The sequence below is a fragment of the Canis lupus genome, chromosome 18 (assembly GCF_048164855.1).
Source record: "Canis lupus baileyi chromosome 18, mCanLup2.hap1, whole genome shotgun sequence".
Classification (NCBI taxonomy): Eukaryota; Metazoa; Chordata; class Mammalia; order Carnivora; family Canidae; genus Canis; species Canis lupus.
In genome coordinates this window covers 21,871,379-22,011,381 of record NC_132855.1, presented here as the reverse complement: position 1 = coordinate 22,011,381, position 140,003 = coordinate 21,871,379, and the positions used below count along the sequence as shown (strand labels likewise).

General features: G+C 42.6%; 3 long non-coding RNA genes and 1 pseudogene across 3 annotated transcripts in view; 3 read left to right on the top strand and 1 right to left on the bottom strand.

The window, feature by feature from the left end:
• Positions 1-4,754, top strand: part of LOC140609476 (uncharacterized) — a 4,821-nt gene extending 67 nt beyond the window's left edge. Inside the window, exons 1-3 of the long non-coding RNA XR_012011301.1 lie at positions 1-246; positions 2,808-2,938; positions 3,403-4,754. The exon at positions 1-246 is cut by the window's left edge and continues 67 nt beyond it. This is a non-coding gene — a long non-coding RNA (uncharacterized lncRNA). The remainder of the gene's footprint in view (positions 247-2,807; positions 2,939-3,402) is intronic.
• A 14,080-nt stretch (positions 4,755-18,834) lies between these two features.
• Positions 18,835-27,216, top strand: LOC140608841 (uncharacterized). The gene is made up of 3 exons (XR_012010837.1): positions 18,835-21,745; positions 22,412-22,502; positions 27,066-27,216. It is a non-coding gene; the product is annotated as an uncharacterized lncRNA (long non-coding RNA).
• On the top strand, positions 24,459-24,529 carry LOC140609628 (U4 spliceosomal RNA; annotated as a pseudogene).
• Positions 27,217-76,037: 48,821 nt separating the features above from the next.
• Positions 76,038-134,832, bottom strand: LOC140609475 (uncharacterized). The gene is made up of 5 exons (XR_012011300.1): positions 134,735-134,832; positions 133,295-133,380; positions 93,057-93,157; positions 88,913-89,035; positions 76,038-76,407 (listed from the first exon to the last, which is right to left on the bottom strand). It is a non-coding gene; the product is annotated as an uncharacterized lncRNA (long non-coding RNA).
• Between the last annotated feature and the right edge of the window lie 5,171 nt (positions 134,833-140,003).

Below are 140,003 nucleotides of genomic sequence, written 5' to 3'. Positions count from 1 at the left end.
TCAGAGATAAATGGAAACACCTGGGAGCCAGATAAGGCCAACTGAGTGTGATCAGCTGAGGAGCCCTTGGGGACGCATGCCACTCAGTATTTCTTTCTCCACACCAGGCAGGGTGGGAGCACGATCTGGCCTGTGACGGATGGCGAGGCTCACTTTCACATCCATCCTTTCCTTCATTCGTTCCAACCTCAAGAGGCCAGCCTGCCCGGCTTCCCGCCTGACCTAGGTCAACATTGAAACCACCAGGTAAGTCAGATGTTCATTGATCCTGCTCTTCATCATTTCCGCAAGAAGACTTTCAGGAACTAACTCTGTGTTTTGTTCAGATCTTTGATCACCTTTGCCTTTGTCAAACCAAGCCCTCTCTGGTTAAAACCCTCTTATCCCTACAGAGATGTGCAGCTTCCAATAGGCTCTTGTGCCCTGTGGTCATTCAAACAAATATTTTTGTGGCCATTTCCACCTTCCCAAACTGGAACAATTCTTAAATTTCTTTTCTTCCCATGTCTCTACATTATGCTAGACTAAACAGTCCCTGTCTCCTTTAACCTTTCTTCAGAGGTCCTACTTGCTCCCTTTCAATTAGCTGATTCCTTTTCTCTCAACTCATTCCAGCTTCTGCACATCATTTAGAGGCTGAAACTTGACACAGAACTCTAATACTTGACAACAGATCCAGCTGCTATTCAAATGAGATTATTCCAGTGTGTTTTAGCACAGCTACTACCTGGATATATGATACCTAAGCAAGTTGCATAACATTTCTGGGCCTCGATTTCTTTAGTTGTGAAATTGTTTCAGTCATAAAGAACAAGGACTGTGAACATGGCATTAGGAAGACAAACCAGCAGCCAACAGAGACTTTCTAAAAGAACTGAATAAAGAAAGACACATAGGGGTTAACTCGATAAAAAAAGGAAAAGAGAAGAAAGCAATCCTAGAGGCAACTACATGTGCAAAGGTCCTGGGGCTGAACTCCTTTGAACCATGATGATCAGATCCCAGAACACAGGGAAACAGGTCACAGAATGAGGAAATGAAAGTAAAGGAGATAAATGCCAGATGACATAGGGCCTTGTTAGCTAAGATAAGGATTTTAGTCTCTCTCCTCAAGGCACAGAGAAGATGAGACACTTATAAAGAGCACATTTTGTACAATTTCCAAGGAAAGTAGCTACAGAAGGGATTGGACACAAGGAAGACATGGTGCGTGTAGAAGACTCTGGAGGCAATCTAGGAGTGAAAGTGTGAGAAATTGTACTGTGGTGGCAGCATGAAGACAAAGAGGCATGGACAGATTTGGAAATGAGGATCAACAACCCTTACTGATGCAGTGAATATGGCAAAGAGGGAGAAGGAGGTGTGAAGGATGGCTGCCAAGTGTTTGTGTGCTCATCTTCGGATGGCGGTGCTGTGTATTGAGAGCAGGAATGTGGGAGGAGAGATACAGGTTGCAGGGAGAAGGTTTGAGTTCAATTTTTGGCCATGTGGAGTTTGAAGTGCTGTGAGATGGCCAAGTCAAGATGTTGAATAGGCAAATGGATTTATGGCTGGGGGCTCTGGGGAGAGGCTAGGCTGGAGATATAGATTTAAGAGTCATCAGCATATAGATAATAATTAAAACCATAAGCATGGACAAGCTCACAGACAGAGGGTGTAGGATGGGAAGAACAGGGCAGTGGATCAAGCCTTGAAATTTTCCAATATTTAACAGTCAGTAAAATGGACGATGAGCCAGGAAAAAGACCAAGGAGAATCCCAGAGGTCGGAGAAAATTAGGAGGGTGTTAGGTCATGGAACCCAAAAAAGAGGGTGTTTTGAGAAGAAGGGAATGTCAACAGCAAGGCTGTTACATCTCCTTGTCTTTAATGACCTAATCCAGGTGACATTCCCATCAAACTTTCATGTGTGTGCACAGTGCTGAGTTTTTCCAACTTGAAATTTTGCCATTTTCCCTATGCATACTGTGGCTTATTGTTGGGTGTTGTGACCAAACTTTCTATCCAACGGAATTAGTATAGAACACAGGTTACATCTCATTTATCCAGAAGCTTCTGCTATCCAGAGTGTGGTCAAGAATTAGGGAGGGAAAAAACCCCGAAAAACTTAACGATCATTATGAAATTCTCACCACGAATATTTGTGCATTTACGAAGAGGAGCTCTTGTTTAGCTTTCACTTAGAACCTTTATCTTGTAAGTTCTGAAAAAGTTGATATTTGGTTTCTCAGTGCACAGTGAAATGGAAAGAACTTTGCAGCGAGGGGCTAGGGGGAGGCATGGCTCACAGAGGCATGCAAAAATTGTGATAGTACAGTCCAGTCAGCGGTCCTTAGGAAGTAGGTTAAAGTGTACAAAAGGCAAGCAAGAGAACAAGACATTATAGCACTCCGAGTTCATGTAGTGAGGCATGGATACATCCTACTCCTCAGTAATCCTAGGGAAAACATCACACTATAATGTCTCATAATAACAGAGTAATCTGATACATTTTAAATACATGTTTGTGACATCAAAATATAATTTTTTTTTCAAAATGGAAATTTAAAAAGCCTATCATGTGGTTTTCCATATTCCTTCGTCCCTTGTATTTGCTATAAACTGATCATTAGAGCGGGCGGCTCAATGGGATTCCAGTTAAATTTTTTGGTAAGCATTCATCATAGGAGGTGATGTGAATCTCAGGTTATTCTGAGATGTTAGGATTGGTCCAGGGGGTCAGGTCAACTGTAACATCCATTTTGAAGTTCTTGTTGACCTCTCACCTAACGGTTTTACAATTATCATTGCCTGGATTTATTATTTCAGTTGGAGTCAAAAGGCCTGGAGTGTGGCAAGCTCTACAACACCAATCACCTTATTTCTTCAACAAACAAATTGCAAAGAGAAAAGGAGCGAGGGGAAGCCACAGATTAAAAGAGTCACAACCACCAAATGCGGTATGAAGGCATTGTTCTGCTTATTAGTAAATAAACATTTATGAGTTTATGGGGACATTTGGACACTGATTGGAAATGTGATCCTATTAAGGAACTGCTATTTTTAGATGTGATGACAACGCTGTAATGATGTATTTTTAAAAGCTGCTGTTTATCGAGATAGTACTGAAGTACCTATTGATGCCATGATATGATGTCTGGTATTAGCTTCAGAATAATCCAGGGGGTGAGGCGACGGGCCCTGGAGGTGCCGGGCAGGGGGCCTGTAGAGGAATAAATGAGCAGCCCTGAGAGTGGTTGAAACTGGATGTTGGGAACCTGAGTGTTCACGTGCCCTGTTCTCTGCCTTCTATATATGCTTGAAATGTTCCTTTTAAAAAGCTGAAAAATAGGGGGAAAAAAGTCATTTCTTTTTCACGCTGTTATTCTGGAAGAAAAGATTTCTACAATGTTTCCTTCAGCAGGGCAGACGGATAATTTGGAGCATCTGAAGAGACGTGCCTGGGGCCACGGGGGCGCCACTGTGGGTACCTCATTACTGAAACACCAAAGCGAAGCCAGCGGCGGGGAAGAAAGCACTGCACATCCCACACGGTGACGGGCTAGAAAGCTTCACTGTCTCACTCAGAAACTATTCCTAATCGAAGACACTCCCAGACTTCAGTTCTGACAGCAAAACCCCGTGGCCCTTGGCGGTCTGACTCAGCAGGCTGGCTGATGGGAGGGCTCTGGGCCTCAGTGGCCCAAGTTTGAAGTCCGATTCTCTTCCCTTTCTCCCTCCTCTGCTCCAGAGAAGTCACCATTTGTTGGCTGACTCAGTGGTAGCTTCAGGGGAAGCTGGTGGCTGGGGGGGACCAGTTCAGGGACTAGTCAGGATCCATCTGAGGCTTGTATACCCCCCTTACCTGTATTTACACTTTTACAGTTGCCTGAGTTCAAGAAGACCATCACCTACTGAAATCCTACTCATCTTTTAAGAACTATTTTAAATGCCATCAAACTCCCAGATCTTTTCCCAGCCTGCTCATCAAAGCTGAGCTCTTTCCCAGCCCACCCTTCCTCTAAAACCCCCAACTTCTTTTTTTTTTAAGATTTTATTTATTTATTCACAAGAAAGAGAGAGAGAGAGAGAGGCAGAGACACAGGCAGAGGGAGAAGCAGGCTCCATGCAGGGAGCCCGACGTGGGACTCGATCCCCGGTCTCCAGGATCAGGCCCTGGGCTGAAGGTGGCGCTAAACCGCTGAGCCACCCGGGCTGCCCTGATCCCTCCAGCTTCTTGCTTGTAGGCCTTATATAGTATGTTTGAGTATCCAGAGCCCTGGCTAGGTGGTCAAACTCTCGATGGCTGGACTGTGTCTCCTCCACCTGTGTACCCACTGTCCCCAAGTCACCCCCTGTCCCCAGCCACTCTCTGCTGGTTTAGAGTGGCTGTGGAATCGATGAGCTCACCCAAGGCCTTGCAACCGCCTTCCACCACCCAGCCTCCTTCCTGCTACCTCTCCTTTTCCTTCCGCCCCCCTCCCCACAGCACCTCTCTCTATTTCCCTCAGTTGAGAAGTGAGAGCATGGAGCATTGGAAAAGAGGAGGATCGATTTCACACCCGGGCCTCAGGCCGTCTGGGCCCATTGCCGGTGCCAGGCCATTTGTCTGGTGGGTGCAGAAGTGGGGGAGAAATCTCGGCCCTACCGCCTCACGCGCCCATCACCGCTTTCTGGATCAGCAAACCCCTCTCTCAGTCAATAGGACCTTTGTGAGCCAAACAACAGATGCCACAGGGCCTCGAAGGCAAATAAATATGGTTATTCAACGTTCTATCGCACTGTGTATAATTCAGGAAATTCAATTATGGTTTCCCCGGCAACAGTAACACAACTCAGGCCGGGCGCACAGGCCTTGTGTTCTGGTGCACAAGGGGTTGACCCCGACCCCTTCACACATCGGAGACAACGCAATCTGGGCAGACTTACAATTATTATTGGAAACCTCCGTGGGTCCTCCCGAAGCCTGCTCTTCCTAATTTAAAGCTGTTTTTCAGCATTGGTTATAAAGACTTAAAAAGAAAAAAAAAAAAAAAAAGCACTCACACAATCTCAGATATATTTAAGTGTGGGATGATTAAGCGACACGGGTACAAGTTCAGAATCTGGAGACGGTTGAGGCATGGAAAAGCAGAGCAGGACCTCTTTGGGCTGAGGATTGTCAGGATCAGACCTGCCTACTTCCCAGAGCTGGGGTTTCGGCCTGCGGTCTATGATGTCCCTAGACACCAATGCCATCGTGGCTGGGAGAGTCTGGCACCAGCCCGGCTGCAGTAGACAGCTGGTCTACTGTCTAAGTGGCTACAGAAGCTTAGGCAAGGTACTTGCCTTTTCTGTGCCACAGCCTCCCCACCCACGAAATGGGATGATGGTGTTAGTAGACTACAGGGTTATTCAGTTGGTGTGGTTTTGGAGCAGAGAGTATTATTGGACCACTTGGTAGGATTTACTCATGACAACACTTAGCCATTTTTCATGACCCCACTTGTAATTCTGTGCCTGAGCCAAGATCAGAATTGGGACATGTTACATATGCACTACCTTGAGTTGGTTCTTTTTTTATTTTCTTAGCAAACCATATTTCTTTTTCCACTCCTCACTCCTCCATGAACTTTAATTAAGCGTTCTCCCATCTAGAGAGCAAGGCGAGGGTTAGGTTTTGTTTTTGAAAAGACTCGCAAGCTTGTATGGCAGCAGGTTTTTCCACAGTTTGACAGCTGCAGTTCAGCTCGATGCCGCTGATTTATAAGACACTGAGCTCATTGGCTTGATCCTCTGTTCTCCCCCAGCCGTTTCTCAATCGAGTTGCACTGGCTGGAAACATCTGAGAAAGAAATTTACTGAGAGATGCACAAACAGCCTATTCACATTTCATAATTTTCAGGAGCTTTCCCCAGAGGACTCAGTGGTAGCCTGTTAACGCAGGCACGACCCCTGGCCAGTGTCCCTACATCCCGTCACCCCACTCACTGGTGCAGACAATACCCGGGTCCCCTCCAAACTCGACTTCTTTGACTCTAATGCTAAGTGATGGAGCTAACACAGCACATGCTGTTCTCAAATCTTGCCCGGCCTCGCCTGTGACAGCAGGATTAGACAGGGAAATATGGACGGAAGGCACCCAATGGATTTAGTGATTTAATTGTCTGAGCACTTAAAAATTCAGGATTAATGCCACTTTAAGTGTGGCTGCTCCTTTCTCATTAACAGGAATCTGTTTAAAATAATTCACTTGAATAAAGACTTAATGGAGGCTCAGAAGAATGTCTTTGTATGACTCATCTACCTCCTCTTTCCCCTCTAGCCAGCCCCTCTCCCCAGATCAATTTGGTCTTAACATACAGAACCTCTAATCTGAAATCAGCATTTCCCACGAAGCTCTCCATTTGTGCTTGAAGTAATTTGCAATGGCCACTTTCTGCATCTTGTTCTCAGACGTGTCTTGGTCAATTAGTGCAATGTCACAGCCATGTGTAGTTATTCTAACTCCAGCTGTGAGCTGTTAATAATAAACTTACCCACAGGACAATCATGCCATATGGTTGATGGTCAATCAAGACTAAAATATGCATTAGGAAAAAAAAAATGCTCCTGTCAACAGTGAGGGGGTGTAGGTCATCGGTTAAGGATGTTGGCTCGTCAGAACCGAGTTTGGGTTAATGGTGTATGCCCGACATCCTTACCTTGCTCCTACCCTATGATATTTGTCCTGAGACACAAAGGCATGATAGCTGAAATGACACAGCTGGAATCAGAAGACAAGTAGACAAAACATGGTGAGATGTATAATATAGGTTTGGGAATAGGGATTTGTTGAGGAGAAACATAGCTCAGATTCTCTACTAGGAAAAGGAGACAGAGCTGCATTTTGATCGTGGGAAATGATTTGTATGCTACAAGACAAATTCTATTTAATGGGGGTTGTGAGGCAAATAAAAACAAACTGATTTGTGGCAAACGAGTGAAAGAGGAGCAATAACCCACTTGGGTGATTCCAATTAACCTCCTCCACAGGACTGAAAGGCTTAAGGGTATATGGCTTTGGTTTTGAATTGTGGGTTTGGGGCAGGGTGTGAGGAGGGGGGATGTGTGGCAAATAGTTTAACCTTGACTTGTGCTCCTAGCCATAGCTACCCCAGTAGAAAAGCAAATGGCAAGGCCAATAGAGCATATACTTGTTTCAATGGCAGAACTAATACTTATACAGGTCTACATCTGTTTCACCAGAAATGGCCAAGAACCAGGGTAGAATGGTGTTCCCTAAGTAAATAGCCACTCCAAATGCTTCATTCAGTTGTGCTTTTTAGACTGTGTGCTTGTATGTTCACATGACAAGTTCTTAATATAAGATCTATCATGAATATCTCTTGATAATGCATGAGGGGCCAGACCCTGAACAGCATCCAATCTCTGCACTACAGCAGTTTCTAGTCAATATTTCTTTTTTAAAAAAATTTTTTTCTAGTCAATATTTCTAAACTGGATACCCAGGTTCAATCAGGTCATCGTCTCCTTGGAATTTAAACAATTCCCCGCCAACTCTTAGCAAAGAACCTCCTTTTCCCTCTCCTACTTTCTTTTATCTTTTTTTTTTCTCCTCTGGTCTAAGAGTGAAACGATTGCATTCCCACAGAGGCTTCTTTTCTATAAAAAGGAGGAAGTATTTTTCCCCACTAAAAAGACATTTTCATTGCCATTCGAAGGGTAATCTTGAAATAAAAATCTTATTAAAAGCCAGGAGTCCTATTTTCTTGCTGTGGAGCCTGACTTGATTGCTTGATAATTAGAAGCGCCCTGCTAATGATTGAGCTAGGGGGTCGTCTTCAGTGAGGGAGGGCCTCCTAAAGGGCCCCCTCACTTGTGATTACACTTTTGTCTTTGAGAAGGCAAACTATTCACTTCTCCTCCCTGGAGGGGAGTCTAGGGAAGACGCCCTGTCAGGGGACAAGCACACATACACGTGCACACACGCACACGCATGCACACACTTGTTTAGACCAATTAGTTGATCGCTAAGGGGTCACTGACTTTTCTATCATTCCGAAGCTATTTCACTAACTCAGCATTTCTCAACTAGGATCGCTTTCGCCCTCAGCAGAAGTTCAGGAACATCCGAAGATGTTTTTGGTTGTTAGGACTTAGAGAGAAGGATGCCTCTAGCATCCAGTGGATGCTGCTGAAGATCCCACAGAGCACATGGCATGCCCCTCCCCCCAGTCATCTAGCCCAAAATGTCAATAATGCCAACGTTGAGAAATACTGCACTATCTTGATTAACTCAATTTGAGCCGATAGGTAGATCTATGGATTTAGATTCAGAATGAAAGCAATGAGGCAAAGGGCTGCTGAGTTCCTCATTCATCATCCTCACTTCACCCACCAAAGGACTGTGGCTGATTCACCCCAACTCCACCTACGCGAGTTTTCTCTGTGATGTTGGAAACCAGGGCTCAGCCAACTATAGCCTAATGGGCTGCTACCTGTTACCATATACCCAATGATCTTCAACTGTTTTTTACATTTTTAAGTGGTTGATAAAAAATAAAAAGAACATTTTGTCACATGTGAAAATTATATGAAATCTACATTTCAATCCAGCACAGTTATCTTCATTTTTTTACATATTGTCCATGGCTCCTTTTACAACCAGGAGACAGAGTAGTTGCCACAGATTGTATAGCCCCCAAAGCCTAAAATATTTCCTATCTGGCCCTTCCCAGAAAAGGTTTGCTGACCCATACTATAAAACCTAAGACCAGTTATGTGATCTGCACAGCAGACTCGATGATTCCTTGGAGGTAACAGATCCCATGAGTGACTGGGTTATGTGCATAACATTGCATTATTTCTGCAGATAATACTCTCAGATCTCATCAGATCGGTAGGAGGCACCTCAATATGAGTTGTTTTCCTAATCTTCCCACTCCATTATAATTTTCATCATTGTGGTTTTCATCTCCTTCTGCTTCCCCAGCTTTAGCCTGGATCTGGGGCAGGAAAGTAGCAGTAGAAGGGAGGAAGGCCTGGATTATCCTCCTTTTGAAAGGGATCCCTAGCCTTGAGTAATAGAGAAAATTGCATTGAACACTAACCATGAACTTTCAAATATCCCCCCAAGATGATTGTACCCTTATTCTTTCAGAATTTATCTTTGGGGCCCAAGAAAAATGTCTTTCTGCAGCCCCAGCAAAAATGGAGTTTAGGGACATTGGCACATACGACATAGACAAAAAGAGATTAGCTGGAACAGGATTCTACGAACGCAGGGGCTGTTGCTGTTTCACCTCACCAATTTAATACCAAAAGGAATGCAATTCAAAAATCCTGCCCCTAGTCCTGTGTGTGCCACAGGGGTTAAGCACCATGGCCCACCACCCATCCACCCACCTACACACACATTCTAGTTCAGAGACATGACATGGACACACATGGGAGAGAATCCAGAGGAGCAGAAATCAGTTCTAGATTTGGAGGTGATGATGACAGTGACGAGAAGGAAGACTAGGAGGGGGCATCACATTTACTGAGGTGTCAGGAAGTATTCTGGCCCCTTTCCATAGATCCACACAGCAATTTGCAGTGTTGATAGACCCATTTTATAGATGGGAAAACTGAACTGCAAGAAGTGACTTATCTAAGGACAGAGAGCTAATAAAGCCGTGGAACGAGGATTCAAACCACATCCATCTGACTGTTCCTTTCTGTGGTGAGGGAATGCTTCACTGAAGAGGCAGGATGTGAAGGAGACTGGAAGGGTGAGGAAGATTCAGATTGTCAAACCTGAGGGGAAAAGATTCTAAATAGGATAAAGAGGTGGAAATAAAGAAACAGATGCCGGGATAGGTTATAGTAGGGATGTTCCGAGCTGGAATAGAGGGATCTTGGAGGTTTACAGAGTTTATATAGGGCAGATACTGCTGGAAAGTGACTGGACCCCAACGCTGCCAGATGCAATCACTTTGAGGAATACATCTTGCAAAGACTTGACTTTTGATATTGAATCCATGTGAAAGGAACGTACCATAGTAAAAAGGTTACTGTTAGAATAGCTTTATTCATAACAGCCAAAACTTGCAAGCAAGCGACCGAGATGTCCCTCAATAGGTAAGTGGGTACACTGGTACATCCAGACAATGGAATATCATTCAACACTAAAGAGAAATGAGCTATCAAGACACCAAAGGACATGGAGGATCCTTAAATGCATATTGCTAAGTAAAAGAAGCCAATCTGAAAGGCTACATGCGTATGCTTCCAACTACGAGGCAGTTTGGAAAAGGCAAAACTACAGCAACAGAAAAAGTTTAGTGGTTGCAGGGGTTTGGGGAAGAGGGAGGGAGAGATGAATAGGTGGAGCTCAAGGGAGCTTTAAGGCAGTGAAACAACTCTGTATGATATTATAATAGTGGAGACATGTCAGTACACATCTGTCAAAATCCGCAGAATATATGACACAAAGAGTGATCCCTGATACGAACTATGGACTTTAGTTAACATTAACAGATCAACACTGACTCATCACTTGTAATGAATGCTCCACACTAATGCAAAATGGTATTTTAAAAATAGGGGACATTGGGGGTGGGTGGAAGAGGGAGCCTATGGGAACTCTCTGTACCTTTTCCTCAACCTCTTTCTGTAAACCGTAAAACTACTCAAAAAATAAATAAATAAAAGATTATTGGACTGGACCTGGATTCTAAACCTTGCTCTGCTAACCAGCTCTTAGAGCAAATCGTAGCCTCTCTGGGTCTTCCAGGTCAACAGCTCACTACATGGCATCATCATGACATTCCACGACTCTGACATAACATACATGGACCCATTCTCCTTTGTTGAAGAGTAGACGACAGACCCAGTGTATTTGGGCCTCGGGGCCAGAAATGTCAGCCCTGAGAGGGTTTGGACGTTTGCAGCAGGGGATGGAGACCCATGCCATCACTTCCCTCTTTCTTGTGCATGAGGTCATTCGCATTCGAGGGCTCCAAGTACCAATGTGCTTGCGGTGGTGGCTGTTATTTATTTAGAACAGTTACTGATTCTCAACTTCTTCAAACATTAACACAGCGTGTTTTTCAGCACAGAGCATTTTGCAGCGTGATAGAAACTGGCACCCACAAAATGTGTTGACTTTAGAGGAGTAGATGTGAGAATTAAAACGTCTTCCTTCTACACTCAGTTTCTGAGCTTATGTGCTGAGCTGCCTGACAGAAAGTTGGCCTCAACCTGCCCCCCAGCTGCCATGTAAATGACAGGGTGACTGGCTGGACAGATGTGCTAATATTTACAGGCAGAACCAGCTTCCATGTCACTGAATCTCCATTCACCTCGTTTTATGGTTTCTTCCCTGCCCGCCTCATAGAGTTGCCTAGAGGAAGGGGGGTGTCTGAGCTCGTATCCCAACCCCTCAAAAGTCACAATTACACTGAGCAGGTTTCAGCAGGTCAGGTACACACAATCCCGTCAGAATATTGCTCGCGAAGAAGGGAAATGTAAATGCCACGTAAGACAGTGAATTTCACTCATATAAAAACATGTGTTGGAAATACACATCATTTTCAGATGGCACTCAGTTTTTTTTCTACCCACAAATGCACTCTTAACAGTTTGGGAAGGGAAAAAAATAGCATCACCAACTTTTACTTGTATGTAAACTCTGTACATACAAGGTTTAAACAGATGTGTGTGTTTATAACTCCAAAGATGCACATATGTAAAACATTCCGCAGGATATTTATTTGCACAGTTGATTTGACTGAAAGACCCCGTATTTACATCTTTTAATTGTGTTATGTGGGACAGTGCTACATACATTGTTTATGTATGTGACATTTATGATCGAAAACCAAGTGGCTCGTGGAAGTTACTTCTTCATGGGTTTGCAAAATATTCCAGACCTAAAAATTAATTGCTCCCAAAAAAGGTGTGCGTGGGGGTAGGGTACCGAATGTCAGTTGGTTCCAAAATACTTAATGACTGTAAAAAGTAAAGATTAAGAAATTAAAAAAAAAAAAAAACCCTACTCCAGACAAATCACAAAACTTGAGACTACTTTTCCCATTCAGGCAAAGAAAGAAGCTCTCTGTTTCTCTTGATGTTAATGTGTGATATTTGAAAGAGGGAGCAGCACGGGGTAGGGATGGGGAGGTGGGCAGACCTCTCTGGAGCCCACGTCCAACACTTCTCAACGAGGATTCCAGAAGGCCCAGCCTGTAAATGCCTATATTGTCTTCCTTCTCTGCAGCCGCAGCCAGCTGAACATTTTGCTTGGTCTCTCCACAAAGGTTTTCTTCTTGCATCCAAGCTCCCAGGTTTTAAAACCCACTCCATTTGGAAAAATCCTAAAATCTGAAAGGATGTGGGCTGAAGTGTTGAAGTGCTTAGCCACACATGGAATACACAACTCAGAGAAATGAAGTGGCACATTTATCAAGTCTCAACGTGAGATTCTCAAGTTTGGCGGCCAGTAGAGATTTATTCGAGTGGCACCGGCCAGAGGTTTACTGAACATCTTCACCCTCCTGACATGTGTGCGTTGTTTTATCTCCCTGCTCAAGTATGTAGGTTTCTCTACTCTTTGGCACGGATTATTAACGCCACTGACAATTCTGCTATTGCCCCCGTCTCTTTATCAATAACTCAGGCTTATGAATCCAATAAATATCCGCCTAGACTTAAATTGTACATTGGTGGATTCTCTCATCTTTCCCTCTTAGTTTTCCACAGCATTGGGGCACATTATCACACCGCGTGAGATGTGCTCGTACGTAGAATAGTACCCCTAGGGGAGTGCTGGTAGCATTTCTTAGGTCACACCAAGTCACTCTGAAAATACACACTGTGGTACTCGTCTTCACATATGGAAAGTAGAGGTTCTCATAGAACTTGCAGTCTCTCTCTATTTTAAATTCCAATGGACATGGAAACAACCAAGCTAAGGAATTTTCGCTTCCACTCTGTGCAGCTGTACACAGAGTGGCTGGTTAGTTTGCAGGGCAGAGGGAAGGGGGAGTTAGTGTTATTTTGCCTCTACCCCAACTCGATCTTAGGCATACTGGTTCCAGTAAAATCAGGTTAAAATCATCACTGAAGGCAGCTTGAAGGAGGTTTAAGATAACTGGGAAGGTGTGCATGCACAGGAACTTCAGGCCTCTGCTAGCACCCACTGGTGGACCCACCACCTGCTCCTCAGTCACAGCCCGGAACATGCACCCCAGCTCCAGCCTGGACCATGACAGAGACATCCATTATCACAAAGGCATGGTGGGGTGCTCTCAACCTCTAGAAAAACCAGTGGCCAAGCCCTGATTTCTCTGGTAGGGTCAAAGTACACAATGGGAACCCCAAATGGTGAGGGAGAAGGGGCGTCTGGAAGATTGTATCAAATGAGCGAATTTCAGTAATGGTGGAAAGGAGGAATCAGAAGTAAGAGAGCGTTGGTGAAAGGGTAGGGGTACACACTGCAAGATAAAAATGGTATCTTCTTGCCCTCCTTCTTGTCCCCCCTCCTCCGTCCCTCCGCCTGGTGAAGGTGGGATTTGCAAAGAAATAGACTTATCTCCATATGACAGGTAATGTGCAAGAGCCCACGTAGAGGAAAGAGGAAATGGGGGAGGCCAACCCCACTCGCCTGTCACATACAAACATCACCACCACCATCATCAGCCATTACTCTGGAAGTTTGTTTTCCCTACACCTTTTAGGGAAAAGGGGAAAGTTTTAAATCTGGGGGAAAGATAGTTCTCCATATTTCTGGAGGACTAAATCTCAGCTTGCAAGCAGTGTTTGTGACGAGCCCTTTGTCTAGAACAGCTAAGGCTTACGGAAGGACACGTCTGATGTACTCGGGCTATCTCAAGCTGCCATTCTCTACGGTCGGCCTCGGGGTTCCACAGGGAGTGCTCCCACTCCTACAGGGTGGAACGCACAGCAGATCTTTGTTTCAGTCGTAATAGGTCTTCTCTCTCTCTCTCTCTTTCTCTCTCTCTCTGCCATCCTGGAAGGAGGATCAGTCAGTTCTTTCCACACCTGTCCTACTTGAGAGTTTCCACTTTCATACTCAGGCCCTTGTTGTCTCATGCAGGTTGCGAATAACTTCCCTCTTTTTTCACTTGAGCTTGAGCATCTTCTGCCCTCGTTGATGCGCTACCCAATCTACCCCTGTAGCATCATCACCAGAGACAGCACCAGGAGATTCTCCTGCAGAGTCTCTTGTCCTGCCTGACTCTGTCCACAGGCCAGTACCTCAGGACCTGGAGATGCACAGTGTGTGGCAGTGTGTGGGGGGGATGTCACATGCCCTATTTTACCTGCAAAGTTTCACAATACTCTATCTCCATGCTGAAGTTCCTGAGACTTCTCACCCAAAGAGGCCTGCTTCATGTCTGTAAGTATAAATTTATTTCATAATATTTTTTAAAGATTTTCATTTATTTATTTGAGAGAGAGAGAGAGCACAAGCAGGGTGGCAGGAGGCAGAAGGAGAGGGAGAAGCAGGCACCCCGTTGAGCAGGGAGCCCAATCTGGGGCTCCATCCCAGGACCTCAGGAACATGACCTACACTGAAGGCAGACACTTAACAGACTGAGCCACCCAAGCGCCCCATAAGTATTAACTTATTTTAGAACCCCGTCTTTTGAGTCATGCCTTCTACCATTTTGCAGAAGCGTTGTTCTGAGGAGCATGTGCCAGGAAATGTCGCCAGTCCACATGGTGGTACCCGCATTGTGGGGTCAACCAGGGTCCAAGTGCTTGTATGTTCTGTGCCTTGGGAAACGAGCTTCCTTTCCAACCTATCAGCCATGTCTTCAACACAGAAGTGTACAGCACTTCCTGCTAATGCCTGAGATGCAAGATCTGGGGTAACCAGCCTGGGATCCCAACCCTAACTATTCAGAGAACTTCAAGAGATTCCTCTTGTCTGCCTTCAAAGGACAAAGACTGATGATTGTCCTATAAATTTTTTTCTCCTCTTGTTCTTTGATAAAAGAACTTCTAAATTTTGGCTGGACATGGATGGATTCTGAGTAAAACTATAGTTCGCAGCCTCCCTTGTGGATAGGTGTACAATGGCAGGAAATGATGTGTGCAGCATCTAGGAACTGTGCTTGAAGGAAGGGGGCATGTTCTTTTCCTTTTTCTGTTCTCTGCTCCTAGTAGGATGTGATGGCAGGAGCTTGAGCAGCCATCTTGAGTCACATGGTATAAGCCACATGCTCAACAAGACAGAAGGTCCTTGACATGGTAGAGTGAAATATCAGCTCCAGATTGACACATCTGTGTTTCCTTTTTATGAATAATAATATAATTTTTACTATTAAGCCACTGTTATTTTGAAGTTTTGGCCACCTCAGCAGAATCTATTCCTAACTCATTTGGCTCCTCTCTTTAGCTAAACCCTCAGATCTCTCCAAGGTAAACTAAAAGCCCACATTATTTTCTAGAACAACCTCTCAGAAAGTCATCTTGACTGGGAACAAGTTAGCATCTGGTGACCCCACTGGACTGTCTCTCGTGATGACCATCTGCCTCCTTTATCTGGACCCTCTCTTACCCAAAGAGAGCAGGAGGTGGGAGCTGCCTGAACAATCATCCACACCCCCGTGATGAGCCTGGGTGGTCTAGTCTGAGTGCCCATATGTTTTCTCACTCTTTGCCCCAGATAACCATTCCCTGAGTTGCCAGACTTTTGGTATTATGTGTTCATTTGGCTCTATTCCCATTTGCTATTAGTGTCCTCCCCACATGAACCATCCAATTTGTTCATTAGTATATGTGCACCATCTATTCTGACGGGCTGCAGTCTGATGTGGTTCTGATTCAACATCACACAACCTGGAAATTAACAGAGATGCTCCAATCCACTACTGTCACCCTGCTCGTCTACTCCGTGTTTAAATCTGCAGTACCAAGGCTAGTAATTCAAAGGAAGGCAAAACTTGAGCTGTGTCACCCACAGATACTCGCTGAGCTGGGTGACCCTAGGTCATTGGTCGTTGGCTAGAATGTGGTTCACAGGGAGGAACTAATGAATGAAATACACATGCAACCTATGTGTACATCACCACACATAACCCGTTGTGATGAATCTTTCTCCCTCTCTGTTTATAAGATACATGAATAATAGAAGTACATTAATTATATTTCATAAAGGTAAAGCTCTGCATATGTACAAGTGTTTGATTGTAAACCCTTTATTTATACCTTTATCCTAGCAGTTATCAGTGCCTGGAATTAGAGTCTGAGGCATATGCTTCTCTTCTGCTTCTCACTGCAGATGTTTGTGGCACGTCTGCATTCCCCCAGTACTTAGCTTAGGGCAGCAGTTAAGGAAGAGCAAATGCTTTGGAGTCAGACAGCCTTGATTTTGAATCTTGAATCACTGTGGACTCTGAACAAAATACTTAATCTTACCAAAGCTCAATTTCCCTACTCAAAAAATAGGGATTATAATACATACCTCCTAGACTGTGGTGAGGTTTAAATTAAATAGTACACAAAGCTGTCAGCAAATGGGACCTGTAATTAAATCTCAGGGGCACAGGTATCAAGTGTTCAAGAAATAGTTGATCAAATGGAGTTTTCGAGAAGCAAAACTCCATCTCCCTAATCTAGAGATTTATCTGTACATCACCAGGTCCCCTCTCTAAGACATTCAGGGATTTATTATTTATTCTGTCCAAAAGTATTAAGCTTACCCTATGTATCAGGCAGTGAAAGAGAACCGAGGGATGCTGAGATAAGTGTGACACAGCCCTTGTCATCGAGGTGCTTACAATCTAGTAGGGGACAGACAGGCAAACCGATAAGTCCCACATGGTTATAAATCCTATGCTAGAAGCGCTATAGAATTTAGTGAGTGCCCGAGGAAGGGAGGTAGCTCTAGTTGGGTGGTCATGATATAAAGAGAGCAAAGTCACAAAAGGCTTTGAGGCAGAAGGGATTTCTAAATTGGGCCTTGAAAAGTAAGTCAGTATTTTTTTTTTTTTTTTTTTTTTTTTAGTAAGTCAGTATTTGTCAGCCAGACCACCCTCAGCACAAGCAACCATGGGAGCAGAGGCAATGGGGAGAAGTGCATCAGGTTGGCTTAGGGGGAGACGACAGATAATTGTCCCTGGCTGAGGGACAGTGGAGGACCAAAGACCAGGGTGCAGGATGGAGTTGGAAATGGAGCATGGCCAGCTGGGAAGTTTAGTCCTTATACTACAAATGGTTAGGAGCTCACTCAACAAATGTGTCACCACCCAAAAGAGATGGGCCAAGTTACTCAGAGAAGGGCCTGGAACACCTATAGCAACCAGGTTTCCCAATGTCTGGAGACAGTGGAGCAGTTGTGTTCACCCATCCAAGTCGTAAGGCCCTTGTCTCCTACATCCTCTGGCGTTCCCCCCAATATCCTCCCGCACACCAGGCCCTCCCCACCCTCAGCAAATAGCTTCCACCTGCTGTTTCTGCTTCCTCACAAGTCCGTTCTCTGCTAGATGATGGTTCATTATCTAATTTTTTTAAATCCCAGATATCCAAATCAATCAATCAATACAATAAAAATAAAAATAAAAAATAAAATCTCAGATAACAGTACATATCAGTTTCTTCTTCATTCCAAGCTATATAGTTGCATTTAAACTAGGACTTTGTAGGTAATACTTTAAATCAAATGGATAAAAACCCTAATGATAGAGTGTCAAGCACTCTGACACTTTTGTGAAGAGAAGAGTTTGCACAAGAAAGTGACATTTTGCCACCAATTGTGGGTGTAGAGTCAATTGCTTTCTTAGAGTATATTGCCAACAAAAAGGTTTTCAGAAAAAAATAATTGAGGGGCACCTGATTGGCTCAATGGTTGAGTGTCTGCCTTTGGCTCAGGTTGTGATCCTGGGATCCTGGGATGGAGTCCCACATCAGGCTCCCCACAGGGAGCCAGGGGACCTGCTTCTCCCTCTGCCTATGTCTCTGCCTCTCTCTGTGTGTGTCTCTCATGAATAAATAAATAAAATCTTGTTTAAAAAGAAAAAATAATAATTGGCTTGTACAAAGGCTGAGAAAAATTATAAGCACAGTGACATATACTTTTGACCCTATCCCTGTGACTGGCACGTGGCAGCTGAGTCACAAATGAGGAAAGGGAAGTAGGCGAGGAGGAAGGAAGGGAAGAAGGGAAGGAAGAAGAGTGAATCCCTAATCTTTTTTTATAGGGCTCCTGGCATGGATGCTGGTGGCTAAAAACAGACACTTTTCCAACTCCTGAGGGGGACAGAACAAGGTACATAGATATCAACTTTATTGCCACGAACAGTGTTACCCTAAATTTTGAAATATCTGAGTGTACGAAAGGCTCACGTTGCATGCTTTTTATTGGATGCATAGATCTATGTTTATAGAAAGTTCTAATGGTTGCCAAGACAGATTGCAAAAGCGATTCCATATTTTCAGAGATGCTGATATGTCCTGCTGTGTTCTCATAAAGTTTTCAATACCGGCTGTAAGGCAGATTATGATACTAATGTCTCCCTTGGGATCCAGCCATCGCAGCTCTTTGGTAAATGTCCTAGAGTTCGGGTGAACGCACCAAAGAGCTGTCACTCGGGGACACGAGCGCAGCATGAAGACTTCAGGAGCAGAGGCAGGCTCTTGGGAAACGTTTCTTCGGGCTCTGGCTTCCCGGCCACTCACCGTGTGTTCTCTCCCCAGCTCTGAGGTTGGTGTGGTTGCGACCCCTTCCTCACAGGTGCACCGTGATTTTGGAAAGACAACGACAAAGTCATGGGAATGATGGTGTCACTGTTAAGGGGGCCTTCAGCCGGTAATACTCTAATAAGAAATGATGCTTAAACCCTTTAAACCAAATTTTTTTTAGGGAAGCACCTCCAAGTGCTTGAAAGGGAAGCATCACGGTTTGAGGGGCAGATATGAAAAATAAAAGACTCCCCCTCTTACATCACAATGACGGGGATCCGACCCAACCCAAGGCCCCGGTGAGCGCAGCGCAGCGCCCCCGCCGAGATGTAACAGGAACCGGCACCTGCTGGTCCCAGGGAACTGTACCTGCTGGTCCTCAGGGAACTGGCACCTGCTGGTCCTCAGGGAACTGGCACCTGCTCGACCTCAAGAAACGTATTACAATTACCTTTCGGCTGCAAATTATTGTTCCCTTCTGTCCTCTGCCTCCTCCAAGAGGTCCAGGTGGCCCATGACTTCTAAAGATGCTCTGTGAAGGTGCACAACCTCTTCCGAGATAATAGGAAACAAATTGTAACTATTCGGGGAAGATGGTTTTGCACCGATCTGTTAGGCAAGGCTGGGGAGTTGAACTGCCGTGCGTGTCGGTGAGAGCGTGGGGTGATGGAAACGCTCACACATTTCTGGCGCAAGTGCAAAGACGGATGGCCTTGCTGGAAAACAGCTTGGTGGTATTTACCCAAAGTTTAAGGAAATGTACAGCTTGATTCAGCAGCTGCTCCACTTCTAGAAAGTTATGGCCTTTTGCAAGTACTTCGCTCATAGGTGAAATGGGGTCTGTTAGCTGCCCTTAGGGAAGCACTGTTAAAACAGCAAGAGAGTCAAAGCATCCTAAGTGTCTGCCGCTAGGGGAGGTGCCAAGTGGTATGCCCACAGGGGGGAAAGAAAAAGCTGTAATGACCAAGGAGGTGCCATATGAGCTCAGATGGAATCAGAGGCAGACACACGTGTAGGTGGACCAAACAGGGCATAGAGAGAGTGTGCGGTACATACGTGGTGTGGTGGGTCCGGAGCAGGTGTATCAGGGCAGCCGTCCTGCAACGCCGTCCCTGGCCCTCCCCTGAATCTGCCCAGGACACGAGTGCACTCAGTGGCCAACCATCTAGTTCACAGAGCTCATCCCCTTAGAAATCCAGCTCTGTCTTGGATTCCCTGAAAAGCCAGCCTGTCTGTTGGTGTTTGTGACGATGAAATGTCCCCAGTGGATACTTCAGATCCACACATGGCTCTCCATCACCCTTTAGCCCACCGGAGAACCCCCAACCCATGTGAATGGCTGCTGTCAATGTCCTGGCACCTGCTGCTCTGTCCAGCCACCTTTAAGCTTCCAGAAGCAAGGCACAGTCTAAGCAAACCATGTCAGGGCTGGTGTGGGTTGCGGAAGTACCCAGGCTCTGGGACTTGGAGTCTGGCCATGTCTGAAAATCTGAAGTTGTGGGTTTGGGTGTTTGTTGGCAGGAGGAAAAGAGCCAGCAGGGAGGAAGGTTTGTGCCCTGGGTTCCAGCCAGAGGAACCAAGGAAGACTCTGGGGTGAGACCCTGAGCCATGTCTCCCCATTTCTCCCTGAGCGCAAAGTGGCTCCAGCACAGGGAGAGCTGAAGGAGGCCTGCTAGCTTCTAAAATCTATGGAAGCTCCAGTAATAAGTGTCCAGAACAATCAGAGGGGTAGAACTTAGAGTCCCCAGGAATCAGCATTCTCAAGTGCCTTGGTGGGAAACAGACACCAAAAAAGGACCCCGAGGGCTGTGTGTAAAACCGTAGGAAACATACCGGCTCATAAAATCAGGACACTTGGACAGGAGGGCACAGGTGCCCCTGCTATGCAGCCTGAAGCAAAGGTTCACCAGCAGGAGAAGCCTAAGGAATTTTGGGTTACCAAAGCTGACAGATTGCCTGCTTCAACTTGCAGGAATCAGGATTACTGAAAACAGGACGGAAAGTCTTTTATCCTTCAAGAGGACGGTTCCCAAGAGGTGGTGCAGAGCATGCTGTGGTTCATGCCTTCCTTCCCCACCAAGTCCAGTCTTGCCAAAGAGGAGGTTTGCTGGGACCAGGGAGATGCCGGCCCTCCCCAGTGTCAGCTGCTCCTAAAAACGTTTTCTTGTCTTGGCTACAGACACCTATCAGGATGTACCCAGAGCCTCTGTCTACTATGCCAACAGAATATAATACCTGACAAGAGGAAATAAATCTGATTATCCAAAGCAGAAGCCAAAACCAGAAGGGTGGTTGCAGGTTCCAGCGGTGAATAAATCCAAGGCTGTTCTTTTGCAACAGACAGCCTGGATGTTTAAGAGGAAGTGAGAAGTCACTCAAGACCACTTCTCTAGCCTCCAAACTGGTCTCTCTGATCATCTCTTCTCTGCCCCAGGCAGTAGGGTTACCTTTCCCAAAAGCCCACTTTGATTGTTAATAAAATAAAGTGGTTCTTCAGGCATCATATATGATCCAAGACTCTTAGCTTGGCTTTTACAATTGTCTGAGTTGAAGCAGTATTTCCAGGACTACCTCCAGCTAAACTCAATAAACTCAAGGCCAGCAGGTTGACTCATCTGTTCTCCAAAGAAAAAAAAGAAAAAAGAAAAAAAAAAAACCTCCTTTCCACCTTTGTGCTTGCTGCTTGGCACCCACCCCACATCCATCACCATTTATTACCATCTTTCAAGATCCAACTCAACACCACCTCCTCCAGGAAGACCTCCTAATTCTCCCAGCCTTCAGTGCTCTCTCTGTCTTCGGAACTTCTGCAGGCCCCATTGTCTCTGCTCCTTGTGGGATTCTTCTCATGTGGCCTTGTACTGCAACTGCTTTCTAAATGGGCTGTACTCTCTTCAGGAGTTAGTGGTTTTGGGGATTTTCTGCACCAAGAATTTCCTGATATCTCTCAGTACTTAGCATTACCTTTCACATGTAATATTGACTCACGGCATTTAGATTAGAAGAGGCCTGCTATGGACTGAATTGCATCTCTACCCCCCACAAAAATTCATATGTTGAAGCCCTACCCCCCAATGTGATGGTATTTGGAGGTGAGGCTTTGGGGAAATAATTATGTTCAGATGAGATGGTGAGAATAGGGTTCTCATGATTGGATGAGTGCCCTTACAAGAAAAGAGACAGTTTTTGTTTGCTTGTTTGTTATCCAGTTGGCCAAGTTTTGTCTTTTGTTTGGACAGTTTCAGCCTTTTGCATTTAAAGAAATTGGTGTAAGAAAGAACTTGTGCCATTTTGTTATTTGTTTTCTACCTTCTTAAAGTCTCTCATTTTCTCCATTACTGCTTTGTTTTTGTGTTCAGTTGATTTTTTTAGTGAACCCGATTCGCTTCTCATTTTTTTTTTTTGCATGTGTTTGTGGAATGCTTTATTTATAGTTATCACAGGAGTTACAATTAGCAGCCTAAATTCCTAACAATCTAGTTTGAATTGATACCAACTTCACTTCGGTAGGATGCAAAACCTCTGCTCCTATAAAGCCCTGTTCTCATTTTATGTCACTGATGTCACAAATTACCTTTTTATATATTGTGTGCCCCATAACATAGGTATGTATCATTATTTGAACCCATTTATCTCTTAATTCATGTAGGAGATAAAAAAATAGAGTTAGGAAACCAAACAGAAACAAAAACAAAACTCTATCTTCAAACTCCTCTCTCTCTCTCTCTCTCTTTCTCCCTCCTGTGTGTGGACACAAGAGAGAAGCCAGCCATCTGCAAGCCAGGAAGAGAGCTCTGATCAGACCCTGCCATGCTGGCACCCTGGTCTCAGACTGTGCCTTCCAGAACCGTAAGAAAAGAAGTTCCTGTTGTTTAAGCCACACAGCCTGTGCTACTTCGCTAGGGCAGCCTGAGCTGGCTAAGACAGGGCTCTAAGTGGTCCTCTGAGCTGGCCTTCTTATTTTACACAGTGATCCAAAGGGATACAGAGCCGAGCAGGGGTCAAAACACAGCCAGGCCCCCAGCCCCCAGCTCTAGCAAGTATAACAAGCTTGCCAAATATCACAGAATGAAAGAAAAGGCCCAGAGCAATAAGTATATTTTTCTTAAACATGTCTGTACCTTTAAACTCTTTTTATCATAGCTTTGAAATAACAAACCGAAGGTCCAAGGGGAACCTCCTGCAAGGTCTGAAATTGAGAATTTGGCTTAGGAGGCTGCCAGGGATGAGGAGAGAAAGAGAGAGGCCTACCTATTTGGTTATAATAATATTATAATTACAGAGTGTGAGTTATGCAAAGGAGAACAGACGGCAGGATTCACCACCTCAAGAGATTTCTTGTACCTGCACAAACTGAAGCATTTCAGAGCTTGGCTTTCTGTTACTCGCACTACATTCCACTCTTAGAGTGTTTTACAGCTCACAAAGGGCTTCCTCTTACGTAGTCTCCTGCAGCCTAGGCCACAACCAGCACAGGAATTAGCATCTCTGTGGAGCCAATTACCTCCTCAAGCCTTAATTTCCATAAGTGACCTGAGCAAAGTCACACAGCTGCTGAGGGTTGGAGCTGAGACCGTAATATTGTGTGTGTGTGTGTGTGTGTGTGTGTGTGTGTGTGTGTGTGTGAGAGAGAGAGAGAGAGAGAGAGAGAGAGAGTTGGGGTGGGCTTGACCCCACTTCACTACACACTCCAGGACTGCATTCTAAGAAGCCCACGAACATTCTCCATTCACTGGTAGCTGAAAGAAAACTGAACTTTTAATGACAGACCCAAGTTTCAGCCCCAGCTCTGTCCCCAATTCATGACTGACCTGGGTGAATTACTTCGTCTCTCTAGTTGCCAGTTTCTTCAACCATGAAAGAAGTGTGTTGAATAGCTTTGTCTTTGATTCCCTTTCAATGCAGACAATCTGTGATTTTCAGAACTAAATAGGGTTAGATAAAAGAGTGGGCCAACTCGTTTCCACAAGATGCTGATCCCTGGACCAGGTCCCCAGGAGGAAGACATTATTCATGAGGCATCCTCCCCACACTCTTCATATGGAGGAGGGGGGGTGGGGACAAGACCTGCATCTGGTCTGAAAGCAAAGGAGCTGAAGCCTGTCCCATCGCTCTAGTTAAAAGATTCTGCGTTAGCCCTGCACACCAAAGTGGTCAACGTGGTTTGGAGGTAAATCAAAACCAAGTATGCAAGCGATCAAAAGCTTTACTCCACGGAGACCTACAAAAGGCACATTTCCCAGACACTCTTCCCTATGGAATGTAAGATCTTCTGATATCTTGTCTAATTTAGACCCCAAACTCTAGTAAGTTTAGGCCAGAAACAGTCCTGGATTTAATAAATACCCAAATCATAGTAAATCAGAAAGCAATGTTTACAGCACTGAAAATCTCTTTATTATGGCAGCATCTATAGGTCTTAACTGTATTTTTACTAATAAAATACAAACAGTGCAAGAGTTTAGTGTATCATTCCACGAGTTTTTCATCTTCAACACAGACTATTTTTAATCACATTCAAAAAAATGTTGTTAAAGGCTCCATGTCTTTGGGGAAACAGAACATCCATCAAGAGAGAATTTAAAGCATGTTTTCAACAAGTGAGAAATAAAGTCATGGTCAAGAAAAGATGAGATTCAAAAAAAAATAACCTATACTAGGGCATACTAGCACTGGCTTTCAAATCCCACATTATGGGATTCTTATATTCTGTATTAACTCATATTTGCACATATTATAGAAATTTCAAGGAATCTCAACCAATAGATTTCTTCTGATCAGCAGATGTACAAAAAGAGGATAACCAGCTTTGCGCAGTGGCAGTATCGTGGCCAATGAGGTTTATCCGAGGTGCGATTATTGCTAATTGAAAAAGAGGGTAGCTGGAAAACATATTCATCAGAGGAAATACAATTTGCAACTAAGACAGAGCTTTCCAAATTTCTGCATTAGAGTGCCGCCTTCACGATTTTGTGCAGTTCCATTGTACTCACTCCAATATTATTTACTTAATACTTAACTTTAAGTTCATACTAAACCATGAAATCTGTGAAATGCCAAGTTCCACACGTAAGTTATTTCTTCTCAAACACATTAAGCTATATCATAGCCATTAAAAATATTCAATTGATAGCCCCTTAAAATTCTAGATTATTCACTTGGACCAGGAGTTGATCCTGTAACTTTCAAAGTTTGTTGGCTGCCATTGGGTTTCGTCATTCATCGCCTTATGAAGTATTCAGTTAATATAGACACAAAATAATTAAGACACAAAACGCATATCATCCAGCTCCTGCCATGATAGTCATCATAGGGAAATAGGGATGGGAAGACAAACAGCAGAGTTAGAATTACAGCAAGCTGCTGCTGGCATAATAGAGACGTGTATAAGGCACCAGGAGAGCAGAAGAGAAAGCGCTCAATTCTGCTTCCTGGAGGAGGTGGCATCTGAGCTGGGGCACTTGTTAGCTGTGGAATGTTGAGAAATTACTCCAGCTCTCTGAACCATTCAGAGTGATAAGCAGTCGATGATCTCAGGTATCTAGAAGAGTGGCTCTCAAATTTATTGGTCTCAGGGCCCCTTTATGCTCTGAAAAATTGCTGAGCAGCCCAAAGAGCTAGTGATTTGTATCTATCAGTCCTGATTGTATTAGAATTTAAAGCTGAGAATTTTTAAGTTTTTGTTGTTCATTAAAAGAACAATGATAAGTGCACATTAACATAAATAGCATTTTTATTATCTTCCAAGACAAACAAAAAAGTCTACTAAGTGAAATAAGCCAGTTACACCAAGACAAATGCTGTGTGATTTCATTTATATGAGGCTCCTAGAGTAGTCACATTCACAGAGGCCGAAAGGAGGAGGGTATTGTGGGGTGCGGAGGGGGGGGGCAGGGAGCGGCAAATGGGGAGTCATTATTTAATGGGTATAGAGTTTTAGTCACTCAGGATGAAAAGAGTTATACAGATTGCACAACAATGGGAATGCACTTAACACTTAACACCACTGAACTATACACTTAAACATGGTTATGATGGTAAATTTTATGTTGTGTGTATTTTACCACAATTAAAAGTTTTTAAAAATTAAGTTGAGGGGGGATCCCTGGGTGGCACAGCGGTTTGGCGCCTGCCTTTGGCCCAGGGCGTGATCCTGGAGACCCAGGATCGAATCCCACGTCGGGCTCCGGGTGGATGGAACCTGCTTCTCCCTCTGCCTGTGTCTCTACCTCTCTCTCTCTCTCTCTCTGTGTGACTATCATAAATTAAACAACAACAACAAAAAAAACATTTAAAAAAATTAAGTTGAGGGACGCCGGGGTGGCTCAGTGGTTTAGCGCCACCTTCAGCTGAGGGTGTGATCCTGGAGACCCCGGATCGAGTCCCACACTGGGCTCCCTGCCTGAGTCTCTGCCTCTCTCGCTGTGTCTCTCACGAATAAGTAAATAAAATCTTTTTAAAAAATTAAGTTGAGTAATAGGAATAGTATGGTTTTACAGTTTTGTAGACCTAACGTTTCATTTTGTCTAACTTAGCACAGCTGGCTTCTCTTACCTGCTTCTGCATTCATCCTGTTGCAATATGTTGTTTTGGTTGAAGTATATGAAGAATATCCACCATTATGATTATGTGATTAAAAGGGAAGACATTAATAAAAAAAATTAAAAAAAAAAAAAAGGGATCCCTGGGTGGCGCAGCGGTTTGGTGCCTGCCTTTGGCCCGGGGCGCGATCCTGGAGACCCGGGATCGAATCCCACGTCGGGCTCCCAGTGCATGGAGACTGCTTCTCCCTCTGCCTGTGTCTCTGCCTCTCTCTCTCTCTCTCTCTCTCTGTGACTATCATAAATAAATTTTAAAAAATTTTAAAAAAAAAGGAAGACATTTTGATAACTTTATTAGATAATTGTGCATCTTTTCCTTTGATACTACCCCAAAACTCAACAAGTGGTCATTTCTTAAAGGTTAGTTATAATGTGGAATCTGGAACTACTCAAATTAACTTTAATACTTGGTTATATTAAAATCCATTTTCTACCTTGCGCCTCACATAACTTTTTGACCCATGCATGATTTCTTCACATAGACTACTGGTTGTTGGGGGGGATGTTAGTTCACTCTTCTAGATGTTGTCACATTTCATTTTACAATATCTAAAAAGTTACATGTGTTACTATCACCTCTGATGTCATCAGAAAAGTTTTTAAGTATTCTGAATTTATCAAGCTCATGGTGCTGAATACAAGTTTTCCAAAATTCCAATTTTCTCTTGAAAGCTTACGTTTGTTATTTATTGGCCATACATACTATCAAGTGACTTCCTTGGCATAATAAATGTATTTTGTTTGTTCTCATAAAAAGATCTACTAAATCTGCCATGTCTAAATATCCACAGGGTGTGTGTTATTCTTGCAGGTGAAAATGGAACTCCAAGAAAGAAGTGACTATTCAGCTCCAGCTCAAAATATGTCACATGAGCTTTTCCTCAAGAAGATTGTACCTCAGTGTGCAGAAGCTCTCCTGTCCCATATTGTCACACAGAATTATAAAAAGATGTATACTTAAAGGTCAGGTTTTAATAAAATGAATAACTTTTACACCTTCATCAGGGGTGTTCCTAAATAAAACTGGCTTTCTTTCCCTTCTGTAAGTAAGTACATGGTGGTGAAACACACAATGACCACTGGCACAATTTGATGTCTGGCCTTGATTTATGCTAAGGAGCCAGCAGATTTACCCGTCATTGCTTTTGCACCTTCCGTGTAAATGCCAGCACAGTGAAAAAGGCATGAAACATCTTTCTCTTAGTATGAAACACTTTGATCTTGTGAATTCCCCGGAAGCAGTCTATGGGCCATGCCTTGAAAGCCTCTGATCTAGAGGTCTTTTCTTTTTTAATCTTCATATTTAGGTATTATACCAGAAATGTTCCTGCTCCTAAGTATAAATTAAGATTGAGAAAACAAATAAAGACCAAATGAAGTATTGTAATGCTTGAATTTTTTTCTGAATGGGGTTCTGGACCTAAGACACCCTAGCATGGTACCTTCAGTACTAAAGAGAAAATTCAAGCGGGTGCTATATTAGGCAGAACAAGAAAACAAAAATTATCCAAGCAGGTTACTCTGAGAGACATCTCTAAGGGGGTTTATGGTTTCTAAATGTTTATTTTCTCTTTTAAAAAAATGATATTTTTCTTCCAAAAAACCTGAAGGAAGGAAACCCCCTCATTGTTATCCATATTATTTTTCTATTTAAATTCAAAATATTATTCCTTAATTGGGGAAACAGTCATGGCTTTCACAAGCAGTGACAAGAGAAACTTTTCTTAAAACAGAACGATTTTTTCAACCTCAAAATATATACAAACTGCTGGATTTCAAGGAACAAAATTATTGGAAGTTCACTACATTTGTCGTATTTCAGGCTAAGTGTGTAAATAATAAAGGTCTAACTCAAAAAAAAAAAACAAGGCTGATAATTCCATGGTGACCAGCCAGACTCCCATTCCCATCATTTATTCATATGTTGATAGACTTCCCCAGGAAGCCTGGGAAAATAACAGAAGTAACTCAACTTTACCCAAGAGAAAAGGCTTCATTTTTCCTTGGCAGATTCATTCCTAATCACATAGCAGGGAACCATTATTAACATCTGGATATTCAAAAAGAGCCACTGAATTATTATAAAAATGTTTCAAATCATCAGCCTAAAACTCAAATGATCTACAATGTGCATGATGCTTTTTTTTCCCCCTTTAGTCAAGAAGATAAATGGAGAAATTCTTTATATTTCAACTTCCATTACACATTTGTTTTTAATCTGGGGGAAATTCATGTCTGCCTACTGTACCTCCATATCAAAGACTGATATGTCAACATTAGCTTCTGCTCCTCTCACCATGAATTTCTTTTAAGAATACAATATTTTTAGGAGTGAGATTACTGCAAAAATCAGTCGGTCCCAAACAGTTATAAGTCAGATACTAATACTGAGTTCAATTCTTCTTTAGTGTAGTTATGTGCTGTTAGATTGAACCACAATTAGGCATATCAGATGTTTTTATGTTTAACTAAAACATAAAACAGTTTTCCTCCTTTAAACAGTTTCTAAAAATTAATTGTCATGACTTGTCATAGACACACACACACACACACACACACATTATAATATTCTTTGCAAAACCTTCAGATCTCAACCTGGGGAGCTACTAATCCTGTAGTCAGTAGCCCTAGATAAACATAAGATACTCGTCTATTTAAAACTCTCTGGTGGCTTCCCATTCCTCTCAGATCACTATATAAAGTCCCACTGTGGCCCACAAAGTTCTGCTTCAGCTTCATCAAAAGAGAGTCAGCCAAGGTGGAAAAAAAAAGTGTTTTGGGAACCCCCCAGCAAGGACAAGGAACAGGTTAAAATCTGTGCAAGCAACCTCTAGTCAGGCAAGGCCCATTCCAGACCTTTTGCCCTAGTAGTGGGTACTGACTTTCCACCACTCTGCTCTCCCTGTCTGCATGACAAGCCTCTTCATCACCCACCCCAACCCCTGCCCCGGCCTCCTTTTCCACCAATTGCCCATCCCTAGCCTCCCTGAGCTAGGCTCTGCCCCAATTGGTCTTCATGTCTGTTTTTCCCAACCAAATCCTACTCAACTGTCAAAAAGTCTCAGGAAAAGAGTCAGTAAAGAAATCTTGCCAAGTTCTGCCTCATACAGACTCACAGGCCCTGTAGCCTTCCTCTGCAGGCCTCCTCACACTGACCACACAGCAGATAAGTAGCCGTTGAGGTCGTCTGTTTTTACAGGTCTGTCTCCCCACTAAGCCTCATAAAAGCAGAGACAGGGTCTGTTTGGCTAGCATAACTCCCCAAAGCCTACAAAAGAAAATATACATATATGCCCTCTGAAAGCATTCCTTCCTTGTGGGGCAAATTTCTTAATAAGAAGAAACTTCCCCTAAACCAAACTTGACGTTGGGGTGAAAGCCAGTGAAGTGAATTCAAGGGGGCTTCTGAGGGGGAAATCTTGACAATCTGCTGGAGGTGAGGGAGAGAATGGGAGGAGGCTGAGGATTTTTAGGTAGGTCCCTCCCCTGACAGTTGTGTGGCCTGGTTCAACACAACAGACCGAGGCCCCAAAACCACCCATCTAATTATTTATAAGCTTAAAATCAATGGCTAATGAACAGTCAAGTGTAATACTTCCTATCCTCCTATCTTGAAAAATACACCTTCAAAGTAAACTGAAAGTCTGAGTAATGAAACATAGTGAAATATAGAGATTTTAACCAAGTTGGGTTTTCTGCACTCAGATTACCTACATTTAAAAATGCTTCAGTAGGAAATAATTATTTTCTTCGTTGTCTAAATACACACAACACACATAGAGTTTATATTTATCCATTAGGAAAGAATGGTGCCCGTTGTTTTGAAAAAAACAAAATAACTGGTTTCCAGGATGCTCAGAATCCAAGTCTATTGAACTATGAAACCAACATGTATACAAACAATATATGTACATGTTGTCCATGAAGAAATTGCTGTTCTCATTTAATTATTTTCCCCTTTTATACCTTTCCCCCAAAACAAGTCCTGCACCTTCTCCCCCTTGGGCAGTTTTCAACTCTGTCTTCCATCCTTGGAGTCTCCGTAGAGTGAAGGGTCTTCGAGTCTCAGAATCTATTAACTATGTCCTGCCTTATGATTACAATGATGTTTTGCAGATTGTCATGGAATAGGGCAGTTCTAAAAGTGACAAAGGACAGATACAACTAACACCAGTTGACCTTACTTTACAGAGTGAATGTGATCTAAGAGCATCGAGCTCCCAATGGCTTCCACTCCCCTTTGTTGTCCATTGTCTGTGAAGAGGTTGTCCACCTTCATTTCGGAGAGTGACTTCAATGAGGGCCTTTCATTTTACTCTTTGTCCTCCATTCTGTCAAATATTCACCATAATATTCATTCAAATGTCCCATAAAGAACTTTAATAGATGGTGTATAACTAAATATAAATAAAGGATCCGTGAATCCCTCTGAAAAGTGAAACAACCTGTCAACCTGAATGCAAATCTTACGCTGTACCTGTTTTGTCCAATTTTGATGGTCCCACATGGGATATAACCATACCACACCCCAGAGCAAGGCTTATCCACACTTCTCTTTGCTGACCTGCTACTCCACTTACTACTTTTTTTGTGTGAAGACAAAAAACACACCAGAAATGAACTTGAAAGAATCAGAAATCCCAATTGTTGAACTGAGAACAATGATTAAGGCATCATAAGTAATTGCTTTGAATGCCAAGATGTCTCTGTAAGGGCTACCCATCCCAACAGGGCACCTGTTGCTTCTTTTCCTTCATAATTTCCCTCCTCTTTAAATTTTTCTAAAGTGACTTCTCAGGCTGGAACCTGCCACATCACCAGTAAGAGAAGGGAGGAGGAGAAAATTCCAAGGTGAAATGTATTAAACACAGACTTATTTTTCACCTTCTCCTTTTGGCTCCGCCTCCAGCAGGACTAATGATTCCAGGAAGTGAGAGCAATTAAATTTCACTTGGTGTAAAGTTGAAGAAATTGTCCCACGTGAAAAGAATGTTTCTTTGCCACATTCCATCAGTGGCAATAAACAGGCAGATTTCACTGGTTTTGATATAGTAGTGCGAGCTTTCACAAGGCTCAGGTTGATTTCATTTTAAAAAGTTGAATTTATGGGACAGAGGACTGGAAGGTTTGTACTGACATGTTTAAAACCCTCTTTTAAAAAGTGGCATATTGCATCGTTCCATTTAAGTGTTCACACCGCAGACTGAAACATAATCTGTTTACTGACAAAACAACTTTTTATTGCCCTGTGAATAATTTCCCATTGAAAAAGAAAACAATGTACAGTATTTTAGTGCTTTGTGAAACATCTGGAAATTTTTCTTCAGTTGCTAAAGCTATTAGGAATTTGCATCCACGTTCAAACTACTGATTTTTTAATTTAATGCAGAACAACTTCAAATATACTATTGAACAAACCTATAAGCAACAGCTTCCAGAAGCCCACCAAGGGCAGTCAGAGACAAAGCAACAAACTCATCACAAGGCAAATCTGGTTTCACCATGAGCCCGTTAGGGACGTTTTGCTTCTTTGTCCTCACTTTCCTGCACACCGTGTAAAGTGGATTGTATTAGGGTGACAGGCGATGCCAGATGCTCTAACAAATAAGCCCCAGTCTCAGTGGTTTGACATGGCGCAAGTGTTCTTCCTGCTCACCCAATAGTCCAACATGGTGTACCAAGCAGGCTGGCAGCTTTTACGTGGAAATGCAGGGACTTTATTTCCATCTCTGACTCTGCACCTTCCACAGGGAGCCTCGCAGCAAAGAGACAGAGCATGGACACAGGAGTGGTGCCCATTAGGCCTGCTCACATTCCATGGGCTAGAATTCAGTCGTGTGACCAAATTCATCACAAATGAGGCAGGAACCATACTCCCAGTCCCAGCAAGGAAAGAAAGGGGTTTGGCCAAGAGCCAGAGTCTGTAGATCACAGTCAGCAGGTTACCAAATTTTAAAAATTTCCCCCAAATTCTAACATGGTCAGTGCTCAGTATCCACGTATCCAACCCCTATGGTGGGCACTGTGTCACTCCCTCTACTAAGGGTCCTGGCAGTTTGCTGAAGGGACTGATGAGGCAGCAAAGCCACTGGGCTTCAGATGCTTTTTCCTGGTCTCAGCTCCAAAGCCTGTACCTTTATTTGTGAAAGTTGTGAAATGGGACTAACTAGTTATGGAGAAAAGGGCAGCACATTGACCAACCAGCTCTGGAAGTAAGTGCAAGCGTCAGTGTCAAAAATCCTCTTTGCATTCTATTCTGTTTTACTCTTCTCCCAAGGCTGTTATTTCTCCACAAGAGACCTTCTCTGCAAATTGAAGACTTAAGTGCTATTTACCAAAAAAAAGAAAAAAAAAAAAGGCTTTCCACAATTGTTTACTTGCCTGTGTGTAGGTGCAACACTCAGACCTAAAGAGGATGCAGTCCTAGAAGCCAGGTTCCCTCAAGAACGTGCCCACCTAGAAAAGATAAATTAAAATAGGGTGCCAGAGTGGCTCAGTCGGTTAGGCGACTGCTTTTAGCTCAGGTCATGGTCTTGGGGTCCTGGGATCAAGCCCTGCATTGGGATCCCTCCTCAGTGGGAAGCCTGCTTTTCCCTCTCCCTCTCCCTCTGTGCTCTTCCTCTGCCTCAAATGAAAAATTATATCTTAAAAAAAAGATAAATTAAAATATAAATAACCGAAAGTTGTTTATAGATTTTTCCTTCCCCACTCTGTGTCTCCTCCTACACAGTCGAGGTGAGCAGCTCTTCTCTATGATGCCATCAGATACAATCCTACTTGATCGCCTTATAATTGAATATTTACCTGCCAGCCTCCTCCATTACCCTATAAACTCCCTGGAGTAAGGAACCTTCTATATGGTGCTCATCCCTCACACATACCACGGTCTCTGACTCCCAATAGGTGCTTTTTAAATGTGCCTGAAATGGGATCGAGTTGAATGTAAGTTAGAAAAAGATACGTTCCATAAGACAGTCAAAGAATCAAAGAGCTACTAGTGTTCAAAAGAGAGAACCATGCATCTGGCTCAAAGGGAGGGGGGGCAGGGACGGGGGGGACAATTTCCTGAAGCATTTGAAGTGGACTTTAAAGGAAGGGTAGAGTTTCAACAAGCAGAATTTCAGCAATGGCACTGCAGAGGAACAGCATACCTAAATGCTCAGAGGTGGAAAAGCAAAGAGGAGTCTGAGGAACAGCTAGTATTCCGGTTTATTGTGCGCGTAAAGTGTGTGAAGGGAGAGATAAGAGGCAGGAATGCAATGTGATTGTTCTAGAAAAGGCTGCGATTCTCAGGCTGGCACATTTCAATTTAATCCTGTGGCCAAGAGAGAGCTGGGGGAGGTCTGGGTACTAGGAGGATCAATCTGTCAAGAGGGGAAGGGATGGAGGATATGGACGAGAGGCAGAAGGAAGCACCTCTTGCAATAAGCTGCAGGTGAACAGGACCAGAGCCCTAGGTGAGGCAATGGACAGGAAGGACGGGGCAGGTGGAACTTGAGGGTTTGAGGCATGGGCAGAGGAAGGGCCCAGAGCTCTTAAAAATAGGCCAGATTCTAAGGAACGATGACGAGGCAGGAGTGCTGGGGGGATGACAATGCGACGCTGCCTCAAGAGGAACTTGAAGGGGGAATACTGATTTGGTGATTGAAGGGAAGGTGAAAAAATGGGTTTGAAATATTTTGAGCTTGAAGCACTTGGGAGAGACAGGGCAGGGTTTTGGGAAGGCAGGACAACCAAATGGAGCTAAGGAGGAGCTGGCAATGGAAAACTGTGAGGGCCAGGTGGGCCAGGTGGTAAGGGGGTGCCACTTGGCCCACACCTTGGATTCATGAAATTTCTCAAACTGAGTCTCAATGTTGCCTTTAAATGAGTTTATAGGTGGATGTGTTGGAATTTGTGTGGGTGTTGGAAATTTGATAAGTATACATTTGCAAACTACACCACAATCTTGTGACCCTATTGGGATGTCTATTCACTGTCCTAATATACACAGAGACTTTTAAAAAATATAAATGTCAAAAAAAATAAAATAAAATAGAAATGTCTTTTAAGGGATCCCCAGGTGGCGCAGCGGTTTGGCGCCTGCCTTTGGCCCGGGGCGTGATCCTGGAGACCCGGGATCGAATCCCATATCAGGCTCCCGGTGCATGGAGCCTGCTTCTCCCTCTGCCTGTGTCTCTGCCTCTCTGTCTCTCTCTGTGTGACTATCATGAATAAATAAATAAAATATTAAAAAAAAAAGAAATGTCTTTTAATAGCTCTGGTAAGGCATCCCCTCAAAACCTGCATTTATCTCTAACCTCTGAACTATAATTGCTGTATCCCTCCCCACTTCCCACTACCTGAGGGATGGCATTGGGGTAGGACCACAGTAGCCAACCTGGCCTCTGCCAAGCAGAAGGCAGCTCGATAAATAAGTATTTGGGGAGGGATGGCAAGGAAGAGAGAAGTCATTTATTTTGAATTAATAACTATAGACCTCAAAGTGGAAGAAGATTATATATAGAAAGAATTAAAGTATCGTTCTTTCAAAACGGGCAGCAAAACCATCTTGTAGCATTAATAATCTTCTCTAACATACAGCAGATCTTAAATGTGAGCCAGGTGCCATCTTTGGTAGGAAACTTCCTGACAGTACCATGGAAGTTCTGTCCAACTCCGTATGAGGGGTAAGGGTGAAGACATAGGAAGATCAGGGAAATTCTGCTCCAGTTGAATTCCATTTCTGAGCACATACAGTCATCTCCTGAGAAACCCTCTGACTGCCTTTTCTATTCCTTGCTCCCTCTGACTCCTGAATGAGTGTGGATGGAGAGAGAGAGAGAGAGAAAGAGAAAGAGAGAGAGAGACAAGATCAAGATGTGGAAAATTTCAGCAGATTTGAAAGACAAAGGATGAAAGATGAAAGATTCTGGGGTTTTTTTCCTTCCCTATTAAACCCCGGGCAGACTGCTTCAAGAAGAAAGAACAGCACATTGCCCAATTATTATAAGAATATACTTCTGATACACCTGTTTTACTTCCCAAAGCTGACTTTGATGACCTTAATTTTACCTACGCTCTGGTATAAATTTTCCCTGAGATCTTTATCTTGTCCTGACACCAATTAGCACATGAGTTTCAGCAGAAGAATCCACGGCAATTTAATACACACCTTCGAAGAGAAGGAAAGACTAATCGAAATGAAGACTGTCTCAAAACCAATTGAACAGGTGTGCATTTCCATAATGGCTGCACAATTCAGCCACGTATTGGTGTTTGCTCCTTTTGCTTGTGAACGGAATTAGTAATCTTCACATGCCCTGTCCCGGTGATTGAAATAAATTACTTTGTTAAATTGCGAAGCAGGTTGACCCATCTGTTGGCCCATGAATGTTCAGATTCTCAGAGGGTTTATTATTCCAAATAATGACTGCCATATGCAGTGGTAAACAGTTCCTTTAAAACTGACTAAAGGATTTGGTGCGACTTTTGAAGGCAATTTATAAAGCTGTTCGTGTTCCCCTAAAGGATCTGCCCTTCAACTAACTTCCAGAAAGGTTGTCTTGATAGGTTAAATCCTAGCCGAGACACCTCATTCTCTTTGGAGAGGACAGAGGAAGGCAAGAGCAGAAACATATGTTCTGTGAACCCCTACTACGTGTCAGGCGTGGGCACACCTGTGAGCAGGGCTCCCAGAGCCTCACCTGGGCCCTGTGCAATGGATAGAGGTGCCAGAAACAGCGGGGGTAGGGGGGCCACAGGTTAAGTGGCCCATCCAAAGACCTGCTGAGTTATGAACGGGGACTCGAACCCAGTCCACTCTGTTCCAAGACACGTTGCGCTATTTCCATCAGGCCTGAGAATCTGATGGAGACTGTTTACCCTGAGAAGTGCAATGTGAATTCTGTGCATTCACAATTTAGACAATTTAGGGAGAAAACATAGACATAGATTTATTTCTTCTTTTCTGATTCTGCAAACAGCCCCATTCTGACAGTGCTTGTCCCCGTGTCTCTGAAACATGAGCCCTCCTCATGTCTTCCTCCTCTCTTTTAAGGGGAAAGGAGCAGGGCTCTCAACTCCCATTGGCAAAGAATAGAATAGGAACAAAGACAAAAATCTGGGGGTCCTCTTCTCGTATATGGCTTTCCTTGCTTTAGACCATCCTCATTTTCAGATCCCCAGGGAGAGTGCGTGTTCTGCTCACACAAGGTCCACACACTGCTCTGACCACGGACCAGCCATGATTCGTTCATGATGTTAGTGGTGACTCACTGGCTAGATTACAGATGTTAAACTGCTGATGGATGGCCCAAAGCCAGCACATGGTCGGCTCTTCTGGTATTCGACTGCAGTATTAATCATGTGTGGAAAGGTACTTTTTTCCCCTCTGTGAAAAATGAAATGGCTAATATACAGTATGGAATGAGTGCCCCGAAACAATTCCTTTCTTAACGGGGAAAAGAATAAAGCTATTAAAAGAATAAACTCTCATATGTGACATGATGACAGTGGGATTTTTTCTGACGAGCTAAATGAATAAGTTCACTCTCTTTTGATTTATGCCAGTGCAAAGAGTCTCTCAAAGCTTCAAAAGGCAGAGAGTGCATTTGGAGATGCCAATGGGTCTCCACTCTCTTTGTTTAAAGAGAATAAGAAGCTAAGACTGAGCCAAAAGGAGACAGGCAGAGACCTGTAGAGGTGAGCCACTAAGTGCTCAGCAACCGAGGGGAGGAGCGCCCGTGTTGGGGAGGAGGGAACAGAAGAACCTTTGGTGGAGGAGGCTTGCCCTCATTTCAGCAAACCCTGAGACATCTTTGCAACAGCCAAAGCAGGGCCCTGCCTCTGTGGTTGGTCTCGTCCTAGACCCCAGGGGAGCACACCCATTCCTTTGCTGTCAGCCTGAATCTTGAGCAGGGAGCTAGAAATTAGGATTGTTCTTCACCCCTGCCAAAGATGGAACCGTAGGAAAAAACAAAGTCCACATTAACAACCTTAGGAAAGGCTTCATGTACTAAAAACTAATTCCTGACAGAGGAATATATCTGACATCACAAAAGATTGCCCAGATAATGTCTATTAGAATATTACTCAGCCATTAGAAACGACAAATACCCACCATTTGCTATGACGTGGATGGACCTGGAGGGTATTATGCTGAGTGAAGTAAGTCAATCGGAAAAGGACAAACATTATATGGTCTCATTCATTTGGGGAATATAAAAATTAGTGAAAGGGAATAAAGGGAAAAGAGAGAAAATGAGTGAAAATATCAGTGAGGGTGACAAAACATGAGACACCTAACTCTGGGAAATAAACAAGGTGTAGTGGAAGGGGAGGGGGGCGGGGGGTTGGGGTGACTGGGTGATGGACACTGAGGGGGGCACTTGGCGGGATGAGCAGTGGGTGTTATGCTATATGTTGGCAAACTGAACTCCAATTAAAAATTTTTTTAAAAAAGAGATAATGTCCATTAAATTAAAAAAAATTGTTTGAATGATGTATTTTTATTTAAATCAAGAGCAATGTGATCAGAAAAGCATAAAACATCAGACAAACCCAAATTTGGAAAAACCCAAATTCGAAAATAGTCTCTGAGATAACCAGCCAGTGCTCTTCAAAGGTCATGAAAGACTGAGGAATTATCACAAGTTAGAGGAGAGTAAGAGGAGATGATAAATAGCAAATGCAACATGAGAATGTAGATCGGACCCGGGATACAATGAAGATGAAGAACGTTCGTGGAACAACAAAGAAATTTAGAGATTAATTACTAGCAGCTAACAGTTAATCTGGAGATTAACATTTGGAGAAATTAACTTTATCAGATGTGCTCATTGCTGAGGGATGTCCCTGCTTTCAGTGGACAGGGCAGTACGTATATGACCCACGTGTATATACCTGCATGTATTTACTTCTGTGTATTTGACGGTATACATGTGAAAATAAATGTGAGTTTATGTTGATTATTCTGATTCCAATCTAGCACCACTGGGTTCATTCCAGCATTACCTCCTTGCTTCTCTAGAACTCCATCCACAGTGAACACTGAGCTCTGTTTATAAGTTTTCATCGCTGCTACATAGGAATATAATTGACTTTACATATTGACTTTGTGTCCTACAACCTTGCTAAACTCACTTTATAGTTCAAGGAGCATTTTTATAGATTCTTTAGGCTTTTCTACATAGATAATCATGTTGTCTAAAAATAGAGACCAATTTATTTCTTTTCCAATATATACGCCTTTTCTTCTTTTGCTTCTCAATTACATGAAATAAGATTGGTAAAAGGGCAGAACTTGCCTTGTTCCCAATCTTTGGGGAAAAGATTTGAGTCTCTCACCACCAAGTATGAGAGCTATATATTGTTGTTATTATTATTAGCAGTAGATTTTTCATAGATGCCCTTTATCCATTGGAGAACTTTCTTTTATTTTTAATTTGTTGAGTGAGAGTTTTTATCTTGGATGATTGCTGAATTTGTCAAATGTTTGTTCTCTAACAAAAAGATCAAATAGCTTTTCTTCTTTAGTCTGTTAATACGGAAAACCATATTCATTGATTTTGAGTGTTCAACCAGCCTTGCATTCCTAGAATGCATCACTTCTCCCGATGCACTGCCCTTTCTATACTTTGTTACAGCAATTTGTTAATATTTTGCGGAGGATTTTTGCATCCACATTCATGAGTGATATTAGTCGGTGGTTTCTTTTTCTTATGTCTCTGGTTTGGGCACTAGTAAAGGTAGGATATGAAGATGGAGAAGCCAATGGTGGAGAAACGGCATCTATGTCTCTACATAGAATTGGTGTGTAAACAAAATTCTGTCCTTTCCTGGAGACCAACAGGCTTGGAGATGGCTGACTCTGGCAAGTCTATAGACTTCTTCTCCCTGTTTTACAATTAGAACAAATTTGGCCACAATCCTGTTGGATCAGCTACTGCATAATATTGACAATGATGTCAACTGCACTCTCCTGAGACTTACTAATTAAATTTCAAAGTTTAATCAAAAGAAAACTCACATGTTTCCTATTAATATGCTGATTTGTTTGGAAGTTGGGTGAATTATAGCTATACTTTCAGAATAAGCTTGGGATGAGTACACCAGATACACAATGAGTTTGAGGTCTAGGATCCTAGAATAGAAAAAAATCAGAAACTGTGGCCTAAATGTAGGGTGTGTTAATAAATATGTGCTGGATGAATATGTACCTCTGTAAAGCTTGTTATATGCTTGAAATGCTTTTCAAGTCTTGTACTACTCACATTTTCAACAATTGTCCTGTTTGGAAAAATAAAACATGAATTTTTCTTAAATAGTGTCATTCTCTTTGACTTTCTACCCACTCGTGTCCTAGAGGAAAACTCACCCAAAGAGTTTCTGGTTCATTGTACTCATCCAATGTTTGTCCAATGTCCAAAGTGATACTTCAACCACATTTATCTTGAGAGCCAGCACACCACTATTGGCCAAGGGCAAATGAGGTTAAGCCTGCACTACCTATTCTCAGCTTCAAAGTTAGAACAAGGAGGTTTCGGTCCATGAGTACAGTTCTTTCCCAAGACCATCCAGCAATGGCAATTTCATCTGCAAATTTTATGTCATGAGCCTAAAATATCTGCATGTGAATAACAGCCATGGTGCTTATTTCCTTCATGCCAGCACAATGCTGCCCCATCTGTCTTCTCCGCACAACCAGCCCATGTGACTGCCACCAGTAACCATCACTCTTCCTTTCTTTAATGAGAAAACTGCATCTCAGGGGGCTCAGGTGGTTAAGGGGTCTGACTCTTGGTTTCAGCTCAGGTCATAATCTCAGGGTCATGAGATCAGGCTCTGTGTCTGGCTGGGTACTCAGCGGGGAGTCTGCTTGAGATGCTGTCTCCCTTTCCCTCTGCCCCTCCACCAGTCACACTGGCACATGCTCAATCTCTCTCTCTCTCTCTCTCAAATAAATAAATAAATCTTTTTTTTAAAAAACTACATCTCTGATCTGCAAGTGGTAGGCACCTGAAATAACAGTTCCCCAAATGATGCCTCAAATCTAGCCTCAACAGAGTTTTTATCATTATGATCAACCATGAGCCCAAATCATAATTGCAATTTTGCTGGTGGTCAGAAAGGGGACTACTCGTGTGTGTGTGTGTGTGTGTGTGTGTGTGTGTTCAATTGAACCCAGAGAAAAACTTTAAGAGCATTTCATACCTTTTTAGAATTGTTTGTTGAAACCTCTAATCAAATCAGACATTGAAAAGTCTTTTCCAAGAGTCTTCAGCTATAAAATCCACAAGCTCAAATACTTTAACTTATTCACTATTTGTCTCAGGCACCTAAAATATTGCTTAACAGAGCAGGCCCACAGTAAGTATTTATCGGGGAAATAGATGTTTGGAGGTACAATAACCTGCTTACCTCACCAGTACCATGTATGATGTTGCAGTAAATAGATTCTCCCCTACGTATCCATTTTCTATCAGTTCTAAGGTCATAGCCTAAAGTGGGAACTGTTTCTCCAGACTTTAGGACTATGTGACAGCTGCAGAAGACACCCAGCAATGAGTTTGCAGGATAATGTCTGAACCACAGTTGATGCTCAATAAAAATGTGTTGAACTAATTATTGAGGAAGAAGGGTGACACTGACTTAAACACACCCTTTGTCAGACATTCTACTTGTGGTTTTTTTTTTAAAGATTTTATTTATTTATTTATTTTAGAGAGAAAGAGTGAGTATCCAGCATGAGAGAGAGCACGAGCAGGGGAGAAGGGTGGAAGGAGAGGGAGAAGCTGGCTCTCTGCTGAGCAGGGGAGCCCAATGTGGGGCTTGCTCCAGAACCAAGCACTTTCATCCTATTTACTTATCTCATAGAAGTGTCTATAGCAGCTACTCTAACATTTCCCATTTGACAGAGAAAAAAGGTAAAGTTTGGAGAGGTTAAGCAACGTGCCTAGAGTTGTACAGTTTTATGTGGCAGAGCTGAGATTGAAGCAGGACAGGCTGGTCCGAGAACCCACAGCCTGCATCACCCCATAATACTTGTGACTTGCCAACCCATTCCTTCTTCAAGGATTTTGCTCTTCCCTTCCCCTGGGTCTTTGCATAGCTGCCTCCTTATCATTGAAGCCTCTGCCCACTATCACTTCCTCAGGGAGACCTTCCCTGACCATTTCCCGCCACTCATTCTCTCTCCCAGGATTTTATTAGATTCTCCTCTTGGCATGAACCACCACCCGTTATTCTCCTGTTTATGATTTTGTTATTATCAAATCCCTCAACCAGAACTTGAGCTTCGTGAGGACAGGGGTCTGTTTCAGTCCCGTTGGCCACTGTGACCCACAGCCTGGCACGTGAAGGCACTCCCCAGATACTTACTGAATTCCTGAATGACTGCTACAGGCTGGATAACTGGTGGTGTGTTCGAGCAGATGGCACTTGTGAGGCCAACCTTTAGAAAAGCACCTGGTGTATGAGTGGTGTGTGTCTCCAAACCCATTGAGTTCAATTCCCGTATCACTGCCTTTTTGCCATTTCAAACAGGAAAACCGGTGTATACGTGGGCCAATTGAGCATATTTTTCCATGTCAAGAGGAAGGCTCAACAAATTAATGTTTGTAGTGGGCGTTATAACCTCTTCAACAAAGATGCTCTGCTGAATACAAATAATTTCCAGCCTTTTCAGATTGGAGCCATACATACTCAGCTTCTACAAGACCAAAATGTCAGTTGTTTCTGGGTTTAAAGAATGTGTCTCCACAGACAGCCCTAAGCTTTATACATCACACAGGATAAAATCCAAAGGAAAAAAAATTTATTACAGAAAACTCTCTGGCCTGGGTCCAACATTTGATGGAGAATATTAACAATATTGCTTGGACTTAAGTCTCTCAGTTTCCCCCCCGGACACATGTCTGAATGAGCTTGATGTATGTGACGTGCGTCTTGTTTTCGACCCTTGTAAGTGAGCTTATTGTCAGCATAATTGTTTCACAGATCTCCAGCCAGCCCGAGACCTCACACGATGCTGCCATGTTTGTTTCTTCAGAAAGTTTGGCGGTTCAAATGACATCACCTTCCTTTCCCCCCTCTCCAGCTCTGCGTTTTCTGGACCAGTCCCTTGCGACTGTTCTGATTTCATTCACTTTTAGGTGCTCTTCTCCCTGTCTAGAATCCCTCTCCTCCTGCCTGTGTCTTATCCTTAATTCTTTTTAAAGGCTTGACTCTATTGTCCCATCTCCCCTAGCCTGCCATAATCTCTCAAGTTCACTCCTACTTTCCAGCTTAAGCCAAGCTCCCCTCTTCTAAATTCTAAAAGAAATTTATGGAGACTTTTGATTTAATTGCTTATAATTGTCTACTGGCCTTCGAGCTCCTGGCATGCCTACTTTATTCATTCTGCATCCCCAGCACGTTACTGTGACCTGAGCAGGGTAGCACCTAATAATGATTGGGAACGGTATTTAACTGAATGTATACTGGATCTCGCATTCCCCCTTCCATTTTGTGGTAAACTGACTCAGAGGGGAAAAGTCATTTTCTTCCACTCACTCTTTAAAAAATTGATTTCACTCATAATATGGGAAGGCCAGATTTTCAGTTCCTGGTATCACTCTCCAGGTGACAAGATTTACAGTCACCCAAACTGATGGTGAGTGGAGATAGTGGTCCTGGGAGCAAAGAACACACTAGGATCGAGAACATGAAGGCATTCCTCAGACAGAGGCAACACTGCACATGAACCAAAAAAGGACCAAGATGGGTAAGGGTCAAAGAAGCCTTCTTCTAATCAAAAACTTATACCCCTATGTGTAAGTTTCCATTTAAAATACCATAGCTATGTCCAAGATATAGAGGACATAACACCACGTTCTTGGTGTGGTGTAATTACACAGTAACAAAGCCAGTTTTCATTTGTGGCTTATGGAATGAAGTGCATGCACACATGACCGCATACCAAATGTGGTCTATTATCTCACATTATCATACCTACAGGGAAAATTGATGTGCTTTCTCCTCGGTGTGCTTCTACTATTGTAGGAAACAGTTCAAGAACTGTCCATCTTCAGGCCCATCTAAAAGATTCTACAGTAAAGTTAATTTGGCCAGAGTTTGCATCTGGGACAATGTTTAAGCCTTATGTGATCAGACCCATCACATAAGCGGCTGATCTCAAGGACCAGTCATCTCCTAGAGTATCCAAGGAACCCCCAGGGTGGGCTTTCTATCCCACGACTTCATCCTTCTCTCAAATATCAAATATCTACACGTAGGTTATAGACTAGAGGCAATGTGAGACTTAGAACCTACAAATGGCTCACCTAATCCAGTTTACCTGTTGATCCTCAAGATCCTTCAAAAGGGTTCACAACCTCCTGCCCTAAATGTAGATTTCGGCTTCCAACTAGCTAGCACACTGAGCAACAGGAATTCCTTTCTGGAAACCTCAAAATGGATAATGATGTGGGATTAAAGAAAAAGTGACTTCCTCCCCTGCCCTATGGTTTGATACTTAACCTGGACAATATCTTTTACCATAGTTAGTCTCAATGATGCAATCTCCTCATTAGACAGCATCAATCCCAAAATACAAATAATGTTCAAAAGCTATTGGCAGAGGCTCCTTAAACTGAAAATAAATATGGCACCAATGATTCAAGAAGAAAATTTAGTGGGAGACCATTTCTGTCACTCAAAAAGTAGAATATGAACTATAAGGATGGAGATGCCAAAACAAAACTTGTGAGAACTTAGCAGACTGGGGTGGAGATGGAGAGAAGCTCAAGGACTTAAAAATTGGCTCCACTTTGGAGTGGGCAGATCAAAGCAGGCAGGGGGGGTAGGAAACAGCCTCCTTTTTTAAGTCCTACCAAGTGCTTTTCTCTATGGGACTCACCAAATTGGATTTTTTATTTTTTTAAGAGAGAAAGAGCATAAGCGGGGTGATCAGCAGAGGCAGAAGTAGAAGCAGGCTCACCAATAAGCAGAAAGCCAGGTGTGGGGTTTGATCCTAGGACCCTGAAATCATGACCTGAGCTGAAGGCAGATGCTTAACCAACTGAGCCACTTTGGTGCCACTGCATTGGATTTTTTAAATTCTTAGTGTTAAGGTCATTAACATCTTAGCAATCAAAATATTGTGGCAATCAGTATAATTTAACAGTACAAGATACCCAGGGCTGTGATCTCAAGGATCAACTGATGGGTAGCAGACAACAGGTGTGATTGCCTCTATGCTCTGGGCTACACAGATGCTGATATAACTGTCACTGGGTCTTTTTAGGGAATAAATAAAATAATGAAGAGGAATTATAAAAGCTGTAAAGTGTTCTTCCAATATAAAGGATTCAACTACTAGTAGTACTCCAGTTGTTGTAACTGGTTAAATGAAACATACTGTTATATCAAATATGATGTTGTGAGGATTTACTTGATTACTCAGTGAATCTTGTCTTCTTTCACCCTGGGCTAAGTGCCTTTGGAAGTGCTGGAGATGCAGTGGTGAGCAAGATGTACGAGATCCCAGCTGTCAAGACGCCTCTGTTCCAGGGTGAGGGATGGGAGAGACAAACATAAACACACCCATAAATGAATATGATGGTATCACCTAGTGGCAAGTGTTGCACTGAAGACAAGATAGGATGATACAATCTAGAGTGAGGAGATGGAGAGAGACAGGTGGGACAAACTAGGAGTTAGAGCTTCTGGTCAGAGAGAGCTCTACTGAGGAGGTGACATTGTAAAGGAGACTTACATGATGAAGAGTCAGTCATGAAAAGATTTTTTTTCTTTTTTTCTTTTTTTTTTTTTTCATTTGGATGTGTCTGGAGTCTTGGAAGCTTGACTACCGTATGTTCTCCTACAAATGGACCTAAATAAGCCAAATCACCCAAAAGTCATGAAAAGATTTAAGTCAGCTTTCCTGGCAGAGGGGATGGTGGGTACAAAGGCAGAACCGAGTTATGGAAACAAAAGAAAGTCAGTAGGACTGAAGAATAGTGACCAAAGGAGAGAGTGTAGAGTCAGGCAGAGGCCAGATCACATAGGACCCTGTGGCATGTTTGGTGGGTCTTCCTTCCCTCTGCCCTTTCTCTTTCCCTTCTTTCCTTTCTTCCTTGGTTGTGTACCCAGTGGCTAAACCCCTTTCTTATGTTTTAGGATTTTTTGGAGTTTCTCAGCTGCTGGATCTTTATGAGAGGCATAACACATTTTGCTATAAACTTGAAAACAGGAAAGACTTGCTCTCGCAGCCTCCCTTGCAGCTAGGTGCTGGCACAGGATCTACATTCAGTCAATCAAATGCACAAGCCCCAGTCTTTAAACCGGAAACTATTGCTACAAAGAAGCATGAATTCTGGAGAATCCACCTAGAGTTCAGGTGATGCAGCAACACATTAGAATAGGCTTCCAGGGGGGAACAGAGGCCAGAGTTTCAGAGTAGAGTCCAGCATCTCATGAGGGGAAGGGTGGTCATAACACAGTGGTCTGGAATGTTCAACCACGGTGGGAGCAGTGTGCTCACTAAACGCCTGGTGGTGAGATGTTGGCTGTGGTCTAACTCCATTTGACCTTCCTTACTCCTGATTGCTTTCTGAGCCTCTCCTGCAGCCTCCCTAGAGGTTCTATGCTTCCCACTCTCATATCTTTTCAATAACTTTCTTTGCTGTAGGAATCACCCACAGTTTACTGCCTTTTCTTGCATCAGAACTTGGACCAACACAACATGGTCAGAACTTGGAGTTTTATTTTAAGGACAATAGGAAGTCACTGGAGGATTTTAAGCAGAAAAGCAGCACAGAATGTTTAAGAAGAATTCCTGTTTAATCGTAGAAATACATTGTAATTCTCCTAAATGACTGCTTTGTTCTGGGTTCTTGGACATCCTTATTTGGGTAATTGATCTTTTTCTTTTTTAGGTATTGTCTGTTAGAAAACGTAGAGTTCAGGTCAGGGCCAGTTCATAGAGGAGGTATCTTACTCTGCTATATATTCTGAACCTTTATTCTTGATTCCACATTGCCGCTTGCTTTCCTTTATCCTTTTTATCCCTCTTTTTAAGGTTTTACTATTTGTCTACTTTGCTTCAAATTCTTTCTGGAAAAAGCTTTTACAGTAGGCACCTAATACAGGAGCCGTAAGCCACATCTGGTTATTTTAATTTTAATTCACCCAAATTCAGTTAAGTTACCCTATGACCCAGCAATCCTGTGCCTTAGTATTTGAAAATGTGTGTCCACACAAAAACCTAAACATGGATGTTTATAACAGCTTTACTTATATAATGGCTAATATTTGGAAGCAACCGAGATGTCCTTGAATGAGTGCATGGATAAATAAACTGTGGTATATCCAGGAAGTGGAATATTATTCAGTGCTAAAAAGAAATGAACTACCAAGCCATGAAAAAAGATAGAAGAAACTGAAATGGATATTACAAAATGAAAGAAGCCAATCTGAAAATGCTACATATTATATGCTAGAAAAGGGAAGACTATGGAGCCAGAAAAGATGTCAGTGGCTTCCAGAAGTTGGGAGTGGGAGGTAGGAGGCGAGATGCATAGACAGAGGAGAGAGGATTTTTAAGACAGTGAAAATACTTTGGATGATACTATAGTGATGGATACATTTGTCATTGTACATTCGTCCAAACCCATAGAATGTGCAACACCAAGAGTGAAGCCTGGGGTACCTAACCGGCTCCGTCGGTAGAGTATGCAACTCTTTTTTTTTTTTTTTTTTATGATAGTCACACGAGAGAGAGAGAGAGAGAGAGAGGCAGAGACATAGGCAGAGGGAGAAGGGAGAAGCAGGCTCCATGCACCGGGAGCCCGACGTGGGACGTGGGATTTGATCCCGGGTCTCCAGGATCGCGCCCTGGGCCAAAGGCAGGCGCCAAACCGCTGGGCCACCCAGGGATCCCGAGCATGCAACTCTTGATCTCAGGGTCGTGAGTTCAAGCCCCACGTTGTGGTGGAGACTACTTTTTTAAAAAATGACTGAACCCTAATATAAACTATGGACTTTGGTGATAATGTAGGTTTATCAACTGTAAGAAATGTTCTGCTCTGATGGAGGTTGATGCCAATGGGGGAGGCTTTGCATGAGTCAGGGCAGGGGGGATGTAAGAACTCTCCGTGACTGCCTCTCAATTTTGCTGTGGACCTAAAACTTCTCTAAAAAGAAGTAAGTTGGGCATCCCAGGTGGCTCAGCGGTTTAGCACCACTCTCAGCCCAGGGCATGATCCTGGAGATCCAGGATCGAGTCCCACGTCGGGCTCCCTGCATGGAACCTGCTTCTCCCTCTGCCTGTGTCTCGGCCTCTGTGTGTGTGTGTGTGTGTGTGTGTGTGTGTGTGTGTGTGTCTCATGAATAAATAAACAAAATCTTTTAAAAAAAAAAAGAAGTAAGTTCTTTAAAAATTAATTAATTTAAAAATTCAGTTCCTCAGTCACATTAGCCATATTCCAAGAGCTCAATAACCATGTGTGGCTACCTTTCAGAACAGATATGAAACATTTCCATCATCACAGAATTATAGTACATACCGTATACTATAATATTATTTAATATAATGAATATCGTTTTTCTCCTGTTGCCCCAGAGAATTTGACTATCGAATGTTTATCTGCACGTAGGGACAGGTAATGGCCAGGGTTCGAGAATACTGCATATAGCACAAATCACATAACGGGAGCTGAAACAGAAGGCCTATCATCTCAGACATTACTAGCAACTCTTCCCACACCTCAGTAGGAAGGACTTTTGCACGGTGATGTTGCACAGAAGAAATCCTCAAGATGCCATCTCCGAAGAGCCAGCCCTGAGACCCCTGTCCTAAGCTTGTCTGGACATTGCATGAGAGGAAATAAGAAACCATCTTTTTGGTCTGCATGGAACCATGTCTTTTCTGAGGACGAGCCAACACAAAAATTCTAGTGACCCCTAAATTCAACCAGAGGTTCCAGTTTGATAACTGAGCACAAGCAAGAGGTTATGGTTTTACCGGGCCATCTCTTGGAAAGAAAGCTGAGGTTTCTACAACAAGATGGAAAAAGAAACACATTCTTTCCCGGCAGTTGATCACGTTTTCTTTATTAAGCAAAATGCACACAAGGTGTTGTTTTCTCCGTTGCTTCAAGGTCAGCAAGGCTGGGAACTGATGAGCTAGAAGAGGCGGTGTCTCCCAGACACAGAAGGACAGGCAGGAGGGAACATTTTTCACGACGGCCGACTTTCTTCCACCAGCGGGCTTTGGGCAAGAGAAAGGAGCTCTTGGGACAACTATCAACACAGTAGCAGCCTGGTGGTTTTCTTCCCCTCCTCTGGGGAGCTATTTTCTTTGCAAAACTACTGTAATTTTAATGGGCTGCCATTTGCTCATTAAAGTCATCTGGGGATTTAGTCAGCATACGGACCACAAAATAGAACTCTGTATAATGTTTAGGATTTTGTCGTTTAATAAAACATTTTATAAGCTCAGCGTGTACCTATTAACTAATAACTGCCCTTCTCAGGGCCCAGCAGCCTGCCCTGTGGTCTCCAATGCACTGGCTGCTCGAGGTGAGTTATGGAGATATCTTTCCCAAGTTCCCATTCATCTTTATTATGATACTCAACCAGCAGATGATGAGTACTCAGTCACTGTAAAATTCTATCCCTGGGAATTTGACCAGGCTTGGCTTCTTATCATTCAAAATCTTTTTTGAGGGCTGTCTCCTTTGGAAAAGGGAGGCCCCGCGCTTCTAATCCTATGGAGGGATTTATTATCTGCTGGGGAGCAAGAGTGTGGTGGTGGGGGGGCATGATTATCACTGAAGAGTGCTTCCTAAACGCTGGTCCTTGAGCTGAGTCCATCAGAGTCTCCCAGGATAGATGATAACAGTGAGCATCCCTAGGCCCCAGTCCAGAGCCACTGAATTATCCCCAAGTGCAAGGCCCAGGATTGCTGGAAAACCACTGCCCCCGGTTTTTTTTGATACGCGGCCAGAGTTTAGAGGCACATGGAGAACAGAATATTTAACTCACCAGACTGAAAGGCATACACTGTGTCCCCATAGTAGAGTAGTTTGCTTTAAGCAGGGAGAAACCAAAGTCAAAGCACAAACTCCTTTGCATCCCCAGCCTCACAACCCATTTAATAAGTGTTTATCCCAAGGGTCTTCGAGGATGTTGAAGAGGCAACATAATCTGTCACCACGCTTAGAGATCTCATAAAGGCCTTACATCCTGACAGGCTGTTTTCTTGAATTTTATTACAGTCTTTGAGCACCTTTGCATCATTTTACCTTCAGTTCCAGCCGCTGAGGGAGAGGGAGCTTACATAGCCCCAGTTTCCAAAAGAAAGCATGACTCCACCCTGCGAAGAGCAGTAGGAGCAAAGGGGGTACTGAGCCCCTAGTACTGGGAAGCACAAGGGCAGAAGTGGGTTGAGCCTGAGGGTGCAGGGGCCAAGGACCAAACCAGGGGTGGGGGAGTGTTCTTTCTCTCCCACTCTAACTAACTTGATTGTGTTCCAATGACATGTTTCTCATGGCTTTGTCTACCATCTCTTTTCATAAAGAAACAAATCTGGAGGCACCTGGGTGGCTCAGTGGTTGGGTGTCTGCCTTCGGCTCAGGGCGTGATCCCGGGGTCCTGAGATCAAGTCTCACATCGGGCTCCCTGCAGGAAGCCTGCCTCTCCCTCTGCCTATGTCTCTGCCTCCCTCTGTGTGTTTTTCATGAATAAATAAATAAACAAAATCCTTAAAAAGAAACAAATCTGTTACCCTTGTGTGTTAAATGAGAAAAGTGTAGAAAATCAAGGTTTCTTGGCCAAGTTGAGAGGTTTTAGTGAAAAGGGAATAATTAGATGCATCAGTGGATAAGATGAAATTTAACAAGAGGGTTAAACAAGACTCTTTTAAGATTGTGCTCAGAAGAAGCAACAATTCCTCTCACCACTACCCTTAGTTTGGCTTCGGATTGGGGTCTGGGGCTGGGGTAGACATGCCTCCACAGGTTCCCAAGGGAAGAAATCAGGGACATGAATTGTGACCTGTCCCACGGCAGTCACACTGTCAGCTGACACTTGGGACTCACTGCTCAGGCACAGTGCTCATCGATTTTCTGCAAGGATTGTTACATTTGTTCTTCACAAATGCCTTATAAGTTAGGTATTATCATCCCCATCCGAGAGATGAGGAAAGGGAGACTTAGGGGAGTTAAATAATTTGCCCAAGTTATAGCCCCAATATTTTAGTCAAGCTACGCTTCTAGATTCAAACAATACCATCTGGAGCACTGCAAGCTGTCAAGTGTTCTTTCCTCTTGAGGGAGATAGCCAAGAAAAAAGGGGAAAAACGTGATCCACAGCAAAAATATTCATCTCCCATTAACCAAAACCCCTCCAACGAAAATCAAGCCAGTTTTGGTGAACAGAAAAAAATAAGATATTGTTTAGAACATGAGTTGCTTTAGCCCAGTAGATTTGTAGAGGAGTCTCGCCGTCCTTCTGTGGCCCACTCCATCTCCCCCAACCTCCCCCTGCCTCTCGACAAAAACAAAATCAGAAGAAAGACGAAGAAATAAAAATATATTTACTTTCCCTCAAGCGACAAACTTTTTCCTAGAACTTGTCATGTCTGAAAGCTAAGCCCTCCCAGGGAGCATCTGAGATCTTGGACCCCTTCACAAAGGATTGATGATCCGGGCCCCAGCCCCCTGCATTCCTCAGACAGCTTTTCTGCAGGGAGTCCCACCCACACTGGAGCTTTCTCTCAACTTCTCCCTCCTGGATCCTGCACCTCAGAGAACATCGACATTTCAGCTGGAATTTCTAAGAAGCTAGCTATGATCTAGCAGCACATCAAAGAGGCTGACATTTGCCCCGCAGAGACCCTCCATGCCCTTTCCAAAAAAGCATGCACCCACTTTCTATGATGATTAGGATTGATACTTAGTGAGCAGTGACAATGCACCCTGAACAATGAGAAACACAAAAGGTCCTTTACCTTCCACCCAGCGCCCAGTGTCCTGCAGATAAAATAAGAACAGCTGCTGTTCGCTGCGCCCTGACCACAGCCCGCATCCTGTGTTAACCAACTGGCAGCTAATCTTTGAGACAATTGCAATGGGTAGGAAGACACAGATATCCCCATTTTACAGATGGGAAAACTGACACTCAGAAAATTACCAGGCTGGTAAATGGATGGGCTGAGAGCAGCAGGCTCCGAAGCCCAAGCTCTTAACCAGTGTACCATAAGTCCTCCTACAGCCTGGTGCCCAATCTTGGCTGGGACAGAGGAATCTAGGACGCATGTTTCCTTTTCAAGTTACCTCCCATCTTGTTTTTGTTGAACTAATAAATACTTTTTAAGGAGAGTCAACAAGATGGGAAAAACCTGTGACTCAAGAGTCTACTGAGAGTGTGACTTGCAATCATTTCTCCCATAGCCTTGTCCTTTGGGCAGGCTTTGCAAACAAGCTAGAAAAGGAGAGAGACAAGGCAGAGACAGGCAGGAGAAACCAACAGAGATGCAGATCTCTCTCACAAATAGTCATAACTATTCCCATAAAGAACAATGAAATCACTGAACAGCCTGCAAGGTGGGCTGTTATCGTCTCTGCAAATGCCTTCCTTCCGACAAAACATTCCCAGGTCTGAGTCAAGACGAGGAGACATCACAAGGAGGATTATAAGGCTGCATTTGTTTACTTTATTTTTTTTATAAATTTATTTTTTATAGGTGTTCAATTTCATTTGTTTACTTTAAATGGTTATTCTTTCTTCTGAGATTGTTCTCGTCTTTTTTTTTTGGCACTATAAAATCCTTTCTTCTAAGAAGTGATGATAATAAAAAAATGCTTATTTTCTTTTTCTTTTTCCTTTTTTCAAATTGTCTTTATATGACCAAATAAAGAGTTGGCCACCTTGTGTCAGTTAAAAAAAAATAAATAACGACTACTTTCTAAAAAATTTTACTCATTCAAGTAAGTCTTGGGGTAACTTTCTGAATTTTTAACTTTCCTGATCAGTATGGATTGTTTTATAAAAACTAATAAAAATATTTTGATAGAAATAAACCACAAACTTCTGGGGAACCATATAGACATATCTATCCTCCTTAGTTTAACTTTATTTTTTAATTTTTTCTTAACCCATCCATCTGTGATTCTTTGTATTACTTATCATCATTGTTAGAAGAGTATAGAAAATCAAGGTTTCTTGGCAATGTTGAGAGATTTTAGTGAAAAGGGAGTAATTAGATGCATCAGCGGATAAGGTGAAATTTAACAAAATAATTATCAAAATTTATTTTTATGAAGCCATGAGAAATTCATTTGTTGGGCCACAAAAGATATTTTTTTCTCTGTAGAAGCAGTAAAACTTTTAAGTATTTATATAATTCTTCCAAAAGTTAGGCTGCAGCAAATAGTGTTATATATCTGAAAATAAGAACATTTCTAAAGCAAATGGTCTGACCTCATGGAAGATAGCCTGACACTCAAAAAACAAAACCTCTATTGTGAACAGACTCTATTTCAAGAGCAGACTGACGGGGGATTTGGCAAACTGGAGTTTAGGCTTAGACTAATTTCCTATGCTAATGAGAGTCTCTGGATAAAAGCTGCTTTATAATGGGTACTAACCATTTGGCAGATTAACAAGAGTCAGGCCAAACAGAGCAGGAATTAGTCATGTTTGTCATAAGACCATATGGCTAGGAAGAAACTGGGAGAGTATGGTTTTAGCCTGTCCTGGAGGGGTTTTGGGGACAAGAGAATTGAAGAACCCCAGACAAATCAGGGTATCACGCAGTCTAGCAGCCTTCACACAAGTGAATTGTGCAAGATTCGTGTGTAACCTCTTGCGATTCCTCTCAGTGTTGGAAAAACTTTGTATCCATCAAATCAGATTCTATAGTTTGGGTTCCTCCCTTTCCCTTCAGTCTTCAGAATCTCTACCCAAATGGAGAAAACCTGGCAAAAGCAAGAATGCAGGTTTTAGAGTTGCACTAATAGGGTACCTGTGGCGATTCCAACTTAAAATTCAGTTATATTAGCCACATTTCAGATGCTTAATTGTCACATGTGGCTTGTGGCCACCATATTGAACAGAGCAGACGCAGAGCCCTCTGCTCCAGAGTCAAAGATTCCACTACTGTGAGCTTGAGCCTCACTCAATTTCCTTATCTGAAAAATTAGGGAACTAATATCTGTCTCACAGGAATGTTAGGAAAATCCAAGGTGTGTAAGAGTTCTTTCTAAGCTATAAAACTAATACTGGCTATTTTGATGATGATGATGATGATGGTGAATGGCTTCTACATGGGAAGTCTGCATATAATTAGAAATAAGCAACCTTAGTCTTCACTCGAGTGTACACAAGTCCAAGGTTCTTCCCTCCAGTTTTATATTCTCTTCTTCAAAGTTTCTCCTTTATTTCATGACTAAGGATAAAGAACTAGACTATGTATAGGTGAAAAGGCCCCAGAATCCTATTTGAATACTAATTATGCGTGAGTACAAAGCTTTAAAAAAAAACGGAACAAGATTTGTGTTATACACCTTATTGTTTCCCAAGCTAATGTCCCCAGTCCCAAGGAGTCTGGAAAATCTAACGGTTGAACAGACAAGGCAGATGGGGGGAAGGCTACATGGCAGGGAATGTGGTGTTGGAGTTACTGCCATCACTACAAAAGTCTTCCCAGAAGTTGTATGTTTTCCAAGATAAATCTACGTAGACCAATTGACATATGATGTACTGGTTTTGTCTGAAATGATATTAATTAACTCTAACAAGGTTGTTTGGTGGAACCATATGCCATTGCCATTTTTGTAGATCAAAAATAGTCAAACACTGACCATCACATATGGTTTAACTTGGTCCTATCTCAATTTGACTGTAGCATAGGGGCCAAGAGTTCAGGCTTTAGTCAATAAACAGACCAGAGGGGCACCTGGGTGGCTCAGTAGTTGAGCATCTGCCTTTGGCTCGAGTTGTAATTCCAGGGTCCTGGGATTGAGTCCTGAACCAGGCTCCCCAGAGGGAGCCTGCTTCTCCCTCTGCCTGTGTCTCTGCCTCTCTGTGTGTGTCTCTCATGAATGAATAAATAAATAAATAATCTTAAAAAAAAAAAAAAACACAGCAGGGTTTGAATCTCAGTCTGCCGCTGAATAACTGCGTGTTTCTGGGAAATTAATAGAATAATGGGGAAGACAAACACAATTTGCTGATCAAGTCTTTCAAAACACCGGACAGATGAGAAAGGAAAATAGTGAAGTGCTTTTGGTTGGCAGATAGTTTGAGAACCATGGATATATTTCTCAAAGCAGGGTTTTAATTGGCAACACACCACCCCCTTCAGGCAACTTTAATCCTGTAGAACAGAGCATGGTAGAGGTAAGTAGCAAAGGAGATCTCCTTAAAAAATGAGAGACTTATCAAAAGCCTAGGCTTCCTACCTTGGACATGATAAAAAGCACCTTCATGTTTATCTAAGGCAATTGCGTGTGAAAAACTCCACCAATGGCAGAAAGACAAGGTATTAACTGCAAAAGCCGGAAGCAGGAGGAAACAAAGAGGCAGAACTGTCAAGAGGCTCCCGGACCTGACCTTCTCCATGCCTGACCATATTATGACATTGCTCCACCATATTATCATAATTTTAGTATCATTCCTTGAGAAAGCAGAAACGTGTATTGCGCTGTCAGAGTATTTCTACGCACAAATAAATCATAATTTATTTTTAGTGCCATAAATCATGGCACTAAAGCTATGATGCAGAGAAAGGGTGGCCTGAGGCCTCCCATGCTGACCAGGAAGGCCAGGGGGTAGCGGCCTCCAAAACCACCTGCCCAGCACAGGCATTCCTGAGACCTGGGAGCAGGGTCCATGTCAGCACCCAAAGGGGAAGGCCAAACTCTGTTGTTGGGACCAAGGCAGAGAGGGAACAGTAGCTAAGACCCAGAATCCAAATACCCAGAAGGAGAAGTTGGAAAACAAGAAATGCGAGAGCAAAACAGAACAGAGCAGACAAGCAATAATAAAAGGGCTAGATGAAATCCGAAGACGAAATCTCCATACCTGGGGCAGTTTGACACAAGTGAGCCAAACAAACAGAAATAGGATCCCTTTAAAGGGACAAAAAGGGATGAACTTCATTGTACAGAAAAACTCGCAGATAGGAACACCGCCTCTCAGGCCACGATAAACTAAATTCCAGCTTGTTACTGAAATGCAGAAAACATGCTTACTTTTTTAAAAAAGATTTTATTTACTTATTTATTCATGAGAGACACACAGAGAGAGGCAGAGACACAGGCAGAGGGAGAAGCAGGCTCCCTGCAGGGAGCCCGACGTGGGACTCCATCCCGGGACCCCAGGATCATGACCCCAGCAGAAGGCAGACGCTCAACCACTGAGCCATCCAGGCGTCCCACATGCTTACCTTTAAACAACAGCCCCCTATTCCCTCAGCCCCACTGTTACTAGGCCAGTCCCCGGAAAGAAGGTTGGATTCAGACTCAGACCCATGGGAGTCACCTGGCTCACCCATTTATTAGCTTTGTGCCCAAGGGCAGGTGTCTGCCTCTCTGTGAACTTCAGTTTCTCAACTTGAAAGCTGAATTGCACCACGTTCACAGAGTTGTGGTGAAGATGGTGTGAAGGGACACGTCCTGGAAAGTGCCAGGGTTAAACCTGATCCTTAGCAGGGACTCCAGAAACATTGGATCTCCGCTTTTCCCTGTAGCGATGGTGATTTATCAGCACCTGCAGCAACGATTTATAGATTTTCTCTGTTATACACATGCTTCATCGGTTATGCCCCTTTCATACCTGCTGGACAGACATCCCTTCCTAGGAAGGCTGCTTTGTTTATTCTTCCAAAGCAATGTGAATGATAAACAAAAACAAAAACGACAACAAAGCCATGCGAATGGCAGCCTCCACTTTGAGACCTACTTCCAATGACTCTCTAAGCCTTACTCTTGGTCTTAGTGTTGATTGTATCCTTGAGCAGAATGTCAACACCAGAAAGATTTTATTGTCAGGGGACAGTGGCAGGGGAAAAAGAAATCCGCAGAAAGCAAGAGCAACCTCCCCCACACCTGCCAAAAAAACAAAAAGCCCAGGCTTCAGCGCTCGAGTCCCAGCACCAACAGCTGCTCTGGGGCCCAGCACTTGGCACGGCTGCTGCCTCACCCTCCGGCGGAGCCCTGATGGGTCTCCTCCCGCCTTGGGTCTCCAGACTTATCAGGAGCAGACATCTGCAACCGTGTCTTCAGGGACCACCCAGAGGGCAGCCAGAGAACCCTGGGGCTCCCCGCGAATTTGCAGAAAGGTCAAGAGTCACTTGCTCCAACCAGTTCACTGAAAGCATCTCAGGGGGACCCAGTGGAAAGGTCATCTTAAGATAGTGACAGGGCACAGCTTGAGGGGGAAAAGGAAGAGAAGACAGAAGAATTTCTTTTTTAAGTAGCAAAAAGTACATCTGTTTCTGGCTCAGCGTAGATTTTGGAGTCTGATTTTTATTTCCACGGCATTTCCTTGGCTTTTCCAATTCATGTCTAAATCACAGAATGTGTCCATTGTGCACTTCTGGGCTTGCATATATGTGCCACGAAGCACAACGCTACAAATGCATTTTCTCACTTCATTAAACGTTGCTTTAAAATGGCATCCAAACGTCCGCTCTTCCCATTGCATCTGGGGTGGGGGGGTGGGGGGTTACCTACCCCTCCCTGCCAGTGGGAACAGAAGGAACGCCTAAGTCACAGGCTGTGATGTTTAATATTTTGCAATTTTGCCTGTCCGACTTTGTAGGCTGATAATAGGGACAGCCATGCCACCGCAAGGGAGGGCCCTCGAGGGCCTGGGCCCGAGCCACTGGCCTTGCAAATCTCCGATCTCCACTGTGGCAGCCCAAACTGGCCGAAGCCCCGGGGAGCCTTTTCCACTTCACTGGGTGAGGTGCTGACTCCACCTCCCACCGGCAGGCCAGGACACATTCTGCTGACTTAAGAAGATGCCACGTAAATTAGAACTCATGTAACCATATGGTTCAAACCTGCAGGTCATATTTTATACACAAAAGACTATGACAGGCGGTATTTTTGTGCTGACAAGTTGTATTTCATCTATGTTTACTTAGAATTCTTGCGAGCATTAAAAGCTGAGCAATAGAACTTTATCATATATTTATGCAAAAGTTTGATCGAGTTTCCTGGTTTCAAAAAAGTAAAAGAAAAATTCACCCGGGCAGCTTTTGCTTCTTCTTTAAGTCTCATCCAAGTGTTTGATGTTATGGTGGTTTCAGACGTTCGTGAGTGACTAATGCTGAGTGTGCTCAACAGCTAATTTACTTGGATCCCCAAGTCCAAAGTGCATTAGTTCACCAACTCCCCAGTGCTGGGTGACCTCTGGATATTTGAACACAGAACCGATTGACTCAAACTTTCTTGACTATACCTCCTCTGACGTGGGAAGGTAAGTGAATCCCCAACACAGTGATCAATAACCTCGAAGGCCTAGAAGTTGAGAAAGAAAACAGTAAACAAAATGCTAAGTAGATCATTCCACAGCCTCTGGTCCTTTGAAGGCAAACCTTAATACCTCTCAACCTTCCTAGAATTCTGATTAAACTCACAACGCAGTCAGACCTAGAGATTCTGTGGCTATATTAGGACTGCAAGAACTAAGAGACTTTCAGCACAAACCTTGAACTCATATATATGATATATATCTTCATATAAATGTATTGACACATATATAGATATATACCTATATAGATATATATCATTCTTTATGATATGATATATGATATCTATATACGATATATATCTAAATATGATACGATATATGTTATCTATATGATATAGATCTATAATGACATATAGATATATATCATTCTTTCCTTTCATCCTATTAATATGATGTATTACATTGGGTGAGTTGCATATATTGAACCATTCTTGCATGCTAGGGATAAATCCCACTTGATCATGGTGAATGACCATTTTAATGTGCCCTGAGAACTTTTGCATCTTATTCATCAGGGATATTGGCCTGTAGTTCTCTTTTCTGGTTTTGGTATCAGGATAATACTGACCTTATCAAATGAGCTTGGAAATGTTCCCTCCTCTTTAATTTTTTGGCAGTGTTGAAGAAGGATTAGTGTTAATTCCTTTTTAAATGTTTGGTAAAATTCATCAGTGAGGCCATCTGGTCCTGGGCTTTTCTTTGTTGGAAGATTCTGATCACTAATTCAGTCTCCGTGCTAATAATTAGTCTGTTCAGATTTTCTATTTCTTCCTGACTCAGTCTTGGTAAGTTGTATGTTTCTTTTTTTTTTTTTTTTTTTTTTTAGTTGTATGTTTCTAAGAGCTTTTTGATATCTTCTAGGTTGTCCAGTTTGTTGGTATATGGTTGTTCATAGTAGTGTCTTATGGTGCTTTGAATTTCTATAATGTCTTTGAATTTGTAATGTCTCCTTTTTCATTTATAATTTTGTTAATTTGGATCCTTTCTCTTTTTCCTTGATTGATCTAGCTAAGGGTTTGTCAATTTTGTTTATGTTGTCAAAGAACTAACTCTTAACCGGTTAATCTTTTTTATTGTTTTTTTTTCTGTTCATTTATTTCTGCTCTGATCTTTATTATTTTCTTCTTTCGCTAACTTTGGACACTGTTTATTTCTTAAGGTATAGAGTTAGGTTGTTTATTGAGAATCTACCTTGCTTCTTAACATAGGCATTTATTCCTGTGAACTTCCCTTTCAGAACTGCTTTGGCAGCATCTCACAAGTTCTGGTATGTTGTGTTGTTGTGTTTCCATTTTTTGTTTATCTCAAGAAACTTTTTTATTTCCCCTTTAATTTTTTTATTCAATCCCCAGTTGTCCAGGAGAATGTTATTTAATTTCCATGTGTAGGTAAATTTTTCAGTTTTCCTCTTGTTATTGATTTTTAGTTTCATACTGTTGGGGGTCAAGAGAATATACTTGGTGTGATTTCAATCTTCTTGAATTTGCTGAGCCTTGTTTATGGCCTAATATATGGTCTATCCTAGAAAATGTTTCATATGAGCTTGAGAAGAATGTATATTCAGCTGTTATTAGGTAGAATGTTGTGGATGTATCTGTTAGGTCCATTAGTCTATAGCATTGTTCAAATCCACTGTATTTTCATTGATTCTGTCTGTATGATCTTCGCATCGTTGGGAGAGGGGTATAAAGTCTCCAACTTGGAGCACCTGGGCGGCTCAGCCAGTTAAGCGTTGACTCTTGATTTTGGCTCAGGTCATAATCTCTGGGTTGGGAGATAGAGTCCTACATCAGGCTTCATGCTAAGTGTAGAGCCTGCATGATATTCCCTCTCTCTCTCTCTTGCTCTGTCTCTCCTCCCACACATCTCTCTAAAAAAAAAAAAAAAAAAAAAAAAGGAAAGAAAAAAAGTCCCCAACTGTATTACTGTTTATTTCTCCTTTTAGCTTTACTAGCTTTTGTTTTATATATTTAGGTGCTCTAATATCGAATGCATAAATATTTACAATCATTATATCTTCTTGATATATTGACCCCTTCATCATTATACAATGACCTTCTTTGCCTCTTTTAACCACATTAAGTCAGCTGGGCATGATTTTTCCTAACCAGGGAGAAATTTGGCAATGTCCAGAGACATTTTTGTCATCACAATGGGGTAGAGCTCCTGGCTTGCAATGGATAGAGGCCAGGGATGCTGTTAAACATCCCACAATGCACAAGACAGCATCATACAACAAAGATTATCCAGCCTCAAATGCCAACAGTGCTGGGGTTGGGGAAGCCCCGCACTGGTCTGATAGCTGCTAACATGGTTAGCCACAGAGAACTGTTTTGTTATGCTCCTGGCCTCAGGGCTCTTCCCCATGTTTTAAAAGATTTTTGTCTACTACATGAAATGCTTGACTTAAGTAATAATATATTTTACATTTTAAAACATTAAAGCCAATCAGAACTTTCTTAAAAAAAAATTTGTCTATTTTCTTTTGGTCATCATTTGTTTGAAGTGTCTTTTCCATCCCTTCACTCTCAGCCTTTGTGTGTCTTTAAGGCTATAGTGAGTCTCTTGTAAGCAACATAGTGTTGAAACATTTTTAAAATCCATTCAAAAATAAATAAATAAAAATAAAATAAAATAAAATCCATTCAGCCATTCCATTTCTCTTGATTAGAGGGTTGTTTGTTTGTTTGGTTGGTTTTTTTGTTTTTTTCCTTTTTATTGGAGAATTTAATCCATTTACATTTAAAATAATTAAATAATTAAAATAATTATGTTGAGCATAAAAAAATAAAATAAAATCATTAATTGACAGGTAAGGACTTACTATTGCCATTTGGCTAATCTTTTTTTTTAAGATTATATTTATTTATTCATGAGAGACACAGAGAAAGAGAGGCAGAGACATAGGCAGAGGGAAAAGCAGGCTCCAGGCAGGGAGCTTGATGCGGGACTTTATCCCGGAACTCCAGGATCATGACCTGAGCCAAAGGCAGGCGCTTAACCGCTGAGCCACCCAGGCATCCCTTGGCTTATCATTTTCTGTTAGTTCTGTAGACCTCTTATACCTGTTTCTTACCCTGCTGTCTTTTTTTCTGTTTTATATCTTTGGTATCAGTATGCTTTAACTTCTTTATCATATTCTTTTGTGTAATTACTACAAGATTTTTCTTTGTGGTTATCATGAGGCAAACATAAAATACCTTAAACTTATAACACTCTCTTTTAAACTAATGACTTAACCTCAATAGAATTCATATACTTTTACATTTTTACCTGCCCTGCCGCTCACATTTCAGGTTATTGCTGTTGCAGTTTACATGTTTCTTATATTGCGTAACTAATAAAAGATTACTACTATATTCATGGTTATTTTTGCAACATTCAATTTTTTAACTTTTAAACTAGTCATGAGTTATGCACCCCGTTACCATATGGCAGATTCTAATTAGGACTATATTTACCATTACCAATGATATTTATGTTACCTTTTGGGGTTTTATGTTGTTAATTAGTGTTCTTTTATTTCTGCTCAAAGAACTCCCTTTAGCATTTCTTATAGGGCGAGTGTGGTGGTAATAATCTCCCTTAGCTTTTGTTTGTTCAGAAAAGTCTTTATCTCTCTTTTCTGAAGACAGATTTAGCAGATATAGAATGTCTCGGCTAACATTTCTTCCAATATCTTGAATATGTTGTCCCATTTTCTTCTGACATGAAAAGACTGTGTTGAGCAATCTGCTGTCTTGCAGGGGGTCCCTTATATGTAACTTCTCTCTCTGCTCTTGCTGCCCTTAAGATTCTTTCTATGTTGGGGCCCCCTGGGTGGCTCAGTCTGCCTTCAGCTGGGGTCATGATCTTGGATTCCTAGGATCAAGCCTTGCATTGGGCTCCCTGCTTGGCAGGGAGCAGAGGGGGAGGGAGAGGGAGAAGGAAAGAATCTCAAGCAGTCTCCATGCTGAGCATAAAGCCTGACTTAGGGTGAGATCCCATAACCCTGAGACCACAACCTGAGTCAAAACCAAGAGTCAGACCTTTAGCCAACTGAGCCATGCAGGCACCCCTATGTCTTTGACTTTTGACAATTTAATTATAATATGTCTCGGTATAGCCCAATTTGTATTCAAACTACTTAAGATCCTTTGGGCCTCATGGATTTGGAAGCCTATTTCTCTCACCACGGTGAGGATGTTTCAGCCACTATTGCTTTAAGTATGCTTTCTGTTCCTTTCTCCTCTCCTTCTGGAGTTCTCATAATGCAAATACTGGTTGGTTGGTTGGTTGGTTTGTTTGTTTGTTTTCGTTGTGTCTGATAATTGCCATAGGCTGTCTTCACTTTTTTATTCTTTTTTTTTTTTTTCTCATCTGATTGGGTAGTTTCCAATGTCCTATTTTCCAAGTTGCTGATTCTTCTTCATGTTTGAGTCTACTTTTGAAATTCCTCAGTTCAGTTACTATATTTTTTAACTCTAGGATTTCTGTTAGTTTGTTTGATGGTTGTTATTTCCTTGTCAAATCTCATTTTGTTCATGCATTATTTTTCAAATTATGTTTAATTGTCTATCTGTGTTTTCCTATAGTTCACTAAGCTTCCTTAAGAGGATTATTCTGAATTCTTTGGCTGTTTATAGATATGCTTTTCTTTAGGGTCAGTTATGGAAGCTTTATTAGTTTCCTTTGATGGTGTCATATTCACCTGATTTTTTGTGATCCATGATTCCTTATGTTGATATCTGTTCATTTGAGCAATGGAGCTACTCTTCCAGATTTTACAGGTTTGCTTTGGGAAAGAGAGAGCTCTTCACTCAGTCTAGTTTGGGTTTCTTGGTATGTTTGCTGGTAATGTCCTTGGGCAAGTGGGGCCTTCTATTCTGGTCTATTTTGAGAGCAAGGCAACTGTTCAAGCTCCAAGAATGAGGATGGGGGGTTTTGCCACTGGCTGAGAGCAGTTGGATAAATATTCCTACCCAGGCGAGGCTGTAGGATGTGTTCTCAAGTTACCTGAATTCTCTGGCCAGGCTAACTAGATGTCAGGACTGGGTACTCTATTCAGTAGTAGATGTGGCTATAAATTAACTTCCTTGCGCTGGCAAGGCAGCAGACCAGAGCTCAAGTCCTATACAGCTCATTGTTTGAGGGCCTGAATCAAGTTTGAGCATGCAATGAATTCCCTGGTCAGGTGAGGCCACCGGTTCTATTTTGTAGACAGGGGAAGATACAGGCTGTGCTCTCTCTTCGAGTGCCACTGTACATGGGGCATTGAATGGTCTGTACAAGTTCCTGTGTGCTCTAGTTAGGTTCCCTGTTTAGACAGGCTAAAGACAGTGTTCAACAATGAGTGGGGCTATGGATTAGATTCCCTGCCTGTGTAGAGTGGGAGAATCAGCTCTAAAACCAGTAAAGTTCTTTGTTCTCTTAACTCAAGCCAACCCACACCCCAAGTTCCTTGACTGAACAGGGCCACTGGCTTTGCTCTACAAACTGTCAGCTCTCTCTGCCCTTCTCTTGACTTGAGTGCCACTGGGTTGTACAGATTTCAGGTGTTTCCATAGTCCTTCATATGGTCATATGGAGCCAGAAAACACAGCAGGCCCGGCTATGTTTCAGCCCCCTACCTGGGCAGGAGGAGGAGAGGCCACTCCAGGCTACTCTCAGTTTCCCAAATAGGCTCTCCAGTTGGGGAGGGGAGTTAAGAGCTACCCTCCAACTTGGCTATGAATTAATCCTGCTACCAATGTTTAGCATGGGAAGACTCACGTTTGGCACTGACTTTGCTCTGGAGGTGATCAGCTTTGTTTACCCATCTCTCAGCTGAGGCATACAGCTTCAAGAAGCTGTCACCAGCCCTTCTTGTCAGATGGAGCTGGAAGGTGCTCACAACAATGAGTGGGGCTGTGACTCAGCACCTTGCCTGGGCAGGGGCAAACGGGGCTCTACATCCAGCAAAATTCCTTATTTCAGGATCCAAATCTGGCATATCTGCATCCCACAAAGTTCCCTGGTCAGAGTGAGCAGCTAACATGGTTCAGCAGATGAGCCAAACCACTGGTTATAATTACTACTTGGGCACTGCTGATATGAATATGGTTTACAGAAATTCTTGTGCTGGGAGTTTCAAGCCCTTTGCCCTTTCCCCTTTCTCTGCCACAGCCAGATCCCCTGTAATCTCCATAGTGTTAGATCAAATTAGGGGCTTCCTCAAAGCAACACACAATGCTGAGTAAAGTTGATTGTCCTCTGCTGCCAGGTTCCCTTTTTCCAGTAGAGGAACCAAAGGTTCAGGGGAACCTGTCTAGATGGAGCTGTGCTGTCCTGGGGAAAGGGCAATGTGGCCAATGTGAAGCAGCTTCTCTTAACCTTCTAATGCAATCTGTCTTGATCTCTGGGAGGGTGGTGGGCAGCCAAGAATGCTTCAGCCTTACCCCCATGTTCTAAGATTCTCAGTGGTGTCTTCTTCACAAATAGATATTAGTTTTTTTATACAGGGGTGGGGGGGGGAGCAAAGTCAGGAATAACTTATGCCGACATCTTGGTGATGTCATTCCAGTATTTTTCTGATTTATGAATGAATTGATGGGAAAAAATTCTGACAAGGCTGCCAAAATTATAGTCACGTTTAGTTGCATATTTTAAAGATGATCTTTTTTTAAATGAATGTGTGTCATTCTATTTTAAAAGTAATATGTGATTACTACCAAAAAAAAAAGAGAGAGATAAGTGCAGAAAGGTGCAAAGCAGAAAAATTACGTGCCATCTTGCTACCCAAAGACAAGCACTATTAACATTATGTTGCATTTCCTTTTCATTTTTTCTTTTTTTTAAGATTTTATTTATTTATTTATTTGCTTATTTATTTATTTATTTATTTATTTATTTGACAGAAAGAGAGAGAGCATAAGCAGAGGGAGTGGGAGACGTAGAAGCAGGCTCCCCACTGAGCAGGGAGCTTGATGTGGGGCTCTATCCCAGGACCCAGGACCAAGACCTTAGCCAAAGGCAGATGCTTAATTGACTGAGCCACCCAGGTGCCCCTTTTCTGCATGCCTATTTACTGTAATCTTTATTTGCGTGTGTGTGTTTAAAGAGATGATTACATTATTGATTTTAGTTTTAACTTAGAATATGTACATACAACTTTATGTCTTTCTTTTCATTTAACATTACAACCCAGAAAACATTCTCTATGTTATTATGTTTCTCATATATGATAATTTTTAATGGCTACAAAACAAGGGATACATTTTTAAAGGTAAAATTTTCAACTCTATTAGGTACTGTGGGAGATAAGTGTATAAAACCAAGCTCAGTGTAAGTTCTCTGAGGGCAGTGATTTTTTCTTTTTTTATTCTCTATGGTAACCCTGGTACTTAGACTATTGCCTGGCCTGGCAAGGCATCCTTTAATAAATAAGAACAGAAATGGATGAAAATGTGGAGTCCCAGAAGCCACATGTGGAGTCCTAGAGGGCTCTGGGACTCACTCTCAGGATCAGCACTGTCCCCTGCTTTGCTATGAACTCATTCTTCATGATGATTGACAAGCAACTCTGGCTTCTTCTGTGATCTGTTGCTAAGACACAAGTAAGAATAAACACATGAGTTATAAAAGTAATAATAGGTTTTTTAAAGCACCTGTTTCCTATTTAACACCCTCATAAGCATGTTTTGAAACCTGTAAGGAAATCTTAGAATGCTTCAAATTATTTTTAGAGTTTTTTAGAAATTATAAATGCAAGTTAAAATAAAGCCATCTCAGATTCCCCTCACCTCGAATGTCTAAATTTGTTGGAAACTGTGCAAACAGATAAGAGGCAGATCTAGTTTCATGCAAAAGTAAGTTATAAAAGGTACATTCCTTTGTCTAGTCAACAGCTTTGATGCCCAAGAAAACAAGGCAAGATTTTGCCTTACCCTGAGTATTTGGGTCAAGTTTTTGTATTTGAGTAAAGTTCTGGCAAGAGTGAGTCTAGTTAGGTTCTAGGATTTTACTACGAAGAACAAGGGCAAGATCAGTGGTTTGACCCAAGGAACAGAAACTGATTCATAGAAAATGTCAAACAAAATCTGGGCAGAGCTGAAAGGATACTTTGTGAAATACCTATACCTCGTAGAAGGACCCCATGGGAGAAACTAGATTTTTGCCTAACTACGAGCCACCATCGCACGAACTCTTGTGTTGTATACTGAGTGAGTCTTAATATATTGGATTCATGGACTATCATAATTCCTTTTTCCACTTCCAAAACCTAAAGATATGTACCCTCTCAATGTCTGCAGATTTCACATATGAGCAAAATTCGACTTTGAAAACAAATATAACATGGACAAGAAAAATGATCAGTACCATTTAGCCTCTGACATCAGCTCTGGCACAGGCAAACCAAGGAAATGAGGAAATGAGTGCATTGCCACGTTCTCTCTTCTCCACCAGCCCACAGCCATGACTCTAGACCACAGAGAGAGTTTCTGAGACCACAGCAAAGAGGAGTAAGAGCCTGGGAGGTGGAACCCCTGAAGGAAAGCTAAAGGAAGTAGAGGGATTTGATGTGATCAGGGCGAGGAGATACAGAACTTTTTACATCTTAAGAATTAATTTTTAGTCACGTGAAAGGATGTTTATGCAAAGGGATGACCTCTTTTCTGTTTCTCTGGGGCAGGTCAAAAGCAAATGGACCTAAGCTGCAGCAGAGCGGGTTTAGGTAAGTCAGAAGAAGGAATTTCCTGAATGTGGAGGTCGTTAAAAACTAGAATGAGTTACCAAGGGAGTCGGTGGACACTGTTTCTCTGGGGAACATTTAAAAATAAGATAAATTTTCATCTGTCAGGGAGGGTTTAGAAGTAATCCAACCAGAAGGCCTCTCAAAGCGTTTTCCAGCCCTATAACCTGAAGGCCAAATTCCCTCCGATTTTATTTCTACAGTTCACTAGATGTGAGACAGATGCCTAAAGCAGAACTTGGGGATTTTAGATATGGTCACTGGAGGCTATAGCTTGTTGTTCTATTATAAGACACCACTTTGCATAAAAGACTAACGTCAGGGAGCCTGGGTGGCTCAGTGGTTGAGCATCTGCCTTCAGCTCAGGGTGTGATCCTCGGGTCCTGGGATCAAGTCCCACATCAGGTTCCCTGCAAGGAGCTTGCTTCTCCCTCTGCTTATGCCTCTGCCTCTCTCTGTGTGTTTCTCATGAATAAATAAACAAAATCTTTTAAAAAAATTAATATCATATTCCTTCCTGGAAGCCACATCAAGAAAATGCACAACTCAAAACTTGGCAAAGTAACTACTATTTAGACACCTTCGCTCTCACCCTCACAAACACAAAATACCATGCCCTCCTCTCTGCTTCTTCTCTAAGGTCTGTGGGGTGTACCTTTCCAGTTTTGAAGTTTATCTTTCCCAGACAGCCATCCCAAATATTCCGTTTTACAACTATTCCGTTTCTCCAAACAGGCTTTCGAAACCCAACCAAATATTTTCCCTGCAATTATTTGGATAAGTTTCAGACTTAGGTACAGCAAGCTTAAAAAAAAAAAAAAGATTGTGTTTGGAAAAATGTGTAGTCTGGCACATTCCTTTCTTTTCATTTTCTCCTGAGTTTGAATCAAGCCATGGGGGAATTTCCATCCACCTCAGAGGACCAACTGTCCTGAAGCTCTCTCTTATAATTTAGCAGCTTTGTTTGAGTTCCAGGGCTTTCCTTTCTGTAAAAGCATCAAGTAGTCTTTGTTTCTGGCCCAAGCAGGAATGTTAAAAGGAATTGATAACCAAACCCTCCTCCGGATCCCCTGCACCTCCTCTTCATTCTTTCCCGAAAATTTTTTTTTCCTTTAGCTTCTCTCACCTCTTGTTCACCCCTCACACCAAGACATTTGTCAGAAGTTCCCTCTGAGGTCTTCAACCCCTTTGTCTGGTGTGAACTCTCTGAATTCAAATGGACAGAGCAGGAATTTGGTCTAGGTAAGAAAAGGGGAGGCTGGCCAGGGAAAAGGGGAAGCCCAAGGGGGCTTCAGCGACCCTGAAACCTACGCTCGATGGTAACAGTTACCTCTTAAGTGAAGAGAGAAAAGTCTTCCAAGAACTCAGTTTGGTACATATTTGTGGCAGGATTTGTGAAAAAAAAAAAAAAGAGAGAGAGAGAGAGAGAGAGATAAATAACCTCGGAGGGAGACAACGGGAATTTAATCATTATGAATTAAAGTAGATCATATAACTTATGCTGTTCATGACACCATCAAATGTCCACAACTTTGGTTGTAGCTTCTGGTTCTAAATTAAAGTGGCCAAATTATAATAATAAAAAATTTTAAGTCATCATGATTTTTACTTGGGTAGAAGTTTCACAGAGAACTTGAATCTTGGTTTGGGATAGGATGAAGGGGGAGATCATTTCAGTCTTTATTTGCCATGCAGAAAGTACAAGAGGTGTATTCTCTTGTACAAGTGGGGAAAACTAGGAAGAGAGTGATGATAAAATTTACCCGGGGTGGCCAAAGTAAGAGCAAGGTTCTATGCATCCACATGTAATATTCTTCACCAGGTTGCCCTGTTAGGATGAAATTTATTTGTACAGCTGAACAGGTAGTAAGATTTTTTAAAATTGCATGCATAAGAAGATATTAAATTGAGTTTATGAATAACAGCCTTCAAATAGTAAAATATATCACTACGTGTGTAACACAGCAAGAGAAGCTCATCAAGCAGTCAGCCTACTTAGCAATGGTTCATTTCATAAGCCCCACGGTCTATCTCCACGGTTTCCCTGGAGAGCCAACCACAAACCCATGCCCCTTTGGGCCACTCCGAGTTCAACTCTCCCTTCTCAGAAAGGGAAAGAGGGATGCGAATCAAGATAGAGAGAGGGATAGGGATAGAGATAGGAAAATCAGAAAAGATCATGTGCTTTGGTTCTACCCCCACACTCCTTACTGAGGACAAACTGTCCTGGGGTATTTCATGGTGGACGGTTAACCCAGATATCAACTATTAGGCTAGTCTTTCATGAACCATCCCTGAGCTAACTGTATCCTTGTTCTCTGAAGCATTGAGAGAGGAACATAAGCATAGTTCCTCCCTTGCAGACCACCAGATCTTTACTTCAATTCAACCAACCATCATACTTGCTAACAGATGAAAATCTTTATTTGCGCACAGGCCCTGAGCCTTAGCCTTCGCCTTAATGCCTCAAGACAACCAGCTGGTTCTGCCTTGGTCCCTCTCCTCTACTAGGCAGGAAGAACCCACAAGCCCAGCTCTTAGAAGTGTGGAGCCTCATTACCAAGGCTCGGCCAGAGCTCAAGGATACCACCAAGTGTCGGGTCCAGTGTTAAAACTTCTGGAAATGAGGCTGATTCCACTACAGAGAAATCATCCCTTTGAACATAAAAACTCCAAAACTTGGAGGAAAGAGAACACGAAAACTGCAGATCGCTATAAATTACATATTATCTGCACCTAGAATGCCCAGAGGGGTCATGAATTTGGAGATCTCAACAAGAGTAACAAGCCAATATCTGACACCTTGTGTTCCTAAAACTCATTACAGCTCTGGGAATGAAAGTATAGGGAGACAAAAACAAACAAACAAACAAACAAACAGCGAATAAATTATTACAAGAGGAAAAGCTTTCATTATTTTCTTGAGTTTTTCCCGATAGCTTCAAAACCAATAGAGAAAAATAGGCCCTGCCTCCTAAATTGTCTCCTGAATTCAAATTATCTCTGGTCTGGGATTGAAAGGACTCTTCACGTCTTTATGAACCAGATTGAAAAATACAGACTCCCCCAATCTTAACCCTTTCTTCTCTTTTTAAAATGGCCTAAGGAAAAGCAATGAGAAGATTTCAATCACATATCCGCTAAGAAAGAGATGTCTGGTTTTTTAAAATCAGACCATCAAAATTAATAAAAAGTTCATTCTTTGATGTTGAATTGAGAAAATTTATTGGGAAAGGGTGCTGACCCTTCTGTGATGCCTAAAATCTGACTACCACCCTCACACTTTATTCAAAGATTCCCGCAGCACTTTGCTTTTCTGGACAGCACAGCATCTCCATCATGTGGGATTTTACTGAGCTGGGTGGTGGGCAAATCTCTGGTGTACATTGAACGTGTAGATCCAACTCATTCACTGTGAACTCCTCAAGATGTCATGCTCATCTTGATATTCAGGGTCTCACTCATAGTAAGCACTCAAAGGAGCCTGGCTAGCCCAATGCACAAATGAATGAATAATCATGTCTAAACCACTCGGATTTTCTCCCTCCCTCCCTCTCCCCAGCCTCTATGTCAGTATCTCCCTGAGAATCACTCCTTGCCCATTTTCTCCCCCCAAGACATTTTAGGAAAAGGAATGTACCATATTCTGAGAGTCCTACACATTCTGTTTCTTATTTCATCTGGGAAAGAATGTACTGAAGAGTCCTCCCCACCACATGTGGATTGAATTTCCATTCTCTTCTCCCCATTTCCACCTTTCTTTTATTTGTCTCCATCAGAGCACAGCACTCAATATGCTGCAGAAATAATTTTCTGCTGAATGAAGTTCGGCCATAAGTCAAGGGCAGATTTATTAAGGCCCCTGCATAGCCAGTTCCCCGGCTTACTGTCGACAAGACAGTTTAAATCTTTGATCACTCTTATGTGTAACCCCTTCCCTCCTGGACAGTCCAGACCTGAGATGAGAAGCCCCTCCTGGCACATGAACCGTGTCGAACACGGTTCAGAGCCCATGTAGACAGGGTATCTCCACCAAGACCCAGGAGCATCCCGTGTTTTCAGAGATGGCCAAGGTATTTCTCAATACACACTGCTTTTTACCACCTGCCTCTTCCCCCAGAAGACATCACTGCCATACCCTGTCCTCCGCTTCTTCCTTAGAGATGCAGAAAAACACCACTGCTCTTGGTGGCAGCAACCAGCTGTTTCATTCAGTGGGTTAGCCGGCTGTTCTGTGAGAGACTGCTATGATTTCTGTTTGGTTTTGGTTTCTGTTTTTAATGATTTTTACCTTTCTGGGACAGTTTACTAAACATCTGGCACCACACACGACAGTCTTCAGAAACCCCTCATATCAGTCTGCTAGTGGGGTTATATGGGTGCCTTGATGATGACTTTTAAATGTAGCTCAATGTCACTGCGTATTACACGTGGGCTCTTCGGTTGCTAAAACACACACTTACACACACACACACACACACACACACCCCTCCCCTTCACAAAACAATGCTGGAGACTGGCACTAAGAATATTAAACTGTTGGCACAAGTTGGAAGGCTCCCGGGAAGCGTTCTTCCATTCACGTTAACAAAAATGAAATATTGTGTGTTTCAGGTCACCACGGTGCTCATTCTCTCATCGCAGATTCCTTGGTCAACATTTGGCCCATCGATTGCTCACAAATGATTGCTATTGCTAGCCCTCCTGTATGGGTAGTGCTTCACATATATCAAAGCCTTCCCCATTCATTATGTCCTTAGATTCACATAATTTCTACAAGTGGATGACATTGTCCTCATCTTACATGAGAAAACATGACTTATTCAAAGTGATGCACAAATGGAGGTAGCAGACTCAGTCTTTATACTCAGATCCTCTTTGGAGGCGCAATCATTTTACAAGTAACCCCTTAAGAATCACCACAACGCTGAATAGCTTGTGGAAAGGGCTGTTAGCAAAATACCCTACCCTTTTTTGGTGTAGGTACAAACTCACAACATACAGAATGATATAAAAAAGATAAAAATGACCCCAAATCCCCTGAAGATAACCATGCTACCATTTGGGTATATATCCTTCCAGGCATGTTCCTCTAAACCGGGAGCAGAGTACATTCCTTTAAAGTTGCAATTACTTCTAGAAAGATAGAAGATTCTTAGAAACTAGCCGTAGAGTGCCATCATCAGAGAAGAGTTTGCCGGAAGTGCTAAGAGAGGCCATACATCTTCTGTCCTTGTTTAGATAAACACAAGTTTCTGCCCACGCCCAGTTGTTGCCAGAAACACTTGAAGAGAAATAAGAATATATTTTTCTTTCAGCAGAAGGTGAACCAGGCATCGGCCGATTGGAGTGTTGGCGTGGTCCTCAGGGCCTCGCAAACTCTACTCTGAAGAAGAGAAAGAAAACAATACAGAAAGTACACAAAGAGCTGAAGAGAGCAAAATCTGCAGGAGCTGGCTCAGTGCTGTCAGGAGAAATAACGAAACATTAGTCAAATTTCCAAGAAGTTGGGTGTTTGCTAAAGACCCTAAGTGCTTCTTACTTGGGGTGACCCACATAAGGCAATGTGTTCCTGCTGGGATTTCATATTAGCCCTACAGAACAGCCAAGATCCTGCACTATCTCCCCCTACAAACACTTAGATTTGTCAAAGGGACTGCCTTTTTTTTTTCCTGGCAAGTTTTCAGTTGTCACTTAACACCTGCCAATTGTGCAAGGTCATCTACTCGGGATATTTCCATTATCTGCGAGATAACCTGGGGGAGCTCTTACTTGCAAAAAAAATAATATATATATATATATATATATATATATATATATATATATATATATATATATAGTCCCCCCTGATAACATCCATCCATCTCCTGCTTGGATCCTTCTACTTGGGCATAGCCATGATTTCAGACAGGTATTCATCTTGGGGTTTATGAGATATTTGGCCATATCTGCTAATACTGCAAGCATTTTTTTTTAATTTACGTGCTTTAATGTGTAGTTGTAATAATATAAGTGTGCCATTCTTTAAGTATTTTTATTTTTAAGCATTTCAAAATAAATTTTGTGATCAAATGTGGTGCCCCAAATTCTTATTCATGAAAAAAAATGGCTACAAATGATATGTTTAAAAAACCACTTTCTCAACATTTGCCCCAAAACATTTTAAACACCACAGGCAGAGTATGACAGCCACATCGCAACAATGGGGATAACTGACAGGTTTTGTGCGTGTGTATTTTTTCCCTGTGCCCCAAAGTTTCTGAGCCTTTGGGAGCTTCCAGAGACAATGACTCTGGTTTAATAACTGTGAAATGCTATTGAACTAGCAATAAAATATATTCTCCACCACGGAACAATATGATACTTACAACAGCCAGCATTCCTGCCAATCACAGGACATTCACGAAAAAGTGACATGAGTTCCTTTAGCAACGGGAATGGCCCTTGTAGCATGTGTGTACACAAGCGTGAGGGTTTCCAGTGCCAGAAGAGCTCTGCGGCCACATACCACAGCTTGGATTACACTAAACTGTTGTGTTTGTGTACAAGTAGAAGAAAAACATCTCTGTTGTTTACAAAGGATAAATTCAAACATCAGGGTTGCATGCTAGTGACTACGGCCTTTCCCACACGCATTTTTACTCGGTCAGCCCACTGCACGTAAATTAGAGCCCTTGTTCTATAGGCCAGCTAAGGCATTCCCAAGTTTCTTCTGTTGATGGACAGATTTGGCAAGAGAGTAAGTTATTTCACATAAAGGTGATATTTTTTCTTTAAGTAAAAGGAGGGAGCCGGACCTAAAATAGAGAAGAGAGGAAAAGAATGCTGTTTATTCAAAGCTGAGAAGCACCCCTTCCTGGGAAGAAGTCATGGGGCCCCTGCAAGTCGGCAAAGGAAAGCTAACCACATGGCCACTCAAAGAAGGTTAAGAGCCATGTCCTTGATGGGTGATTCTTTTTCTATCAGCAGCCAGCTTGATTTAGGCAAATTGCAAGGCTCTGTTTTAAGTACATCTTACTTGTCGGAGAACTGGAGGACAAACACCCTGAAACTGGGATATTTAGAATCAGCCATCACAGCAGATTGCTGTACCACACCTAGAAATCTAAACCAAAAAATATGGACATAAACGGGCATCTCGAACACCACAGCTACACATGGGGAGTGAAAGTCATAGCAAAATTTGCATTATTCTTGAGCTCTGTCCCATTATTATTCCCCAGCCTCGGCTTGACGTAAATTGGGGATTTGATGCAGCACAGATAAGATTTGAAGTTGGTTCTCTCCCAGACAAAAGGGACAAAAGGGGAAAATTCTCAGGCCGACAGGGCAAATAGGCACAGAGATGACTGAAAAGGCGTCTTGTGTTGAGCATTTTCCTTGATCCTTGACTCTTGGGGCTGAAGTGTGACAGTTCCAAAAAGATTCAAAGAGAGAAGTTGCAAAAGGAGGGGTTCTAGGAAGTGTGGTGTCAGAGCTCTTCTTTGAATTTGACACTATCTTGATCCTTCTTAGATTGCATGAGGCACATTTCATTGATAAAGACAAAATCTTTAAAAAAAAAAAAAAAAGAAAAGAAAGCACTGTTCTTTTTCATTAGTTTATAGAGTGAGGCCAGCACTATAGCAATGGTTTCTTAGTGAGCTGTGTGTCCTTCACTGGCTGTGGTCTCCCTGAGAACAGGGACCTTGGATTCTCCGTCTTTAATTCTCTCACGGTATCTAGAGCAAAGCCTGTGCGTAATAAGCCCTCAATAAATGTTAACTGACAATGTGGCTCTACTTTCTCAGTAAACTAGAAATGCTATTAGTTTAACCACACAAAACTGCTTCTTTTGTAGGGCAAAAATGATCAAATATTGGCCATCGCATAGGGTGAAACCCAATACCATCCATAGGGATGGATGGTTAGCTACTTTCCACCTACGTTATTCCTGTTATTCCACATACATTTCCTAAGAGGTGCTGTGTGCCCACCACTTAGCCACGCTTAACCCCACTTACAAGCGAAGAAAGAGATATGTAGGTTTGTAAGGAGATTCCCAAAGCCAAGTAGTTAGTCGACGAGTGGCCAACCATTGTTGTATTGGTTCCTAAACCCTATATGTTAGTCACCTTTCCATCATAAGTGAAAGAAACCCAGTGTAAACAACCTTAATAGAAAAGTAGATTTAGTGGCTGGTAAACTGGGAAGTTAAAAGATGGGTTTCTTCAGGCACAAGGACTCCAATAATGGCAATATTCTTTTTTGCTTTGTCTCTTTCCATCTCTTTATTCTACTTATCTCTCTTCTTTTATATCCTGGCCTCATTCTCTTATATCCCAGGCTTTCCCTACATATAAAAGCAAGAGGCCCTAAATCTGCCCCAGTGCCCTATACTGGCCTCCATGGAAGGATATGATTGACCTACTTAGGCCATATGCCCAAGCCTCGGTCCAATCCCTGTGGAGGGGAAGATTGGATTTGGCCAAGCCGAGGTCATGGGCTACCCCCATGGGCCAGCATTATGGACTGAATATCCGTGTACTCCCAAAACTCTTATCTTGAAACCCTACTTCCCAGGGTGATGGTATTAGTAGATGGAGCCTTTGGGAGATAATTAGGCCAAGATGAGGTTGTGAGGGCAGAGCCTTCAGGCATGAGGTGAGTGCCCTTATAAAAGTCATGAGAGAACTTGCTTGCTTCTGTTATCTGCCACATGAGGGTCCAAGAAACCGGCAGTCTACAAAGTAGAAGATGGTTCTCATCAGAACCCAATCATGCTGGCATCCTGATCTCAGACTTCCAGCCTCCAGTACTGTCAGAAATAAATCTCTGTTGCTTGTAAGCCATTCAGTCTATAGTACTTTGTTATAGCAGCCTGAACAAACTTAAGATAGCCAGGGATGAGGCTCTATTATCAATAATCCCGCAGAACCGTCTAGGACAGAGAAGAAGAAATTTCCCAATGGAAGGAGAAGGGAAGCAGAAAAACCACAGATGTCCAGTGTTGCCTTGCCCATCCATCTTCACGTGCCAACCATCCTACCAATACAGCAAATGTATTTGCTGATGAACTATGTCCTTACTACAAAGTTGGTATTCATGAGGCTGAAAAACCAACTCACTACTTACTCTAATGAGGACAATGCCACCCTCCCCTCCTCCACCCTTCATCCCACCCCCCACCCTCACCTCCCTAAGGACAGGAGGGTTCCACAGCTTGCTTCTTGTCAGGGCCAAGGGGCTGCAGACTATACTGCGGCCAGGTCAGACCTGGTCAAGGTTCAAAATCAAGTGCCCCTTACTTTACACTAAACCAAAGTTGTGAGTGGGCATCCATACAAACCTATCACGCCTCGGCAAACCTGCAAGAGGGGAGAACCAGAGAGCAAGCTACGTGGCATTTCTAGAAGAAGGCAAACATCATAGGCATTTCACAATTAATTTGGGGACGGCCAAGGTTATCCAGGAAATGGAGCTAAAGTAGTTTGTGCAGATTTTCTCATTTCATGACAATATGTACCTAGAGATTTATTGGTAGGAAAGAAAACAAATATTAAAGGCATGTATAAGTGTTTAATGGATATTTATTAAATTACACTGGATTAAACTAGGCATTGTCTGGTCTTTCAATCGCATAAGCAAGCATGCCATGACTGGTGGATGTAGTGGTATTCCCAGAAGGAAAGTGGCCAATCTGGGAGCAGCCAAGAAGCAGCGGGCAGGCCGTCCCACAGTTGGTGGCAGCCCAAAGGGTGTGACTTGATCCACTGGCGGAGATGGCCTGAGGACACCCCAGGTGGGCCAAGGGAGGAGGTGTTGGTTTTCAAGAATACCCTTACTAGGCAGTCCTGCTCCGCTGTGTGCCCTGTGATGAGGTCTTCTCTGGTTTCAACGTATCTTCTTACCAGAGGCTGCTGCTTCAATATCCTTCTCAGTGCGGATCAAGAGCAGCCTGGGGCAGAACCACGACAGGTTTAATGAGACGAGGGTCAAACATCTTGAAAGAATATGGGCTCCCGGGCCGGGCCAGCACTTCTGAGACTGCACGGGGACAAGAATGCACAGGGGCCTGGAGGACAAGGTGCCACCCAGTGGCCCCCTCAGGAGTTTTCAGCCACTCCTGGGGCACGCTGCCTGGCCTGGGGATTAATTCAGCATTGCTCTGGGGCGGCCAGCCCGTCGGGGTCATCTACTCACCAGGGAGCTTTCCCCAGAAGCTTCTTCATAAACCACTTCTTCCCCAGAAATTCACGGCCACCAGTGTCAGGCCATTTTATACACCAGCAGAACAACGAGTGGCTTATTGTTGTTGATAAAGAATGCTGTTTCTCATCGGTAGAAGCCACCCCTTGAATGATTGATGTGGGCTGCACACAGTGGGGGGAAATGAGAGCAAGCACTAACACTTGCAAAGCACTGATGATGCGCCAGGCACAGTGCTAAAGGCTTTCCACACATGAACTCATTTAGCCCCACAACCGCCCTGTGAAGTGCATGCTATTATCACCCCTGTTTTATAGATGAGGATCACATGCAGTAAGTGGCACTACCAGCATTTGAAAGCACACGCTTTGTTACCAGAGGCCATACTCTTAACTGCTATAAACACTGCCCCAAACCCGGGGGGTGGGGGGGGGCGGGGGGAATGTGGTTTGCCTTGTAAGTAAGATCATGTATATAGAATGGAAGCGGGCACCCATTGTTCCACCAATGATATATAATGTCTGGTCATATTATAATTAATAATCATTTACTAAAATTATTATTTCAAATAACTGACAGTAAAATTGATCTCATTTGACCAAAAATCACATAAGAAACCGGACAAAGGAACTGGACCAGCGGTGGCCAAGGTGCCGAAGTCTGTTTCCATTGCCGACGTCCCTGACGTACTGACTTACACACTTGCAGCTCCTGTCCCCAGGCCCTGCCTATACAGACAACCCCTCAGGCTCCCTGGTAATCTGGTTTGGGCATCTTTAGATGAAACTCCAAGAGTACGTTTTTGCACAATCGACACTAAAGTTGCTGAATGTTAAAATAACAAGACTTCTAAAAAAGAATTTTGAAACTAAATCAATCCCCCCAAAAAAGTGAATAGAGAGTTATCAACCACTTTCAAATGTGGCTTCTAGTTGCTTCCATGAACAACTGGAGGAAGGAAACTGTCATTATGGCATTCATCCGAGACAAGATTTAGCAGCCAACCAAATGAAAACGTAACTGGACATATGTTTAATAAGAATCATTTAAGGGCAGTCCGGATGGCTCAGGGGTTCAGCGCCTGACTTCAGCCCAGGGCGTGATCCTGGAGACCCCGGATCGAGTCCCGTGTCGGGCTCCCTGCATGGAGCCTGCTTCTCCCTCTGCCTGTGTCTCTGCCTCTCTCTCTCTTTCTGTGTCTCTCGTGAATAAATAAATAAAATCTTAAAAAAAAAAAAAAAAAGAATCATTTAAGTGTGAAGACTGAGAGATGTTATGGCCAGCATGGGAATGTTCTTTCCACCAACAAACCACAGGACTCACTATACTTACAAGTGAGAGGATGGGAGGTTTTGCTCACATGTGGGCACAGCCAGACAGTGCTGAGAAGGTCAGCACTCTGCGGCAGAGCAGGATGGGTCAGCAGGCCCTGTCTGCCGCTCCCCACCGATAGCCATAGAAATGGCCCAGGAAGGATGAAAAACTGCTCCTAATTGGGCTTTGATTGAATTTGGGGACCTTCAGAGAAATGAGTAGGATATGGGTTTATTTTTGTTTGCTGGTTCCTCTGTGTGTTTATTTGAGTTTTAACCAGAGCATGGTTCTGAGTGCCACCTCCAGAGAATTTGCAGGAATGAGGGCTTTATGGAAAGATTTTTCCTTCCCACTGTCGTACACACTGCCATTTTCAGGAGCACTTCTATCAGCCATGCGTGCAAGGTTTTGTGTCACCATCAATGTTAAAAACAGAAGCCCTGGCATCCACTCGCATTTCGGGCATAAAGGAAAACTGTTCCCCTTGTTCAGAAGGCTCCTGTGTCTGCAGCAGGGCCCCAGATGCAATGTTTGTTTTAGGCGGAGGGAAAGGAAGGCAGGCGGAAAGTGAGCCGAGAAATGGCTTTTTTTTCTAAGTGTGGCAGATCATTAATAATCAGTGAAGGATGGACTCAAGAAGCCTCAGCGCACGTATTTCTAGGGCTGAAGTTGAAGCCTTCATTAATATTCTGGAGGAAGATCACTCCCGTGAAGTTTCTCTGGGCCTCCGATCTAACTCGGCTCTGTAAACAATGGAGGAGTCGTAGATTCTAGGATAGCCCCAGAACTTTCTCAGTGGAGGAAAGAGAAGCACAGTTCTCTACCCCAATGCAGGAAATCAGTGGGTCTGCTTTGTTCCTAATCAGTTCAGGTTTTGCCTACTTTGACTCTCTAGTCTGATGTAACATTGTGAAATGCTGAAAATCCATTTCATTTCTTTTTTTTTTTTCTAAGATTTTATTTATTTATTCATGAGAGACACACAGAGAGAGCAGAGACATAGGCAGAGGGAGAAGAAGCAGGCTCCCCACAGGACTCGATCCTAGGACCCTGGGATCGTGACCTGAGCTCAACCACTGAGCCACCCAGGCCCCCTGAAGATCCATTTCTTTGGAAAACATTTAGCTCTAGTAACATAGAGTGTGCTGTCTTTATTTTAACCATGTCTAGAACTACTTCAGGCTGACAGAGTTTATCAGCTATGCCAGAGGCCTTTCCAACCTCATTTTTAGTCTGCCTAAAACTAGCTTGGCCCTAGAACTCTGAACACGTGGATAGAAAGAAGCCAGAATCTCCATTTTGGCCATGGAGGGATGGAAGGAGAGAAGAGAGGAGAAGTTCTCATTGCTCACTGTAGCCATGTACGTACCCAAGTATCAAAAGCGGTCCCAGGGTCGGCTAGGAGATGGACACCTCCGTACCTGGATCTGGGCACAGGGTGAAAAGGAGGAAAAGAGGGGAGAGGGAATCTTTTGCTCATTCTGCCTATCTGGGGTGTAGTACATTGGAAGCTGGAAGAGAGCATATCAGAGGAAAGAAAACTGGGGGTGGCTAATTCCTTTGTTTTATGCAAAATCTCTCAAGGAGAGGGAAACAAGGAAGCAAGTAATGAATCACATGCCCACATGTACCCCTGAGCCAAAACAAAGCTCGCTGGATCTCCTCTCCCACCAGCCCTGCCACCGTTAGCAAGCCACCCCTTCGTGGGCAGTGAGTGCCTTTCCTGCCCCAACCCCAAGCCTTGCCCCCTGGGTAAAGACATGCTCCTTGCTACTTCATACCACTCCAATAAGAACAAGCCCTTCACCAAGGAGGGCACTTGATGGCATGAGCACTATGTCGGCAAACTGAATTTAAATAAAATATTAGGGCAGCCAGAGTGGCTCAGTGGTTTAGTGCCGCCTTCAGTCCAGGGCCTGATCCTGGAGACCCGGGATCGAGTCCCGCATCGGGCTCCCTGCATGGAGCCTGCTTCTCCCTCTGCCTGTGTCTCTGCTTCTCTCCCTCTGTGTGTGTGTGTGTCTCTCATGAATAAATGAATAAATCTTTAAAAAAAAAAAAACAAAAAATAAAATATTTTTAAAAAAGAACAAACCCTGGTTGTTTCAATATTAACTTCGCTCCCCCATCCTTCTCCAATCTTTTTTTTAAGCCCTTAAAGGAAATGTCACTAAAACATAAGGAATAGATCATTAGTCTGTCCAACGGTGGACATTTTTTATTATATAAAGCTCCGAATCCATACTGAACAAAAGCAACTGTTCAAAACTCTCCCCCCACCAAAAAAAAAAAACAAAAAAAAATTGCCCAGCAATTTTAAGTTAATGGGCAAGATTAATGGATTGTCATATAATGTAAAGGGAAAGTACTAGAAAAAAAAATGAAAGTGGCTCTACAAAATTGGTTTGGAGCTGGAGTCTCCGGGAAGGCCCTTCAGCCGGAGGATTACTGTCTGCGGGGCTCGCAGCTAAGCGGTGTATTAATTTGAAAGCCATGCCTTGTACCGATACCCAGCACTTAGTGGTTGGTTTTATGTTAAAAATGCTCCGTCTGAAACCTGTGCTGAAAGTTTGCCCAAACATCTCATAGTTGATTGCAAACCCGAGTGCCTGGGGGCTCTGAGCCCACACCTCAAGAATGTTGGTGATTGGGTGACATTTTGGCTCTACACCTGGATTTGTCAAGGCCTCTTAACGGCTGCTGGGAATGTGCCCTGCCTGGGGCCCGCTGCCCTCCCCCATCACCCCTCTGACAGATGAAAACACAACAGGGTCTGTTGCCTGACTGACACATTCCTCTCCTGTCTGCCTCTGAAAGGACTTTATTTAACAGTCCTGGAGTCGGGCTTTTGACTGACAGATTGTGAAGGGTAAAAGTCATTCGGTTCCATTAAGCTCTGTAACTGCTGTGGAACAAAACACCTTTAAAAAAAAAAAAGTGTCGGGGTTGGGGGAGGGAGAAGTAGAGCTGCGGAGAGTGGGGGCATGAGCTTTAGGGAGAAAAAAAGGGGATTCTTTTCAGGTTCAAAAACAATCCTTCTCTTTGCCTTCTGTCTATCAATTAGGGCGGCATTCCCAGAGGGAATACGGGCCCGGCCTCATTGGTGTCATTCAGCTGCCAATCTCCTGACAGGGACACCAAAGGGCCTCATGTAGCGCTGCGGAAACTGTCTGTCAGGCCATCAGCAGCTGCTATGACGACATCACCTCTGTTTTTCCAGGACTATTATAGAGAAAGAGGGTTGGGGGGGGGGGGCGCTCACCCAACAGAGTCGAAGAGTCTCAGCTCCAAATCTCTGTTCATATTTTCGTTTCACAACCCCTCACATCTCTTCAACCCCGGGGTGAATTTCTTCACAAAAACATCATTTCCTTGCCTGGCTGGGCTACGGGGTACATAATAACTCGCCAGCCAAGGACATGGTCTTGGGTGTCAGAAAGGGGTTCTGCTTCAGGGAAAACTGAAGTCCTGACTGAACACATTCAATGAGTGGTTCACACGAGCCCAGAGAAATGCTATTTATGGTGAAAGGTGGCTCAACCACCCGAAGGCCTGCAGAGGCAGAGCTGTGTGAAAAGCTGTGTGGCCCCACAAACGGCTTCCTGCCAAGCCTTAACCTTGTTTGGGTTCCTGTGGCTTTCATTCCCCCCTGAGTTTTGCTTGGAGCCCAGAGGCTCAAATGGAGCTCAAAACTCTAAGCCAAACTCAGCACCAAGCAACCACTTCCCACTTTTCTGTTTTTCTGCCTTGCCCTCTCCGTTCCCCAAGGCCAGACGCACACAGGCTAACTTGGGTTTGCCCCAGACACTCCTCGGCCTCAGTGGATCACCCCAAAAGACCCTGAAGACTCAAAACTACAAAGGAGGGGTACATTTACCTGAGCTTCCTGGCTTGGCTGGAAAATACTGCCTTACTGGGTCCTACCTCCTCCTCTTCTCTGTCTCCCCTCTCTGGACTCTGCCTGAGACAAGAGAGGTACATGGGAGCCATGATGGCAACCTGCAAAGCTACATGGTTGCCCTTCCGTGTCCTGTGATAGCTGTGTTTGTGATTGCTAGCGCTTCCCTGGTAGCCTTTTCACATTACAGGGAGCTACTTCCAAATGGCAATGACAGCACTTTGTACCAAACTGAGTGCTGGAGAGCACCACTGCCAAGCCCCATGGCCAGCCTTTGTGTTGCAATACTTCTGCTTCGCTTCAGGGAGGGGGATTACGGTGCTTCACACTTTCATATGAACTGTACAAAATGTTTAGCCAAACCCTGTAAGAACATGAACATAAAGCTCTCTCCCTGCTGCCAGGACCACGACGACGTCGATCTCTTTTGTATCGCTTATTTCTTCCCTCATTCTGAAAGCTCTGCAGGGGTCCTACACTTCCTGAACATAATCCCCATCTGGAGTGGCTGAAATCTGTCCACACAGCAATACACTGGTCTCAGGCATCCAGATGCTGGGTCTCGGATACGTACCACCTACATGAAGACTGTGCCTGGGGAAATGCGGAATTAGCCAGATTTTTGGCACTGGGGTTATATGCAGAGGAGCAAGTGGACAGCATAATTAGAATGAAAGAGGTAACTTGATTGTCAACTTCCTGCCCCACAGCCTCAGGAAGACACACTCAAGAGCCAGCCCTTTGCCATCTGCACCAACAGAAATTGTAGCAGTCATGGGACATACTAAGGGTTCGCTAACGAAGGAACGTTTCCAAATTGCTTTGCATGTCTTTAGATGAGATCGCTGCACATTCTTCATTACTCAGGCCAAGAGGAAACCAACCTAAGGGATCGGGCAGGTAGGCAGGGACATGCGCAAGGAGCTCTAAGTTCCTGGGGGCCCTGCTGCAAAAGAACTGTGGTTACTGGATAAAAAAGATGCTGGGAGCATTTCACTCAGGAAGGATTACCTCAAAAACGTTACTTGGTAGGTAGCCCCATGTGAGCAGATGCTTGGAGCTCCTGGTGCTGAATGGTGACATGGGTTCCCATCCTGGGGCTCCCCATCACCCACCAAAGCCCTAGGATCCAATCCCTTCTCATCATGATTTTTCACAAGGATTTCAGATCCAGGATTGTGAGACGCTCACATGTCTGGCCTTACCATAGACAATGGCTTCCAAATGTTTCTCAGAGGAAGGCCCAGTAGTATAAGATCTGAATATTATCTGTGCGGGAAAGACAACCATCTTGGCTTCCTTGTTTGCCTGTGATATCCATGGGGTACCACCTTCTTTGAATTGTATATTTTTATAGTCTTTTCCACTGACTGGTTACAATGGGAATGACCTTAAACCAAACCTGTCACAGTTCTAATTTGATGGAATAAGTGGTTGCTACTATTTAGTCTATACATAAGTTTAGACAAGTCACTCTTACTTATGTGAGAGGATACCCCCACTGTGAAGCAGCCCACTCCTCTCAGGTTCTTATAAAAGAGCAATAAAACCTATCATAAACACCACTCTTCCATCTTTCTTTTTTTTTTCTCTTCCATCTTTCATTTTCACTCCCATGCAAACCTTGAGGTGCGGTACGAGACACCCGACAAAAAAATGCCTAACTTCTTCCCCACTTTCCAACTCGGGATAATGCTGAACCAGGAATATAAATGCTTAGCATGTTGCCTTGTGCTAAGAGTTCTATCTTTCTATCTCTCTCCACAATGGGATAGAAAGTAGGGATTTGAATGACTGCCTCTGATCCCCACTGGGACAAATCCCATGAGAATGACTCTAAGATGTTCCTTGGAACGTTGTGAATTCCTTGGAATATGTGAATCATATGTACCCATATGGAAAAGTATATAAAGTCTCCTCTTTTAAAAAATTATCCACATTTTCTATTAGCCACACTCACAGCTTCACAGCTTTCATGAAAAAATAGCAATAACTTTAAAGGAATTGGGATACAGAATGAGTCAGGAAAAAAACAAAAATAATTGACAAATTTGGGAAAAAAATCCAATATACCAGCCTTAAATCTAAATATAAGAAGTATATTCTTGGCACCACACAGAAGCATTTTGGAAAAGCTAATTTGAAAAAATGAGTGGAATTGATCTATTAAAAGTACAGAAACAGCAGTCAGATCCTCAAACAGTAATTAGGCTAAATTTTTCCGCGTTAAGACCTAAACCTCAACAATGATCTCAGACCAGGGATTAAAGATACACAGGCACATTAATCTTAGCTTCACCTTCCTAGACCCCATGGATTATAATGACTTTACTAGAATAATCATTATATAGGAGAAGACTGGCTTTTTAAAAGGGAACTTACTAAGAAAAGTCACTCTAAAGGTAAAATTAACTCTGATTGGAAGTATTGTGTATTGAGCATTGAGTGCCCTCTTAATAGCAGTGGACTATACATTTAATCCCAATAGTTAAGACTTCTCTTGTTCCTTTTATGCAATTGACTGGCTTTGAGAAATATTGTGTCCTTTAACTTTCAAACATTTGTTTTGTTCTTAAATACAGAAAGCGAAGAAAAGGAGATAAGAGAACTAGTGAAGAGGTAAGAAAGTAATATGGCTCAGCTTGTTACGAAGGTTAATAACGATTCACCCCTGAAATGTGCATTTATTATTAGCTCAGTAGAGGACTGAAAAAGCCACGGAGCCCAAAAGATGAATTGGAGCTGCACAAAAATGAACCAGCCACAGATGATGGTTCTCAAGAAGCCGATGTTCAATTAATGACCAAACTAAGCAATGAGAGAGGTTAACTTGTTCCAAAAGGAAGTTGAGTAACATGATGCTTTTCCATAGCCTAAAGGAGCTAATAGCCAAACAAATTCTATCCCATTACCTTTTTTTCCCCTAACTTTTAACATTTATTACGTTTTATGCATTTAGAAACTGAAGCGGTTTATATGAAAGTGCTATTTGACCTTTTGTGAAAAAACAAATTTTCACAAATCACAACACCCTGGGAAAACGTGCCTTTCGTTGGGACTGAAAGCCTAGCATTGTTTATATATTGAAAATGAGCGTGTTTCATTGAATTTCATGGTATATTTGTTAAAATTTTAGAAGGAGTAATAGACATTAAGGAATCTTTGGCAGAAGACCTTTGTTTTAAAATGTTCCAAGGTCCGAGGCTCAGTTTTCTTGCCTTGTACAATTTGTTTCTCTGTCAAGTGTTGACAAGTTCACAAGACTAAATAGCCAATTCTTATTCCTTTCTGGAACCTCCTTATCTTTCTTGGGAAATAGGGAGCTTTTTGAAATTTCCAAGTTTCTTCTGAGACTGGAGATGAAAGAATCAAGAAAGAAAAAACTCTGGCTCATCTTGGTTTTCATTTGTTCCATATACTCGATCAGAACATTTTAAATTCTCCGTTTTCCATAAGAATCAATCAACACCTGACCCATTTCCTAGTCATCTCTTAGGTGAATATGTGAACGTGGAACTTGAGCTGAGGTTGACAAGGGAGAATGGTGTAAGCCACACATTCATGTCACATGTGACAACGATGTCACTTTCTCTCTAACAGTCTCTCCCACGAGGACACCATGGCCAAGCCACTGGTCCCTCTCTAATTCCCAATTACATAACATGAATAGTATTTCATATGGGTCTTGCCAGGACAGTGTATACTTATGGCCTTTCTTTGCATGCCTGATTAAGATTTTCTATGAAATCAAAAAAAAAAAAAAAGATTTTCTAGAAAATCTTGATCCTTCTCCCTGTTTGTTTTGTGGCCCAAGCGAAAGGGAAAATCAAAACCAAGCTGGGAGCCAAACAAACACCTAAAACAAGTCTTTTTCAAACTGATGTGTTTGTAAACAGCAAGCAAATTAAAACTTTTCTAAGGTTCTTTTAGATGCACATTCATTAAAACTGGGAGTTTACTTTAGGTACTTGAAATGTTTAGCTAATTGGATATTCTGCTAGAACAGTAACCACTCATGCACTTTCAAAAAGGTGTCAGAAAACACTATGGTGCTCTTAGTGTTGGTTTGGACATTCATGATTCGGACTCCTCATGAGCAGGAGCGGCTTTCCTGCTCTATTGATGCGTTCTCTTTCATAGGTAAACTACACTGTGGTGTCTGCCTGCCGTAGGATGAAGCCACTGCATTCTGAGCACCAGTTCCTCAATAGTACTTTAAAAATGCTTGAAAGAGAGTAGGATCCCCAACATTAACACAGTTATGAATTTAATAAATTTCTATATAAACTAGGGCAATTCACGCTCCCACTCTCCACCCTAAATATCAACCACCACACAGAGAAAAGGCCAGAAACACTACATTTTCCTTTTAAGTTTGGATTGGAGCTTATTCTATCACCAGAATTTTTTTGTAATAGATTCCTCTTTATTACCGGTTTTTTTTTTTAAGATTTTATTTATTTATTGAGAGAGAGAGCATGTGTATGAGTGGGGGAGGGGCAGAGGGAGAGGAAGAGAGAGAATCTCAAGCAGGCCAGTGCAGAGCCCAATGTGGAGCTCAATTTCACAACCCTGAGATCATGACCTGAGCCAAAATCAAGAGTCGGACGGACACTTAACCGACTAAGCCACCCAGGCCGCCCCTATTACTGGTTTTCTATAAGTATTTGAATATACTTTCAATCATTCAAAAAAAACCAACTTATTTTTAGCAAATACAACAATGGCAAGGAGTCACTTTGAAATCACTATGACATCAGAGCACAAAATACATACTTACTAATTAACCTTACCTACATGTTTATAGTACGCCTCCAGGCAAGTCTGAAATGTTTTGTTTATAATTATGACATTTCCCCTCCTGTCAAGAGTCTATTATCTTTGCTGGAACTTTATTTTTGTCTCCATTAGGTAAAAAGCAGAGAAATTTGGCCCATAATACAAAATACTTCAAGAAATGGAACCAACCGTTTAAAAAATATATACCCACCATCATCAGTAGCACTTACAACAACACAATGGCAAGGTTTGGGTAGCATGTCTTTGGCTGTTTCCAGAGATCCAGTGTGAAGTGGAGACATTGAGATCAGTTATGTAGCTATTTTAGGTTTGGTTGCCTGGCTTGAATGATTGGGATAATTCTCCCAATTATTCTCTACACTTTGTAGGTGCAGATCCAGGTTTAAATTGTGATTGAGTGCAGAACATTCAGTGGGAAGACAGGAAACTCAGATTCTGTGTTTAAGTGGCCCAAGGATTAAGCCTATAATGTTCAACAAGTTACATCCACTGTGTGTTTCAGTTTATCTTACAAATAGGGAAAGAAACAGAAACCCCATTTTATTAAAAACCAATCAAGACGATTGAACTTAAAAACGTTTTCTGCAGCCTTGAGAAAAAAAAATAAGTTACATAAAAACAAAATAATGTGTTAGACCAGGTTTCTTAGAAAAAGGAGCCTGAAGCAAGAATTAAGTTCTGATGCTTTCTATGGCAGGTGAAATCTCAGGGCAACAAAAGTGCAAGGAAAGAGAAGCAAGGCAGGGAAGGATAAAAGCCACGCAAAGTGATACTTTACTATATTGGCCTTCGCTTCACAGTGGGCCTCAAAGACTCCACAGAGGGAGGCGGGAGGGGAAATTATCCGATTGGTTCCTACCTATCTCCTTTTTGCCATTGGCAAAGAACACACCGTCAGGAGTGAACATCCCGTATTTCTGAGTTGTACCATCCAATGCCTATGACACAGCCCATGGCCTGCAGGGCAGCATTCCATCAGAGTTGGGATGTCATGGAGATCCCAGAGAGGTGGGTGTGTGACAGGATGGCATCAGGCTGCAGCATGGAGTCAGCCCTCAAGGAGTGAAAATCCCAGCATGGAGGGAGCGGAGAGACAGCTGAGAGCCTGGAGGCAATGCTGGGAGAATCTGAGAACCCCTATGAGATGTGTCCAGTACAAATGAATTTAGCCAACTTCAATCCCTGCTGTAACTAGAGGTTGTCGTACCCATAAGTTCCCAAGAACTACCAGAGCGCCAATTTGCCAAAATATATTGTGTTGGCGAAAACAACGGCTATTGACATTTCTGACTTTGAACAGCAAAGTTAGAATATTTTCTTAAGGGGTGCCTGGCTGGTTTAGTTGATTAAGCATCTGCCTTCAGCTAAGGTCATGATCCCAGAGTCCTGGAATCAAGTCCCACATCAGGCATTTTGCTTCCAGGGCACCCCTTCCCCAGCTCCAGAACACATGCCCCAGGCCTGGCCACTTAGAGCTACGTGATTTGTTCAGGAGTGTGGTTCACAGCCAATGTGAGCCAATTTAGCAAACAGAAGTATATTCTTTTTCCTTCTGGATTTGGAGTCAGGGAGATCAATTTGTAGGGTTGCTGGCAGCCATTGTCCTCCCCAGGCAAAGCATGCCTGAATAATGGAGCTAGCTGGAAGGAAGACTGAGAAATGGAGTGACTAGATCTCAAGAGCATTGTTAAAGCCTCTGGATCCAGCTGAACTCTTAGGTGACTGAGACAATAAAGTCCCCTGGTTGCTTAAAGTAGTTTGAGTTGAGTTTTCTGTTATTGCAGCTGAAAGAGTCTGAGCTGATGGAGGGAGACAGGCACGTAAGCAATCACAATGCAACGTGACAAATCCTTAGGTGAGGAGAGAAACTAAATGTTTGGGGAGCTCTGGATAGGAAGTGTTGCTTCTTTGGCTCTCTATCAGTAAAATGCCTGGGTCTGCATAGATAATCTTTACAGTCCACCCACCCTGACCTCATCCCGGACATTCCATGGTTCAGGGAAGTGTTCACTCCTAAAGGCCTCCCTTCGGTGTCTAGGGCTGCTACACAGGCCACAAGCGTGCCCCTGACCATCCATTTACTAGTAAAGCAGTGTACGTTTCTCTGCATCCTAGAAGATTCCATCAGATTATTAACACAGTAGGTCACAGCTTGTAAATGCAAGCCCATGGCCAATTAGTAGAAGAGGTGAGCCTGCCAATGGATAATCACCACACCACCACAGACACTTCCAAAACTTACCTCACAACATTCCTGGGTCCTTAGGTAAATCCTTAGACTTGAGGCTTAGCAAAATGAATCACACATGTGTCTTCCTCTCTGATGTGATGTGCATCGGTCTGGGTGAAGCATCGTAGCTGTTCTCTACAAATACAAAAAGCATTTGAATACCTAAGATGATGGGTAAGATAGGAGGGGTAATAAGAATTAGAGAAAGTTGCTGGAGTTGTCATCACTCTGGCAGTGGATAACTTTCTGGGGCTCCTTTCCTATAGAGCCTACAATTAGGTTATTACAAATAAGCACAGAGTTAATCCAGAAAATGGCTTAGTCTCCTTCCCTCAACATGCAGATCCTTCAGCCAGAGATAATGGGTCTTCCTCCACACATCAAGTGTTATCTGGACAAAGGGGGGGTTCTGACCTCCTCCTTCTCCAGGCTAACTACACATTTCAGATTGCGTGGAAATAAAAACCCATCATCCATTACTGCTGCAGCCGCCACCACGGCTCTCAACAGAGGTGACTGTGTGTAAGGGACAGTCAGAGCTGGGTAAGGGGCTACGGGATCAGGCTCACAGAAGTCCCCCAAAATGCTGAGGTGTTAGGAAACCAGAAATAAGGGAACAAACCAGACTGCCCTGCCCTAGGTGTGGGCGGCGAGAGTGTCTTTTTTATGACAGTCACCTGTAACCAGAAAAGAATAACCAGACTCTAAAAAGAAGTAAGCCATTAAAGATGTTATCACCAGTCCTTACTCAAATCAAGACATCACAAAACTGAGAAGGCCACAGGCTCCCTGATCAGTTCTAACTAAAAGACTGGGTCCTTGGAGGCCCATGTTGGCAACCCTGTCAGGACCCCTCTCATTCCTGAGAGCTTTTTCTGTATCCTTGCTTAATAAACTTCTATGGCTTTACTCATTCTCCTTTGTCCACAAGATTCATTCTTTGACTCCATGAGACAAGAACCTCGCTCTCCTGCTTCAACAGGCTTCTGGGCATCCACATATTCCTGCCTGTCAGAGCATCCATCATTCTGGTCATTAGATAGTGACAGTATTAGCCAGATAACCACAATCAGAACAAAGAGAGAGCATCCTTTAATGCATTCCCTTACTGACCTGCCCAACGTGCTGGTCACCCCGAAGAAAAATCATGCAATTATTTGCACCACAGTCTGTGTGTGTGTGTGTGTGTGTGTGTGTGTGTGTGTGCGCGCGTTGGGGGATGACAGAGGCGGCACCTACTAGAAGCCAGGTGTTATTTTAGGTGCTCTGCATGCATTATCTTGTGTTGTTTTCACAATCAGCCTGCCACGTGAAAACTCTATTTTCTCTATTTTACAAAGAAACTGAGGCTCAGAGATATTAACTTGCCCAAGATCGCACAGCTAACAAGTAGTGGGACCTGGCCTCAAACCTGGAGGCTTCATTCTTACCCCTTATGCCCAGCTACCTCTCCTAGCTTTTGCTCTTTTCCCAGAGATGATGCGATTCAATCCCATAACACATCCAGGGTTTTTTGGCTTGAAAGAATTTTTTCCATGACCCCATTCCCAGCTCATGCTGCTCCCTAATCCCGAGAAAGAAAAGTCACCAGATAAGACAGTATACTTGTAACTAAAATAACAATATCATCCCCAGAGGGCTGCTGGGAATATACAAAAGTGCTGTGTGTGGTTAAGCAGATATTACAGACATGGACTCGCTCTGACAGTGTATGCACTTGTGTATTTGGGTAGATCCAATACGTAAGATCCTCTCAAAAAAGATCTTGAGAGAACATTTATCCATCCAACAGATTTTTATTGCACATCTCCCATGTGACACTGGAAGAATACTAAATAGTTAGGTTAAGCTTTGCATTTCTGGGGCAGATGGAAGCAGGTGCAATGAGAGGAAAAAATAATGAACTCCATAAACGTGCCATCAGCCAAATCCTTTGACTGCAGTGTGGAAGGAGTGGACATATAGGGGAAAGTTTTGAAGGAAGCAACATTTTAATTAATCCTTGAAGACTGAGAAGAATTTTGACAAGTGTAGAAGGGGAAGAAAAAAGTCCAGGGAACACCGAGGGTAAAGACATAGAAGTGTTAAGCTGAAGTCAGATTTTCACCAAAGGAAATAGTCCAATATGATTGGTAAGTAAGAGCCTACAATCCTAGGAGGGGCTGGACAGACAGAAGGGGCCCAACCATTTATAGAAATATGAGGTGTTGTCTGCCCACCACCTATAGTGGCTTTAGACAGTTGCTCCCAGTAGTGCTGTCATCACTGTGTCCAGGCACCCACAGTTGTGGGGCAGGCACATGGCCCAGGGCGAGCTAATCAGAGCCCATATTAATGAGTGCTCCAGGGCTGGACACAAGATCCAAGCATGGTTAACCAGGGCTTCCCTGGATTCATGCAACGATACCAGAAGAAATAAGTGCCTCTTCTTCCTAGGATGAAAAGATATCAGTTTGGATGTGGGTAGCCATCTCGCAGGAAAGAGCAGAGCTTGCCTGTAGAGTGAAGCCAGGATGACGTGGGACAGGAAGCCAGGAGATGCTAGAGCTCAGAAGGCATTGTTTGGGCCCCCAGGTCCACCTCTGTCTGAAGCTCTAGATCCATCCTTGGACTTCTCAGTTGCACGAGTCATTAACTGATTTCCCTTGAGCCAGTGTGAGCTAAGAGTCCTGACTCATACAGCGATGAGGGTTATGCTAAGGAGTTTGGACTTAAGAGGCAGGCTGGAAAGCCACTGGAAAGCCTCTCTTCCATGCTTAGAGAGCAGACTTCTACTGCAGACAGAAAGTCTGTGGGAAGACTAAACAACCTTTCAGGGGCAGAGGCAAAATTCACAGAACCTTCTAATTCATTATGCAAATGAAAGAAGTTAAACCCATTCTACAGCTGCTGCAGAATGACATATTTGGCCTTCGAAACCTACCCAAAGAGCCACACTAAATGATAACATGAGTTAGACCTACATGTTATTCCCAATATTGTCAGCAAAATCTGGATAGTAGAGGCCTCACCCCACAGGGTGACAATATCTCAAGAGGAGCAGGTGACTTGTAAGGTCAAGGAATAAGGCCTGAAACAGCATTACTGTAACAAATGTGAAGGGTCTGGTTACCTCCCTCTCTGAAACCTAAGATGTTTGAAGGAAAAGAGGTGCTGAAGCATCTGCAGTTGGCGGTGACACCTGAGAACATGGGTGACCACCCCCACCCCACACATGCAAAGGCAGGGACTGTGCCTTTTGCTACAAATAGCTTTGAACTTTTCTGCTCACCTCCAGCCCTCACTTCTGTCTTAGGGAGAAAAGAAAACCACTTTGCTCTTAGGCCCAGGGCTAGTGCATCAGGTTACTCATCACTTTGGCAGGTCTCTCTCACAAGATGAATCCTTACCAAATAGGAGCCACTCAGGACTGGGAAAAACTTCAAGTGGGCATTTGATCCTCTAGTGCTTCTAGATAAGAGAACATATAAGCCCAGTGATGTGCCTCTTCTGAACTGGAAGGGTCTGTGGCTGAGGCAACTTCTTACCATATTGATTTAACATAGCAACAAGGGGACCGAGAAGGTGGCATTGCCTCTCCTCAACCTCTGCCCACACCAGCTCCTCCTCCCACCACAAAACAGAAAGCCTAGGAGAAGTGGGAGTTCAGCCAGTTGCAACTTACCATAGGAGTGCTTAGCAACATGAATCTGCAAAGGAGGCTGGGGTGGGGGTGGGGGGACAGGGAGATCCCAGGACCCACTATGTCTGGAGCTTAGAGGACTCAGACCAGACTCTTATAGCAATGGTCCCACTGTATGTGACTAAATCCCAGACTCATTTTTCACATTTCAACAACTCTGGAATAGGAATGCATCTGTAATCAATGGTGTGTCATACTTGAAAATTGTTAGCTTTTCCTTTCTTGGGGATTTTTGAAATAATGGTGCATTTTACAATCGATTTTTTTTTTTAGATTCAACAAAGTACTATATTCAGGACCACTTGCTCAGTACATTAAACTGAAACTCCCTATCCATTCCCCAGAGACATCTCATACTCCAAAAGACTTATTGTAGCAGTGGGAGCAGGAGAAACAAAAACTGGAAGAGATCCCAGTGCCACAAGAGTGGTAAATGGCTTACCCCACTCAGTTTCCTCAGAAGTTGCAACTTACAGAAGAAGGTATGGCCTGTGAACCATTCACATTTGGAAAATGGCAGACTGCTCCATCCTATACGAAGTCACCAGCTACAATGGCATTTCTCATCTTGATGCCTGAGTTGAGGGCACATGGTGGCAGAGGTGAAAAAATGATGGAGATGTTAGTAATATGATGATGACAATGATGAGACCTAACATTTAGATAGAACTTTATAGTTCTCAGAACTCTTTCCTGAGCATTGCATGACCTCTGGCCCAGCTGGCATCATCCCCCTTTCTACATGTGAGGACACTGAAGCACAGGCAGTGGGTGCCTCACGCAAGGTGGCAGAGTTAGTTAGTGGTGGGGAAGTGTCTAGACTCCTGAGAAATGCAACCTTTCCTTATGACCCTTCAACTGTTCCACAAAGGACAAGGGAAAGGTTTAGCCCTAAGTAGACCTTTCTTCAATCCTTTCAAGCTCACAAAGTAGAATAACAAATGGGATAAGTCTACTTTTTTACTAACATTCCAGGGGGGAAAAATGTTAGTAAATAGAGGTCAAAGGGCAAATTCATGTTTAAATGTCCTTGTTTAAAATGGTGCATACATTAATATTGATATTTGAAATTTTAGTATGAGAAATGTTAGCATGACTATCTAGTAAATAATGTGTACCTCAGAGCCCTATTTGTTAAAGTGGTACAAATTGAGAAAATAATAAGAGTTTCAAAATGTTGAAAGTAGTTACACAATCAATTAGTCCACTGCTCATGAGTGCCTTCAGCAAGCGATACACACACACACACACACACACACACACACACACACACGGAACCTATGACAGAATTTTTCCCTCATGGGAGCAGACAATGCAATCACCATGTGATTAGGGGGACAAGATAAACATGAAAACATATAACAATACAAAATAGTAAGGGACTAGCTCACATAGGGAGAAGGGGACTGGACTGGGATTGTCGAGGCAGGCTACTTGGAGAAAGAGGGATGGGAGATAGGCCTGAAAGCCCTGTTAGGACTTAGCTGAGCTGGGAGGAGGGAGAGGCAGCATTCCAGCAAACAGGTGAAGACACAGACGAAATGTTACCCAGAGTTTGGTATGTGGCAGGGTGCTCAGTGAGGGTCACTGCGGGGGAAACAGAGATGAACAGCTGTTTCTCTAGAAGTTAGTCCAAGTGTGGCTGGAAGAAGGGGCTTCTAAATAGAGTCCTATGAGAGAGTTCCAAGGGCAGGTGATAAAGTTCCTTGAAAACAAGACTAAGACATTTGAATTTTAACCTGTAAATGTTGAGGAGCCACGGAAAGGTTTTGAGCAGGAGAAGCAGTGGCAAGACTAGGCTTCACACGGATAATCTGCAACATGTCAGTGAGGAAGCCCATAGAAAATTCCCATGTAAAATAGTGGGAGAGGATCACTGAGATAGAGACCCTAGCTAAGGTGCATCCCGAGAAGGATACAGCTGACCTCAATGGTGGCCCATCTGCTCAGTCCTCAAGGACAAAGTACAGAGTCCAGGCTGTCGATGGGCAGACAAAGCAGGAATGTCCAACAGCAGTTGCACTACGGGTCTTCCACTCAGGAGAAAGGCACAGACTATATTTACATAGAAATAGACGGAGATAGAAATAGACTGGAGGAGGTAAACTTTTCCACACTAATAACTGTCAACAGCCAGTTTCATGTATCCTTGGGTAAATGCATCAACAGATGCCACATGGACGGATGATACACAGACAGACAGGGACCTGTGGCATTTGTGCTTCTGATTCTCTCTCCTCGGCTTCTCTACTCTTTGTCTCCTCCCTCTCCTCCAATCTAGCACCTGATGTCACCGAGATAAGTTCTGACACTGACTTTTTTGGATAATGGCCATGTGCCATTCCGGCAACCAAGGACGCCTTGCTTCCGCTCTGCTAGAGTCCTGAAGATAGAAGCACCGGCTAAAACTGTGATTTACATCATTCATTCATTTATTCACTCCTCTCACAAATCTTTATTGAGTGCTTCCCATGGGCTGGCATGGTGCTTGGTGCTGGAGATACGGCTGTAGACAGAGCATTCTTCATTCATCCATTTATCAAATGTCTCTCGAACACATTCTAGTATAAAGCTCTGAGCAAAGAGCTGTGCTAGTCGTGGTTCCTGACTTCAAAGGATCACAGCCTCACAAGAAAGAAAATAAACCCCTACTGGCAGTATCAATATACATGAAGTCATCACCTTGCAGGGAGTCCGTTCACGACTCCAGTCTCAAATAAAGCGTTCCACTCCATGCACCCGGGGGGGAGGGGGAGTAGCAAAGGTCTGGGGAGGAAATGCAACCTTTATAACTGTCCTGAGCATGTGGGATTAACAAGTGCTCTTGTAAAAGTAAGTGCCAGCTGCGAAGCTGCCTATTGGCCCATTGCCTCCTCAAAGGCATTTATGTTTATTTATTTATTTGTTTATTTATTTGCTAGATTTATCACATTTGCAGGCTGTGCCATTTGGCCTCGGGGTCAAATAAATCTCTTTTAAAACTTTAACATCTTTCTTAAGCATTGTGTACCCCTGCGTGCCCCTGACAGACCTTTCTCAAGGCTTTATAAGAACAGAATTAAATCCATTTCACAAATAAATACACTGGGAACGATAGAGTTTAAATGCACCACAGAAAGCAAAAATAAATTCCAGGAAAAATTTGGAGGTAAGATGAAAGTGCCCCACATTTCTTTTAGAATCCTCAAAATTAAAAAAGAAAATATGGCAGGGGGTAGAATTATACTTCTCTTCTTCTTGGCACATGTCCCGATGGTAGAAGGTATTTGCTCCATGAGGATTTGTCACAAGGTGGAGGAAGCCGGCCAAGGCTCATAACAAAGTATGCAATGGAATGGAGTAGAATCCATTCTTGAGAAAGCTGGCCGTGTCATTTGAAAAATCAGCTGAAGCAGATTCATCTCCCAAGGCCTAAGGCTGCCTCTGGGAGACACTTAAACACAAAAGAAAAGCTGACTCTTTGGGCCACCGATTCAGGTTATTTATTCTACTAACATAACTAATATTGTGTTAAATCATCCCTTCATTCAGTCATCAAACATTTATCCAGCACTAGGTACTCAGCACAGAATTAGCTGCCACAGAATACAAAAAATAAGGCAGGGTCTCTGGTTTTTAGGAGTATTCGTGCAAATTAAACATCACAGAATAATAAATCCTGGAAAAGTTGCCATCACAGCCCAAGGAAGATACTCAATATTAGGAAGTGACTGTTTCATGCCACATACTCCCAGCCTACCATTTTCTTGGGTTTTTTTTCCTCCTGTCCTCCGGAAATGGCAAGATACATTCATTCTACTATAAACCAACTTGCTTTTTCTATTACCTTTTTCAAAGGCTGGTTTGGGATAAACAGGTTTATTTAGAAAAACACAGCAATATTTGTTATTGAAAACATGTAATTTTTTGTTCTCGTGTTTACCTTAAGCCATGATTTTGATTTTGGATTAACCAACAGACTCCCAGCCCCAACTGCATTGGATAAGGGATCTTCTACTCTACAATTTTTACCACAATAACTAATAAAGACCAGCAGCTGTGCCTTAAATACCCGTGATTCGGGATCCCTGGGTGGCGCAGCGGTTTGCACCTGCCTTTGGCCCAGGGCGTGATCCTGGAGACCCGGGATCGAATCCCACATCGGGCTCCCGGTGCATGGAGCCTGCTTCTCCCTCTGCCTGTGTCTCTGCCTCTCTCTCTCTCTCTCTCTCTCTGTGTGTGTGTGACTATCATAAATAAATAAAAATTAAAAAAAAATACCCATGATTCTCTACCATTCCCCCTGCCTCCTGCCAAAAAACAGAACTGATTAGTAGGGGTTCAATAAATATTTACTAGATTAGTTAGTTAAGTAGTTGCAAGCTCATATCATCTTATAACCAACATCTCCTCCAAAATCTCTAATCAAAATATGGCAAGATTTCTATGCAATTGACATTGTGAAGCTAACTCTACTTCATCATTCATTTATATTGTACCTTCATTTTCTAAAAAGAGTTTTGACAAAATTTGTATGCTCTCGGGCAAGCCAGTTTGCCTCTCTGAACTGCAATTTCCTTATCCCCACCGACCTCACCAGCTGGTTTTGAGGTTTTAATTAGATGTTTCCAAAGATGACTTGTAAACTGTCAGGGATAGGATAGACTAGCAATCCAGGAAGGCTGATATATGTTTTAAACATAATAGAAATTTAAAGTTTCTATTCAACACTACTGTCTTTCTATTTTTTCAAAACAAAAGTTGTTATTATTGCAATTGTGCTGTCGGCTTAATAAATGTTAGCTACGAGTCAGTTCCAGTTTGTGTTAACTAAGTCTGGCAAACTTGTCTGAAGACCTACCAACAAATTGTACGGTCATTTCTGTGGAACTATGCAATCTGTGGTCCAAACAACGGACTTAAAAATAAATTTTTAGAACATTGCCCATTTATAAGTAGGGGTTATGCAGTAAATAGAGTTAAATGGACAAATAGAAAAACTGATGAGAATAATTTCAAGAGCAGAATGACACTTTTTGCCAAAGTCAAAAACCACATATTCCATGGACGTATCAAATTCTAACAGTGATTTTAACAATATAGCAGGTTTAAGAGCAAACTGAGACATTTTCTTTCTGATCCTGACAGAATCATTTTAACCAGAATGGCAAATTCCCCACTGGTGTCCAGGACAGGGCGAGGGGCTGGGGGTGGGGGGTCACCAGAGCAGCCACCAATGAGAGATCTAATGTCAACCCCAAGACAGGACTATTTAGCTATGGAATGAGCTTTCTCCAAAACTATTTGAAATACTCTATCCAAGAAAAAACCTAGACAAGAATGATTGAATTCTGTAAAGCTCACAGAACTCCTAATTTAATGGAACAATCTTGCCTTGCCAAAATGAACAGTCCTGTCCCTGCTTGCCCCCTGTGACCTCCCAGCCTCATACCTCACCAGTCTGCCCCATAAATCCTTGGCCTCACCCCCTGGTAAATGCCCACTAATCCCTGGAGACGCTATAGGCCTGCAAGACCTGCTTTCAGGCATGCCATTCCTGACTCCTGCCTATGAGGCCTCTTGTGAATCTTTCGAGATCCAAATTCACCCTCTCTGTGAAGCCTTCCCCACATATTCCTCCAGAGACAACTGCTTCCTCCTTAGGCCTTTCACCATGTCAGAGCACTAACAGCTTGTGTGATGATTGTCTTCTGTCTGCTTGTCTACTCACTCTACGACCTGAAGAGCAGAAATCTCCTCAGGTACTCGTCTAAACGCTTTAACATGTATCAATCAACTTGACACTCACAATGGTCCTACAATGATGATAGCTACTTTCATTACTCCCACTTTAGAGGGGAGGAAACTGAGGCGTGGAAGGGTTAGATGGCTTGCTCACAGTTACACCCCTATAAATGGCAGTGCTGAGATTTGAAAGGAAGAGCGCCGACTCCAAGGTGTATGCCCTAACTCGCTATGCTCTCCCCGCCCACAGTAATTTTGCAGAGCAGAAACATAAAATCTGGAAGCTGGCCTGAAACTTGACAAGAACTGCCTTTTCCCACAAGGAAGTCCATATCCAAGGGCAGCCCAGGACTTCCTCGGGGGCAGTCTATCTTCAGCGCTGCTCCAAACAGAAGGGATAGGAAAATTCTCATTTTGTGGCTAATTGAATTAGTGCCTCCCTCTCAAACGTAATGAAATTCAAAGCCATTTTATGAGTCCTCTTGGGACTCTTTTTAAAAATTCTTCCTCTGCTGTATTAGATTAGACGCCCTGTGTAAAATAAGGTCATATTCTCCAGAATATTTCTTTGTGGCTCCCACGTACACCAGGGCACATGCTGATCACACTCTAGTCTTCCAGGATCCCTTCCGGACATCCCAGGAGGAGATCAGAGTGTCTTCTAAAAAAAAAAAAAAAAAGAGTGTCTTCTAAACACAACAACCAAACTGACCCTCATGCACTGCATGCTCTCAGAAATGCTATGCATTTCTGGATGTATCATTGAAACCATTAGCTAACACAACTCGGGGAGACAGAGGTGGCCCATTTTAAAAGAAATTACCTTTGTCCCTGACCAGTGCCACCACATGCATATGAACAGTCTTTGAAAAACTTGGCTGTGCTGTAGGGTGTCTGGGTGGCTCAGTCACTTAAGCATCCAACTCTTGGTTTTGGCTCAGGTCATGATCTCAGGGTCGTGAGATCGAGCCCCACTTAGGGCTCTGCACTTAGCAGAGAGTCTGCTTAGATTTTCTCCCTCTGTTTGTCCTCCTTCTCTCTCTCTCTCTCTCTCTTCAAATAAATAAATAAATCTTTATTTAAGAATTTCTTAAAAAACGAAAAACTGGGCTGTGCCCTAAAAGATCTTTTGAGGACTACATAGTATCCCCTTTTATTAAACATATCACTTGGATAGAAAGTCAAAGCTGCCTTCCCTCCCATAAATTGGTCTACACATCCTGAACTGGAGAGAAACCAAAGAAGGGCATTTCATAATTGTGTATTGATCTTCTCAAAACAACATTCCTCACGCTAACTACTATGGATGACGAGCTTATTCTCTGTGCCTGACCCTCCCTCCAGGGAGCGAATGCTGACTGCTGATTTTAAGTGTAGCGTAGTAAAACTGTGGGTTCTAGAACCAGGCTGCATGGGTTTGAACCTCGTTCCCCTGCTGCTACCCGTGTGACATTGTTCAAGTTACTTAACTTCTTTGCTAGTTTTCTCTTCTGGAGAATGGGTTTAATAAAGGTGCCTGACTCATATGGTTGATGCAAAAGTTACACGTGTTAATATATGAAAAGTTCTTAAATCAATGCCTGGCATTTGCTAAACCCTATAGAAGGGTTTGTGGTTTGTCTTTCTCCCCAACGTTAGTTTCTCCTGTGTCCCAGTGAGCTGGTGAAAGGAAGAGCCCCAGCCGTGGTCATTCACTCTGATGAGTCTAGGCTGATGCTCTTCAACCTTTTCCACATGCTGAGCCCATGAAAAATCTTTCTATTTAACCAAGTACATGCACAAATACATATAAAACCTAAGCAAATGTCTCATGAATCACTGCCTTTATCAGTTGCCATATGCTCTGAGATTCTCTATTCACCACCGTTCTGTTTTATTTCTTTTCTTTGTGGTTTCAGGATGGGCACAGTCCACTAAATTTATTTCATGATTTACCAGTAGGTTGCTGCATATGGTCTGGGGGGTAAAATATAGAACACTGATCTAAGATAACCATCATTCTTTAAAATCTAACACCACCCTATGGGGTGAGTACTATCAGCAAGTCCATTTGATGGGATAAGGGAATTCAGGCACGGAGGGATTGAATGACTGATGCAAGGTCTCACAATTTTCCAGCAGTTCACACAGGAGCCTATGCTGACTGTCCCTGCTTTAGAAGTGGGCACTGACCTACACTGGCCAACTGAAGTGAATATGGACGAAGTATGTGGACATTGGCATCTGTGCTATGGCGTAAGTAGAGCGGATCTGGGGAGAGCTGCCACTGTGGGTGGCAGGCTAGATGCTGAATGAGCCTGCCCCTTGATAGGAAGTTTCCACTCGAGGCTCTCCACTCCAAAGTGCCTCTGTTCCAAGCTACGAAGTTCCCCATTTGGCCAGTTTGCATTGGGTTTTCTGCCACTGGCGGACAAAGTTATCTGCATATCCTAACTGATATGTTGCCTGGTTGTGCCCCAATGTGAAGTAAGCAATATCATTACCATTTTGTAGAAAATGAAGCTCAAAAACTTTACCAGGGAGTTTTAGCTAGTGAAAGATGGAACCAAGATTCAAACCAAGGTCTAACTTCAAGACTCTATCAAACAGCCCACAATAGAGGGTATATTACATTATAAAGGACAAAATGGGGGGGAGGGGTCTTTGTCCAAAGAAGAGTCGTCATCACCTGCACCCCCACCACCCAAGCACACTGTCTGCACTCTGTCCAATGCTCTTACCTCCTTTTCACCTAATCTTATGGCTATTTATGCTCATGTCTTAGTCTTGTGTGCTCCACGAGACTCTAAGCTCTTAGAGGACATGGTACATGTGACACAGCTTTATAGCTCTGTGCCTGCGTGTTGAAATCAAGCAAGGCATACACAAGGAATCTATTGTCCTTAAATCACTCTTTGTCCCAGTTAGAAGTAATAAGGAGTAGGAAGAAAATGCTACAACACTTAGTGGCAAGTTTTGCACAAATTTCACCCAGCATGGCTCACTGTCAGATGTGTGCTGTGTGCTGGTGCTCGGAGCTGTTCCTTACAACAGTCTCTGTCAGAGGGCGAAAGGTGAAAGCAAGGTGGCACGGATCATTTTAAAAACAAATAAAATATTGGCACTGCAACTGATGCCGGGGCCAGACCAGCGAAATCTGGTCCATGTGAGTTTTCAGGACTGATTTAATCCTATCCTTAAAGCCAAACTCACATCCACTTTGAACTGTGGCCTGGCTCTGAGTTGGTTTTAAATCTTGGGACCCATGGCTTTGCCAATATTTTATGTGTTCCCTCGGAAACTCTTGGAGCACCACTGTGTTCAGGACGCAAACAGCTCTGACCATGGTCTTCACCACTTACAATCCTTTAGTGGCTTCTCTGTCTACCAAGATTTGGTGTAAACTGACAGACAGTTGCCCCAGATGTGTCCTGCACTGGTTTGCTTCCTGGTCGCTGTGTGGGTCATGTCCATGCCGGTGCCCCTGCTTACATGCTTTTGTGGCCACGATGTCTGTCATGATCACATCTTTTCTGGAAAGCCCAGTTCCAAGACCACCTCGCTCATGGAGTCTCTACTCATCCTAGATGTGCTCTCTCCCAATTCTGAACCCTGAAAGCATTTTGCTTATACCTGTCTTAGAGCAACTATGACAATTATCTGGGGACTGGCTTCTAGCAACCAAGTATAATGTAATACTTATTGTTATTGCTAACATTTATTGCAGTTTGCAAATGTTAGGCATTGTCTTCAGTGCTCTAAATACATTAACTCCTTTAATCCTCGCTTTATCCTATGAAGGAAATGCAAATGGAAATAATAGCCAGCCTACTCTGTCAGGTTGTTGAGAGGACTGAATAAGGAATACGTGAAAAACTCTTATAACCCAGCTCCTCATGAGCCTGGCACCCAGTCAGTGCTCAATACATGTTTGTTACAACCATAGTCAGCATCAGCATCATCCCCACTTATCAAACCCATTACAGGAATTTGCATGTAACCGCTCCACTAGTGAAATCTGGAACTTGTGTACTGGTTAACCACTGCATTTTACTCTAAGTCCCTTTAAGGCTGACATTAGATGAATTCATCTTTTTTCCTGTTCGGGGGTTAGCACAGAACCTTACCCAGAGGCGGCCTATTAAGTATATGCTGAAATGAATCGATTACACCCCAAACCAGCAAGAATTTCACGATCTTAATAGGTGGTTTCCACTAGCAGCCGCTGAACAGCTTATTTTTCTGAATAAGGCAAAAATTCACACACCTACTGTATGCCTTCCTGAATGTGGGCCGAATTGCTCTTCTCCGATCCTTGCCAATGAAGCACTTTCCTGCAGCTATTAAAAATACCCTGGTCCAATGCGGGAAGTAAACAAATCCATCTATTTCTACAATTTCGGTGTGAGCAGAGCATGGTGCAAGTGGCCCAAGCGCCAAAGCCATCCCTCCCAGAGCCCCGCCGCATGAGGCAAAAGGACTTTAACCGTATTATCCACGCCCACGCTTCTCCCCTATCCCCCTCATCTCTGACTTTCAGTCCAGGCTGCTCAGGTTTGTTTATGTTGCCATAAATTAAAGGACACGCTTTTTACAGGCCCTCCATCCGCTTCACTCAAGATGATAGAGTCAGGGAAAGACGGTTTCCCATAACCCTCTCAAATGTCCTGGTATGAAATTGCAGTAAGGAGCGTGCTTCCCAGCCAGGCCGTCTGATGCCTGAACGGGAGCGTGGCCACCTGCAAGTGACACGCCAGCGCCAGCAGGCCGCCCATTGGGCCAGAGCCGGAGGAGGATCGGTTTCAGCCACGCATGAGCCAAGGCCTCTCACCCCAGGCGATCCTGCGCCTCTCGGCTAACCATGAAAATCCTTCAGATGTGTCTCCTGATCTCTTACATGGCTCGATTTGACCACAATATCTCAATTTTTCTCACCGACATTTGGGAAGCCACCTAGGCTTTCACCCAAAGCCCCAGAGAGTCCCCCTGTGCAGAGCGCCCCCGCCACAAAGATCCCAAGTCCACTAGGGCTGCTGAATCTGGAGTGTCCAGGGTCCCACCCATCCTGACATGGCCCCTACTGCACTGAAACCGGGTCAGAGCCAGGGCTCTCGGCCACACTAGGCAAATGGCAGACACTGAGCTGCCTGTCTGAGAGGAGAGGCCAAAGGTTAGCACTTGAGAATGAAAAAATTTAAAAAAAAAGAGAGCCCCACCATTACTTACAGAGCCTTGTGTTTTGTTACACATGGGGATTACAAAAGTAATAGGCCTAGGACACGCACACATTCACTCTCACCCACCTTTCCATACCTCATTTCATTTGATATCCCAGCACTCTGGTGTCCCTGATAAATAAGTACACTGAGCCTCAAAAAGGTTTAGAATTAGGTGTCTAAGGTTGTTCAGCCAGTTAGTAGCAGAGTCAGGACTCAAACGACAGTGATATGTTTGGACCAGGACCTAGCTCATGTGTAAGGGGAAGAGAGTAGCCCTGACGGTAGTCCTCAACACTGGTCATGTGGGCCTCCCCAGAGATCTTTCAAAAATTACAGTCCTCTGGCCTACCACATGACAACCACAACCACAACAGAATGACCAGGGAAAGGGCTTAGATATGGATGTTATACTCATCAGTATTCTCCACAGAAACCATTAGGATGTGTTTATACAAAGAGAGATTTATTTTAAGGAATTGTTACACACATGTGATTATGGAGGCCAACAAGTTCACTTATCTGCAGGGGGAGCCATCAGGTGGGAAACCCAGAAAGCCACGGTTGCACTTGAAGTCCAAAGGTTGTCTGCTAGCAGAATTCCCTCTTACTGGAGAGAGTTCAGTCTTTTGTTTTATTCAGGCTACCACCCATCACCTGATTGGGTAAGGCCCACCCACATTATGGAGAACAGTCTGCTCTGATCAAAGTCCACCAACTTCAATGTCATACTCATCCAGAAACACCTTCACAGAAACATCTAGGATAATATTCAACCAAATACCGAGGCAGAACCAATATGACACAGAAAATTAACTATCATGGGTCATTTTACAGCCTCACAGATGCTTCTTCTGTATAGCCAGGGTGAGGAGCCACTAATTTGCCATTCCGCATACTCACAACCTCCTGCAACCTCTTCAAAACCAAAGACTGCCTAGCCATTAAAAAATTGCCCAGGACAGAGACACATGATGTATTTGTCTAAACCAGGTACTATTTTTTTTTCCCCAGGGAAAGTAGCGTGGTGGCTTCTGTAGGTACAGTTATAGGTGTAGCCAAGAGGTGCAGTCAGACATTTTCTAGAAGGTAAGTACAACAATCACATCTTACACAGACCACTTGGCTTCAGGCTCCAAGTGGTTTCTGGTGAATGGCCAACATTTGTTCTATTTATTCTCTTCCCAAACCCCCTCAAAGCAGAATTCCCTACCTTACAGGAAAGGCTGAATCTTCAAAACTTGGGAAAACCCAGAATGAAATGGTTCATTTGCACCTGACCTATGGCTTGATGGGAGATACCAGAGGCTTGTGTTAAAAGGCAATAAGTCTCACCAAGATGGCAGGGAAATTTGTAGCCAGAGCTGGGCAAGGCATTTTCTATATTTCTAGTGAATTCAGAAAAGCTGATAGTACTGGTTGATCATATATTTGCAAAACTTAAAAGCCTGCCCGCCCCCCCTACTTCTTGGCTGAAAGATTTGAAACCATGAAGCATGATGAAGTTGAAGCATCAAGAGGCAGTGTGCCTGTCTAGTCTGACTTAGGTTTAAATATCAAAACTTCAGTATTTTTATGGCATGTTGTTTTGAAAATATTGAGATGCATTTTATGTGTTTAATTAACAAAGTCAGCAGTAGGTGAGTACTTACCTGCATAGTTCAGACCAGAAAAATCATTTGCTGGAGGTTGGGACTACAGGGTCAGGACCCTTGGGAAATACAGGAGTGTCTCCTGGGAACCTGGGCCTGCATTCTAGGTGCCATAGCCCTCTTGGCTGGTCTCCAGGAATTTGAGGGTTGCCACTAAGTCCAGGCCCTGGGATAACTGCTAAGTGGGCAAAAGCGGTCTTTGACTTGTCCCCTCCCTGCAGATTTTCTTTTCTTTCCGTTCCTCCTTCTGACTCAGTCTTCTTTTTGTTCACTTCAGCTTTTAACAAAGATGATCTTCGTTGAAATCTCGAGATCCTCTTCTTAGCTACAGGTTGACCAGTTGCCTCTGCCAATAATGGTGGTTTTCCTGCTGTGGGTCTGAGTGTTGGTTCTCTGCTGGCTAACGTAGGTCGGCTTTAACTGGGATAACTTGGCTTTCTTCACTTACCCTATTTCCCAGCAGGTAGCCCCAACATGTTCTCAAGGCAATAACAACAGTACAAGAGCACAAATGGGAATAAGCAAAAGCAAGTACCTTTTCAAGCCCTTGTTTGTATCATGTGTGCTAATATCCAATTATCTCAAAAAAGTCATATGGCTGGGCCCTTTATAGGGCATTTTAAGTTTACAGGACAAGGACAACTAATGCAATCAACCTACCATAGCACTGGTTCCAGTTTGGAAGCAGGGCATCAAAGGTCACCTGGGAAAGCCCCTATAATTTGTTCTGGTCCATTCAGAAGTCCATCTTGTTCAAACATAACCTATCCATCCATCTATTCAAACTTTTATGGGGATTGACTCTAGGCCAAGAGCTTTACAGGACACAGAAATAAGAAAGAATGGGATCCTACCAAAAGGAGCTTAGGATAAAATAGGCATGAACCTAAAATATGCCAGCATAATGGGGACCTTGAGAAAAGCCAAAAAAGAACCAATAAATGGTTACATGGTCAAGATTATCAAATATCATGGTCTGCAGGGGTATATAAGACCACAGTGAATTTTTTAGAAATCAAAGGTGAAATGAGGCAAAAAAAAAAAAAAAAAAAAAAAAGGACAACACAACATATTTACATGTAAGGTTAAATTTGTTGTATTTCAAAAAGCATTGTTTATTCTGGAGACATGTCCTTTTTATCTTTGAAATCAAAATGTTGACTTTTATAAAATTAAAAGAAAATAGTTTTAGGGCACCTGGTTGGCTCAGTGGGCATCTGCCTTTGGCTCCAGTCATGATCCCAGGGTCCTGGGATTGAGTCCCACATCAGGCTCCCCACAGGGAGCCTGCTTCTCCCTCTGCCTATGTCTCTGCCTCTCTCTCTGTGTCTCTCATGAATAAATAAATAAAATCTTTTTTTAAAAAATAGGAAAAAATAGTTTTGTTTATACATTTTTAAACTTCCTTACTTAGTAAACTAAAAGTTGCCAATCCAAAATCCACCTTTCCCAAATCCTCACATTGTTTCCATTTTTGTTTTTATTTTGCTTTCACCCCAGTAATCCCAGCACCACAGCTGGAGAGGAAAGAAAGCACTTTCAGTTGTGTCACTCCATGGAGAAGGAGTCATCTGAGATGGGCTCAAAGGATGGGCTGGAGTCCAACAGATGGCAATGACTGTGAGGTGGGTAGAACCTGGTGAGGGTACAAGAAGAGAAGGAAGACTGGGGCATTGTATCCCTGGCCTAGAGTAAGGTTCATCTGAGCACCCCTAAGCAGTCTGCATTGCTGGCAGACCAGGCTCCTGAAGAACAAGAGGCATCACCTTGAAGCCCACCTTTCCATTCTTCCATAGGCCTGGTCTGGGTCTAGCTGCAGCTGGCTCCTGGAGACTCTTTTCCCAGCCACACATTTTGAAGGATTTTTTTTTCCTTTGCCTGATGGTTATGGGACAATTCTCCTCTACTCCTCTTCCATCTGCCAGTAGACCAACTGAGAATCAGTCTTCCACCTCTACTTCCCAGGTGGTTCTTCTTCTCCAGGAGAGTCAAGCTAATAGGATGAGGTCAAAGCTCATTCTTCCTGTCCTAAATCATCCTCCCTCAAGCAACCTCCTGGGTTTGTCTTAATCTGAGCCAGCCAGGTAGGCATTTTTGTTGCAAAGACCACATTTTCATCTCAATGTAGCTAGGATATTATATTCATTATTAATATTAGGATTGTTAATTCAATAATTATTAAACCAAAGTCATAGGTAAAGAGCTCTTTAAACCCACGGTAATCTAACTCTAAAACAAATGCACTCCTGCACCCTCCCTACACACACACACACACACACACACACACACATTGTCTCTCTCTCTCTCTCTCTCCCTCTCTAAGAACCTCCATGATGTTTTCAATACCAAAAATATGATTTAAAAAATAAAAAGGCCCCACCTTACATCCCACTTGACATCTAGCCCCCTCATAGCCCAGGCTGAAATATGACATAAGAGTCAGAATTGGATGGTTTTCTGACCTTGAATTTTGAAGTTGGGTTTAGGTGCCATCACCTCTGTCCATCTGCAATAAGGCTTTTAATACGTTGTGGTAGTTCATTCTTTGGGGTGCTGTGGCTCAGAGTTACCATCACGGGGCGCCTGTGTGAAGTCCAGAGCATCTAATGGAGCCCAGGGATAGAGAATGCCATTGTCTCCATTCCACCTGTGCTGCCTCAGGGCCCAAATTTCAGGACCGCACAGTGAATGGGAATAATGACACTAGCCAAAAATAACAGCTATACTGCACATGGGAAATTGAGTGTTAATGCATCAAACGATTTTGAACACAAATCCAGGATAAGGTTAACATAACATTCTTTTTTAAAAGTCACTCAAAGAAAGCATTTTCAGTACAAAGACTTTCATCTGCATAACATTTTACACTTCTCAGCATGCTTTCATCTCATCTGATATAAACGAAGCAATATCATCTCCATTTTACAGATGAGAAAGCCAGGGGTTGGGGAGCATTAACTGGTTTATGCTGGTATAAGGCCTGTCAGTAATGTATATGAGACTGGAATTCAAGACAAGTATTTCTGTGGCCAAGTCTACACAGACTTACACAATTAAACTCGTTTTGTTTTGTTGGAGAATCCTAATTAACTAACTAAGGTATCTGGAACTCAAGGGGTTTTCTAAATGGAACAGTTGCTGACTGCAATGTAACCATGTAGGTGGACTCACCCAGTTGACTTAATCAGTACAGAGGCCCAGGCTGAGGAAATGGAAAAGAAAACCTAACCTACTCATTCAAATATTTGGATATTCTTTCATGACCGTGAAACCTTGTGACCACATGTGTTCTGACCCCCATAAGATGGAAAAATATCCCAGCTGGTGTCATGATGAAAGCCTATTAGCAGTGGGAACTCCAGAATTCTGTACAGGATGGGCTTCATCAGGACTGCCTCCCACTACGCTCTTACACTGTTGGTGGGAATGTGAACTGGTGCAGCCACTCTGGAAAACTGTGTGGAGGTTCCTCAAAGAGTTAAAAATAGACCTGCCCTACGACCCAGCAATTGCACTGTTGGGGATTTACCCCAAAGATACAGATGCAATGAAACGCCGGGACACCTGCACCCCGATGTTTATAGCAGCAATGGCCACGATAGCCAAACTGTGGAAGGAGCCTCGGTGTACAACGAAAGATGAATGGATAAAGAAGATGTGGTTTATGTATACAATGGAATATTACTCAGCTATTAGAAATGACAAATACCCACCATTTGCTTCAACGTGGATGGAACTGGAGGGTATTATGCTGAGTGAAGTAAGTCAATCGGAGAAGGACAAACAGTGTATGTTCTCATTCATTTGGGGAATATAAATAATAGTGAAAGGGAATATAAGGGAAGGGAGAAGAAATGTGTGGGAAATATCAAAAAGGGAGACAGAGCATAGAGACTCCTAACTCTGGGAGGCGAACTAGGGGTGGTGGAAGGGGAGGAAGGCGGGGGGTGGGGGTGAATGGGTGACGGGCACTGGGGGGGCACTTGACGGGATGAGCACTGGGTGTTATTCTGTATGTTGGTAAATTGAACATCAATAAAAAATAAATTTATTTTTAAAAAAAAGGACTTCCTCCCACTGAAAGGTGTTAGGGGATAGGCATAGGTTTTTTTTCTTGGATTATATGTTACAGATTTTAAAAAAAAACTTTTCTAAAGTAGCTTTCAGTTACTTTTGCATAAAATCGAGACAACTTAAATTGTACATAACAGAGAGCCCTAGAAGCTACAGTAATGATGGTGGTGATCGTTGCAGTGGTTAATAGTGGTAATAAGGTGACAAACTCATCCCCATATGCCCAGGACTCTCACCAGTTTAAAAGTGAGAGTCCCAGGCTCTCCTCAAAACCCAATCCAGGGCAAGCTGGGACAGTTGATAACTCTTAAATAATAAAATTGTCATTATCATCATCATCATCATCATCATCATCATAGGAAATGGCTAGAGAGGAATCTGATGGGATTGTTGGGTATTTAAACTTTAAAGCTACCCACTTGGTGTCACCATTGACTGTCTGAAATAGGTTATACGATGCCAAGACGTTGGCACTGAAATAGTCCTCAATGTTGGCATCCATCTCCAATGGCCATGTTCCTTGTCCCCATCTGAATTTCTGGAATCAGTTTACTCAGGTGATCACCAGGCATCATCTCTAACCTTAAAAAAAGTTTCATTGGATCTAGTCTTCTCTCAGCAACATCTGGGCCCCAAGAGCCCAAGGGCTGTCCCCAAGAACTCAAGATCTCCCTGCTCTCAGATTGCCCTAACCATACCTAGAGTTCCATTGGCCCAAATAGTGCAAGGCAGACAATAAACATCACCTGTGTTAGGAAAGAAAAAAATATGAGTTGGGAACTCTGAAGAAGATGGAACTGGAAACATATCTAAAGATGGGGAAGGATTTATACTGGAATAAGCAAAAAGAAAGACATCAAGGGAGGAGGACACATGAACAAGAATCAATAGTGAACAAAGTATGTATCATGGTGACTGGAAACAAATGTACCTTAAGGAGAGGGTGAAGAGGGTGGGGATCAATCTTTTGGTGGTGAAGAAAGAAATACCTATACCCTTTACTTGATAGACTAGTGGTTTTCAGCTGGAGGCAGTTTTGCACCCCCACCCCATGGAAAAACATTTGGCAACGTCTGAAGACATTTTTGATTGTTACAACCAAGAGTGGGGATGCTACTGGCAGCTAGTGGGTAAAGGCCAGGGACACTGTTAAACATCCTACAACGCCCAGGCTAGCTACCCACCACAAAGAATTGTCCAGCCCTAGTATCAAGAATGCCAAGGCTGGGCAGCCCAGGGGGCTCAGTGGTTTAGCACCGCCTTCAGCCCAGGGCGTGATCCTGGAGACCCGGGATTGAGTCCCACATCAGGCTCCCTGCGTGGAACCTGCTTCTCCCTCTGCCTGTGTCTCTGCCTCTGTGTGTGTGTGTGTGCGTGAGTGTCTCTCATGAATAAATAAATAAAATCTTAAAAAAAGAAAAAAGAATGCCAAGGCTTAGGAAGCTTGCAGTAGACAAAGGGGATACACTGGAGGTTACGAGCAGGGATGTGACAAAATAATGTTGGAGCTGATACCCTTATAAATCTGAGAGGAAGTTAGTAAGCACAAGAACATCTCGCTTTATGCAGTAAAGAGAGTCCTAAAAAAAAATTCTGCCAATCAAAGGTCTAGATTAGAGGGAGATAAACCATGAGAGACTCCTAACTCTGGGAAACAAAGAGTTGCAGAAGGGGATGTGGGGAGGTGATGGATAACTGGGTAATGGGCAATGAGGAGGGCACTTGATGGGATGAGCACTGGGTATTATACTATATACATATTATACATATACATATTATACTATATGTTGGCAAATTGAATTTAAATTTTAAAAAATGTAAAAGAAAAGAAAACATAGATTTCCTTCACTCATCAAAAAAAAAATCTAGAAATTAAATCTTATTTTAAATGCACTGAAGCAATTTACTAGATAAATCTGGAGGTAAATACTCTTATGAAGTGAAGAATCCTTTCCTGATGCAAGCACCATTTCTACCCAGCACCTTTTCTGACTTTTGCAAATAGTTGTGCTTTAGAGTCTCTTAACATAATGTACACCTAGTTGTCTCTTTCAGCCACAGGAGGGCAAAGCAGGCTTCTCCCAGGAATGGAAGACAAGAAGCTAGATTCTCTGACTCATGCCCACTGTCTGACCCCAGAGCAGTTCCATATTAGATCACTGATTAGTTCCAGGACCCGTTTCTTTTCCTTCATGATTCATTGACTCTTAAAAGCAACTATTTCTTCACCCTGTCATTGGGACACTTAATCCAAAAATATTGAAATCAAGAGATATTTTCCTTTCTGTTAAGTTGGGAGCAGAATATGATTCCTTTGAAAACTTCAAAAGTTCATTTTTGTTTCTTGATGACTGCTCTCAAGTCTTCAAACAATAAAGGATTTCATTTACCTCTAGATAAAGCTTGTTTTTACCCAGTCTTGGTTTTCTTTCCTTCCCTTTAAAACCCCTCAACGCATTTAAGTACACCAAATATTTATGAATGTAATTTATGAGACTTGGCTGTTTACTTCTTGCCAAAACTAAAATGTATGTCTGTGTGTGGCCTGAAAAATCTCAGCTATGACAAAAGCAAAATAGAGAAATAAGCAGCTATTTCATGTTTTAAAGGGGGAAGAAGGGTCGAACTTCAAAAAATTCCAGAAGTTACTCATTCAACATACTCAGACTGCACAAAGGAAAATGAATACATCCTTTCCCCCAAGCACCTCGTCCTATCTGTCCTTCCTCAGATGGCCATTGATAAAAGTTTATTGAGAGCATCAGGAGGGAAGCTAGGCCAGGCATCTGAAGTTGGAGAACTGGTGCTTGCTCAACAGACAGGGGTCAACATGCTGCTCACCTTGACCTGTCCCTTAAAGCCTTTTCAGCTGCCTGCCTTGAACTCTTAACTGTGAATGTGTCAGGGGGTTGGGGAGGCGAGCAATTCTCTAACTAGTTCCTGACATGCCTGCAATTTCTCCCTTGCGCACATTGCTTTGGAGAATGAAAACCCAACATCTGGAATTTGGCTTTTCACTGTCACAGGATGCCTCAAATGCTGGCTGGTGTTTCTAGAGTTACATAATTTCTCCTAAGGAGCTTTTTTCTCTCTGAAAAAAAAAAAACAGTCAGAGAAATTGTGGAGGAAATGCCTATGATATTAAAAAGTCCTAAGTACTCATCTGTGATAAAGAAAAAGCAGCGGCACTGGACGTACATAGATTCTGATAGTTAACTATGAACTCGGGGGAATGGAGCTTGGTAGAACTCACCAGAAACGGGCAGAAATGAAGAGTGTGAGGAAAGGAGGTAAATGCCTCGTGATGTGCAAACAACGTGGTGATGATTTAAGCATCTCAGGGAAGAATGAAAGAATCAGCAGTATGAGGTGCATCTGGTTATCTCGGACCATCTCACCAAGATAATCTTACCAACTTTCAATCAATGGTTGGCTTAACGTCTTCAAGTCTCACCACTAACAGCTCTTTCTACTGTTGGAGGGCCACCCTGGAAGCACACACTGGGCTGTTCAAGGAAGAATCTGTGTGAAGTGTGGGGCCTGTCTGCAGCAGCCAGACCCCAGGCTAGCCCACAGCGACTCGTTGGGCAGACTCTGGCTCTTCACCCAAGATTCCACTGGCCCTGCTGAGTAGAAATGAGCTCTGAAAACCACTGCTTGGCCTCTTAAAAGAGGTAATTGACCTAATGGTTGATTATTTTCTCAAAATGGTCCATTGACTTGGATTTCCATTCTCCCTATTAAAGGAGGGCAGGGATAGCTACAATCCAAGGATCATTATAAGCAAGAGTTCACTACCCTCCCCGGCTAAAACTTTTACTGAAGCTTTTAAGCATCCTAGTGCAGAAGATCCCAGGAAAAAACAGATCGATTCTTCAATTGTCAAATATTTTTAATCTTAAAAGATGTGTAGATCCTCGGGCCAATGCAGGAATCTGAGCTGACAATTGCTCTGTGTGTGTGTGTGTGTGGTGGCATTATTCTCACTAGAGTAGATGACCACTGAGGATTTCATCCTCTTCAAGGAGACCAGTAATGGGAAACAGACTGGGTTGAGCTTCTCTGTAATGCCAAGACCTCTCTCCATTCAAGGGGATCAAAAATAAGAAAGCTGTCCAAAGCTGTCAAAAAATTATAAAATTTAAAACTGAAAACTATGTGCCTGGTGCTCGGAGTTCGAGAACTAACCGATATTGCCCTTACCCTTAAGAAGTCTATGTTCTAATGGGAGATATGGAGGATGAAATAGGCAATGATAGTCCAGGACAATTAGTGTCTCAACAGGAAGTTCAAGACTCTCTGACAATATATAGGAGGGTCATCTAGCTCAGGTTTGGGAAGTCAGACAAGACATCATGGGAAAAAATCTAAGCTGAGAATGACAAGGTAAAAGTTAGCAAAGAGAAGGTATAGACCATCAAAAGAGAAACAACACCATTTACAAAACTCTAGAAATTGAAGTACATGGCATTTGTCTGAAATATGAGTGATGAGAAACAAAAATAGATTTTGTAAACCAGGATCAGCAAACTTTTCTGTAAAGGACAGATGGTAAGTATTTTAGGCTTTGCTGTTGATACAGTCTTGGTCAAAACTACTCAACTCTGCCTCTGTTTCAAGGAAATACCTACAGACAATATGTAAATGAATGCATTCAACAAAACTTTATAAGAACGGGTGGCAGACTGGATATTGATCATGGCCTTATTTAGCTGGAATCTTCACTGTTCTGAGTGTGGTTCCCAGACCAGTAGCCCTCAGCATCACCCAGGAGCTTGTTAGAAATGTAGAGTCTCAGAACCAGCCCATGACCTGCTCACATCAAATCTGCATTTTACATTCAAGAGCTGCCCAGATGGTTTATAGGCACATCAATATGGGAGAAGCACCTCTGTAAGCCTTGAGGCCTTTGGACTCCATCTTCCAGGCATTCATACTTGCATGATTGTAAGATCCCTCTAGCTGTGATATTGATATTGAAGTACCTGAGAGTGAATGTCCCCTTAAATTCTGTGCCCTAAATACTTTCCTTGCCTCCCTAGGGTCCCAGCCCTGGTAAGGACAATGGACAATAGAAAGCAAGACTACAGGATGGTTTCTGTCCTCCTAGCCTGGCCAAACCTACTTCCCACCAAAACAGGCTTATCTTCAAAAGCTTTCAGGGTTTATTTTCATTAAGTCTCCTAAAGGTTAACCCTTGGGGTGTATTTTGAAGCCATTTTTCTAGAGACTTTTTTTCATACCAGAGCTGGACATCATGTTTGTCTGCTATCCGTTATGTCATCATCTGTTCTTGTATCGGTTCCAGTCTTCCGTACCTGCTCCACCTCTAGAGGCATTTCCAATCCCACGGGTGTGATGTCAGCTTCCAGACCAGCACACAGAAAGCAGCTCTGAGCGTGAGCAGAATAAGGCCCCTTAATTAGGCAAGAAAGGGACTCTGGACCAGCTGTGCACACTCTGAGGGAAGACATCGATCAAAGAATGCATCTCCCTCCCGTTCCTTTTATTTATGCGTTGGAAAATCCAATTAAAGCAGAGCCTGGCACTCTCCTAATTTTTCAGCCACTTAACACGTACAACAGAGTTGCTGGCCATGAATTTAAATACTTGCACACACTCTCATGCATGCACACAAAATAAACACACACATCCTTTTTCTTCCTTATCAATGTCAAGGACTTGGGGACTTGGGGTGTACCTGTGGCCCCTGTAGCCAAAAAGATGATGGAAAATTGGTTAGAATATGTCTGATAGTTGGCTTCATCAACTTCTTGTGCCTTTTCCCTTGCCTCTGATGATCGTATGTCATTTACATGCCTTTCCTTGCTCATTTTGGCTTGTCCTTGGGGTTGGTTCACTCAGATTATGCTGATGTGAGCAAACTGAATATTTTTGCCTTGCTGTTTCACTGCCTTAAGGTTGGACTGATACTTTGTAGTTCAACCTTCCCTTTCTTAGCAGACCCTTGATAATGTATGGCTCCAGGAAAGACACCCATGCAAATTACTGCAATGATCCAGCTTGGACAAAAATGGAGCCTGGGCGTTTCTTGGCCTCAATCTCACTGAACTACTCATGCCTGCAAATGTCCCTTGCCAGGTCAACTGCTCTGCCACGTGGGTGAAGGTGGTGGAACTCAGCACACACTTGTGCACCAGACGCCCAAGGGTATTTCTCCACAGCTAGAGCCAAATGGATGCTTTATCAGTCCTATCAGCATACTTGATACCTGATAGAGTTCACTATTTTGTTAAAAGAATTTTTCTAATGGGGTATATCTAAGGGCATAGTGGTTAGGAATTGGGGCTCTACAACCAGCCAACTTCAGCATGAATGCCAACTGTGTGACCTCGAATACATTTCCTAACCTTCTCTATGACTTAGTTTCTTCATATTTGAAAATGAGGATAATGACAATACCTGCCTCAAAGGGCCATCCTGTGTGAAGATTATATAAGAGAGCACATGAAGGCGTCAGCAGATTGCCCAGTACATGGCAGCACGAATAAATGTCAGCCATGATACCTATTGCTTATTATGAGCAAGGCTTCACTTTTCACTTTAGCTAATCCATATATGTTCTACCCTTGCAGCTCAACTGGAAACAAGCTTTTTATGTGGATAATAATTATAATATATTGACTGTGCTAGCATAACCAATAACCAATTGACAAATAAACTATGTAAATGATACAATTATTTTTCTTAAACAGTATCCTTACATGGTATCAACTCTCTGCTTCTCCTCTGGAGAATCACCTCTTTCCTTCCATGTGGTCCTGCTGTCTATCCTGGCAACCACCCCTGTCCCCATGCTGTGCTCTCACCATCTGAGTGAGCACATGACCAAAGCAAGCCAACATGAGTCTTTTCCCTGAGCGATTTGCAGATCCTGGGAAAGAAGAGTTCCTCTTCCTCTGGTACTGAGGGCCGTGAGGAAAACACAGCTAGAGATGCTAGTTGGCTACCCTGAACATCGGAACCTTAGAAAATTGGAAGAAACTACAGAATGATGCCAAGGCATAGAGCTGAAAGACAGCAGAAGAAAGAGGAAAATCTAACAATGCTTGATTGATGAGCCCCTGGACCATGGCCTAACTAGAAACAACTCCATCTCTAGATTTCCCACATTTGTGAGCAAGTAAAATTCCTCTTTGCTTAAGCAAGTTGGTGCCATCTTTCTGTCTCTTGCAAGCAGAGGAGCCCTGAATGAGCCACTTTTAACTATGTGAGTCACATGGCTATTAAAGCAAGGCCAGCCAAAAGAAAAGAATTTACATTCAATGAGTTAGCATTATGTGAAAGTAATAAGGTTTTTTTTGAAAGATTTATTTATTTATTTATGATAGACATATTGAGAGAGAGAGGCAGAGACACAGGAGAGGGAGAAGCAGGTTCCACGCTGGGAGCCCGATGCAGGACTGATCCCAGGACTCCAGGATCGTGCCCTGGGCCAAAAGCAGGCACTAAACTGCTGAGCCACCCAGGGATACCCAGTTTTTTTTTTTTTAATTCTATCATTTGGATCCTTAATTTGAATTGAGGACATTTTACTAAAAGGAATTTTTTATATTTTTTTTATTTTAGGCAGTCATAAGTAGAGATTTAAATAGAAAGGCTAGATAGTTTTTTAATAAACACAATGGTAAATATGCAAAATAAAATTGAGTTGGATTTGTTGTCCATCTATCTCTAAAAAGTCAAATATTATATTTGGAAATATATATATTTACACACACACACATATATGAGCATCTATGTGCCTATATCGAGAGACAGAGGACATGTGAATTTATTGAGTCCCTACTATGTGCTAGGTATTATTCCAGTGTGTTGTGTGTGTTGTTTTGTTGAGTCCTTACGACTTCCCTAGGACGTAAGCATTGTGATCCTTGTATCATGCATACGAAAACTGAGACACAAAGAGGTTATGTTATTTTTCCAAGGTCACATAGCTGCTAGGTGACAGAGCATGGACTTAAACCCCAGATCTCTAGTTCCAAAGCCCAGAATATCTTTCCATTACACCACACTGGCTACCTCAGAAACAATTGGCATTGTCACTGCCACTTTCCCGGTGTCCAGAATGAATGAATGTGATTATGTAAGTGCACTTTACAACACTGGTCTCCAACACTGTGTTCTCATTCACAAAGTTAAAACACAAAGCCACACATTAGCTAATCTCAGGGCACAGCTGCTTGGAATGCCAGCGTCTACAGCAAAAGCCACAGGGGAGAAGACCCCAGCTGGGAAACCATCAGGACTCACCTGCAGCCACTTTTATGCCCTTCGGTGATTTGCAGACTTATTCTAAAATAGATGGGGATCCCTATAGATGGGAGAGTACCCATGCTATCGGATTTGAAAATAAGTGGCTCAAATATAAGCATATTATTTAAAAATTGTGAGGCAAAGTATCTTTTAAAAATGATAAGATCAAAAAAAATAAGATCAGGGGTGCCCGGTGGCTCAGTCAGTTAAGTGTCTGCCTTTGGCTCAGGTTATGATCCTGGGGTCCTGGGATCCAACCCCACATTGGTCTCCCTGTTCAGCGAGGAGCCTGCTTCTCCCTCTTCCTCTGCCCCTGCCCCCTGCTTGTGCTGTCACTCTCTCTCTGTCAGATAAATAAATAAAATCTTTTAAAAAATGATAAGATCATCAAATACTTTAGAACATCAGATATTTGATGATGTTAAGGCATGATGGTATATGTTTATATTAAAAACAAGATTCCTTTTTGTAGAGTCATAGTAAATTATTTAGAGATGAAATGACTCATCTGGGAGTGCAGAGAGAGAAATGAAACAAGACTGGCCATGTGATGATAACGGTTGGAGCCAAGTGATGGGACCAGGGGTTTCTCATACTATCCTCTCAACTTTCCTATTTGAATTCTTCCTTAAGAAAAGAAGAAGAAAAAAAAAGAAAAGAAAAGAAAAGAAGAAAAGAAATATGGACATAAGAATCTAGCTTATAGGGGACACCTGGGTGGGTCAACAGTTGAGTGTCTGCCTTCTGCTCAGAGCATGATCCCAGGGTTCTGGAATCAAGTCCCGTATCAGGCTTCCTGCAGGGAGCCTGCTTCTCCCTCTGCCTATGTCTCTATCTCTCCTCTGTGTCTCTCATGAAAAAATAAATAAAATCTTTAAAAAAAAAAAAGAATCTATAGCTTGTAAAAGGTAGTAGTGGTTTGCCTCTGGAGAGGGGGCTATGGGGGTAGAGGCAAGACTCAGGTATGGGGAGAGGTGAGATCATGGACCCCTGTTCTCCTGAAAGCCCTATAGTATCGTTGCCTTTTCCCATTATGTAAATATATTCCTTTGAGAAAAATTAAAATTAAATTCTAAAAAAAAAATCAATAAAGAAAGAGCCCATGGGGTCAACCAGGTTCTCCCCTGTTCCACGGCAGATATCACTAATCAGCTGCTACTTAATCTCCCACCAAGCTCCCTCCAGGAGCCTCTGGAATCTTCAAAGCAGCCTGTCCCAGGACTAAACCTTACACAACGTGTACCTGCCTCATGCTTTGCCTGTAATTTATTCTCACAATTTAGGCAGGCTCATAGCTACCCAGGATGCTTGTTCTCCATTACCCCAGGTCAACCTAGATACCCTACCAGAAACGCTAAGGCTAACAGAATCTCCCACACAAGCCCTCAAAGTGAGTCTTCGTGCCTGACTTGCCCTCCACCAGCCTGAGCCATTGCTTCCACTTCTGTTGGAGTTCCTGCTGAGCCCAAACTACCAGGCCGCCTTCAGTCGCTGGCAAGAACATTTTCCTCTGAAGTGCTTTACTGCAGCTCTCAGAACTCGATGAGTGCTAACAGATCCCAGTCCTGTGCAAAAGTAAAACAGTAGAATTATATTTGGGTCGAGTTCTTATGTGTGAGGGCCTTTTCTACATTTGGGCAGAAGTTGGAGTACCAGTCAGGTCTTTCCTGGCGGGCTCACAATTCTCCTGAGGCAAGTAACTACATTGGCATCAATGAAGGTAACGGGCTCATTCCTTCTGTGAGAAATATTGCTGTGAACCAGTCCTCATTCCTTCTGTGAGAAAACTTGGGTATGGTTTAATAGGCCTCAGTCCTGGGCACCCCAATCCTCTCAACTCCCTGCCTTATTCCAGTACTGGGCTCCTCAGCCAACCTCATACTCTTATCTTTCACACTAAACCCAAAAAAAAATAGTCATTCTTCAGTTCTTTCACTTGAGACACTGAAAGGAGGAGGAGGAATTACTATACGCTAGTTTTCTCTACAGCCAGGCACCGTGCTAGAAGCTTCCTAATTCATCCTAACCACAAATCCTATGAATCAGATTTTACAGATACAAACACTGAGGCTTGGATAGCTTGGGATTCTTGTCCTTGCCACAGAGCAAGAAAGTGCAAAACAGCATTCAATTCTAGATCTTTCTGAATTCAAAAGCCTTTGTTCTTCCCCATCCAGATGCTCCAAAGAAATCTACGCTTAAGACAGCCCCTCACCAGTACCAAGCCCAGAGCCACAGTTTGGAGTCAGCACATATGCCCACCTGGAAATGTTCACCACTTAGAAATAAGTTTAGGGGAGATGTTGGAACCCATGAACTCAGCCACTTCCCAAATCACAAATTACAAAGGAGGTAAATCTCCATAGGTAAAAAGCAATTACTTTATAGTTCCCAGGATCTGTGTTATGCTTATTCACATTCACATTCCTCAGGGTCTTCACATAGACTTTGGCCAGGACCTTCGTGTGTGCTCTGTAGCCTGGGAAAAGCTGGTGTTTTTATGGTCTTACTTAAAGAAGAAACAGCAGAGCAAAGAAATAAAAAATCCAACCAGAAGCCAATTATATAAATAACAGAGTTTGACTTGTCATTCAAATATGGCACTAAATGTTTAACCCAGGCCTCTGGCTCATCTTGACACTGCCTAGCCTATCGAGGCCCAAGACCTAAAGTTGACATCCATTTCCAGCCTAAGTCCCAACCCACACCTCCAGGTAGTGCCATTCACATATTCCATGCAGGGCTAGCCTCTGCCGCTGCACAGCCCACATTCTCCAATGCCAGACTGGCACCAGCTTGCAACAACTCTCTAAGTAACTGATGGAGCATGCAGGTAAAAGATCAGTAAAAAACATAGACAATTTGAAACCTGATTAACCAACTTGACCTAATGGGTGTATTTAAAACCATCTGGAGAATACACATTCTTTTTAAGAGCATATGAAACATTAACAAAATAAGCCATCAAATGGACCAAAAGAAGTCTCAACAAATTTCGAAAGATTGAAATAAAAATATTTTCTTTGATCACGGTAGCATCAAGTAAGAAATAAGTATCAGACAGAGAAATAGAGAATCACCAAATACTTGGAGATTAAGCAATATACTTTTGAAGAACTCATAGATCATCAAAGAAATCAAAATGGAAATTAAAAAACATTTTGAGTCAAGTGAAAATACAGCATATCAAAACCATTGGAAAGCTGCTAGAGCAGTGCTTAAAGTAATATTTATAGACTTAAGTGCATATATTAAAACGTAAATGAGTATATTAAGCATCTGCATAAATTTTAAGAGAAGAAACACTGAAAGTTAATAAATCTCCATCTTGGGGCACCTGGGTGGCTCAGCAGTTGAGCGTCTGCCTTCAGCTCAGGGCGTGATCCCAGTCCAGGAATGGAGTCCTGCATCAGGCTTCCTGAAGAGAGCCTGCTTCTCCCTCTTCCTATGTCTCTGCCTCTCTGTGTGTGTCTCTCATGAATAAATAAATAAAAATCTTTAAAAAAAAATAAGTTTCCATCTTAAGAAACTTGAAGGAAAACCAGCAAATTAAATCCAAGATAAATAAAAGGAAAGCTATGATAAAGGTAAGTGCATAAATCAATGATAAAATAAATATACAATAGAGAAAAATCAACAAACCAAAAACCTGGTATTCTGTAAAGATTAATAAAATTCATAAACACCTAGCGAGACTGATTTTTAAAAAGAGAGAAAGCACACATAATCCAAGGATTAAAAAGAGGATATCCCCAGAAATCCTACAGATATTTAAAAGATAATAAGACAATATTATGAAGAACCTTATAACAATAAATTTGAAAATATAGTGAAATAAACAAATTTCAGGAAACACAATTTACCAAAACAGACATAAGAATAATAGAAAATTTGAATATTCTCACATCTATTCAAGACATAAATCCATAAAGACTCTCCACAAAACAAATCACATGCTCAAAGGGCTTCAATTGTGAATTCTTCACAAAACTTTTCTGACGAAAAAAAAAGACTTTTCCCAACTTTTTGTTGAGGACCATAATATTGGTATCAGAACCTGGCATAAGAAAACTACAGATGCAGAAATCCTAAGCAAGATATTGATGAATCATATCTAACAGTAGATAAAAAAGATATCAGATCATGACCAAATGGGATTTACTCTAGGAATGCAAAGTTGATTTAACATTCTAAAATAAAGTAATTAATCATATGAACAGAATAAATGAGAAATAAATATGCTCATCTCAAATATACTCATAGACACAGCATTTGATAAAATTTGATAACTTCATGATTTAAAGAAAATAAAAAGCTCTCAGCAAACTAGAAATAGCAGAGAAAGTCCTTAATCTGATAAAGGATATCTGCAAAACTCTACAACCAACACTCTTGTAGTCCTTCTATTCAATATCATACTAGAGGTCCTACCTAGTATAATAAGGTAAGAGAAAGAATTAAGTGGTAAAATGATTGAAAAAGAAAAAGGAAAACATCAGTATTCAGAGGACTTGATTAAGTATACAGAAAGAGTCCAAATGAAACTACAAACTGTTACATTTATTAAGTTAATTTAGCAAGGTTGTTGGATACAAAATATAATTGTATGTTTATGTACACTAAAAACGATTAGAAATAAATTTTTAAAATGCCAGATACAAAGCACCAAAAATCATAAAATACTTAGGAATAAAATCTAACCAAAGATGTGTAAGATCTATACACCAAAAATTACAAAGCATTGATGAAACTACTGAAAGATTGAAATAGACTAAGAGATAGAATATTTTCATGGATTAGAAGACTCAATATCATTAGAATGTTGATTTTTCCTAATGGACTTGTAAATCCAATGTGATCCCAATCAAAATCCCAGTAGGCTTTTTGTGGAAACTAACAGGTTAATTTTAAAATGTATATGAAAATTCAAAGGACAAGCCATGGAAATCTTAAAGATCAAATCTGGAAGGCTGTAATTGGATAACAAAAGCAGTAAAGATAGTAATGGAAACACAGGCATCAAGAAATGGGCCAATGGAAAAAATAGAGAACCCAAAAATAGACCTATGCATACACAGTCATCTGATTTACAATGATGATACATTATAATTCAGTGAGGAATCTTTTTAATAAATGATGCTGGGTCAAATGGATCTGCGTATCGAAAAATGAATTCTGATCCCTTGTCTCACATTATGTACAAAAATTAATTCAATACAGATCATAGATCTAAATGTGAAGGTCAAAATAATTATGCTTCTAGAAGAAAACATGAGAGAATATTATCATAACTTGGGGTGGGCAAAGATTTCTTAAACAGAACACAAAAAAACATGACTTAAAAAGTTTGAAAAAGGAACTTTCTTAATATAAAGAAATTCTGTTTATCATAACCCAACATTAAAAGACTATATAGACTTGGGGATGTCTGGATGTCTCAGCGGTTGAGTGTCTGTCTTTGGCTCAGGGTGTGATCCCAGAGTCCTGGAATCGAGTCCCACATCAGGGCCCTGCAGGGAGCCTGCTTCTCCCTCTGCCTATGTCTTTGCCTTTGTCTCTGTGTCTCTCATGAACAAATTAATAGAATCTTATAAATAAATAAATAAATAAATAAATAAATGACTATAGACTTAAAGAAAATTATTTATAATTCACAAATCTGACAAATGACTAATACCCAGGATATATAAAGAGCTCCTACAAATCAATAAGGAAAATGACAACCCAGTGTTTTGTAAAAGTGAGCAAAAATCTTGAGCTTTACAAAAGGAAGCCAAGTGGCCAATAAGGATATAAAAGTTGCTCAACATTACTAGTCTTCAGAGAAATGCAAATGAAAACCACAATGAGATATCAGTACAAAACCATCAACAGAACTAAAATTAGAAGGGCTTACAATACCAAGTGTTGATGAAGATATGGAATATTTTTGACAGGTGTAGTGTATTTTATTTAGTACAATCGCTTTGGAAAACTGTTTAGCAGTATCTACCAAATCTAAACATATGCCTGTGCTATGACCCAACAATTCCACTCTTGGGTATATTAACAAAGAGAAAAGATACATGTGTCCACCCAAAATATATACAAGAGTGGCACCTGGCTGGCTCAGTTGCTGAAGAATATGACTCATGATCTTAGAGTTGTGGGCTCAAGCCCCACATTGATTACTTCAATATATATATACATATATATTCTTAGCACTTTAACATGTAATAGCCCCAAATGTTAAAAACCCAAATTTTCATAAGTAACAAAATCGTTAAATAAATCATGGTATACTCATAAAATGGAATATTCCACAACAAAAACAAAAACAAAACACACACACACACAAGACAAAGAAACAAACAAAAATAGGGACACCTTGGTTAAGTGACCAGTTGTCAGTTTTAGCTCAGGTCGTGGTCTCAGGTCAGGAGATCAAGCCCCACATCTCTGCTTGAGATTCTTTCTCCCTCCCTCACTCCCCTCTCTGTTTCTCTCCCGGGTTCACACACGAGCACTTTCTTTGTCTCAATAGCTAATATAAATAAATAAAATATTTTTTAAAAAACAAGCCAAGAAAAACAATAATTCTGCATTCAACAACATGGATGATTCTCACAGATATATTGAGTGAGAAAAGCGAAACCTCAAAGAGTACATGGCATTTGATTCCGGGTATACGAAACTTAAGAACAGGCAAAACTAATGTGCGGTGAAGGATGCAGAATAGTGGTTATCTTTGGTGGGAATATTTATGGTGAGGGAGGTGAGGGACCATTATGGAGTGCTAGAAATATTACAAATCTTGATTTGAGTGGTGATCCCACATCAAAATTCATTAAGTAAACTGTATACTTCAGATTGAGAACTTTGCTGTTTGTAAGTTCTAAACAGTCTAAAGGATGTCTTATGTCTTGACTACTAGAAATTAAAAGGATTGACGTTTTCTTCCACAAATTTGTCTCTACTGTTGGCTTGGTTGCACAGCTATTTCCCAGAGTCAAGAAGATACTTGAAAATATACTATTTATCAAGAGTGTTACGGACTGCCTCATACAAAACTGGTGTATCAAATGGAATCTTTTTCCTTGAAATGTATAGTTTGTTTGTGAACACGGATTATATTCATTTCCAGTTTTCCACTTGGCTTTCTGTCACAGAGCTTCTGTTTCACTTTATCAGAGGAGGCCAATTATATGGTTCTAGGAATCCAAATCTCCGAGGATTCCCTTATGTAATAAAAGCACCCTTAAAAGAAATGCTCGATCCTCCTATAGTGGCTTAAACCCCTGTAGAAATTTTTATTCTTTGTTCTTTTTATTATTTATTCTTTTTTGTGAAAGGTAGCTGTGTCTCAAAACAGCAACCTTTCTTGCAGACTGAGAGAGAGGAGTAGATAGGATTGTATGTGTGTGTCCTATGAGTGTGTGCACATAAACTCATAGAGTTCTGGATACAATTATACACTTCTTCCTAAAAAGATACTGAAAGTTACCTTTCGCTTCTCTTAGGAGCATAATGAGTGTCAGAGGAATATAGCAGGCACCCGTGTTGCTAAAAAGAAACAGATTTTATATGAAGATATAGATTTTATATACAACCTGACATTCGAAGACAGATACTTTTGCCAATGATATGGTTAAAAAAATAACAGGATTGTTTGGTTTGGGGTGTCAGATATTCAACTAGAAATTGGTCAAGCAAAATCAGGGCCTGGGGAGGTATTGCTGTGGTTCACAGAGTCAGGGAGGGCTGCAGGGATCAGAGCTGATCTGGGCATCGACAGAGGAAAGCCAGGCACCAGAACATTTTCTGTTATCTCTCTGGGTCTGTATGCTGTTGGCTATTTTCTCTACTGCCAAGGGGCCTTCTTTGTTATAGAGAGCATGGTCACTCTATACAAAAACACCCTCACTGCCAGAACCGTGTTCTAACTCTGTGGGGAAGACTTCCGATTGACCTGGTGGGGACATGGGACAATCCTGCCCCAGTTGCTATGGCTCACAGAACAGGCATGGGCAGACCAAAGTAATAACAGTCTCTGACAGATGAGTTCTGAACCCCAGAAAGGCTTCACAGCCTAATTCAGCTTTAACACCCCATTTATTCACTTCTTCACACATCCCAGACCATGTCATCTTCTTCACTTTCTATAAAGTGTCAGCTTTCCATTTTTTAGCCTCTGCCTGAGACCTTTCCCACAGCCTGTCAACACTCTGAGCCAGTCCCAGACCCTGATCTCCCCCAGCTCGTATGCAGGAAAGCTTGGACAACCTAAGAGATTGACAGGAGAAAAGACCATACAAAAACATTACTGATTTTGAAAATAAGTAGCTTGCACATACTTCAGATTTCTTATATCTTGATTCATTTTAACGTCCATAAATAGCATTGGTCAGCTCTCCATGGGCACATCCTTACACATGCACTTGCTACTCCCACAAGGCAGAGCAATCACTGGCTGTCTAGGTTTACACAACTTCAAGAACGAAGATCCACAGGGAGTATCTAAGGGAAGCTGTCTGGGTGAGGAATCTGGCATCTGGGAGCCAGAAGTTAGAGATTCTAGCCTCACATGATTGGCTGGGTGATCCTGAGTGATTTGCTGCATCTCACTGGGTCCATTTGCTCATCAGTAAAATGAGGACATGGGACTAAATCCGGGATTGGCAACCACAGCCCCCCAGCCAAATCCAGTCCACTGCTTCTTTTTATAAATAACGTTTTATGGGGACCCCTGGGTGGCGCAGCGGTTTAGCGCCTGCCTTTGGCCCAGGGCGCGATCCTGGAGACCCGGGATCGAATCCCACGTCGGGCTCCCGGTGCATGGAGCCTGCTTCTCCCTCTGCCTATGTCTCTGCCTCTCTCTCTCTCTCTGTGACTATCATAAATAAGTAAAAATTTAAAAAAATTTAAATAAAAAAAAATAACGTTTTATGGAATACAGACATGCTTAGCCCTTTTAAGTGTTCTCTGTGGCTGTTTCACCGCTGCTTCAGCAACAGTCTATTGCAATGGAGTCTATTGTGGTCTGCAAAGTCTAAAATAGTTACTATTTTGCCCTTTCCAGAAAGTTTGCTAGATTCTGATCTTAAAAAGTCCTCACAAATAAGATAAAAATCAAAAAATTTAAAAATGGGCACAAAACCATTTCCCTTTGAAAATATTTCAAGGGCAAGTAGTTTTTACCCGAATTAAGCAGGTTATTGTCACACCTCTCATTTTCTTTGCCAGAATGATTGCTGTTTACCCAAGCCACAGAGACCTATGTCTTCACAGGTAGAGACTAGCAGGAAATGTATCAGTCAACTGCATTTAGGCAAAATAATTGTCCGCCTATTTTTCCCTCGAGCGGTGGCAACTGTGATATGGAAAATTCGAACACTCGTCTCAGGGCTCTTCACCCACGTCTCTTTGGTGGCAGAAATAGACAAGGATTAGGAAGATAAGGATGTCTGTTCAGGTCAAGGTGATGCGGAGTCGTGAACACTACTGAACCCCGCGCAGGTGGCGATGGCTGGTAAAACAAACAAGGAAATCTACTGGTGAGGGGCAGGTTTGAATGTTCTATTTGCCTATTAAAATAACAACAGTTGCTGAAAATGCCATTTGATTTTATATTGGGTAGGGCTGCAAAACTGCACTCATAAAACACTACCCACATTTTTCCATTTCCCCCTTTGTTGATGCATAAAAACGTGAAAAACACCAATGTGTCCATCCTGGGAAGCCTCCACCTCTCAAAGATTGCTTTTATAACATCATGCTGATACAGCAGAAAAATCAGAAGAGAGTGAGCAGGGGACCCTCTACACACACCACACACACACACACATACACATGCACATGCACACACACACATGCACATGCACACGTGCACACACACACACACATACACCTCTGACAAAAAAAAAAAAAAAAGGAATCCAAAAGCAATAACCAATTCCAAAATGCCAGGAAGCAGGGTTATAAATTTAACACACACAGCTCCCTCTTCAAATTCCCAGTCCGTTTATCAAATTTTAAAAACGAAATGACAAGTTAAGATTATTAGTCAAAATATATAAATAAATCACCTTACATCTGTTATTTCCAAGGTCTGTGAATGATTTCACAGCGGTTAGTTGTAATAAGCGAACACAGAGGCAACCTGGCTGGGCCCGGGAGCAGAGCTGGCTCAGGTAGAGCTGGCCGCCCGCCAGGCCTCAGACAGCGCAATTAGCCGGAGGCAGGCCCGGGCCCGGGCTGCACAGAGAGGCCTTCCCGAAGCCGTTCGCTGAGACTTCTGCCACCGGCAGCCCTGACATCTCAGCCACCGCCCGCTCTACGGTCCGCTACACATAATTCCGTTGTTTGGAGAAAGACCTTTTTTTAGAAGTCTCTGAAAAGCGAGGATTAAGTCAACTCATCATAAATTCCTCCCGCTAAGGCACCAACTCACGGAAAACTTTTTTTAAAAAAAAAAAATATATAGTTTGTCAAATGCTTTGGGTTTGAACGAAATGCCAGGATGTGGGAGTCATAAATTATGTGGTGGAGCGGGAGGCCTCACAGAGCATGAGGGATGCTGGAGTCCTGTGTTCAGGATGAATTGCTGGACGATTCTCTGTCTTCGAGATCGGTTCTGTTCTTCGCCTGTTTAGATTTAGACAACAGCCGATGTTAACAGCCCTTCTGTGGCCGCCAAATGCCAAGTGTAAACAGAAAGACAAGGGGGGGAAAAGGTCTTTGGGCCTATTCGCCTCGGCTGGCCCAGATCCACGTCTGCCACGCAGGCCTCCCCCTGCCCTCCTGGCATCATTCCGCCACTGCTGTTAATGGTATTATTGGTGTTGGACCAAAGCCAGCTGTCTTCCTTTTCAAACCAATTTGTCCGATAGCGTGGATTACTGTGTTAGGTAATCTGTCACTTCTCAAAAAGACCAATCTTTAATGCCCCTCCTATGCACAGTACTCTCTGAGTATTTGAAGGCACCACGATAGTATCCTATGCCCTGCTTACTTGCCTCAGAGTAAACCACCCTCACGTGGCACCGTCCCAGCTAAACAACAAAAGCATTTTAAAATACAGAGCGACACAAATCTAACTCTCTTGGATTATTTATGCAGTACTCCTAGACAGTGAAAGCAGATCTACACCCGCCAAGGAAAAAAATGATCCCATAAAGTGCCTAAAAATCATCTGTGACTTGACCTCATGAGTAGTTCCTGTGATGAACCCGAGAAGTCAGTGCTCTCCAGGCAATTTCCTCAGTTCTCTACTTCACTTTGTCAGTACAGATTGGGAATAAGAGGGGTTTTATTCCTTTTTTTTTTAAGAACATTTCCAGCATGTCCTCCATAGAAAATATGGATTATTTTCAAGAAGGATATTCACTGCTTGGAAGGCTGAGTGCCTGTCTCAGGTTTCTCTGAGAAGGTTTCTCTAACTCAAGAGACGCTACCAGAAGTCATGGTCATATTTCCTATGTGCGGGTGTCCGTTTGAAATTGCATTTCTACACATGCAACAGAAACCTGACTCTACCAACTTAATCAAATGATAATTAGGGCAAATGATAATTAGCCACCTGGTGGCTTAGCGGTTTAGCACCCTCTTCAGCTCAAGGCATGATCCTGGAGTCCCGGGATCGAGTCCCACGTCAGGCTCCCTGCATGGAGCTTGCTTCTCCCTCTGCCTGTGTCTCTGCCTCTCTCTCTCTCTCTGTGTCTCTAATAAATAAATAAAATCTTTTTTAAAAATGATAATTATTTCCCAAACATAATAAGAAGTCCTGAAGTGACTGATCTGGGCAAGTGCAGGAATTCCTCAACGTGAGCCAGGTCCCCAACTTGCTCACCTCATCCTCATGCTTCTTACCATGGTCCCCAGATGGCAGTCTACCCCCAGGCTCCTGTTCTAGACAGAAAGGGGAATGGAAGAAAGTGACACCAGCCTGCAGCAGAAAAGCAAAATCTTTCCTTCCAATCTCCAGCAAATTTTACTAATCATCTCACTGGGGAGGTAGGGACACTTTGCAGCTGGGTACATCACCTCCCCAAGTAGAGTTAGGTTTCTCTCAGTGAGACAGAGGGAAGGGGGATGCTGGGAGGGTCTCCAGCAGAGTTTACCACAGTGCATTCCTAGTTACCAAACTCTATCCAGAGGAGAGGGCCACTTCCGTGAAACAGGCTGTCTTCCCCAAGACTCCTGCAAGAACCTGAGGCATTCACTCCCTAAGAGGGATCATTTTGACCTAAACTCCTAGGGGGTTAAATCCTGACTTACATCATGCCTTGAGCAGAATGAGCAACGATGGGATCCAGGTGTGAATTCTGCAAGCAAGTAGTTTCAAGGTTTCTTCATTCAAGACTGGCCATAAAACAGGAACCGAACATGTAGTTATTAAATAACAACGCCACCACAAACCTCTTGATTACACCCTTCACTGTCTCATTAGAGTTATCAGAGGACACGATCCTGTGGAGAAGGACAACCTCCTGGCCCAGCATATGGCAAAAAGTTGTCCCTATTGAATCAAAAAGGCAAAGAGGAAGGGAAGAAGGGAAGAGAGAAGACGCACACTCTGCTTACAATACAAAGTAAGGGGATGATTATTCACTTTAACAAATGGGTTTCCCTAAACGATTTTTTTTAAAGATTTTATTTATTCATGAGAGACACAGAGTGAGAGAGAGAGAGGCAGAGACACAGGCAGAGGGAGAAGCAGGCCCCATGCAGGGAGCCCGATGTGGGACTCAATCCCGGGTCTCCAGGATCACGCCCTGGGCCGAAGGCAGTGCCAAACCACTGAGTCACCCAGGCCGCCCTCCTTAAATGATTTTTAAGAGAAGATTCCCAATATCTTTACAGCAGCTCAATCAATATGCTTCTTCACAGGAATGCGTCTAATTGCAAAAATGTCACCAGACACTTGTACTTTATAAAGACAGTGGGACAAGCTCGGTGAAACGGCAGTGACCGTTAAAGCCACGGAGTGCATACACAGAGGTTCTGAACCATCTGCTCTCTCCTATTGTTTTTTATTTGAAAATGTACGTAACTTTTAAAAGCTCTGCCACTAGGAAACTAAAATAAAAGTTCTGGTTTCCTTTTTTTTTTTTTTTTTTAAAGTCTATTACTCCCTCTTCTGACTTAAAAGGAGAGTGTGCTGTGTAAAGAGCATATCCAGGTCGGCCGGGAAATACAGAACGGGGACTCATTAATTCATAAAGCCCATTTCCAAATGCAGGAAAAATGGTTTCTACTGTGAAAAAGGAGCACTCTTTTGAGAATATGAAAAGCTAAAGACGTGTTACTGTGGTCAGAGATGGCATGTGATGTGAGAGAAGATTCTCTTTGGAAATTATGTCCCCAGAGACCCTCTCTCCGCCTGGCAGCAGGGCCATAGCACTTGATGTTCAAGGCACATGACAAATGCTGTGCTCTTTTCCCCAACATCACTCCTCGATAATAAGTAGAAGGAATTCCTCCTCTTGATTTTCTAGAACAAACTTCTTAGAGGAAGGCCATGACTTAGACACAGCTGACTTTGTGAAGGAACCATACTTCGTATCTATTACTATGCACAAGAGCATTCCTCATTCTTGGTTTAGTAATAAACCCAACAATTCATAAATAATTCCAACAATCTAATGCATAAATGTTATTTTATTTCCTTTCAGGTTATTATTTTTCTTCCCAGGTTATTTCCCTTCACCCTGCCATCCACACAACCAATTCTTTCTCAGTTACGCCTCTATCATTGTAGGAATTCTGGAGATGAAATCATTTCCACACCATTTGCCCAGAGATATCCCTTGTCTTGTAGGGTGCTTCTACTCACCTCCCTATCTTCCCAAACCCTCAGTATGTTTCCTCAAGTTCAGAGGCACATTAAACGTTTTCATATTCATTCACTTATTCATTTGCAATGGGAACCAACTCATCGCCGTTTCCCACATCACCAATAGAAAGATCTATTTCCAGGGTGCCTGGGTGCTCAGTCGGATAAGCATCTGCCTTCAGCCCAGGTCATGATCCCAGGGTCGTAGGATCAAGCCTTGCATTGGGCTCCCTGCTCGGCAGGGAGCCTGCTTCTCCCTCTCCCTCTGCCTCCCTCTACCTCTGCCTGCCACTCCCCCTGGTTGTGTGCTCACTCTCTCTCTCTCTCTCTCTCGAATAAATAAACAAATCATAAAAAAACATATCTCTTTCCAAAAGATGTCATAGTGCATACACAAACCATTTCTATTTTCTATTTCCAAATAATAAATGTAGGACAAAACAACTAAAACCAAATGACCCTGAGATGAAAAACAAGTTGGTAACATCAATTTAATTACTATCTTGGAACTGAAGGCCCATGATAATCCTTAACAGTTGCAATTTTTTTCCTGATAGTTCTATTTGGAGCACTACGAAAACACTTCAATTTTGTATTATTGTAAGGCCAAAATTGCATTGACAAATGAAAACAAAGCGTTAGCTTGAAAATAGAACTTTGCACATCAAGGTGGCTTGCAAAGCAAAACAGACCTATGAGCTGCTACAGCATTTGTACTGTGTATATTACCAAATTTGTGGTGAGAAATGTCAGATGGCTTAGTTCTGGTTAACTCTTCTTGTCCATGTATGTGTGAGAGGTAAATATAATACACATGGTTAGGGCCAGTTCTGCTCTTTTGAAGATAAAAGCACCAAAAAAGAAAATGTTGGCAGTTCTCCGTATACCACCAGGGCAGTTTAATTTGTACCATATTTTGCCACGACAGCGGAAATGGGGACCCCCTGGAGCTATTTGTGATGCATGATGAAGGTGATATTGGGAGAAGGGAAGTGAGCAAAATCTTGCAAAACTACAGAAGGTTCTGGTCGCCAGGCTGATGCAGTATTGTAAATCCATGAAAACCTGTTTCAAAAACAAATTTTCAGAACTATAAAGCAGAATGGTTCTTCCAGCCATGAAAGCTTCCCCCTGTACAGTACTGCCATTTGAAATACGAATCCTCCAGGGACCCTGGCAAAGGGTAGGTCTGTTTAAAGAATGCCTCCAGTATTAACAGCCTATTTTTATGCTTTAAAAAAATCATTAGATAGCCACCAAAGAGGATTTTGATGAAAATACTCTTTAAGAATGTCATACTTTATTAAAAGCTTTATGGGGAAAAAAAGGAGAGCTCCACCACAGGGCACATGTAATAGATATAAAATGCAGAAATGCCCAAGAGAAAGGGCCACACATTACAACATCCTTGGAAGGAGGGCTTGCCTTCAAGAGATGCTAACCAGGGTGATGTTAGTGCCTCGAATTTATTACCATCAGGGCACTCTGGCAGGAAAAGAAGTGCTAGGACTTGCCTCATACCCTAATGAAAGCTCAGTGTTGTTATGTGTACAAGCCAGACACGTGCAGTGTGTGCAGAGCAGCACCAAATTTGTGCCAACATGGCATCAACACCTATTTGATGTGGTGTAGTAATGCTGGGCACAGCTTGGGCTCACTGGAATGATGTGCTGAAAAACTGGAAGAACCTATTCCAAAGAATCTCTTTAGGAAACTCTAAAGAGGATGGGTACAGAAATGCAAAGAAGGAAGGATCTTATGGCAACATTTCAGGGAGGCCACATCCCTGGCAGCCCTTCGAGATGGTACAGCTAAGTCATTGATCCAACCAACGGTAAACACCCCTCAAAATCCATCAGCTGTCAGATGCACAAGACTGGAGGGGGCTGCAGGAGGTCTCATAGCCCGTGTCTGGACCCGTCAAGCAGGCTCTCAGGAGAGTTGGCAGTGTATCCTCTAGCATTATCTATTACTCACCTGGGGACTGTGGGTACGTTAGTTACTTTGCTTTGTTTTGTTTTTTAATTTCCTTCACATTTGCTTCCAGGCTCTCTGCATGAAATCTGTAAGAGACAGGGCATAGTAAGTATAATTCTACAAGGCTATCCCAGGAAGGAGCCCTAATGAGATTTCAGAGCTTGGTCTGCAAATATTTCACTGGGATCTTGATGCTCTCGATGTTTTTATGAGGCAAAAGAGCATCATAGAAAAGACATGGAATTTGGGGTTACACTGGGTTTGAATACTGAATCTTCTCAAGTCCTGAAGAGCTGCAGCCCTTGAATTCTCTTGTCCAGAACCCACCTCACCTCTTCTTTATCATGTCACATTGGTAGATCTCTTTGATGGCTTTTGCAGCCCATAGACTACAGGGACAAGAGAAGGCCCTCACCTTAAGTTCTCTCAGGAGGGACAATTTGCTGTAAGTCAGTAACAGAGAATCAGTTCTTCAAAAACTAATTTGCTCAAAATCAATAGCCAAAGAGCCCAATTATCTGAATTTTTCAAATTCACTGAATTTTCCAAATTTACTAATTCATTAAAACTAGTTTCTTGCAACTATTTGTAGAGTTTACAGATACTTGTATTGAGCAAAATGATCTTCAACAGCTGTTGAAACAAGACTTTTTCAAAGTTGTAGTTAAAAGCTTCATCTTCTCTTCATAATGCGTGTTAAGGAATATTGCATTGTTCAAAAGGAAAGAATCACCAGGTTTGGTCTCCTTATGAATATATTTAATATTAACAAAATATATTTCATCATTAATAACCAAATTTCATCATTTTACAAGGTAATCTTTTGGTTTATACTGATTTCTTTGTCATGTTGTTTTACGTAATTTTGTCTTGTTCTGAGTACAAATTGAGACCCTGCCACTTAGTCTCAATAGCCCTTGCCAACTGGCTTCATCTCCCCATGCTTTATTTCCCTCAACTGGAAAATGGAAATAATTATAGCCTCTCCTTCACAGGGTTGTTGGAAGGATTAATCTAGTTTATTCATAATATAGAGTGCTTAGAAGAGCAATTGATACATAGTAAGGCTCAAATGAATGTAAACTACTATTGTAACTTTTTTAAAAATATTGTATTAAAGCATATCTTTCAATACTTAGGTCACCTTCAATGGATTTTGAAAACTCCTTACATTGATTCATGCTACACTCACCCCCAAACCCAGGAAATGTCCTTCCTTGCCTCTCTTGTACTGTGATAGCACCTTGAACAGACCTCTATGAAAACATGTGTTCATATCTACATCCCCACTGGACTGTGTGCAGAGACCACTGCCTGTTCATCACTGTATGTCATGGTGCCACCATGCTTGCCAGCGTGGTGCTCAGTGCTTGACACTTGGTAATCTTCCCATAAACCTTTGCCAAATGAACAGGTAAATGATACAAATGGACCTAGCACCTCTTCAGGGATGGGTCCGTAGTGTCGGGGCTCGTCCCTTTTGTGTTGGCTCTTACTGCTTTCTGTTTCAAAGGGTGGCCTCTTCGTGAACTCTTGCCCTCATTCTAGAACACACTGTCTTGTGAACAAACAGTTCCCACTTAACACCAACCCCTTCCTTTGGAGCCAAGGAACAGTATTACCTTACCAGGCATTCTCATTCTCAGAGGTGCCTTCCTGAGATGAGGTGTAAATTAATGCCAGCCTGACCACTCTGGGTCATTAAAGACCAGATGGTAATTTTTGCAAGAGGAGCAACTGAACCTTACTGGCCTGGCCCAAGTCCAACCTGGATAATTGCCTCCTGCCTACACAATATCCCCCCTCTCATTTCAGGCACAGAAATGATTTTCATTTCATCCTCTGAAAGCTAGCCAGGAAGGGCTGTGCTGGCTTTTCACCCCATTGCTGTGGAGTGGGCGCAGTGCAGCAAAGCAGTCAGTGTTCCTCTGGGGGATCTGAAAAGTGCTTTAGGGTGAGAAGGGTGGGCAACAGAAATCTAAATGTTTTAATAATATATTTGGAAAAATAAGACTTAGTCATCTTAAGTGAAAACACTTCATCTCCATTGTTTTTGTTTGTTTGTTTGTTTGTTTTTTGTTGTTTTTTTTTTAAGCTGCAGGAGGGAGCAGAAAAGAGAAATTCCTAATTTGGATATGAATGATCTTTTATTGGAATTCTAGAAGTATGGCTCATCCCCAGTCTAGGTAGCCCCCTGGAGTGGGTCCACTTTTGACATTAAGGCTACCTAAAACAGTCGCAGGTGAAATTTGGCTGGAATAAATTCCTTTCCTCATTACTATCGGGGGAAGCCGAGGGGTATGGCAAGAACCTGGGATGCTTGCTCAGCATGCAACTGCGTACATACTAAAAGACCTAATTGGCAGGATGAATGGAAAAGATCAATCTGACCAGGAAACATCCAGGGCCAAGCACCAAGGTCCAGAGCACCCAGAGTTGACGGATTGGCATAAAGATAAACAGACCAAGCACTAGGCATAAACGAGCAAGAGCTGATTGGGAACACCATCCCTAGGTGCCCTGCACGTCCTTACCCTTTTGCACAATCCAGAGCATGCTGGGTTCACTTGAAGGGGGGAGGAAATGTGCTTGAAGTGTTTTACAGTTGTGTATCGGTTTGCCACTCTCAGGAAAACCTGAGGCTCAGAATTCTCTACGCTTCCTTTTGTGTCCTTGGCCCAAGATATAGTTTGTAAGGAATGGGCATATTCTTTCCACCCAGAAAAATGTCATCAGGCCTCGGAGGACCACTGCACAGCTATTGCAGGACCTTAGGGGAGCCCTGACTTGCCCACAAACACATTCTCTTCCCCCATGGCCTTGGCTCAAACCTGGCTTGGAGAAGCTATGTCTTGAGTCGAGCTAATACTTAGTAATAAAGCTTCCTGGGAAAGCAAGACTGCCAAAGTTTAAGTGGTGGGTTTTTATGACCAGGATTATGGTCCATTAAGGGACAAGGATGAAAACACAGCTCGTTTCATTTTGATCTCTTGTCTAGGCTGAACTACCATCCTATTTCCAATTAAAGTTCCACAAGAAAAATGCTGATGTTTCTCCTCCAGAAACAAGCTTTTTTGGCACTTTCCCAAAAAACTCACCATGGTCTGAAGCCACAGGCTCACAGCATTGAGATTCTGTGGCTTTGTTTTCTCCAAGAGGATAAAAGGCCTATAAATGACAGAAGTTTTCAATCGCAATTTGCTGCATTCAGAAAGAGAATATATGAAATATATTCTCTCCAACTGCGACATGGGAATAGGCCATTTAATAATAGGGACATGAAGGTTCTTCCCATTGATGATCTTCCTGGCTTTGCTTTGTGAAGGGAGACATGGACAACCAGTCATCATGGTGAAGCCACCATGACCATGAAATATAATTCAGCTTCGACCTTAAATTGTCCCATGGCTCAGGAAAGGGGCATGAACAACCTAGTTTTTCCCTTCTCCTCATGCTAGAAAATTCTAACTGCAACTGCCATACATGGCAAAGAAAAGTTCGTTCTATTCTAAACATGATGTGGTCATTTTGGGGAGCAAGGTGCACAGGCATCTTGAGGACATTCTGGACAAATCTCAATGGGTATGAACATTGGCAAGGAGAAAATTGGAATTTCTATTAAATAACTGAGGCTTGGGTCTTTCCCACCCTTCAGGGGGTGTTGATATAGTAAGCTACTCTTTAGATTTTTCCAGTAATGAGTAAAAAGTAGCTTTGTATCATATACTAAAATAAATTTCAATCTAACCAAAGAAATTTCATATCTACATAAGAAACCTCTCAATGGCTATTTGAAATGAAATAAATAAAAAACCAATAAACTTTTTATAAGAAATATTGAAGAACGATATCAAGAAAGAAATACAATCAGTTGCAAAATAAAGGTATCTTCAGATAAACACGAGAAGGTCCAACTTTTCTCAAGAAAGTTAAGCAATCTTTTTCTGAGAATATTTTGTCAAGCAACAAGATTTTAAGTAAATTTGAATTGAAAAACCAAACAAACCACAAGTCTCAACATTACCTAGCTCATTTATGTCCTGTTATGTCAATGTATATCAGAAAATACATTCACCTGTTTCTAAACGTAAGAAGAAAAATATCCCCCATGGACAACTAGAACCAATTACTTTTAATTAAAAAAAAATAAGCACAAATACAAATCTCTGCAACAACTATGGCCTGAAGCAAATTGTTTTTCTGTCTCTCCCCTTCTGTTTCCATGGCCCATTCCAGAATACACTGTCCAAAATGATTGTTTGGTTTTTCTCCAGACAAAAGAGACAGTGAGATACACTATCCATGGGGAAGATTTTCTTTTTTTTTTTCCTACCCAAGCTTTAAGATCTTGAGGATGAGGGGAAAAAAAAGAAAGATGTCTGAACTGTGGCCTTGGCTTATCCCTTGGCTGGTAAAAATGTTGCTGAGCGGGATTTCTTTCTACCCAAGGCTATTCAGAGGAGGCAGAGGTGGCCCCTTGGATACGCAGAACCTAGAAAGTTGATGCTATTGAAATTTGAATGTGAAATCTGCTTTTATGTTATTGCTTATGGGCAGATAAACTGCCAATGGCCACCAAACACACAACACACACACACACACACACACATTCACTCACAATCTTCTTTCAAGCTATTATACCCTAAAGATAACTAAATGCACTGATGGAATTTCCAAGGAGAATCAATATTTGTTAGGAGGATTTTTAGTCAGCCAGGGCTGCCATAACAAAATACCACAGACCAGGTGGCTTAAATAACAGAACTTCGATTCTCACAGCTCTGGAAGGTAGAAGTTCAAGATCAAGGTGCCAAGGATCAGTGTTTGGTGAGAGCTCTTTCCATGGGTTGCAGGCAGCCACCTTCCAGCTATGTCTTTGCATGATGGAAAGAGAGAGACAGAAAGAGAAATCTCTGGTTTCTCTTCTTATAAGGACACTAATTTTATTAGATCAGGACTCCACCCCCATGACTTCATTTAACCTGAATTACTTCTATAAAGACCTGGTCTCTAAATAGAGCCACTCTAGAGAGTCAGGTCTTCAACATATAAATGGGGAGAGAAGAAACAATTCAGTCCATAGCAAGAGGGGCAATATTTAAGATATTTAAGTATTGTGCACAGGCATCAACCAATTTAACAGATGCTTGCCAAATCTGATCAGATTGCAGCTGGACTGGTGCATATCAGCAGCACATCAACCTTACCCTTCAGATCTAGAAGAAATAAAAGAAGCAAAAGTCCTCCTCTTGGCCTCCTCTGGGGGATAAATCTTCCACTGTGCTTATAAGAGATGGCTTCCCTTATATAGTACAATTCCAGAAGATGTAAGAATAGGTCTTATCCATTTATGCATGGAAATAAATGTGTTGCTTTATCAATAGAAACGTTTTCATTCATCAACCTATTTTTTTAAGATTGTATTTATTTATTCATGAAAGACAGACAGAGAGAGAGAGAAAGAGAAGAAGAAGAAGAAGAAGAAGAAGAAGAAGAAGAAGAAGAAGAAGGAGGAGGAGGAGGAGGAGGAGGGGGAGGAGGAGGAGGGGGAGGAGGAGGAGGGGGAGGAGGAGGAGGGGGAGGAGGAGGAGGGGGAGGAGGAGGAGGGGGAGGAGGAGGAGGGGGAGGAGGAGGAGGGGGAGGAGGAGGAGGAGAAGGAGAAGAAAAGACACAGGCAGAGGGAGAAGCAGGCTCCATGCAGGGAGCCCAGTGTGGGACTCGATCTCAGGACCCCAGGATCACACCCTGGGCCAAAGGAAGATGCTCAGCCGCTGAGCCACCCAGGTGTCCCTCATCAACCTATTAATAGTGTTTATCTGGAAGGAAGGAAATTGTAAAGAACTTTCACTTTATTGACTGTGTTGTTTTACCAGGTGCACATATTATTTTGTAATCATAAAAATAAACAAATATTTCAACTTTTTTCCATATTTTGTAAATGTAAAAAAAATATTATATTTTACATTTATAAATATGCCCACTCTTTAGTCCTTAAAATTCTAAAGGAATGAGCTATGTTACCTACAGGGTTTAGCCTGGGGTTTCCTATTAGAATTCATCTACTACACAGAGAGTGGATCTGTTCTAAGCATAAGAACAGCCTTTAATTCACAGGGATTTTTAATTCCTTGTTCCTAGGTTGTTGTCTTTTAATGATAAGAATGACAAATTTCTGAATGAGGGCCTTGGCCTTAAACACTCAAAGTGTTTAAGAAGACAATTCTAATGATATTCGGAAGAGTGGCTGTCAGGAGGCCCCCACCTCTTACTCTTTACGCATGGTTATAGTCTCTCACCTCTAAGAAATGAAATCACCTCTTCCCTCTCAATATTTGAAGAAAAGAAGCTTTCTTGTCTCTATGGGATATGCTATATCAACAAGGTAGACAATCAAGATCTAATTTCCACCCAGGTTTCCTGCTTGATGCTTGTATTCATTTCACAACCCTCACACTACCGGATAGTTAGCAACCCAACCACTAAATGCTAGAGTCACCTCCTGGACGTTGGGATATTCCCAAATTCTCCCTGGGGTTAGTCCTGCTGAGAGCCATTGCATTTAACTAAAGCTAGACTACTACTCATAGCCTCTAAAACACTCCATACAATACTGTGCCTCTGGATCACTGCATATTCTAGTCCTTATAACTGAAATGTTCATCTAACCTTTCTTCCTTACCTGATTCATCCTCCCTAACTGAAAAGGCTT